This window comes from Aquarana catesbeiana, linkage group LG10, assembly GCF_042186555.1.
Source record: "Aquarana catesbeiana isolate 2022-GZ linkage group LG10, ASM4218655v1, whole genome shotgun sequence".
NCBI lineage: Eukaryota > Metazoa > Chordata > Amphibia > Anura > Ranidae > Aquarana > Aquarana catesbeiana.
This window is the reverse complement of record NC_133333.1, coordinates 33,955,538-34,099,716: the sequence shown is the minus strand read 5'-3', so window position 1 is coordinate 34,099,716 and position 144,179 is coordinate 33,955,538. Positions and strand designations below refer to the sequence as shown.

The following is a 144,179-nucleotide window of genomic DNA, read 5'->3' as shown; positions in this document are numbered from 1 at the left end:
GTTGGCAACATGTATTAACAGAGCTTAGTAAATGGTTGTTAACCCTATCCACTTCAGTCCCTAAATTCAAAAATGCATTGGAAACGAGTTAACTGCTTCAGCCCCAGAAGATTTTACCCCCCTTCCTGACCAGAGCACTTTTTGCGATTCCGCATTGTGTTGCTTTAACTGACAATTGCGCGGTCGTGCGACATTGCACCCAAACAAAATTGACGGGTTTTTTCCCACAAATAGAGCTTTCTTTTGGTGGTATTTGATCACCTCTGTGGTTTTTATTTTTTGCGCTATAAACAAAAAAAGAGCGACAGACAATTTTGAAAAAAAAAACACAATATTTGCTATAATAAATATCCCCCAAAAATATATATATAAAAAAAAAAAACATTTTCCTCAGTTTAGTTTTTATGGCATTTCTATTATTAATTTTTATTTTAGTAGTAATAGCGGCGATCTGCGAACTTTTATTGTGACTGCGACATTATGGCGGACACGTCGGACACTTTTGACACATTTTTGGGACCATTGTCATTTATACAGCGATCAGTGCTATAAAAATGCACTGATTACTGTGTAAATGACACTGGCAGGGAAGGGGATAACCACTAGGGGGCAATGAAGGGGTTAAGTGTGTCCTAGGGAGTGATTCTAACTGTGGGTGGATGGGCTTCCACTCACATCACATCGATCACCGCTCCCGATGACAGGGAGCAGTAGATCTCTGTCATGTCTCCCCGTTCTGCGGCTCTGTGACACGATCTCCGGGAGACCGGCGGACATCAGGTCTGCAAGTCCCATGGGCACGGTCACCCTGTACGTGGCGGGCGCGCGTGCCCGCTAGCTCCACCCAATAAAGGGGACGTACAGGTATGCCCATTTGCCCACCGTATATCGGCGTGCAGTGGTTGGCAAGTGGTTAAAGTGATTGTAAAGACCTTTTTTTTTTTTAAATAGCAAACATATCATACTTACCTCCACTGTGCAGCTCGTTTTGCACAGAGTGGCCCCGAACCTCGTCTTCTGGGGTCCCTCGGTGGCTCCCGCAGCTCCTCCCCACATCAGATAACCCCCCTAGGAGAAGCGCTCTCCCCGAGGGGGTTACCTTGCGGGTGCACTCCCGAGTCCAGCATTTGGCGTCTATAGCCGCCGAATGCAGGACTTGGCCCCGCCCCCTGACGCTCGCGTCAATGGATTTGATTGACAGCAGCAGGAGCCAATGGCTGCGCTGCTATCAATCTATCCAATCAAGAGCCGAGAACCCCAGGCAGAGGGACGGTGAGTCCCTGTGGGTGAAGTTTGAGGGCTCAGGTAAGTATAGCGGGGGGGCTGGGGGGCCGGTCACTGACCGGTGTTTTTTCACCTTAATGCAAAGGATGCATAAAGGTGAAAAAACACGAAGGTTTACAACCCCTTTAATGCAAATCAATAACAGAAATTTAAAAAAATGCAAATTGATGTATGACAATGCCCCCTGCCTAGGGTTGCCACCTCATCCCTTTAAACCTGAACACATATAAATTACACAGGTTCTGTGGCTGATTTAATGCAGATAAGGCACCAAGTGAGTTTAATTACCACCTTAATCAGCCCCAGAACCTGTGTAATTCATATGTGTTCGGGTTTAAAGGGATGAGGTGGCAACCCTACCCCTGCCTAATACTGCAAAAAAAATGTTCCTCTGTGCACAGCACATGCATAGATCTAAATAGGCCCTTCGGGCTGTAAATGTAGGTGGCTGACTGCATTTCTAATAATGTAATCGGGAACAAACTGTCTATAACCTCTACTTTTTATTACCATAAACTGTACATTCTTTGAGGAACGGTGCTAGTTATTTACAGTTTCATTAGGATCCTGATTCTTTGAGAATATTCCAGTTCACCTAGGGAGGCTGACCTCAGGCCACGCTGCCAGGTTAAGTCCTGTCCTTTCCTGAAGTCCATTGTGGCTCCCACACTGGACTGCAGATTGGCAGGGGTGGGGCTTAGCACCAGGGGGGCGGGGCTTTGCACTAATGTGGGCAAAATCTGAGACCCTGTGTACAACATGAGTGCAACATTCAGTGGTGCAAAAAAAATTATTTGAATGCAGGGTGGATAAAAATCAATTTTAATAAAGTGCTTTTGGAGTAAAAATCTATCTAAAGATAGTTTTCTATTTAGGATACATTAATAATTGAGTTTATTCAGCATGAAATGGAGCTTAGTTATATAGTATTGGACTCTAAATTCTGCAATATATAAATTTTTTTTTGGTAAACTGATTCAATGAATCCAAGCTCTGCAAGCTGAGATAACATGCACTGGCAATGTTATTGTTTTAATTAAATACAAGAATTTGAGTAGTTCTCCAACTACAGTATGTGTTCTTAACCTGTTAACCTAAAATCGGTTCTGATATTGCTGTTTTACTAACCTGACAGCTTATTATTCTAAATAGGAAACCTTCATTTTGTTTGCAAATATTAAAGATTCTAACTACCAGCAAGAATGAGTCCTCATATTTAAAGAGCACCTGTCATTTCAGATCCATCATGGCAGCGCCTGTTAGCGGGCGTCCACTCACCTGCTGCCGCCACGTCCCTCGTGGTGTCACTGCCACATCACCAGACGTCCCATTAAAGTGAATCACTTTCAGAGGAGGAGCCACTGCGGGACAGAGATGACAGTTGCTCTTTAAAAATTATGATGTAAATCAAGACTTTTTACTGGTGATTTAAATCATTATTCAAATTGTGATTTAAATTGATTTAATTAAAATCAAATCCGCTCTGTTTGAACCTTAACATGGGTACCAGTCAAGCTGAGTATTAGCTTCTCTATTGCTCCAGGTTTCATATACGCCTGCCTTTACAAGCACATGAACTTTAATGGCATCCCAGTCTTAGTCTGTAGGGTTCAGTGTTGAGTTGGCCCACCCTTTGCAGCTATAACAGCTTCAACTCTTCTGGGAAGACTGTCTACAAGGTTTAGGAGTGTGTCTAAGGGAATGTTTGACCATTCTTCCAAAAGCACATTTGTGAGGTCAGGCACTGATGTTGGATGAAAAGGCCTGGCTCACAGTCTTCGCGCTAATTCATTCCAAAGGTGTTCTATCGGGTTGAGGTCAGGACTCTGTGCAGGACAGTCAAGTTCTTCCACCCCAAACTCGCTCATCCATGTCTTTATGGACCTTGCTTTGTGAACTGGTGCTCAGTCATGTTGGAACAAAAAGGGGCCATCCCCAAACTGTTTGCTCAAAGTTGGGAGCATGAAATTGTCTAACATATTTTGGTATGCTGACGCCTTAAGAGTTCCATTCACTGGAACTAAGGGGCCAAGCCCAACCCCTGAAAAGCAACCCCCACACCATAATCCCCCCTCCACCAAATGATCTGGACCAGTGCACAAAGCAAAGTCTTGACTTCAACCCAATAGAACACCTTCGGGATGAATTAGAGTGCAGACTGCGAGCCAGGCCTTCTCATCCAACATCAATACCAGACCTCACAAATGCACTTCTGGAAGAATGGTCAAACATTCCCATAGACACACTCCTAAACCTTGTGGACAGCCTTCCCAGAGAAGCTGAAGCTGTTATAGCTGCAAAGGGTGGGCCAACTCAATATTGAACCCTATGAACGAAGACTGGGATGCCATTAAATTTCATGTGCGTGTAAAGGCAGGCATCCCAATACTTTTGAAAACATTAAATGAGGCAATACGTTTTTGTATTGTGCAATTCTAAGACATAATCAAAGTGGTAGGAGAAGGTAAATCAAGCACTGTAAATGGTAGATAAGACAAAGAAAGAGCTGCCAAGCTAAACTGGCAGAGCTCCGCAGGGATGGATTCTGGACAAAAAGGACATGGCATGAATAAGCCAGTTACCAAGCACATTGATGGAAGTATAGAGTATAAATGAGGGCAGGAATTAGATATGTCCACATTTTCTTCTCGTATGTTGCTAGGTGAGTCTCAGTGACAAATCACACTTTTGTGCTAGGAGCAAACTACAGTTGAACTTTGGTCAGCTGTCATGTTTCAAACCTCTCTTGGGACTTTAACAACTTGAAGACCACTCCAGCCCCACGCAGATATACTGCGGCAGGATGGCCCTCCTGCGCAAAATCACGTATCTGTACGTAATTTCGTGCACGGGGCCTGGGGCGCGCGCATGGGCCGCCGGCGACCGGCTCCAATCTGTGGTTGGACACAGCGGGAGTTATTAAGCGGGTCAGGCGGATGCGATGTCCGCCGGGACCCGCTGATCGTTCTGATGTTAACAAGGCAGATGGCTGTTTTGCCAGAGGGGGGAAATGGAGATCTTGTGTTTCTGCTAAGTAGAAACACCGATCTATGTTTTCCCCCAGTCAAAGCATCCCCCCACAGTTAGAAACCACCCCCCTAGGGACACACTTAACTCTTTGATCGCCCCTGATGTTAACCCTTTCCCTGCCAGTGTCATTAGTACAGTGACAGTGCATTTTTTCTAGCACTGATCTCTGTAATAATGTCGCTGGTAACCAAAAAGTGTCAAAGTGTTAGGTGTCCGATTTGTCCGCCGCAATGTCGCAGTCCTGCTAAAAATCGCATGATTGCCGCCATTACCAGTAAAAAAGAAATAAATAAAAATTGCATAAAAATATCCCATAGTTTGTAGATGTTATAACTTTTGCTCAAACCAATCAACATACACTTATTGGGATTTTTTTTACCAAAAATATGTAGCAGAATATTTATGTTTTGAAGCAGAAAGTAAAAAATATTGTGTTTTTTTTTTCAAAATTGTCAGTCTTTTTCTGGTGACCTGGGGGGGTCCCAAGAGATTCCCCTAATTTGAAGGGATTTCCTCTCACTTCCTGTTTTGGCTATGGGACAGGAAAAGAACGAAAACCTCCCCAGAGGGACGCAGATGGCATAAAAAAAAAACGATAAGAGGATATAACCCTCCCTTACTCTATCCATAAAGAAAAAGAAAAAAGTTTTGCCCTTAGTTCTACTTTAAAGCACATTCTTTCTCAGAACTACGAACACAATTGAGCAAAAGTACTAAAAAACACTTTGAAAAGCATGTGTCGGGGGATATAGTCCATTCAGCTCCTCTACCCTGGGATTAAAGAACAAAGATAAAACAAGATGGCAGAATATTCTTTGATGTCACGTACTTTCCTTTGATAAGACAATCACCCCAAGCAGAAGACATTCTAAAATGTTCTAAGGTCAACTTTGCCGTGCCGAATTGCTTCAAAATGTTTCTATCTATGAATGTAGACTAAAAACAAAGCAAAATCGGAGCACATCTAAGAGTATCGGCAGATGAACAGGAAAATTGAAATCAATGTATGCAGCTCATCTTGGTAATGGCTGAGAAAACATCTCTTTTTGTCCCGGCTAACAAGGTATCCACAGTTGACTTCCAAGACTCATTCAACAAGACATCCCAAGGTTGGGTCTACCACGCTCAACAACAATGCTGTTGGGTGTTGGGAGTTCACACAGTGCAGAGTAAAAAAGGTGGATTGCAATAACAACTAGAAAAGGTACAATTTCTGGCGAAATTGTGAAAGTGTTCTTGCCTCTACAACTGGAGTGGGCGGAGTAACTGGGTGGGGTGGAGTGGCTTGAGTAACTGTGAAAAGTGTTAAAAAGCTTAATATTTTAAAAAGTATAAATAGTAGTAAAAAAGTTCCATCATTCGCTGAAAGAGCTGAACATTTTTTTCAAAAGTAATTTTTTTTTTCAAAAATGAATTTTTTTTAATCAAAAATGATTTTTTTTTCTTCAAAAATGATTTTTTTTTTCAAAAGTAATTTTTTTTTTCAAAGGTAATTTTTTTTTTCAAAAATGAATTTTTTTATTTCAAAAATAATTTTTTTTTCGAAATTATTATTTTTTTTAAAGTAATTTTTTTTTCAAAAATAATTTTTTTTTTTCAAAAATATTTTTTTTTTTCAAATATATTTTTTTTTCAAAAATAATTTTTTTTTTAAAAGAAATTTTTTTTTCAAAAATATTTTTTTTTTCAAAAATAATTTTTTTTTTTTCAAAAATATTTTTTTTTTCAAAAATATATTTTTTTTTTCAAAAATGATTTTTTTTTTTTCAAAAATTATTTTTTTACTTTTTTCAAAAATTTTTTTTTTTTTTCAAAAATATTTTTTTTTTTACATGGGGCGGTCATAATGTTTTGGCTGATCATGGGGTGGTCATAATGTTTTGGCTGATCATGGGGTTGTCAGCTTTTGTCACTTCCCACTCTAGTTTTGAACATTTCGCCATTCATTCCTATGGGACCAATTTCGCCGCAAAAACGTCATTTCGTGGACCATTCGGCAAAACATTCCACAAAGTAATAACACGCCAATCGGGAACAATCCGCTCGTTTCGGTATATTACTTGTCTCTGTAGTGTGAAAACTGTGGGAGGAGTCTACAAGCATTATCAAGTCTAGCAGATGAAGTCACATGCATTTGGAGTGTCTCAGCATCTTGTGTTTACAACCACTGTTTCCTAGCAACGCTCATGCCCTGTTTATGCTTCCCAAATACTGCTTCATCAAAACTGCCCCATCAGAATTACCCCATCAAAACTGCCCCATCATATTCCTCTATTATAAATCAGTACATGGTGTGTCTGTCCCCTCCCCCGGGCTCTGTAATCAGCTGAGATGCTCCAGCCACCTTCCCCCCTGTGTATAACAGAAGCTTTGGTAACCATGGCAACAAAACAAACACTAACAGTACACTCTGATTAATGGCTAAAATTTCCTGAAATGACCTCTAAACAAATGGCCGTATTTTAAAAACTATACATCCTACAGCGAAGATCTTTATATTGTGAGAATCACAAGACCCAGACCTAGATTTTGATGTATAGTATGTCTCTGAAATATTAAAAATGAAGGCACAGTCGCAGTTTAGAAATTGCCCTTCAAATTTGGAGGGGGCTAGAGTGTAGTTTCAATGAATGTCAATGGACGGCGTGAGTTGCAAACAAATGGTCATTAGGGATGAGCCGAACACCCCCCGGTTCGGTTCGCACCAGAACCCGCGAACGGACCGAAAGTTCGCACGAACGTTAGAACCCCATTGACGTCTATGGGACTCGAACATTCGAAATCAAAAGTGCTCATTTTAAAGGCTAATTTGCATGGTATTGTCCTAAAAAGGGTTTGGGGACCCGGGTCCTACCCCAGGGGACATGTATCAATGCAAAAAAAACTTTTAAAAACGGCCGTTTTTTCGGGAGCAGTGATTTTAATGATGCTTAAAGTAAAAAAAAAAAAGTGAAATATTCCTTTAAATATCGTACCTGGGGGGTGTCTATAGTATGCCTGTAAAGTGACGCGTGTTTCCCATGTTTAGAACAGTCCCTGCACCAAATGTCATTTTTAAAGGAAAAAATCTCATTTAAAACTGCTTGCGGGTTTAATGTCATGTCGGGTCATGGCAATATGGATGAAAATCAGTGAGACAAACGGCATGGGTACCCCCCAGTCCATTACCAGGCCCTTTGGGTCTTGTATGGATATTAAGGGGAACCCCGCACCCAAATTAAAATAAGGAAAGGTGTGGGGCCACCAGGCCCTATATACTCTGAACAGCAGTATACAGGCGGTGCAAACAAGACAGGGACTGTAGGTTTGTTGTTAAGTAGAATCTGTTTGTAATTTTGAACATTTTTAACGTGTTTAGCTCCAGCCAAAAAATCTTTTCTAAGCTTTTTGGAAAACATAGGGAAGGGTTATCACCCCTGTGACATTTGTTTTGCTGTCTTTCCTCCTCTTCAGAAGATTTCACCTCACTTTTTTGTCCCAATGAAAAATGTTTTTTGAAAATTTGGGTTTTTTTGTGGAACAAGGATTGGAAAGCATCAGTGGAAAGGAGAAATTGTTTTCCCATATTAACTCTTACAGGAGAGAATTTCCCTTCCTAGGGGTAGATTTCATCTCACTTCCTGTTGTCTCCTTCTGTTTGCAAGTAGGAGTCGTTTGTAAGTTAGATGTTTGAAAGTAGGGTCCTGCCCTATATACTCAGCAGAAATTTGGGCCTTAGGTGTTGCTGTGGCCACAACACTGTAAGCCCTCACAGGGCCCTGCTGTGAAATATTAGATCAAGAATTGTAATTACATGCCCCTGTTGAACAGGAGCTGAAAAATTAGGCCTTAGGCACTGGTGCTGGTGCCACAACACTGCAACCCCTCACAGACACTCTAGTTGGAACGCAGGAACGAGCCCTGCTGCAAAGTATTGCTTCAAAAATTGTAATTACACGCCCCTGTTAGACAGGGGCAGAAAAATTGGGCCTTAGGCACTGGTGCTGGTGCCACAACACTGCAACCCCTCACAGACACTCTAGTTGGAACGCAGGAACGAGCCCTGCTGCAAAGTATTGCATCAAAAATTGTAATTACACGCCCCTGTTAGACAGGGGCAGAAAAATTGGGCCTTAGGCACTGGTGCTGGTGCCACAACACTGCAACCCCTCACAGACACTCTAGTTGGAACGCAGGAACGAGCCCTGCTGCAAAGTATTGCATCAAAAATTGTAATTACACGCCCCTGTTAGACAGGGGCAGAAAAATTGGGCCTTAGGCACTGGTGCTGGTGCCACAACACTGCAACCCCTCACAGACACTCTAGTTGGAATGCAGGAACGAGCCCTGCTGCAAAGTATTACATCAAAAATTGTAATTACACGCCCCTGTTAAACAGGGGCTGAAAAATTGTGCCTTAGGCACTGGTGGTGGCGCCCAGAACCAAAAATGTTCTTACAAGCTATCAGCGTGATGATTGAGGAGGAAGAGGATAATTACTCAGGGATAGTCACTCAGCATCAGCATAGGCAGTCTTTGAAGGGATCTGAGATTTCAAAAAAAATTATTCGGTTACATCAGCATCAGGTGCTTGGTAGCTGGTGGTGATCCAAGACTCATTCATTTTTATGAAGGTCAGCCGATCGACCGAGTCGGTGGACAGACGCACCCTGTGATCGGTTACCACGCCTCCAGCAGCACTGAATGTGCGTTCCGAAAGAACGCTGGATGCAGGACAGGCCAGTAGCTCAATTGCATACTGTGCAAGCTCTGGCCAGTGATCCATCCTCAAGACCCAGTAACCCAGAGGATTTTCGGTGGGAAAGGTGTCCAAGTCTGATCTTGCCCCTAGGTATTCCTGCACCATGTAAAACAGACGCTGGCGATGGTTGCTGGAACCGATCATACCTTGGGGCTGCGGACCAAAAAATTGTCTGAACGCATCGGTCAGACGGCCACCTTCTCCACCGCTCCTTCTTTGACTGACTGAAGCCTCAGCAACACGTTGTCCAGAAACAGGAGTTTGTAACCTCCCAGTCTCTGGGAACGCGTTGCACAGACCTTTCTGCAAGGCCTCCCGAAGATGTTTCATCCTCTGCTCCCTCTGCGATGGCAAGATAAGGTCCGCAACCTTACCCTTGTAACGTGGATCAAGGAGGGTTGCCAGCCAGTATTGGTCCTTCTCCTTGATACCACGAATACGAGGATCCTTACGCAGGCTTTGCAGGATCAGGGAGGCCATGCAGCGTAGGTTTGCTGAGGCATTCGGTCCGGAGTCCTCTGGGTCACTAAGAACGACATGGTCCGCAGCCACCTCCTCCCAGCCACGTACAAGTCCATGTGTTTCTTGGGACTGATCCCTTAAAGACTGCTGCTGATGCTGAGTGCCAGGCTCCACCTCCATACTGACACAATCTTCCTCCTCCTCCTCTTCCTCCTCGTCCTCTTCCTGTGTGATCGGCGGGCACGCAGGAACACTGTCTGGATAAAGGGGGCCTTGAGAGCTAAGGAAGTCCTCCTCTTCCTGCCTCTGTTCTGTCTCAAGTGCCCTGTCCATTATTCCGCGCAGCGTGTGCTCCAACAGGTGGACAAGGGGGACAGTGTCACTGATGCATGCACTGTCACTGCTCACCATCCTCGTGGCCTCCTCGAATGGTGACAGGACAGTGCATGCATCCCTGATCATGGCCCACTGGCGTGGGGAAAAAAAACCAAGCTCCCCTGACCCTGTCCTGGTGCCATAGTCGCACAGGTACTCATTGATGGCCCTCTGCTGCGTGTGCAGCCGCTGCAGCATGGCCAACGTTGAGTTCCACCTGGTGGGCATGTCACAGATTAGGCGGTTCTTGGGCAGATTAAACTCCTTTTGGAGGTCCGTCAGCCGAGCACTGGCATTATATGACCGGCGGAAATGCACACAGACTTTCCTGGCCTGCCTCAGGACATCCTGTAAGCCCGGGTACCTGCCCAAGAACCGCTGCACCACCAAGTTAAGGACGTGAGCCAAACAGGGCACATGGGTCATTTGTCCCTGTCGGAGGGCAGAGAGGAGGTTGGTGCCATTGTCGCAAACCACCATTCCTGCCTTAAGTTGGCGTGGCGTCAACCACCTCTGAACCTGCCCCTGCAGAGCTGACAGAACCTCTGCCCCAGTGTGGCTCCTGTCCCCCAAGCACACCAGCTCAAGCACCGCATGGCATCTTTTGGCCTGCGTACTTGCGTAGCCCCTTGAACGCCTACAGAGCACCGCTGGTTCCGAGGAAGAGGCCATGGAGGAAGAAGAAGAGGAGGGGGTGGAGGAGAGAGGTGTGTCACAATCAGCATTTTGGAGGCGTGGTGGCGGAACAACCTCCAACACTACTGCACCTTGTCCTGCATCCTTCCCAGCTGCCAGCAGAGTCACCCAATGCGCCGTGAAACTTAGGTAACGTCCCTGTCCATGCCTGCTGGACCATGAGTCAGCGGTAATATGCACCTTACCGCTGACCGCCCTGTCCAGCGAGGCATGGACATTGCCTTCCACATGCCGGTAGAGAGCCGGAATCGCCTTCCGTGAGAAAAAGTGGCGTTTGGGTACCTGCCACTGAGGAACCGCACATTCCACAAACTCACGGAAGGGGGCAGAGTCTACCAACTGAAAAGGCAGCAGTTGAAGTGCTAGCAATTTTGCCAAGCTAGCATTCAACCGCTGGGCATGTGGATGGCTGGGAGCAAACTTCTTTCGGCGGTGCAGCAGCTGGGGCAGGGAAATTTGCCTGGTACAATCTGACGTCGGTGTACCAAAAGCAGATTGCCCACAAGTACTTGGCTGTGACACACCTAATTCTACACCTTCATTCCTCTCACTGCAGGTCTCAGAGAGGACTGAAGGTCTAGTGGGGTTGGAAATCTCAGCTGATGAGGAGCAAGGAGAGATCCTCTTTGTTCTTTGGTGTGGGTCTTTTAGATACGCTTGCCAACGAACTGCATGGCAGGTCAACATATGTCTGGTCAAGCATGTGGTACCCAAGCGGGAGATGTTTTGGCCACGCGAGATACGCTTGAGACATATGTTGCAAATAGCAGCGGTGCGATCTGATGCACTCGTCTCAAAAAAGGCCCACACCAAAGAACTTTTTGAATAACGCGCAGAGACTGCAGCGCCCTGCACATGTGGAGCTTTGGGGTGTGATGCAGTCAATGTGCTGCCCTTAGGCTGGCCCCTGGAGGGCATCCTGCCTCGTTGGTGATGTGCCGCCGCCTCCTCCTCCTCCTCCTCCTCCTCCTCCTCCTCCTCTCTCCTATCAGGCACCCACGTTGAGTCAGTGACCTCATCATCCCCTCCCTCCTCATCACTGGAGCAAACCTGGCAGTATGCTGCAGCAGGGGGAGCATGACTGCCAGATTGCTGTCCTTCTTGGGCACCCCCTCTGTCCGTGCTCATGTTACTACCTTCATCGAGCTCAGTATCGTCATCAGAGCCTTCCAAACGCTGGGCATCCTCCTGGAGCATGTACCCAACACTGTGGTCAAACAGTTCGAGGGAATCCTCATGAGGACATGGTGGAGCTAGGGAAGGAGTCACTGATGACATTGAGCTGAGGGAAGAGGCCGCTGCTTTGCCAGACAAAGCACCCTGGGCATGGGTGAGAGAGGATGAGGAGGATGAGGACGGCTTGGTCATCCACTCGACCAAGTCTTCCGCATGTTGCGGCTCAACACGGCCAGCTGCCGAAAAAAAGGCCAAGCGTGTCCCATGGCCACGTGCTGATGAGGATGCACCGTCTCCACGACCAGCACTAGACACAGAGCCTGCTTGCCCTCTCTTATTGGCTTGTGACTGTCTGCCTCTCCTTCTTGGCCTTCCAGACATACTAATGGCCTGTAGCTGCACTAAGCTGGGATAGAACACCTGTAATTTTCTTCAAGTAGCTTTATATACTGTAACCAGACAAGCCTGCCTGTCAGTAGGAAGATAACAGGAACGGATCTAGCTGAACACTGTGAGCAGGACGCACTGTACTAAATGTAAATAGTCTGCTGTTGCAATACCACCCTATAGTAATGTGTTTCTTGACTCTGGCAATCTGTCACTGACTTAACCTACATTCACACCTCTGCGCTTTTTTGTGTGTTTTCCGTTTTGCAGAAACATACAACAGTCCATTTAACATACTTTCCTATGGCAATGTTTCTCAACTCCAGTCCTAAAGTACCCCCAACAGGTCATGTTTTCAGGCTCTCCATTATTTTGCACAGGTGATTTGATCAGTTTTACTGCCTTAGTAATTACTACTACCGTTTCATCTGAGGGAATGTTAGAAACCATGAAATCAGACCGAGACAGAAGTACAGTTAAATCACACTTGTTTAATAATAAAAGTAAAAAGAACAAACGTAGTCAAAACATAGCCAAAGTTCAGTAACCGGAACGGATAGTCAGCCAAGCCAGAAGTCAGGGATCAATGTAGTGGAACAGCAAGCAGGATCTGGAGCCAGAAGGGATGTCAGCAAAGCCAGTGTTTAAACAGGAATGCAGGAGATGTCTCTGTGATGTTGACCAAGGCGAAGGCAGAGATCCTCTGGGCTGAACGGCTTAAGTAGGCAGGACTGACGAGGAGGATATCATCAACAGCTGAGTAACTGTGGAGAGATAGGAGCTTGCAATTAGCAGACAGCTGAGCGGCCAGCTCAGGGAAGGAAGGGCTGACCTGTTGGGAGGACTTGAGAAACATTGTCTTTTGGTACACGTTCACATCTATGCGTTTTTTAGCGGGTGCATTTTTGGAAAGAACCAGGGACTTTTTATTTCCGCACCAGCCGCACCAGAAATGCAAGTGTTGTATTTGTGATGCCTTTTTTGATGCGTTTTGCTTTTTTTTCCACTTTAATACACTGTGTATAGCTGGCTGCTAAGGAGCGAGCCAGGAAGCAGGCCGCCACAGTTTTAATAACCTATGAGCCATCAGCTGTCAGCGGGTTCCTGACTGACAGCTGAATGCGAAAAAACAATTGGGAAAAAAACAGCATGGGTTTCCCTCCCCCAAGTCCATACCACTTTGGGTCTGGTATGGATTTTGTGAGGAACCCCAAGCCAAAATTTAAAAAGAAAATGGCGTGGGGTCGCCCCCAAAATTCATACCAGACCCTTATCTGAGCATGCAGTCCGGCAGGTCAGGAAAGGGAGGGGACAAGCTAGCGCCTCCCTTCTGAACCATACCAGGCTACATGCCCTCAACATGGGGAAGGGTGCTTTGGGGCAGGGGAGCCCCAAAAGAAAAGAAGAAAAAAAAAAAAAAAAAAAAAAAAAGCTCTGCTCCCAACGAACGCCCCTGCAGTCTGCCTGGCCCGCCATGTGACATTTCTTAAATAGCTATGGGGCGGGGCCACCTGGCGGCGTTACCTTGTGGCACCGCTGCCCGTGATGTCGGCGGACCAGCATGCACCAGGTCCTGAGTATACATATTTTACATATTTACATATTTTAATGATATAATTGTATTTTTTATTTCCATAAATTATTTTTTTGTTTGACTTGCACTGTCTTTGAACTTTGACTAGTCCAGGAGAGTCTATTCCCTATCACAGTCCCCTCCATCCTTGCACCTAGCCCTTTCCTCTTTTGTAAATGTCTAATTATTGTGGGACTTTTAAGGTGCCAATTAAATAAGCAATATTTTTTTATAAAAATATAAATTTTATTGGAACAACAATATGTTTAAAAGAATACATTCAATGATCAATTGTATAAATTTCATACACCATTGCAGCCACTTCTACTCAACATGTTTCACTTTAAAGGAGCTTCTTCAGGAGTTTTATAGTGCTGCATGAAGTTTAATACTGCAAAGAGAAACATATTAACATCATTGATAACAATAAAATATTATTGCAATATGGTTATAGTAATTCTTTTACATTTCAAAACATCACATAGGAATTATTATCAGGCCGAGAGGAAAACCTACCAATCAATCTAAAATCAATTCTTGAGACGATCAAATAAATCTTCCAAAATCTGTGTTAAGACCAAACGTTGCAACCATAGGGAGAGAAGGCTTCTTTAAAACTATATAAAAGAATTATTTTGAATACCGTTAGGTATAATTTCATAAAATATCTAATATAAACATATCTGATTTGTCCAAATGTAAGAAATTACCTTAGTAATCTGGATATTTACCGTATTTATCGGCTTATAACACGCGCCGCCGTATAACACGCACCCCAAGTTTAGGAGGGAATTTTAAGGAAAGAAAAACTTTTAGGAGGGAAGTTTAAGGAAAAAAACTTACATTAAAATGCCCATCAATGCAGCCTTATCATGTTGATCTGCAGCCTTTTCAGTGTCAGTGCAGCTTTGCCCCAGTGTCCATTGCAGCCTTGTCAGTCCAGCTTTGCCCCAGTGCAGCCTTGTCAGTGCAGCTTTGTCAGTGCAGCCTTGTCAGTGCAGCTTTGTCAGTGCAGCCTTGCCCCAGTGCAGCTTTGTCAGTGCAGCCTTGTCAGTGCAGCTTTGTCAGTGCAGGTTTGCCCCAGTGCAGCTTTGTCAGTGCAGGTTTGCCCTAGTGCAGCCTTGTCAGTGCAGCTTTGTGCACTCGCCGCCGACATACACAGCCGTGTGTAGATTCAAATATGGCGCCGAGACTGCAGGGATTCGTCGGAGCCGAGATACACATACCCGAGTGTTCTCGGCTTTTTTTGGCGCCGATCACACCAAATCGGCGGGGATCGGCCTATAATACGCACCCACGATTTTCCCCTGATTTTAAGGGGAAAAAAGTGCGTGTTATATGCCGATAAATACGGTAAATCTGACCAATGAATTTTCTCATTTCAAAAGAAATTAAGTCAATGGATGCTGGAATTCATGAGAGCCAATCAGCAGTTGGATTTTTCCTGAAATTCAGGAAGCTGCCCGCATTACAGTGGGGATCGAAAGTTTGGGCACCCCAGGTAAAAATGTGTATTAATGTGCATAACGAAGCCAAGGAAAGATGAAAAAATCTCCAAATGGCATCAAATTACAGATTAGACATTCTTATAATATGTCAAAAAAAGTTAGATTTTATTTCCATCATTTACACTTTCAAAATTACAGAAAACAAAAAAAGGCGTCTGCAAAAGTTTGGGCACCCTGCAGAGTTAATATCTTGTACTGCCCCCTTTAGCAAGTATCACAGCTTGTAAACGCTTTTTGTAGCCAACCAAGAGTCTTTCAGTTCTTGTTTGGGGTATCTTTGCCCATTCTTCCTTACAAAAGTCTTCCAGTTCTTTGAGATTTCTGGGCTGTCTGCCACTGCTCTTTTAAGGTCTAGCCATAGATTTTCAATATTGTTGAGGTCAGGAGATTGTGAAGGCCATGGCAAAACCTTCAGTTTACGCCTCCTGATGTAATCCCCCGTGGACTTTGAGGTGTGTTTAGGATCATTATCCATTTGTAGAAGCCATCCTCTCATAGAGGGAAAAGTATCCAACAATGGAAAATCTCACTGTTGTATATATTTAAAAGCTCAGAGATGACCTTCCAGCGAATCAGTCCTACAAAGGAAGAGCAAAAAAGGAGTTGTATATAATATGTATATTATATAAATAGTTCCTAAGGCACAAGTAAACCACGGATCATTCAGCAAGAAGGGCCAAACACACACTGCATCCTCCTCCAGGAGCAACAAAGAGCCTGTCTGGTGCTAGCAAATGTAGCCCCCTCAAACTGACAACAGTGGCTCACTTGTCCTTAATTTAGTTCCTATAGCTAAGCAGTCAATTGTTCTGTACTTACGAGTCCAAGACTGGAAGCAGAAATAAGCCCCAAGAAATAATCAGGAGGGAGAGAGGAGGCTAACAACCTCTCTCTCACATAAATGTGAAATGATTTAGAAATGATTGTAAAGCTTTTGGGGTAAGTTTGTGAACTTAATAAAAGTTTGGGTGCCAAATCCGAACCCCACTGAAATCAATGTGAGCAGAAGGTTAAAAAACAGTAGTGGACACTTTCTAGGCTAATAGGCAAGGGAATGTAAAAAAAATGGGGGCTGGGCACTACCCTGAAAAACATACATCAAAATTTGATTTCCTGCTGTAGCCGTAGGTTTGGCTTGGCCGAACACCCATTCGCTGAACTTTCAAAATTTGGTTCCAACCAGGGTTCGTACTGAACCAACAGCTATTATTATTATTATACAGGATTTATATAGCGCCAATAGTTTGCGCAGCGCTTATCCTTACTATCCGCATAACCTTTTATGTAGCAGCAAGGAGACAAGTGAAGAGGAGTGCTACTGAGTGTCACCTAAGTGCATCCAAGATGGTGGCACTCAGCAGCAGTCTCAGGCCTATTGGATGTCTACACAAGTGAAGCTTTTACAGGTAAATAACATGCATAAAATTAATTAAATGAAATAAAACCCTTCTACTTCTTGTCCCAGAGATTCAACATAAAGCAAGAAAAATTCCCCCCTTAGACAGTCGTCATGGGAACAAGTGCCCCCATTGGAAAATTGAATACTTTTCCAAAAGTAGGGGAAAGTTAGTAGTCCCCAGAACAGGTGTCCCATTGGAAGATTTACCCTTACCTCTTGTTCTGGCAACAACTCTGAAATTGGATTATCCTCTTTGCCACTTTTTTTTTTATCGGTGACAATGGTCACCAGTACATATAGAGAAGGTCATTATTCCCAATGGGGAATGCACACAGCAATAAAATCCTATCAGAGAGTCTACCCTCTTCCCAAGCTATCCAAAATGTTTTAAAAAACAAGGGCTGATACTACATGAGCATTTTCCATTTTATTGCATTGCATTCATTGTACCAAGCAAGTTTTAACGTTCTGAAAGTCCAAACCTATATTAGACTGGGGTGGTGAGAGAGTTGGAGAAAGTGGAGGTTTGTTAAGCCTGCTATCAAGCGATCGTGTCACTTCGATTAATCTAGACAACATACAGGCTCCCCTAAAGTTTTAATTTCCCCTAAATTTTTATTAACAAAGTGTTTTTTAGTGACTTTCAAGAACACAATGGGCTTTCGATGGCTGCTGAGGTTTACGGAAATTGCCTTCAACCATCATAGAGCTGTTCTTATTCCAAAAAACAGAACTTTATTAGCCTCAATATTTTAAATTTTTTGAACTGAAAGTAAAATCAGAAAGTAAAAATAAAAAAATGTAACGTTACAATACACAAACAATGATTGAGTACACACAAAAAAGGAAAAAACAAATACAAACACTAAATGAAATAACCTATACCAGGCTTTTTTCAGCCTTTTTATCCAACATGAACCCTTTAAATAATTTGGAAGTCTCTGTACCCCTGATAAAACAAATTAATTGCGGGTCAATGGGAAAATGCCTCATATATTGAGGATCAGTGGTGAGAATCCCACCCTTACAGAAAGATAAAAAGATCATTGGTGTCATACCACTGGCAATGACCAGTGGCATTTGCCCTGGAATTATGCAGGCACCATCAAATGGGAGGTCAATCAGCTGCAGTTCAAGGAGCCCCTAGAAGCCTCTAGAGCAGTGGTTTCCAAACTATGGTCCTTTGCTTACCTTTATCTGGCTCTTTGGGCACTATTTTATCCACTGATATCAACAATGGGGCATAATACCCCTCCTCCCCCAATGAAGGGGCACAATTCCTCCTGCTGACAGAAATGATAGCGCACAATTCCTTGCAATGACACGAACAATTGGGCCCAATGACACCAAAGATGGGGCACAATTCCTCCCACTAGCACTAATGATGGGGAACAATTTCTTGCAATGACACGAACAATCGGGCTAAATGACACCAACAATGGGGCACAATTGCTCATAGTGACACCAACAATTGTGCCCAATGACACCAATGATGGGGCACAATTCCTCCCATTAGCACCAACAATGGGGCACGATTCCTCTCACTAGCACCAATGATGGGGCACAATTCCTCCCACTGACACCAAGAATGGGGGTCAATTCCTTCCAATGACATCAACAATTGGGTCCAATGACACCAATAATGGGGCACAATGCCTCCTAAAGACACCAATTATAGGGCACAATTCCTCCCAATACCACCAATGATAGGGCACAAATCCTCTCACTGACATCAAAGATTTGGTAGTGTTTATTACCCCTCAGGTCTGGACCTTTTCTACTCCCGATGTACTCTGACCCCTTTTTTAGAAAGCCTGCTCTAGAAGAACTCTGGTTGAGAATGGCTGACTTAAACTATCCTAAATATATAAAAAAATCATGTACACATCAAAAAGGAAAAAAGACAAATACAAATAACGCTAAATAAAATGAATGAAACTACCTGTCAATATGTAACACAAATTAAAACAGACACCCTCTAAATAAATAAAAAACAAACCATTTTTTTCAGCAAATTGTTAATATGTAAATAAATATGTAAATAAACTCTCAGTAATATTTAGCCTGAAAAAATGTCTTAATTTCATGGCAATTTCATTTTTTGGCCAAAATCACTCTGGTCATTCCCATTCACATAAATATATAATAGTGAACAAAATTTCACTAAAATAAAAAAAAAATGAAAAAAATGTAAAATAACAAATTTAAAGTGACAGTGCACAAACAATGACTGAGTACACACAAAAAAGGAAAAAAGACAAATATAAATAAAACTAAATGTAATAAACTAATCTACCTTAAATAAATCCAAAAAAGTCAAGTGCACACAGAAATAAAAAAAAAAAAACACAAACGACACTAAATTAAACCAAACAACATTTTTTTTTTTTCTAGCACATTTTGCCTAAGCAGCTCAATAAGTGAGATTTGTACTTGAGAGATATTTCACTTGCATAACTGGTAATTACATGGCATCCCTATTCATATAACTTATACTGTATATTAAATTTTTTTGAGGGCCACAATTATTTAAATCTGAAATATCTGAACTGAAAGGACCGGTTGTAGAAAACCTCCCAGGCACACAGACATGGACACCTAGACATTGACATTTTCTGAGTGCTTCTCTTAGCACCAGAGAATGGAATCCACATTTGCAGCGTAATTTTATGAGGACATACTTGCCGAGGGAACTTTATCCGCCCTACAAAACACCACCAGATAATTTACTGGATTTACACAATACAATGTGCTCAGGACGATGGAGATGGGGGCCTCAGTCCGGGATCAGATGTTTCCATCTACAACCTCAATCAAATAAAAAATAAATGAAAACATATATGTTAAAACATTTACATTGGTCACTTTTCTAGCTAAATTGTTGAGAAACAAAATTCTTAGTCTTAATGCAATGCACCTTAACATGTGACATAATGGCATAGGTGCCAACGTACCTGAGGCCTGATGATGCTGTGTGCTGAGCCATGTCCTGGGATCACAGTGTCACCCTTAATTGAGTTGATGCCTATGCCCATACCAGCCTTTCTCAACCTTCTCAACACAGAGGAACCCTGGAAATAATTTTACGGTTTTGGGGAACCCCTGCTAAAAATGAAAAATCTACAACTCATCATACATTAGTGTGATGGTCAATGAGAAGAATGCTTCTTACACTTGTGGATATTTGAAAGAATTACCTCCTTATAGATAACTAAAAAGATCAATGGTGTCCTTGAGAAGTTACCTGAAAGGCAGAAATTGACCATTGCTCAGGGAACCCCTAGCAATCTCTAGAGGAACCCAAGGGTTCCACGAAACACTGGTTGAGAAACCCTGGCCTATACCATCCCAGGAAGGTATTCATCATGGTAATCAGGGGCAGTGGGTGGGCAGTTCCCGCATAGAGGCAGAATTTGGATGGGCCACAATAAGTAGGTGTGTAGGCAGGTGCAGTCTGTTTTCTCCACTGCAGGTTGCGCTCAACCACAGAGGGAAAGGAAGTCAAGAGGAACATGGTTCTTCTATAGTTTCCTGGGTCACTGGGGCAGTGATCCAGTTAGATGCTGACAGCCAATATGACTTTGGCGGCCATCTTGGATCAGGCAGCATCTATTTAAGACCCTGGTTCCTGCGTTTGGCACACATTTAACATGTGGGTAGTGTAGGAACAGGTCACTCGTCTGTCAAGGACAATAATAGTGTCAGGGAAAGGTTCCAGACGATTGAGGAAAGACTAGGGATCCGCCACTTCTCCTGGAAACCTCCCCACTTGGGCCTGATCTGGCCAGGCCACATTCCACCCCTCAAGACAGACGCTGTCAGTTTGGCTGGGATCTGCTCTGCTAGATTCTGCTGTTTACCCGTGAGTGTTCCCTGTTGGGCTGCCTTCCCCCAGGCTTGTTGTGAATTATATTCTGACTACAATGCAAGTTCTTTCGACAGCTTCTGGACTGTGTGTGAGTTTCGGCACCATCCCAAAGTTGTTCTGTTTCAATGCCACTTATACACTAACATACCCAGTCTGTCAGGACACTATGGTCACTTGCTGACTTGGCACTATCCACAGGCAGCTTAACTCTCAATAGCACACAGAAGTCGAATACAATGTCATTTTAATTCAGCTAATTGCAGTACAGAGGATGGTTTTCCAGTCTTTTGAAATGTAAGAAGACCAGGGCTTTTTTTTCTCAGTGAAAAGGTGCAGGTACGCCTCCCTTTTAAATCACCCCTTTGTCTCCGCCCTCTACCCACCTCTGAGCACTATCCCTTGGTTTCACCCCCTACATACTGCCCAATACTGCCGATTTTTAGAATACAGAACCAAGTATCATTTTGTGGTGTTAAGGTATATTAATGGAATTTGTTAATAAGAAAGGCAGTAAAATTGATCCCCTGCAGCCAGCAACAATAGATTCCCCAAGAACAATAGAACCCCCACAACAATATACCCCCAAGCAACAGTAGATCCACCTCAGCAACAAAAGATCTTTAACAGCAACAATAGATCTCCCAGCAGCAAGCATCAATAGACACTCCAGCACACCCCAGCACCCCTTGCCATTACATACATTTAGTGCTGGAGGTGCCGGAACTGTGTTCCTCCGCGTTCCTGCAAAAAAAAAATCCCTAAGACAATAGGGTTGAGTTACTGAAACTGGAGAGTGCAAAATCCAATGCAGCTATGCATAGAAACCAATCAGCTTCCATTTTTTTTATCAAAGCTTAACCACTTGCCGACCAGCCGCCGTCATTATACTGCGGCAGGTCGGCATGATCCCGCAAAGCGTCGCAGCTGTACGTCGGTCCCTTCAAGCGGAATAACAGGTGCGCGCGCCCGCTACACAGTGGGGGGGCCAATGCTCGTGACTGGCAGTCGCGATGACCGCTGGCCAAGAGCGATCGCGGGCACGAGAGGCAGAACAGGAACGTGTGTTTGTAAACACACAAATCCCTGTTCTGTGAGGAGAGGAGAAAGAGATTGTGAGTTCCTATGAGCTGGGAACCACGATTTCTCATCTCCTGTAGTCAGTCGCCTCCCCCCACAGTTAGAACACACACATAGGCAACAGTTAACCCCTTGATCGCCCCCCTAGTGTTAACACCCTCCCTGCCAGTGACATTTGTACAGTAATCAGTGCATTTTTATAGCACTGATCGCTGTATAATTGTCAATCGACCCAAAAATGTGTCAAAAGTGTCCAATGTGTCCGCCATAATGTCGCAGTCCCGATAAAAATTGCAGAACGCCACCATTACTTGTAAAAAAAATACTAATAATAAAAATGCCATAAATCTATCCCCTATTTTGTAGACGTTATAACTTTTGCGTAAACCAATCAATATACTCTTTTTGTGATTTTTATTACCAAAAATATGTAGAAGAATACATATCGGCCTTAACTGAGTAAAAAATTAGCTTTTTAAAAAAAAATTGGGGCCATTTATTACAGCAAAAAGTACAAAATATTGTGTTTTTTTCAAAATTGTCGCTCTTTTTTTGTTTATAGCGCAAAAAATAAAAACCTCAGAGATGATCAAATACCACAAAAAGAAAGCTCTATTTGTAGGAAAAACAGGACGTCAATTTTGTTTGGGTACAGCGGCGCATGATCGCGCAATTGTCGGTTAAGGCGACGCAGTGCCGAATCGCAAAAAATGGCCTGGTCATTGAGCAGCTAATATGGTTAATTGATCCAGCTAGAAGTTAGAAGCTGATTGGCTACCATACACAGCTGCACCAGATTTTGCACTCTCCAGTGAAGAACTAGCAATGTCTGAGGGAACCTGTAATAAATGCAGCTAGGACGGAACCAACTAGCTCTAAACGGGGGGAAAAGGGGGCAGAGGGAGATTCCAAATCACATAAGTAAACATTAGATGTTAGCATACTATCGAATAATAATAACCTTATTCAGCTTAAAGTATAACTAAAGGCAAAACTTTTTTTTTTGTTTTTAGTTTTGGATGGAGTGGAGAGGGATTAGAACACCTGTCAGTTTTTATTGCTGTCTGTGCCCCCGTTTGGGAGATCCACCCTCTCTATTTGTCCGGTTTACCATTATCATTGAAAGTAAATAAAAATCTCACATTTTGGGTTTTCCCTCAGAAAAGTAATAGAGGAGAGATCTTCCAATGGGGCCACTAGTTCTGGTGACCTGGGAGGCCCCAAGAGATTCCCTTAATTTCCAGGGGTTTCCTCTAACTTCCTGTTTGGCTATGGGGCAGGAAATGTAGGGAAACCTCCCCAATAGGACGTAGATAGCATAAAAAACCCTACTCTATCGAAAATAAAACAAGAAAAATGTTTTGCCCTTAGTTCTACTTTAAAGCACATTCTTTCTCAGAACTACAAACACAATTGAGCAAACGTACTAAAAAACACTTTGAAAAGCATGTGTCGGGGGATATAATCCATTCAGCTCCTCTACCCTGGGATTAAAGATCAAAGATAAAACAAGATGGCAGAATATTCTTTGATGTCACGTACTTTCCTTTGATAAGACAATCACCTCAAGCAGAAGACATTCTAAACTGTTCTAAGGTCAACTTTGCCGTGCCGAATTGCTTCAAAATGTTTCTATCTATGAATGTAGACTAAAAACAAAGCAAAATCGGAGCACATCTAAGAGTATCGGCAGATGAACAGGAAAATTGAAATTAATGTATGCAGCTCATCTTGGTAATGGCCGAGAAAACATCTATTTGTGTCCCGGCTAACAAGCTTACATAGCAGGAATCCACAGTTGACTTCCAAGATGCCACCAACAAGACATCCCAAGGTTGGGTCTACCACACTCAACAACAATGCTGTTGGGTGTTGAGAGTTCACACAGTGCAGAGTAAAAAGGTAGATCGCAATAATAATAAATAAAAGAAAGTCCCAAATGTAATAAATTAAATAAAACTCAACATGTTTTGTAACATACATTGCTCCCTCTTCAGGAGTTAATACACAGTAAATCATCACATGAACTTATACATCCAAATACCTGGTTGCTGTTGCAAAACTGCTCTATAGTAATGGGGACACTAGTTCTGGTGATCTGGGAGGCCCCAAGGGATTCCCTCAATTTACAGGGATTATCCCTCACTTCCTGTTCTGGTTATCGAACAGGAAGTGAAAAAAAGAGAAGTACCCCCCAAAAAGATACTAGGGACTTTAAAGGCAACAAATCAACAATATATGAAAAAGATATAGAAATTTATTATAGTAAAATATGTGGTGCAGACAACACCAACAAGAAATTACATATATAACATGGCCCAAATAATATGACAAATATAAAACAAATGCAAATCCTTCAGTATTGCGCCCAACGACCTGTGTAGAGTCCTTTCTTCAGGGGCATTTTCTTCTGAAGTAATATTGATATTCTATAATGAGACAAATTCACACATGAGATTCATATTAAGGGTTACAGGGTATGAGCATCGTTGAAGCCAAGTAAAAACAAACGTACCATTCAGATAAATAAAAAGCAAAGAGAACCTGCCACAAAGAATGTGGACAAGATGGAAAACGACACAGTTACTGCAAACAGGTAAGGGTGGGTACGACATTGGAAGAGGATTGTTGACCCTTGGAAGGAAAAGGAGGAGACTCCTTAAAAAGATGATACGCTATGGCGCCCATACTGAAGGATTTGCATTTGTTTTATATTTGTGATAATATTTGGTTCATGTTACATATGTAATTTCTTGTTGGTGTTGTCTGCACCACATATTTTACTATAATAAATTTATATATCTTTTTCAAATATTGTTGATTTGTTGCCTTTAAAGTCCCTAGTATCTTTTTGGGGGGTACTTCTCTTTTTTTTAACTGTTCAAATTGGGATGTTGGCAACAATTTAGGTCTTGGCGGTTGGATTTCTATAAACTGGAACAGGAAGTTTTTAGCAATGGGACACAATGCCTATAGTTCTTCTTTAATACAATACAGATAAAATGCATATAAATGAGATCTGGGTATGGGCCAGAGCAGCTGAGGTGGGGACTGACTAATGAAATTAAGAAAATTAGCTAAAGCAACCAATTAGGTTTTGACTTGCTTTGGTCTACTGTAGTCTGGACAATGAAAGCAAGTTTCCGATTGGTTGTGCCCAGGGCTTTTTTTCAGCTGGAACTTGGTGGAACTCAGTTCCACCACCTTTGGCTCAGGTCCTCTGCTCCCTGCTCGCCACTATCACTAGTAAACACAGAAGTCTGGCTTCTGTCTTTACAAGTGACAGCTTGTCTCCCAATGGCTCCCACAGATCTGATCTCCTGAGCGGCTCCCTCTGAGTGCAGGATGGAGACAAGGGTGATGCAGGTGCCGGGGGTGCAGTGCGGATGCTGACACCCCCACTGGATGGTCTCCCTGCAAGTGAGAGAGGCAGAGCCACCTACAGTGGGTGAGGAGGTACTAGAGCTGACTGGGTGCTTCAGTTTAATACAGCAACAAAAGTAAGACACTTAAGAGATGGTGGAGCTTTTAAGGAGGGGGAGAGAAGATGGAGGCAGTGGAGGGAGAAGGTTGTATGCGGAGGTCAGACCTGAAGAGGGGTGAAAGTGTAATGTGGATGAGGGATGCAGAGTTAAGCTGCTGGGGAAGAAGGCTGAACTCAGCACTCTGTGTGTAGCGCACCCCTGAACTCTGCACTATGTATGCAGCACACCCCTGAACTCTGCACTATGTACATAGCACACCCCTGAACTCTGTACATAGCACACCCCTAAACTCTGCATTATGTACGTAATGCACCCCTGAACTATGTACATACCGCATCCCTGAACTCTTCACTATGTATGTAGTGCACTCCTGAACTCTTCACTATGTACCTAGTGCACTCCTGAACTCTTCACTATGTATGTAGCACACCCCTCAACTCTATACTATGTACATAGCGCACTCCTGAACTCATCACTATGTACGTAGCTCACTCCTTAACTCTGCACTAACACCCCCCCCCCAAAAAAAAAAACGCTACACTCTGTACGTAATGCACTTCTGGTATTTAATGTCCCTTTAAGACCCTACCACTGTTAGTGAAATTTGTCCATTTTCGCTATTTGATGCGATTTGGAGGGTGTATATGGGGGTTTTGAGGGGTTATGCTCGAGTTCCTGCACCTATTTTCTGAGAAAAAAAGCCCTAGTTGTACTATGTACTATATCACTGCTCAATGCACATTGTTCTTACACTACCAAAGCCCATCTTTTCCCCTTGGTCCTGCTTCAAGGTCCATCTTTTGTTTGTTTAGGGGTGAACAGTCAACTTTTAGAGCGTCTTATTCATCTTTGGGAATATGTTTAACCATAAGTATCTTAACGGTAAGTTTGACTATTTTATCTGCATATTTGGAAGGGACAATCATTTGATAAGGAAAAAGTGAGGAGTGTCGTTTTCATCGCCAAACCTGTTGTGAGTTATGTCCTCAATTCTGTAGAGCTCGTCATTCAGCAGAAATACAAGTGACACAGGAGGCTCCCCCCATAAACCATCCAACATTGGCTGGGGGGAGATAGCCCAAGGGTTGGGCTGGACACAAGGCTACGATGGCCCTTGTCTGGAGACTTTTGCTGCTCTGGGTTAAGTTTGCATAAGGTAAGGGGTGACCCTGCTCAGCCTTGGCTTGTCCAGTACAGAGACTGAGGTTCTCTGAGGTCTATCCTACATCCAGAAACTAAGCACAGGGATGCTGGGACCCCCTCATAATATATATAGAAGGAGTACAGACCCAGGAACTTAGTGCAGGGATGGTGGGAACCCCTCATAATGGGCACAGCGGGTGTACAGACCAAGGAACTCAGTGCAGGGATGGTGGGAATCGCTCATAATGGGCATAGCAGGTGTACAAACTCTGGGACTCAGCACAGAGATCTAATCAATATAGTTCCTAGAAGAAGAGGAAGAAGCTGTTAGATGGATTAACTTTCCAGCAACCATCAAATACTGAACTATCAGTTGTGGGTGAACTGACCCTTTAGGCATTGAGCACCAAAATCCTAAATCCTTCTTTAGCCCTGGCTCACATTGGTGCGATTTGACATGCGAATTGCCCGCAATGGCACCGATTTCAAAAATTAGTTTCTGTACTACTTTTTCAGGGTGCGATTTCCATTGACATCTGTGCAGAAACCCACACAGATGTCTGTGAAATCGCGGCCGAAATCGGGACTGACATGCGGGAGTGAAATTGTGCGAGTTCAGCTGAACTTGCACGGCTTCATTCCCCCAGCAATGTTTCAGCAGCATTGAAAGGTCCAATGAGCACAGTGGCCTCCATCATCCATAAATGGTAGAAGTTTGGAACCACCAGGACTATTCCTAGAGAGGGCCGCCCGGCCAAACCTAGTGATCAGCGGAGAGGGGCCTTAGTCAAGGAAGTGACCAAGAACCCAATGGTCACTTTAAAGAGATGCAGCATTTCTCTGTGGAGAGAGGAGAACCTTCCAAAACAACCATCTCTGCAGCACTCCACCAATCAGGCCTGTATGGTAGAGTAGTCAGACAGAAGCCACTCCTCAGTAAAAGGCACATGACAGCCTGCCTGGAGTTTGCCAAAAGGCACCTGAAAAACTCTCAGACGTAGAGAAACAAAATTCTTTGGTCTGATGAAACAAAGATTGAACTCTTTGGCCTGAATGACAAGCATCATGTCTGGAGGAAACCAGGCCCCGCTCATCACCTGGCCAATACCATCCCTACAGTGAAGCATGTTGGTGGCAGCATCATGGTGTGGGGATGTTTTTCAGGAACAGGAAGACTAGTCAGGATCGAGGGAAAGATGAATGCATCAATGTACATAGATATCCTTGATGAAAACCTGCTTCAGAGCTCCCTGGACCTCTGACTGGGGCGAAGGTTCATCTTCTAAGAGGACAACGACCCTAAGCACACAGCCAAGATAAATGAGTGGCTACGGGACAACTCTGTGAATGTCCTTGAGTGGCCCAGCCAGAGCCCAGACTTTAACCCGATTGAACATCTCTGGAGAGATCTGAAAATGGCTGTGCACCGACGCTCCCCTTCCAATGGATGGAGCTTGAGAGGTGCTGCAAAAAGAATGGGAGAAACTGCCCAAAAATAGGTGTGCCAAGCTTGTACTTTCATACTCAAAAAGACTTGAGGCTGTAATTGGTGCCAAAGGAGCTTCAACAAAGTATTGAGCAAAGGCTGTGAATACTTCTGTACATGGGGTTTTTTTTTTTCATTTTTTTTTTTTTTTAAGATTTCAAACAAACTTCTTTCACGTTGTCATTATGGGGTTTTGTTTGTAGAATTTTGAGGAAAATAATGAATTTATTCCATTTTGGAATAAGGATGTAACATAACAAAATGTGGAAAAAGTGAAGCGCTGAGAATACCTTCCAGATGCACTGTATATCACATGCCTTTTTGAAGAGAATAGCATCCAAAAAAAGGTTATCTAAACATAGGAAGTATATTACCTGGCAATGCTGACCTTCCCATCTAAAAATGCTAGTTTTCTGTCTGTCATGCTGATCTGTTGACTTTAATCATTTCTGAAGCACTGACCTGGAACAGGAGTAGAGAACGTGAGTTCTGACGTCACTTTGACTTTACTTGTTGCATGCTTGTTCTTGGGTTAAGGACTGAGAAAGAAGTGGAGTCATTGACAGCCAGGCAGCTAGCATTGTAGGAAGCCTACATATTTCTGTCAATACCGTAGGTCTCTTTAAAGTGGTTATTAACACATATTCCCAGTAAAGTGACTGGATTTAGGTGATACACAGAAATAAAACATAACTTGTACCTGTTTATCTGCAGCCCTCTCCCGCCTACATCTGTAAGTGCAGAATTTATAAAGCTTGCCTGAGCTTTTACACTGCAGGGGGCAGAGAGCTGAAATTATACTCTGCAGCGCCCAGTAAGAGCTGATTGGAAAGAAGGCACACCCCCTCTTCACATAGCACACAGAAACAGAGCTGAGGCTACCAATCACAGGCTGTGTGCTGGAACTCTCTCCCTTGTCACCTTTTTTCTCTTGGTGTCAGGAAAACTTGTCAGAAGTGATTCATGCTGATAGCAAAGGAAGGAAGCAGCAGACAGAAATGACACTTAGTGCTCTGGATTGAGACAAGTACACACTATAGAGGGATATGCTTTGTTCATATTTCATGTCGGAAGTTTACAAATCACTTTAAGTTTAGGTTGTCAGTTAGGGTCAGGGGTTACATCAACGATAAGAGTCAGTGGCCCCAATTCATCAAGCTGTAATGTCCTTTGAGGTGTAACTCTAGCCATTTTTTTTGGACTGTGTGGGTTAGAACCTCTGTCATCTTCTACTGCTGTCTGTGTCCCCATAGGGCTGGTGCTCCCAGGCACCACATATGCAGGTGTATGGTCTGCTGTACTCCCATACGCCCATGTGCTTGAACCCTAAGTGCCTCTTGATCGATAGAATTACTTGCCATTTTAGCATGCCTTACATACTGTTTAGCACACCTTATGGGCCCATCCAGAGCTCTACAGCTCAGTGTGTCGCAGGAGCATGCGCATTACTGCAAAGTGCATTAAGATGCATTACATGTACTAACACAATGCAAGACCATTTTTTGTCAATGGCACCCCAGTGCATTAAACCAGCACACTGGACATTGAAAAGAGGAGCAGCACAGTGAGGAGCTCATCTCTCCTTCACTCTGCTCACATCTCCTATTAGCATGCCTTTTAATAGTACAATATAAAATAACAAAACCAGCTTTTGCCACAACAGCTTTAATCCAGAGATTCCCCCCCAGCACAGCTTTTTATTGCCACTATTTATCTTGAATCTCCTGAAACGCGTCGGGCCATAGGAGAAGTGCTCTTTTGTTATATACTATATATGGATATTATGTATCACTTTGTGTATGGTTGTTCTGTTTGACCGTTACACTGTTTTTATGAAATAATACATTTTTCTATTTTTTTTTTTAAATATCGTGTCTTCAAAAGTTCGCCCTTAAAATCCCTTTGTACCAGGGGGTACTTATTCTTTATATACAATTTTATTGCCACTAGATGTCCTCAGTCGCCTGACGGCTAGCACTTCTTCTGAGCCCAGGTTATCCCAGGACCCGCCACAGGCGGTGACTGAAAGTAAAAGCAGCACAGTGATGGGATCATCTCTCTGTCACTCTGCTCTCTCCTCCTATCAGCACACTCCTTGTCAGCACACGACCTGATTTATTCTTTGTGCTGCTTCTTCTCTATTCTGAGCTCTGCTGTACATGACTGTAGGAGGCTGTTGCTAAGACCATTTCAGTTACTTGCACTGCTTGATTTTAAAATTACATTTGATCACTTAATAAATACAGAACTGCAATAATGTGTGTCTTACATATCTGACTTCCTAACCTGTAATGCCATGAGCAAAAATAACCCGCTGTCATTGTCTTCTGCCTCCTGTGCTATATATTGAGCAGCTGAATTCCAGATGTAGGTTGGCATGAAGGAGCTGTCCATCCAGGGTGGTGCTGAAACCTCCTTTACTGGCACTAATAGGCATTTAAAGAGGAATTAACCCCTTAACGACCGGGCCTATTTTTTCAGACTCTGTGTTTACAAGTTAAAAAAAATATTTTTTTTGCTAGAAAATTACTTAGAACCCCCAAACATTATATATTTTTTTCCTAACACCCTAGAGAATAAAATGGCAGTCGTTGCAATACTTTCCGTCACACCGTATTTGCGCAGCGGTCTTACAAGTGCACTTTTTTGGGGAAATTTTTTTTTTTTAAATTAAAAAATAAGACAACAGTAAAGTTAGCACAATTTTTTTTTAATATTGTGAAAGACAATGTTCCGCCGAGTAAATTGATACCCAACATGTCACGCTTCAAAATTGCGCCGCTCGTGCAATGGCGACAAACTTTTACCCTTAAAAATCTCCATAGGCGACGTTTTAAAATTTCTACAGGTTACCAGTTTTGAGTTACAGGATAAGGGCCGGTTCACACTGCTGCTGTGCAAATTTTGCGCAAATTTGATCCGATTGCGTCGCAAATTCTTTATGCGTTCTGGCGAATCTACTACGATTCTACGGCAAATTTTGCATTGAATTCGCATTGCACACGGATCAAACTCGCACAGCACCCTTTTTGTACGCAGCTTAGATTCGCAACGCATTGATCGGCACTAATGGAAAACTATGTTATTTAAATGACTTGCGAATTTGAATTTCGTAATGGCTCAAATTCGCAATAGAATTTGCAGCAGTGTGAACCAGCCCTTACAGAGTAAAAAATGAGATCTGGGGTCAAAAAGACCACAGATCTCATATTTACACTAAAATGCATAAAAATTAAAAAATAAAATGTAATTTGGGAAAAAAAAAAGTCTCCTTTAAGAGCATTGGGCAGAAGTGTCGTTTGCCGTCGCTTCCGCCAGTCAATGCTATGGAGCCAAGTGGGGGCCATCTTCCCCTCACTCGGCAGCCAGGCATCCAGAGGAGAGGACGCGATTGTCTCCGGGTGTGGTAAGCGGCGGAGGGGGGGGCCCTCTCCCGCCCCCCCGATAAAAGTGATCTTGCAGCGAATCCGCCGCAGAGACCACTTTTATCTGAAAGCGGACCGCCCGCTGAAGAAGAGGATACCGGGGTTACGGCAGCTATCTGCTGCTATAACAACGGTATTCCTCTTCAAACATTCGCCGTATAATGACGGCGGGCGTTCCGTAAGTGGTTAAAACCAAAAATGTAATACACTATGTTGTCAAAAGTATTGGTACGCCTGCCTTTACACACACATGAACTTTAATGGCATCCCTGTCTTAGTTCATAGGGTTCAATATTGACTTGGTCCACCCTTTGCAGCCATAACAGCTTCAACTTTTCTGGGAAGGCTGTCCACAAGGTTTAGAATTCTGTCTATGGGAATGTTTGACCATTCTTCCAGAAGTTTGTGAGGTCAGGCACTGATGTGCAAGTGTCTTTTCTTCAGTGTTGTCACATGAAAAGATATAATAAAATATTTACAAAAATGTGAGGGGTGTACTTACTTTTGTGAGATACTGTATACACACACACACACACACTGTATGCAGAAACTGCTTCAACTGTCCAAAGATTTCCAAAAAATTCATATACGGCACCCTTACTCTGCTTCCTAGCTGTATGTATAGCTTTAAAGAGGGTGACAACCCTTTTTTCTTGAATTTTATGAGAGGGGCTTTTACTGATTGGGTGTAACTTTCTTTTTTTTTTACTCTTTTTTTTTTACTAAGCTTTATTTTTTGTCACACGGGGGACCAAAAGTCCCCTATTTGATACAAATTGTTGTGACAGGTACTCTTTTTTTTCATAATTACGTTTTTATTAGGTCTGCAAAAGGTTTTTTCCACACTTGTACACCTCAACTTTTAGGAATGCAATCTTACAGTATAACAGGAAACATGTAAATATAATAACATAACGCATTTCCTCTCTTAAAGGTTACACCTTTGAAGCCAACGTCAATAACAGCAAAAGGATTAAAGTGCATGCGTAGCCAAAACTTTTTTTTTAGTTTGGAATTGAGTAGGGAAGGGTAAGAAGTCTTGCGAAATTATTTTGTTTTTATTTATATTTTGTCCATTTTGGGGAAATTTTCCTTAATTTCCTGTCCCAGAAGTCAAAGGAAATCTCCCAAAGTGAGGGCAATTTCCCTTTCAGAAGACTGTCCCGGAACAAGTATCCACATTAGAAGATTTCCCCTTTACCTCTTTTTCTGGGGCCCCCTTTAAAATTTTGGATTCTCCCTGGCAATGGCCACCAGAACAATTACAGGGACAAATCTCCCTAATGGGAGAATAGACTGCAATAAAAACTTGACAGAGAGCCCAACCCTTTTCTACTGTATTCAAAACTAAAAAAAGAAGGTTTTTGCCTAGAGATACACTTTAAAGCCCACCTCCGGGCAAAAAAAAAAAAAAGTTTTTTCATGCACGGGTCAACTGCTTGTTTTGTTCAAGGGAAAGAAGAAAGCTGTATACTCACCGATCCTCCGCTCCACCGGCAAAAGGGACTCCCCAGGATCCAGCAGTGGACTGTTCCTGACGTCCTCATGTCCAGAGCAGGTCCATGAGCGTGATGACGTCCGGAACAGTCCTTTTATCATAGAACAGGAAGAGAACAAAAAAGAGTGCATTGAGCATAGATAGACAATACATCCTGCTATATCATAGAATATAAGAACTATACACTATACTGCCACAGCACCACCTGCTGCATAAATAGGTATAATGCATACAGTATTGTCGGTTTATTAACAACTTTACATTACATGCTGTTGTTCTTTCAACACAGTCCACTGCACAAGACTGATAGACTGCAGGGGGCATGAGCCACAGGGACCGGTCTTGTGGGGAGAGGACCGGTGGACTAGGTAAGTATATCTCTGTTCCCCACCCAATCCCCTAGACCAGTGATGGTGAACCTTGGCACCCCAGATATTTCCCATGATGCTCATGCACTCTGCAGTGTAGTCGAGCATCATGGGAAATGTAGTTCCAAAACATCTGGGGTGCCAAGGTTCACCATCACTGGTCTAGGCAAGTGGTCTCCAAACTGCGGTCAAATGCGGCCCTTTGCTTGCTTTTATCCGGCCCTTGGAACTCAATTTTATCCACTGATACTAACATTGGGGCATATCTCCCCCCCCCCCCCCCGATGACACCAACAATAGGGCCAAATGACACCAATTATGAGGCACAATTTCTCCCATTGAAACAAACAACGGAGCATTATTTTTTCCAAATAAAAATAAATAATAGGTGACTGCGCTTAGGATCCTTACTAGGTATGCAGCCTCCCCTGATATAGCTCCCCCAAAGGGGGTCTATAAGTGTATGAATATGGTGAAAGAGGGTTGTGGCGCTCCCTAGTGTGAGTATAAGTGGCCAGTTAATGGTGTGTACCTGAAATGGTGTGGTATACCAAGCAATAATAAATAAATAGTATATGTGCAGACTATTACAGTATACACCACAAATGGATATAGTGATCAAATATGCTCCAAGTTCATAAACAGTGCTTAATAGTAATATACCAATCACTGAATCAATAGTAACCCAATCAAAAGATCAGAAATAACCACACAAAAAGGCATACATGAACATGATTGTCTGCTATGAGTAAAGTGAGCAAGCCCCACTCGAATACCGTGATTCCACCAGCGTGGTTAATGAGAAAAAAGATATCTAAAAGTGAATGCACAAATAATAGTCCATATACTTAAATCTTCACTCAAAGTGATTAGTTCACATATGGTGGTTTGGGTGTTTGCGAAAAAACTTGGTGGGTAAAAAAATATATATAGAAGGATATATGTATATATATTGTGACAGCAGGCAGGTAAAATCACCTGGTTGCATCCAGGATGGAAAATATGTATGCCCTAGATTCAGGCTTTATGCTGACTTATACCACTAGGGGGAGTGCTGGGAGTCCTGCAGGGGAAGAGTTAATGAGCCCAGCTGAAGTAAGTGGGCTCATTAAGACCTATAGAAAACACCCCAGCAGGCTTAGGGAGATGCTCCATCCTGGAACCAGTTCTGTGATTGTGTAGACTGGGGAGTGTGGTATCTGAGCTTTGCGGTGAGTTAACGCCTGTGTGGCAAAACTTCTCAAAGAGAGATAGGGTCTGGGGCAGCACAAGGCTGCACCCAGTTGTTAGTTAGGGAATCTACGTGTGTAGTAAGCGGTCAAGCTGACCAGGATTTCTTTTCATGTTTCTTTTTGTTTTTCTGTTATTTTTCAATGCATCTAGTCTGAATAAACCGCACCTTTGTTTTTGTTTCACCTACCAAGCTGTCTGCTGTGCCTGATTTTGTGTGGTGAACCCATCCAGGGGGTCACACACACCCGCTGCCGAGCTAACCCCTCACAGTTGGTGGAGAAGCAGGGGCAGTTTTTTTTAAAGGCCAGCATGGAGGAGATACTGAGACAGCTGGCTCTAGCAAATGCAAATCAGCAGCAGACAAATGCAGGTTTGCAAAAGAGCCTTGCAGCTCAACAACAAAGCCTTGCAGCCCAGCAGCAGATAAATGCAACTTTGCAGCAGAGTCTGGAAGCTCAGCAGAAAGCTCAACTGCAGAGTCTGGACGCTCAGCAACAAGCCCAGCAGCAATCTGAGGCCCGCTTCATAGAGCTGTTACAAAAGCAAGAGCAGAGACTCCAACAACAAATCGAGACATTAATGCAGCAACGGCCGCAGACCAGTGAGGCAAGTGGTTCCACTAATACTGCATCCTTTGGTGTGAGCCGTTTACTGACAAAAATGACTGGAGAGGATGATCCGGAGGTGTTTTTGACCACATTTGAAAGGACTGCTGAAAGGGAAAAGTGGCCTAAGGAGCAGTGGGCTGGACTTGTGGCCCCTCTGTTAACAGGGGAATCGCAGAAAGCCTATTATGACCTAGAGCCGGACCAAGCAAAAGACTATGTGGTGCTAAAAAACAGAAATATTGGCACGGCTGGGTGTCACCCTGGCCGTCCGGGCTCAGCGTGTACATAACTGGACTTTCCGGCTTGGAAAACCCCCCAGGTCTCAAATGTATGATCTCATTCACCTGAGCAGGAGGTGGCTGCAGCCAGAGACTTTGACCGCACCAAACATTGTGGAACGTGTTGTTATGGATCGTTTCCTGAGAGCTCTTCCTACTGCCATCCAAAAGTGGGTAAGCCATGGAGACCCAGAAACTGCAGATAAGCTTGTGGATCTGGTTGAGAGGTACTTGGCTACAGAGAACCTGACCACCTCTTCCAGGGACTCACGGACTTTCCACCCTAAGACCAGACCATCCCCAGTGGCGGGTAAGATGACTCCAAGGGGTGAGGGTGGAGAGAGTGAGAAGGTGGGGGTTCAACCTAATGTCTGGCGGGAGCAGCCCGGGAAGCCCAGGCCGCAAGAGGCAGCGAAAAAGATTATTTGCTACCGCTGCCGGCAAGAGGGACATATTTCAGCTAATTGCCCAGTTGTGGATGAACCTATGCAATGTGACTTTATAAGGGACAGACGTCAGTCGATGTTTGCGACAGTCGCTTGTACTGCCATTCGGGGACCTGAGAAACATTTATGTAAAATGTGTATTAATGGTAGAAATGTGGATGTGTTGCTGGATTCAGGTAGCCTGGTGACATTGATAAAGGCTGAATTAGTTACTACAGTGGTCTCTGGGAATAACAAGGTGGCTGTTATTTGTGTGCATGGGGACACCCGAGAGTATCCTGTAACTTCAGTGTTTTTTGAGACCCACAAAGGTAACCTCTCTCATCAGGTGGGGTTAGTGTCTCACTTACCACATGATGCCATTGTGGGAAGGGATTTTCCAATGTTCTGGGAACTCTGGGATTGTCCTGAGCCCCCCACTGGTGCCCCTATAGACCAGAAAGATGATGACCAGAATTCCTCTGAGAGTGGTGAGGACTCTCCAGAATTTCCCTTGTCGGTATTGGCAGGGGAAACTCGAGAAAATGGGGAGGAGCCAACATCCTCAGATGAAAACATGCCGTCTGTGGAATTTTCAGATCTTGAGGTTCACAGGGAAAATTTTGCCACAGAACAGTTAAAAGACCCCACCCTAATAAAGGCACGGGAAAATGTGGTGAAAATAGATGGCGAGTTAGTGAACCCAGAAAAAACTTGCACTTACCCGTACTTCACTGTGGAAAGGGACCTACTGTATCGAGTGGCTCAAAGGGCAGAAGAAACCGTTGAGCAACTTGTGGTGCCCAAACCTTACAGGAAGTTGGTGTTGGAATTGGCCCATGGGCACATTCTTGGAGGTCATCTGGGGACAGAGAAAACCAGAGAGAGAGTATTGCAGAGATTCTATTGGCCTGGGGTCATGAAGGAAACAGAAAATTATTGTTCCTCCTGCCCTGTGTGTCAGAAGTCGGCACCTATGCCACATTTCCGTAACCCGCTGGTACCTCTTCCTATCATTGAGATCCCCTTTGAGAGGATCGCAATGGATTTGGTAGGTCCGATAATGAAGTCCGCTAGGGGGCATCAGTACATTTTGGTTATAATGGACTATGCCACCCGTTATCCGGAAGCGATTCCTCTTCGAAATACCTCGGCCAAAACCATAGCCAAAGAACTATCACTTGTTTTTAGCCGTGTGGGTATTTGTAAGGAACTGCTTACGGACCAAGGTACACCTTTTATGTCCCGAGTTATGAAAGAACTATGCAAGTTGTTCAAAGTGACACAATTACGTACGTCTGTGTATCACCCCCAAACAGATGGGTTGGTTGAAAGATTCAACAAAACCCTAAAACAAATGTTAAAGAAGGTGGTGGATAGAGATGGAAAGAATTGGGACTGTCTAATACCCTATTTGATGTTTGCCATTAGGGAGGTACCCCAATCCTCTACGGGTTTCTCACCCTTCGAGTTACTCTATGGGAGACACCCAAGAGGACTGCTGGATATCGCCAAGGAAACTTGGGAAAATGAGAGTTCTCCCCACAGGAGTGTGATTGAGCATGTCGCCCTGATGCAAGATAGAATTGCACAGGTAATGCCAATCGTAAAGGAACATTTGGCCCAATCGCAGTTAGCACAGCAGAGAGTGTACAACCGTGGGGCCAAGACCCGTACTTTTTCCCCGGGGGATAAGGTATTGGTGCTAGTCCCTACGGTTGAAAGCAAATTCATGGCCAAATGGCAAGGTCCATACGAAGTTCTTGAAAAATTGAGCGAGGTGAACTATAGGGTCAGACAGCCAGGAAGGCGAAAGCTGGAACAGGTATATCACGTCAATCTGCTGAAAGCCTGGAGGGATAGGGAATCCCTAGTTGCAGAGACTTTGTCACCGGTCCAGTCTGATTGCTTTGTTCCTGAGGTTGGAATCGCAGTCACCTTATCGAAACCCCAAAAACAGGAGGTTAAAGAGTTTGTACTTCGCAACAAAGAGATTTTCTCTGAGCTGCCGGGAGAAACATCTGGCGTAGAGCATGATATTATTACCCCGCCAGGAGAAAGGGTAAAACTAAAACCTTATAGAATACCAGAGGCCCGACGGGAGGCAATACGTGGGGAGGTTCAAAGGATGCTGGAATTGGGTGTGATAGAGGAGTCCCAGAGTGACTGGTCCAGTCCTATCGTACTAGTGCCCAAACCTGATGGGAGCTGGCGGTTTTGTAACGATTTTCGACAATTGAATAAAGTTACAAAATTTGACACCTACCCCATGCCGCGTATAGATGAGTTGATCGACCGGCTGGGAACAGCCCGATACATGACAACTCTCGATCTCACCAAAGGGTATTGGCAAATTCCCCTGGCCGAGTCGGCCAAGGAGAAAACTGCGTTTGTAACCCCAGATGGGGCGTTTCAATACAAGAGAATGCCGTTTGGGTTACAGAATGCACCTGCAACATTCCAGCGGAAAATGGACAAGATTCTGAGGCCCCATCAGAAGTATGCTGCAGCTTACCTGGATGATGTGATTATCCATAGCACAGATTGGGTCTCACATCTGCCAAAAGTGCAAGCAGTCTTAGACTCCATTCGGGAAGCTGGGTTTACGGCCAATCCAAAGAAGTGTACCATTGGACAGGAGGAGGCCAAATATCTGGGGTACACTATTGGGAGGGGAGTGATAAACCCTCAAGTCAATAAAGTCGAGGCCATACAGAGTTGGCCACGTCCCAACAGCAAGAAACAGGTACGAGCCTTTCTGGGAATCGCTGGCTATTATCGGCGATTCATCCCCCATTTTGCTTCTCAGGCTGTGCCCCTCACCAACCTGACAAAAGGGAAAGAGTCTGTCATGGTCAAATGGTCCCCGGAGGCTGAAGCAGCATTCCAGTCATTAAAAACTGCCTTATGTAGCCAGCCAGTGTTGTACTCCCCAGACTTCTCTAAGGACTTTGTTGTACAAACTGATGCATCAGACGTTGGGTTGGGAGCAGTGTTGTCCCAGGTCTGGAACGGGGAAGAGCACCCAGTCATTTACCTCAGCAGGAAATTGAAGTCCCATGAGGTAAATTACGCCACAATTGAGAAGGAGTGTTTAGCTGTGAAGTGGGCTCTAGATTCCCTTCGGTACTATCTATTAGGTAGGCACTTTGACCTGGTAACTGATCACGCTCCTTTAAAGTGGATGGCTCAAAACAAGGAGACCAATAGAAGGATAAATAGGTGGTTCCTGGCCCTACAGGAATTCAACTTTACAGTAAAGCATCGCCCTGGCGTTAAAATGGGGAATGTGGATGCTTTGTCTCGAGTACATGCGTGCCTGACTGCGTGTGTTCCAACCCCAAGGTTGAAACAAGAGGGGGGGGTATGTGACAGCAGGCAGGTAAAATCACCTGGTTGCATCCAGGATGGAAAATATGTATGCCCTAGATTCAGGCTTTATGCTGACTTATACCACTAGGGGGAGTGCTGGGAGTCCTGCAGGGGAAGAGTTAATGAGCCCAGCTGAAGTAAGTGGGCTCATTAAGACCTATAGAAAACACCCCAGCAGGCTTAGGGAGATGCTCCATCCTGGAACCAGTTCTGTGATTGTGTAGACTGGGGAGTGTGGTATCTGAGCTTTGCGGTGAGTTAACGCCTGTGTGGCAAAACTTCTCAAAGAGAGATAGGGTCTGGGGCAGCACAAGGCTGCACCCAGTTGTTAGTTAGGGAATCTACGTGTGTAGTAAGCGGTCAAGCTGACCAGGATTTCTTTTCATGTTTCTTTTTGTTTTTCTGTTATTTTTCAATGCATCTAGTCTGAATAAACCGCACCTTTGTTTTTGTTTCACCTACCAAGCTGTCTGCTGTGCCTGATTTTGTGTGGTGAACCCATCCAGGGGGTCACACACACCCGCTGCCGAGCTAACCCCTCACAATATATATATAGAAAAAGAAAAAAGTGTTCATAAATAAATGTGCAGCTGGTAGTCCGTGTAATATACTGAATCTTCACTAAGAATGAGTAACACAAAAATGGTGACTTTAGGTGTTTTCAGAGAATCCTCTCGTGACTTTGTGCTCCCCCTCTAGGGTCCCCACTCACCAGATCCACTCACCCCCACAGGGATAATACGCTTGTAATTGTAACCACTGCGGTCGCTTCCACCATCCTAGTTGTTCGGGTGCCTGGGATATCCTTCCTTTCTCCAGGTACTTTGTAATGTGATCTGTAGTGGGTTCCTCATAGAGGAAAAAAGATGTGGGCTCCCATAGTGTAGTAAATGAATTAGTTTATCAAAAAATTAATTGTATATACAACAACTGGATACCAAAGAAAAAATGTATAAAAATATTGATAAATTAAGAAAAGTTTAAAAATAATCCTGGAAAGGCTATTACATATAACCAGAAAGCCACCCACCAGGCTGTGGTGTGATATGGCCGGCTAGTGGTAATAATGTAGGCCTATTAGTGCAGCGAACGCTTGGTGACCTGCATTGGAGACGGCAGCAGCGGTGAACCTTGGCACCCCAGATATTTCCCATGATGCTCATGCACTCTGCAGTGTAGTCGAGCATCATGGGATATGTAGTTCCAAAACATCTGGGGTGCCAAGGTTCGCAATCACTGGTCTATGGAAGTGGTCTCCAAACTGCGGCCCTTTGCTTGCTTTTATCCGGCCCTTGGAACTCAATTTTATCCACTGATACTAACATTGGGGCATATCTCCCCCCGATGACACCAACAATAGGGCCCAATGACACCAATTGTGAGGCACAATTTCTCCCATTGAAACAAACAACGGGGCATTATTTTTTCCGAGTGATGTCGGGACCTTTTCACTGACCACTGTCCGGCCCTCGTAAAGTCTGAAGAACAGTAAACTGGCCCTTCGTTTAAAAAGTTTGGAGACCCCTGGTATAGGGGATTAGAGAACAGAGATATGCCCCAGAAGACCAGTCCCTGTGGCTCAAATATCCCCCCCCCCGCAGTCTATCAGTCTTGTGCGGTTCACTGTGTTGAAAGAACAACAGCATGTAATGTAAAGTTGTTAATAAACTGACAATACTGTATGCATTATACCTATCTATGCAGCAGGTGGCGCTGTGGTATTATAGTCTATAGTTCTTATATATAACAGGATGTATTGTCTATCTATGCTCAATGCACCCTTTTTTGAATTTTTAATTTCCTGTTCTATGATAAAAGGTATGTAATATATTTCTCATTGAAAGTAAAGCTGTATTCTCTGCAACAAGAAGCTTCAAGCGCATGATTAATACTCAGCTAATAGACTGTTCCTGACATCATCACACCCATAGACCTGCTCTGGACATGAGGACGTCAGGAACAGTCCATTGCTGGATCATAGGGAGCACCGTTTGCCGGTGGAACAGAGGATCAGGCGAGTATACAGCTTTCTTCTCTCCCCTGGACAAAACAAGCAGTTGACCTGTGCCGTGTGGGCACGCCCCCCCCCCCCCCCCCCCCCCGCTGCATGGCAAAAATCTATCTTTTGCCCAGAGTTAGGCTTTAATGTAGCAGCTCTTAGGGGTCTATTTAAAAAAAACAATATCAGCATTCGCACAGCTATCATGAATAATCCCCATTATGTCTGTTTGTTTCCTATGTCAGCTCCACCTAGTGGCTATAATGTGGTACCGCATTAAACCCACTAGATGGAGCTGATGATCATAGGAAATAAACTTATTAGACATATTACATTCAGCTATTTTTTTTTAAATTACACCTCTAAGTAATGAGTTATTTTACCTTACTAATTTTGTGGTGTGATTTTTTCTACAAAATACATATAGGAATGGTTATATAGTCAGCTGGAATTGTTGAACACCAGCACATAGCTGTAATTTTAAAGGGATTAGGGCTTATTTGTCAGGTTTGACCTCCCAGCAGTACTGGATTTTCCTGAAGTGTACGGAATTCTGTCGCTGATTGATGCTTGTGTGATCTCTGCTAAGAAAACAATTCCTATTCAGAAGCACAAGGTATCAGTCTTTCAGTCTGGAGGATATTTACTATGAAATGTCATTTACCGGTTGGCTAACAATCTGAGGCATGTAGGGTTGGGTAGACAGTAACATAGTGGGGCATTTTAGAATGTGTCTTATTGTTCCGTAAAAGCCTTCCTTTGTGCCGCCCTCTCCTCTCTATCATCTAGTAAAACTTAACAGACACATGATATCACCACCCGGGCCCCAGGACTCTCCCACCACTATATAGAGGGAGCACATTTCCAGATAGAACCATAACCAAAATTTTATCCAAAAATGTATCTACCGCCTTAGGAGACGCTGGTTAGATCGGGTTCTTCTGTCTTTCAGAGGGTCATGCTCTTGATTGTTGACATTCTCTGACACATCCAGAGGGTCTTTTTGACGACTTAATAGATTACACAAATTATTAAACAATGCACACAATAATTCAACAACACCGAGGTGCTGGCCTTTATCCAGCCCTTGGAGCATTATTCCTTCCACTGACACCAACAATGGGGTACTATTCTTCCCACTGACACCAGAAATGGGGAAATAATTCTCCCACTGACACTAATTATGGGCACTATTCCTCCCACTAACACCAATGATGGGGCACTATTCATCCCACTAACACCAATTATGGGGGCACTATTCCTCCCACTAACACCAATGATGGGGCACTATTCCTCCCACTGAAACCAATGATGGGGCACTATTCCTCCCACTGACACCAATGATGGGGCACTATTCCTCCCACTGACACCAATGATGGGACACTATTCCTCCCACTAACACCAATGATGGGGCACTATTCCTCCCACTGACACCAATGATGGGGCACTATTCCTCCCACTGACACCAATGATGGGGCACTATTGTCTAGTGTATGGATTCTGACCAAATCCCTTTGGGCTGGAGCACCCCACCCCCCTATCATTGCCTCCTATTAGTGTCCACCTGTGTTATAGGAGTCCTTCAATCCTCCCATTTAGAGGCGTGTATGCTCCCATGGTTCAGAGAAACAGGATCTTCCATTCTATGAATAGCATAGGACTCACTAATTCGGGGTACTTTGTCACAGTAAGTGGGCTTAGCACTATATGACCATATAGTGTGACCAAACCCCCGTATTTTTCGAATATGGTCATGTGTTTTTAATTAGCCTTGCAGGATAAATGTCATTTTTGTATGTGTGCGCTGTAATCTTTTTTTCTATTGCTCCCACTGACACCAGCGATTGGGAATAATTCTCCCACTGACACCAATTATGGGGCACTATTCCTCCCACTGACTTCAAGATGGGGCACTATTCCTTCCACTGACACTAATGATGGGGCACTATTCCTTCCACTGACACTAATGATGGGGCACTATTCCTCCCACTGACATCAACAATGAGGCACTGTTCCTCCTACTGACACCAACTATAGGGCACTATTCCTTCCACTGACATCAACGATGTTGGATACTTTTTGGATTGTCCCCCTAATTTTTATCAGAATAAAGTTGTATCTCGACCTGTTGGTGGCGTGGTGCTTCAAATTCAGTTTTTGTTGCATTACACTTCAAGCCAATAAGACTGTAGTGTGGATCATCAATATTTTTAGATACCAGTAAAATAACCCTACGGGTCCATCGGAGAGCTCCTTCCACATGAGGGGGGGGGATTGTAATCCACGACACAGAGAAACAGGTTACAAAGAGTCTCAGTCCCTAATGTGGGCTCAATGATAGGGGTTATTACAATTACAATCAGGGGTCAGGCTCGGAGGCCAGTGGCTATAGCAGTGGAAAGGCTCACACAGAAACCAGCAGGATAAATACATAAGCAAAGTTATTTTGGGGATGTTCGTACTCTCCAAGGGCCTCAAGAATTAAGATAAGCAGTCAGTACATCAGGGTTGATGAATTTCACGTATACACTATATTTCCAAAAGTATTGGGACACCTGCCTTTACCCGCACATGAACTTTAATGGCATCCCAGTCTTAGTTTGTAGGGTTCAATATTGAGTTATAACAGTTTCAACTCTTCTGGGAAGGCTGTCCACAAGGTTTAGGAGTGTGTCTATGGGAATGTTTGACCATTCTTCCAGAAGTACATTTGTGAGATCAGGCACTGATGTGGACGAGAAGGCCTGGCTTGCAGTCTCCGCTCTAATTCATCACAAAGGTGTTCTATCAGTTGAGGTCAGGACTCTCAAGTTCCTCCACCAAAAACTCGCTCACCCATGCCTCTATGGACCTTGCTTTGTGCACTGGTGCGCAGTCATGTTGGAGCAGGAAGGGGCCATCCCCAAACTGTTCCCACAAAGTTGGGAGCATGAAATTGTCCAAAATGTCTTGGCATGCTGACGCCTTAAGAGTTCCCTTCACTGGAACTAAGGAGCCAAGCCCAACCCCTGAAAAGCAACCCCACACCATAATCCCCCCTCCACCAAATGCTTTGGACCAGTGTACAAAGCAAGGTCCATAAAGACATGGATGGCCGAGTTTGGGGTGGAGAAACTTGACTGGCCTGCACAGAGTCCTGACCTCAACCTGATAGAACATCTTTGGAATAAATTAGAGTGGAGACTGTGAGCCAGACCTTCTCATCCAACATCAGTGCCTGACTTCACAAATGCACTTCTGGAAGAATGGTCAAACATTCCTATAGACACACTCCTAAACCTTGTGGACAGCCTTCCCAGAAGAGTTGCAATAAGGAATTAACGTTTTATCTGTGCTCCACCATCAACCGTGTGTGAGACATGGAAACTATCCAGAAACCTAAATCATATAAGCCTTGTGACATTTAAACTCCCTTAATAAGCAGTATATCTGAGAGGGATGGTTCTCAGTTCCAGAGGTGCCTCTTTACATTGATGTACCAAAAAAGCTCGGGAGAAGCATAATGGATATTATAGTGCAGTAAGTTTATTTAAACAACTTTCCCAGCAAGTGTGTAACAAATACGATTCTCTACATCTCCAGCACATCCCTTCTGAAGATTGGTGATCAGAACTGGATGGAATACTCCAGCTGTGGCTGAACCCGAGTTTTACAAAGTGGCCGGATTATAGTTTTATCTCTGGAGCATACGGTATCCCTTTTTTTTGCATGCTAAAATTCTGCCGGCTTTGGTAGCTGCAGCTTGACATTGCATGCTCTTGCACAGTCTATCTTCCACTAGGACCCCCAGATCTTTCTTCATCCTTGATTCCCCCAGAGGTCTTCCCCCCCCCAGTGAGTAGTTTGCACTGGTGTTCTTAGCCCCACAAGTGCATTATTTTACATTTCTCCACATTAAACCTCATTTGCCATGTAGTCCCCACTCCATTATTTTGTACAGGTCTTTCTGTAAATGTTTTATATCCTGCTGTGAAGTTATTGCCCTGCTTAATTTTGTATGGTCCGCAAAAACTGAGATTGAGCTATTTATCCCTTCCTCTATTCCATTTATGAATAAATTAAACAGAATTGGTCCCAAGGCAGAACCTCGGGGTACCCCCACTTACCACTCCAGACCAGTCTCACGTTATTTATTACTACTCTTTGGACGCGCCCCTGTAACCAGTTTTCTATCCAAGAACAAACCTTATGGTCCATACCTGCAGACCTCAGCTTGTAGACTAAACATTTATGGGGAACTGTATCGAATGCTTTTGCAAAATCCAGATGCACAATTCCACCAGGACTCCAACTGGGCCCTTTGCTGATAATACCAGTTTGTACATTGGGTCTACGTACAATTATTAATCTTTTATTACATAAAGATTGTATTATTTCTATACTGGTGTACATCCATATACATATCGTTAATGTTATATGCAGTGGCGTCACTAGGGGGTGGCTACTGGTCTCTTACCTATGGTTGGCTCCGGACTCCATCTGTTCAGCTGGTGGCCGGGGGAGGAACATGACTAGTTAATGTTATCAGGCAGAAGTTCTTATCTATATTCAGCAGTTCTGACAATGTAATCATTGTCCTGATGTCCATTTCTATACCAATCTGCCGGGCAATGTAATGGCCGGGAACTGCAGCCCCCTGATGTAAGGGGGAGGCTGTCTGGGGACCCTGATGTAAGGGGGAGGCTCTCTGGGAATCCTGATGTAAGGAAGGGGCTCTCTGGGGATCCTGATGTAGGGGGGGGGCTCTCTGGGGACCCTGATGTAAGGAAGGGGCTCTCTGGGGATCCTGATGTAAGGGAGGGCTCTCTGGGGACCCTTATGTAAGGGGGGCTCTCTGGGGACCCTTATGTAAGGGGGGCTCTCTGGGGACCCTGATGTTAAGGGGGCTCTCTGGGGACCCTGATGTAAGGGGGGGCTCTCTGGGGACCCTGTTGTAAGGAGGGGGGCTCTCTGGGGACCCTGATGTAAGGAAGGGGCTCTCTGGGGATCCTGATGTAAGGGGGGGGCTCTCTGGGGACGCTTATGTAAGGGGGGCTCTCTGGGGACCCTTATGTAAGGGGGGTTCTCTGGGGATCCTGATGTAAGGGGGGGCTCTCTGGGGACCCTGTTGTAAGGAGGGGGGCTCTCTGGGGACCCTGATGTAAGAAGGGGGGCTCTTTGAGGACCCTGATGTAAGGAGGGGGGCTTTCTGAGGACCCTGATCTAAGGAGGGGGGCTTTCTGGGGACCCTGATGTAAGGAAGGGGCTCTCTGGGGATCCTGATGTAAGGGGGGGGGGCTCTCTGGGGACCCTTATGTAAGGGGGGCTCTCTGGGGACCCTTATGTAAGGGGGCTCTCTGGGGACCCTGATGTAAGGGGGGCTCTCTGGGACCCTGATGTAAGGGGGGGATCACTGGGGACCCTGTTGTAAGGAGGGGGGCTCTCTGGGGACCCTGATGTAAGAAGGGGGGCTCTCTAAGGACCCTGATGTAAGGAGGGGGGCTCTCTGGGGACCCTGATGTAAGGAGGGAGCTCTCTGGGGACCCCAATGTAATGAGGAGGGCTCTTGGGACCCTGATGTAAGTGGGGTGGCTCTCTGGAGACCCTAATGTAAGGGGGGGGGCTCTCTGTGGACCCTGATGTAATGAGGAGGTCTGATGTAAATGGGGAGGCTCTCTGGGGACCCTGGTGTAAGGGGGGATCCGCACTTAGATATATAACGATATTATATATACAATATATATATATATATATATATATATATACACACACACACATATATTATATACATGTGTATGCCCACCCAAGCGTATGACTTTCTTTACTTTGCTGCTATGGGCTCTAGCCCCAAATCTTTTGTAGACCTAGCAACGCTCCTGGTTATATGCTGGTTGCAGTAGTTCCTCTGCTCCTAATTACTTTGTTAGGATCACTGGTTAATTGTCCAGGAAGGGAATCCCCTCTGTTCACAGATACTGGGTGGAGGCACAGCCAACTTTATTATAAAGCCCACTCCTCCACTTAACAAATGTTCTGGTTCTCTTACTTACCTACAGGTTTAGCGCAATATCTTGTTTGGGGATGGCCATTTGTCATAACCCCCCATAAGAAGGCTACAAATATGATTACTTGGATCAATTGGCTCATCCCAGTCTATAAAGGTCCAATGTGGACCAAACCTTCTCTTAACAAGGGGCCTATTGTGTATATTCAAAAAATGTAACTATCAAGCAACTGAATGGAAATCGGAGATTCACATATCATTCACCAAACTGCTTTTTCAAGTTTTTAAATAAATTACTGTACATATTTATCCTGACAACAGTTTCTGTTACTTCATTTAATAAAAAAAAAAATAATTTTATGATAATTCAATAATACAGGTCTCTCAGGTGATAGTTTGTGTGTAGAGGTGATTCAGTACAGGAATATAGGATTTTTCGGCACATCCAAGTACTTTATGTCCTTGTTCGCCGAGGCAGAGCTCTCCGTGAGTCACCGCGGCTCTCACAAAAAGTCATAACTAAAAATAATAAGGAGCTTGTGACAGAAGTTCTTTTATGATGGTGCCTGGAGGGGTTGGATTACCTACAACTCTTCTGTTTTTTCCCTCCACGTTTCTCAGTCATCTGTCTATGTTTTGTGTCTAAAAATATTCTTGAGTTAAATTTAGCTTAGAATTCAAACATTATTTTGCAAAGGGAATTAATTATGATTTGTTTTTTTCTTTATAGTAGAATTCTTTAACGTTTAAAAGCTGAGTTCTGTTTTAAAGGGTTAACCCACCCAAAATGTAATATTTTGGCTATAGGTAAAGTCTGGTGAGCCAAGTCACATGCCAGCTTCCTATAAATTATAAAAAGTATCCCAAACAGAGGGGAACAGAGAAAAGTGGGGCTTATTGAAGGGCAATACAATACAAGTAGTGAATTTTCGATCAAAATGTTGATTTTATTGGTATATACAAAACATGTAGATAAAAGGATGAAAACCCAGTCCTGGACTAATCCTGGTACAAATTGCTGACTAGCCCGGGTGGGCTAGTCAATAACAACCACAAAAATGGGGGAACAAGACAATATATAACAAATATAACACGTCCAGATGAAGCTACGCACCCTCTTATGTGAAATGCGTTGACGTCACTTCTGCTCGGACGCTACGCTATGGCGTTATCCCCCATAGGTGCTTGAGAGCCCGCAAACTGAAGGGAGGACTATGATCACATGAGCACGGCAAAAGGGAAGAAATTGGACGTGCACGTCCACGGATTCTGCTTGTCATATAGGGGAAAGAAAAACGACTCCTGCGCACAAGTGGATGACCAGACAGGTAGTACAACGACACAGGCCTTGCTGCCCTCAAGGACGGGGAATCCTAGTAGACAACGAGAGAGAAGAGAAGAAGGGGCGCACCAGCCTTGTGCATTATCTTTTGTAAAAATATTTATTGAATAGAATGATAAAAGGAAATAACTCACAAGCAATTGTAGAGCAAGGCACAGCTGACCGCTGAGCTCTGATGAAGAAGGGATGTTCCCTTCGAAACACGTCAGCTGGTAGTGATGCTTGTGCGTTCCTCCATGACCCTTGGAAGGTATCGCTCGTCCTAGAGCGCATGCTGTCAGTCAGTGCATTTTTACGTTGTGCCTTCCTCTACAATTGCTTGTGAGTTATTTCCTTTTATCATTCTATTCAATAAATATTTTTACAAAAGATAATGCACAAGGCTGGTGCGCCCCTTCTTCTCTTCGCTCTCGTTGTCTACTAGCAATTTGTACCAGGATTAGTCCAGGACTAGGTTTTCATCCTTTTATCTACATGTTTTGTATATACCAATAAAATCAACATTTTGATACAAAATTCACTACGTGTATTGCCTTTCAATAAGCCCCACTTTTCTCTGTCCCCCTCTGTTTGGGATACTTTTTATAATTTATAGGAAGCTGGCATGTGAAAAAACAAATGCACCGACTGACAGCATGCGGTCTAGGACGAGCGATACCTTCCAAGGGTCGTGGAGGAACGCACAAGCATCACTACCAGTTGACGCGTTTCGAAGGGAACATCCCTTCTTCATTAGAGCTCAGCAATCTGCTGTGCCTTCCTCTACAATTGCTTGTGAGTTATTTCCTTTTATCATTCTATTCAATAAATATTTTTACAAAAGATAATGCACAAGGCTGGTGCGCCCCTTCTTCTCTTTTCTCTCGTTGTCATATAGGGGATCAGCCTTTACACACAGCAGCCCTGCTTGCCCTCTAACTACAGCGCTCCCACAAGAGATACCTCCCAGATGATCTGAGGACCTGGTGGAAGCAGAGCACACACACAGGAACGCACCACTTCCAGAGCATAAGTCAGCATTCATCCGCAACCGGGAGTGGTAATGTATTGCGGCTGTTTCCATGATTGAACAAATCTTGAATATTAGTTGTTTATGCTCACTGCAGATTGGCAACAAATCTGTTATTGGGAACATATTTACATCAGGATATTCCGGACTTCTGGCAACCTACAGCAACACTGATTGACAGTGACATATATATGTACTATTGGACTTTGCTGCTGTTGCCCATATTCTTTAGTTGTCTGGTCTAAGCGGCTAAAGGTGTTAGATAGGCATCTTATGAGATTTTCCCTACATTGAGTCCTTGGGACACATCACTAATTTATCACCATCCATACCCCATCCCTGCCTTTCTCTCCTTTCCTGGGCTCGAGCCCCCCGGGGGATTGGTGTTAGCTTATTTGCCATACTCAGCAATTGCTGGACACTCCACAGAGGTGGATGGCAAGGCTGACACCAATTTCCTTTGCGTCCGGACGCTGTTGTTGTTATTTGTTATATGTTGTCTTGTTCCCCCATTTTTGTAGTTGTTATTGACTAGCCCACCCAGGCTAGTCGGCAATTTGTACCAGGATTAGTCCAGGACTGGGTTTTCATCCTTTTATCTATTACATGTTATGTATATACCAATAAAATCAACATTTTGATACAAAATTCACTTGGTCTATTGCCCTTCAATAAGCCCCACTTTTCTCTGTCCCCCTCTGTTTGGGATACTTTTTATAATTGTTCTTTTGGGGTTGAGGTGCAATCACGATTTTTCGGGTACATACTATTCGTATGGTAGCCAAGCCTCTTTTCTTTGTATTTATCAGCTTCCTATAAAGTATATCTTGGGTACTCCAGTGGCGAGAATTTGCAGTTGGAATTTTGTCTTTCTATTGTATACCCCTTGGTGATCTCTAAACCAGGTGATTGAACTTGTTTCCTAAAGAGACCCTGTCACCAACCTACAAAATTGCTGGTAAATGCACAGAAAAAATCAAGTAAATGCCTACTCAGTGTTTTTATTTGCAATTATAACAAATTATAACAAATTTACAAATTAGAATTTTTTTTTTCACTTGCCTTTGAAAATTTTACTAGTCCAGGAGAGTCAATTCTCTATAACAGCTCTCTCCCTCCTTGCACATCTTAGCTGTCTACACTACTTGGAGTGGCTAATTACTCGTATAACAATTTATAAAGAGCTTCAGGTCTCCTCAAACCAAATAAATTAACAAACATCAAAAATAATATTAATGTATCGAAACATTATAGAGGAAATAGAGGAAACCACCTTGGTTTCAAAAACATAATTAGTATAACATTATTTAAAGAGATTCAGGTGCCCTCAAACCAAAAAAAAAGTAACAACAATCTAAAATAATATTACTGTATCAAAAAAAGCCTTTATTTAGATGACTGTATCCCCAAAACTCTAACCTACAATTAAAACCACTTAAATGAGATACTATATGCAACAACCATATGGTATTGATTTATTATTAGCTTTATGTGACCGCACATTGGTTCTTTCCAGGCGTTATGGCATATGGTATTTCAATTTACATGGTTTGAAGTGGGGGTTAGGGTTTTGGGGATACAGTCTTTGGAAAAAAGGTATTTCTTGATAGATGAATAGATTTTTGTTTATTTATTTACTTTGAGGACACTTTGAGGAATACTAATTATGCTTTTGGAGTCAATGTGGTTTCCTCCTTCATTTCTGATAGGTTTGGTGCTCCCTTTGATTTTTAGGTATGGATTGGATTTTTCTGTAGGGCTAATTACCCCTCCAATTTGTAGTGTCCTCTGCTCCTCCCCTCACTTGCCTGCATAACCTTTATGTAACAGTCAGAGGAGGAATGGAGGGATACTATAGAATAGCCATTCTCAATGAGGTTTCCAGGAACCTTAGGTTTCCTCCAGAGGTTGCTAGGGGTTCCTTGAGCTGTGGCTGAGTGACCTCTATTTTGATGGTGCCTGCATAGTTCCAGGTTCTATTGCCTCTTCGCAGAGCAAGTTGCATGACACCAACGCTCTTTTTAGCTGTGTGTAAGGGTTGCATTCTGACCATCACTGTAAGGTGAGGCATGTTTCTTGCTGGCCATCAATATAAGGGGCATTTATTCCACTGAAGCCCCCCAGCGGAGCGAGCAAGGCACAAAGCCGTGCGGGGCAGGCTGCCTGTAACACTCCCCATCTTAAGCTGCCGGTCTCCAATATCTCCAGAGGCAGCCGGAGTTGGTGGGTGGAGTGTGGCTGCCTCCTCCTCTCCGACCACAGACTCCTTCACTCTGGCTGATCCCCCAGCTGGAGCCTGGAGGAGAAAAAGGTGAGAACACAGCAGCCCCTGGGTGTCTTCATCTCCGGGCATGCTATAAGTTACTGCACACTGTCTGTCGCTACATAGAGTCCTAACCTGCCCTATGCCACCCCAACCTGCCCTATGCCAGCGCAACCTGCCCAATGCCACCGCAACATTCCCTATGCCACCCTATTATACTCTATGCCACCGCAACCTGCCCTATGCCACCGCAAACTGCCCAATGCCACCCTATTATACCTTATGCCACAGCAACCTTACCTATGCCACCCTATTAGACCCTATGCCACTGCAACCTGCCCTATGCCACCCCAACCTACCCTATTGGCCTTCGAGCCTGACTCCAGACCTTGACAAGAGCTTTATTAAAATTAGCTAGTTACTCCCCCTTGCTCCACTTGGCTGGACTGTGCAAGGCTCAAGCTGTTATTTACCTGTAAAAGCCTCCCTTGTGTAGACATCCAAAAGCTCTGCAGCTAGGATTTTGGATGCAATGGCGTCACTAGGGTTGGTGTCACCTGGTGCTGTGTGATTGGCCGGAGCTGCGTCAGGACACAGGGCTATGAAGAAACTGCACGTTTGGCTTTCCTTTAGAGCGCATGTGCCGATGACATCATCAGTGGCATATACAGTAAATATCTCCTAAACGGCACACATTTAGGAAATATTTACAGTACCTATAGGTAAGCCTTACCCATAGGTACAAACAATCCATGGAAGTTTACTTCCTCTTTAAAGTCAAAATGTAAAAAAAAATTAGACGTTTTTGATTTTGATTTTAAAAGTAAATGAGAGATCTGGGGTCTCTTTGACCGCAGATCTCTCAATAAAGAGGACCTATTATTCTTATTTCTATTACAAGGGATGTTTACATTCCTTGTAATAGGAATTAAAGTGATAAAAAAAACAAAAAAAAAATAAAGGGACAGTGTTCAATATAAAATTTAAAAGAAAAAGAAAAAAAAAATTTAAAGTGCTCGCGTGCAGAAGCATATGCATACGTAAGAGTGAGAGCAATAATTCTAGCACTAGACCTCCTCTGTAACTCTAAACAGGTAACCTGTAAAAAGTGTCGCCTATGTAGAATTTTAAGTACCATAGTTTGTTGCCATTCCACGACCGTGCACACTTTTAATGCGTGACATGTTAGATGATGTTTACTCAGTGTAACATCATCTTTCACATTATACAAAAGAATTGGGGTAACCATTGTGTTTCAAAAAGGATGTGAACTATATCAACTTAGCCATCTATAAAAAAAAGTGTAAAATAAGTATATTAGGCTTATATTTTTTACCACCGATTGGTCCTAGCACTAATATATATACATATATATATATATATATATATATATATATTTGACAATATTTGTTAGCTAATTCACCGCAGACCTCCACTTTTTAGTTTTTACTTATTTTACACTTTTTTTTATAGATGGCTATGTTGATATAGTTCACATCCTTTTTGAATATCCTTGGGGGTTCATTCCCGGGGAATGCTGTCTTCCTACTGGTTTTCCATCGTTGTGTTTTGTTGGTCATTCCATCTCAGCTCCCGGGGCTGATGACCTTTTCGGCTGGCCTTCAGCCCTCCACACGCCTAGACTAATTAGCATATCTGTAAGTAGTATTGGGTATGTATTTTTCCATTCTCTTTTTTCTCCTTCTCTCCCTATAGACAGACCCACTTTAACAATTTTTCAACTTTTAGTATCGTTTTTTGATATATTTTTTACAGACAACTATCCTACATCTGCTCCTGAAGAGTGGCAGAAGCCACTAAATGCGTCGAGCTATTAGATGCCCCCCCTTGTTTACATCGCAAGACTGTTACCAATATTTTACTTGTGTCATACTGGATTGTACCAATCAATCAAAGATATGTTTATTACGTGGTGGAAACACGCAATAATGAGTTTGGTTTTATACAATGTCTATTATATGAACTAATATGTTACTATACTACCATGTTATTTTATATCTTGTACAAAATACATTTTATTGATTGCATTTTGTTGTTATGCATTATGCCTTTATGTAATATATACAGTTCTAACCCCCTATGTACCTGTCAGACACATTCTTGTCGTGATATTTCCCTGGGGCTGCATGCTTCATATAAAGTCCCAAACCTTTCCCCACATTGCTCTGTGGGGTTTCCATCCTCCCATCATCCCACACTTCAACAAGAGACATCCTGGGAAGCTTGGGCTGCATTTTCAAGAGCACATGTGAAGAACAGCTGCAAAGCCTAGCCACCACCTTAGCGCATGTCTATGGTGGAGAGCTACACCTGTGTCTTGTCTAAGTGGCAGCCCACATCCCCACATTGCTCTGTTCTACAACACATCCACATCATGGAGCTTCAATTTTGGACTTATCTTCCTTCTTAGGCCCCATACACACTATTAGATTTTCTGCAGATTTTTGTCTTCAGATTTACCAAAACCATGTAGTGTAAGGGCCTGCCTGATTGCATACAAATTGAAACTGTTAAGGTTTGACCTCATATTATATGATTTTGGCAAATCTGAAGACAAAAATCTGCAGAAAAGCTAAAGCCTCGTACACACGATCTGTTTTTCCGATGGGAAATGTGTGATGACAGGCTGTTGGCGGAAAATTCGACCGTTTGTACGCTCCATTGCACAATTGTTGTCGGATTTTCCATGGATAAATGTTGGCTGGCAGGCTTTAAAATTTACCGCGGACAAATGTCTGTCGTCGGATTTTCCAATCGTGTGTACACAAGTCCGTCAGACATAAGTCCAAAGTACGAACACACATGCTCGGAAGCAAGGACGAACCAGAAACGGTTGGTCTTGTAAACTAGAGTTCATAATGGAGAATCAACATTCGTGACGCAGCAAATTATGAATTCTCGAAATGCAGCGCACAATTCTCTTCTTCTTTAATGGGATAATAATGAAGCTGCTTTGCTGGTGATACTGATGGAGTTATTGCAAACAAATTTTCAAAGGCTTTTTTTTCTAGTGATATCAAGAATAATATTATTATACTTGTTTATTTTTTATTTTTTTGGTGCAATTTACTACAACACCATTATCCTGTAGGTTTTAAGATCAAAGATACAACTATGTTGGTGTCCCTTGTTAATTTTACATTGTATGTTTAAAAATGTAATTGCCTACTCCCAAACTGTCATTTGAAGTAAAACACATAGCCGAGTATTATTCTCCACAATTTTTTTATTGTGCATTAAAAAAAGAAAACAAATAAAATTAGACATGCTATCTGCCAATAGAACTTAACCAAAAAGTGCATTCTATGCATCCAAAAATCTAGAAAATATAACAAATCAAATCATTATTCAACCAAAGAATAAAATAAAAGCCCCATGCATGTATCCTGGGGGTCAACAATGCCAAGAGTTGGTGAAAGCAGGGGTCCGTCATCTGGAGATAGTTTCGAAAATCATCTGGATTATTCTCCTGGAGCTCCCGCAGCAAAGGCATATGACATAATTGGTCAAGATTAATAAAGCAACCAATTTTTGGTCCAAGAAATCCCCCTTCTCCTGTTCCTGGACTGGACTTGGGCCAAAGCAATAGCTCCAAGGCCAAAAATAAATAACACGTTATCTCCTCCGATTCCACAACATGGCTAGTTGATGAATGACCGTTCAGAAACGAACTGAAAAGTGCAAATGAAAAGTGCAAAATGAAAAGCGCGAAATGAAAAGTGCGAATCAACACTCACCAAACTTCTACTAACAGGAAATTAGCAGAAGGAGCCCAAAGGGTGGCGCTAAAGAGCTGAAAAACCACGTAGTACGTCACTACGTTTGTCTTTATTGGCCGACAATTCCTTGCTGTTTGTATGCAAGACAAGTTTGAGCCAACACCCTTTGGACAAAAATCAGAGGTTTTGTCTGCGGAAAATCCGATCGTGTGCACGAGGCTTTAGACCCCATACACTCTATTAGATTTTCTGCAAATTTTTGTTTTCAGATTTATCAAAACCATATAGTGTAAGGGCCTGCCTGACTGCATACAAATTGAAACTCTTAAGGTTTGACCTCATATTATATGGTTTTGGTAAATCTGAACACAAAAACCTGCAGAATATCGAATAGTGTGTATGGGGCCTTACTTTCCTACTCAGAAAAAATACTTGTAAAATTCACGGGACAATTTCCCCTTCAGGCCAAAAATCTCCAACCCCACCCGGGCTGGACCAAAGTGTCAACAATCACAACTTGCAATCATGTCAAGGATGAAGAATTGTAAAAATGTAGGTAGAGAACCACTCTGCGGATGTACAAGCACAAAGACAGCTCGGTACATGGAATGTCGAAAAATAACCTGTTTAAATAGCTGGAGTATATATTTGGAATCTTTAAAGATCGTTCTTTTTTAGAACTACAAACACTGTTAAGTAAAAGAAGAAAAAACACTTTGAAAAGAAACATGTGTCGGGGGATATAAACCATTCAGCTCCTTTACTCTGAGATTAAAGAGCACAGATGGAACAAAATGGCAGAATATTCTTTGATGTCACATACTTTGCTTTGCAAAGAACTTCTAAACTGTTCTAAGGCCAGCTTTCCAGTGCCGAACCGCTTCAAAATGTTTCAATCAATCAATATAACAAAAAAAAAACAATGTTTGTGTTTCTTGAAGAGAACCTGTGACTTAAACATTGCAGGTAAAACACAGAAAGATCAAGTATTTTAATTGTTTACTTGCAGTGTTTATTTTCAGGGTCGTCTTTAATATTGATTGGACCTTGGGCAAAACTTTTCTTGGGGTCCCCCCATGCAGTTTCGCTCTCCACCTGCTCTGAGACATACAATAAATAGCAGCTAGACTTAAAATCAGTTTACTGAATCAGATCAGGCAGCTATTGCAATTGGTTGCCAGAGGTTACAGTGTATCATTACCGCTCACTGACTGGTTGCTAGAGGTTACAGCACACTTTACGGCTCACTGATTAGTAGGTAGAGGTTACAGCACATGATTTCTGCTTGTTGATTGGTTGTTAGAGATTACTGTGGATATGACCTCAGGGGGTCATGATACACATATCAATGCTGCCGGCCGTCGCTATTTACATATGAATGCCGTTAATTTACAGGTAAACACAGGGTCTGCAGGTGAGTCATCTGTACACAACAATAGGGCAGAGCTGGGCAGCATTAGTAGCAGCACTTCACACTGTGATATTGGGACACAGCACGGGACTAAAACCTCAAGGGACGAGGGAATTTAAACCAGGATCGTTGGCAAGTATGAGGCAGCTGCTTTGGGCCCCACAACAATGACAGGGCCCAGGGAAGCTGCCCCTGTTGCCCTGCCTTAAAAACGGCCCTGTTTATTTTATTGACCTGTCCCAGAGACGCAACATGAAGTGAGAGGAATCCCTCCTATGACTTAGAAGAGTCCCCATTGGAAGATTCCTGTTACAGTGACAACTGTTAACCGGTTCCCAACTGGCTCACGCATATTTACTGCGGCACAATGGCACCGCTATGTGAAACCCCGTACGGGTACGGGGTCCCCTTTAAGGGCCGCCAGAGGGCGCGTGCCTGCTGCACGGTGGGGGACCTGTTGTGCATGCCCGGCGGGCGCGATCACTGCCCTCCACATGCGATCACGTGCATGAGAGCCAGTATGGGGTGTGTAAACACACAAATCCCTGTTCTGTCAGGAAAGAGGAGACATATTGTTGTTCCTACTAAGTAGGAACAATGATATGTCTCCTCCCCCAGTCAGTCCTATCCACATACAGTTAGAACACAAACTGAGGGAACACATATTTAATCCCTTGATCGCCCCTTAGTGTTAACCCCTTCCCTGCCAGTAACATTTACACAGTAATCAGTGCATATTTATAGCACTGATCACTGTATGAATGTCAACGGTCCCAAAAATGTGTCAAAAGTGTCCGATCTGTCCGCTTCAATGTCGCAGTACCGCTAAAAATTGCAGATTACCATCATTACTAAAAAAAAAAAAATGCCATCTTTCCCATAGTTTGTAGACGCTATAACTTTTGCGCAAACCAATCAATATACGCTTATTGCGATTTTCGTTACCAAAAATATGTAGAAGAATACATATTGGCCTAAACTGATGAAGAAATATGTTTTTTAAAAACATTTTTGGGGATATTTATTATAGCAAAAAGTAAAAAATATTGATTTTTTTTTTTTTCAAAATTGTTGCTCTTTTTTTGCTTATAGCGCAAAAAATAAAAACCGCAGAGGTGATCAAATACCACCAAAAGAAAGTCCTATTTGTGGGAAAAAAAAGATGCAAATTTCGTTGGGGTACAGCATTACATGACCGCACAATTGTCAGTTAAATGGACGCAGTGCCAAATTGTAAAAAGTGCTCTGATCAGGACGGGGGGTAAAATCTTCCGGGGCTGAAGTGGTTAAATTCTGGATTTTCTGTCACTTTCTGCAGGAGCAAATCTCCCAAAATAAGGCGAATTCCGCTTATCCTCAGAACAAGTGTCCCATTGGAAGATTTATCCTTACCTCTTGTTCTGGGGACAACTCTAAAATTTTGTATTTCCCTTTTTTACCACTTTTTTCTCGGTGACAACGATGTAATGTTTCCTCATATCCAAAATGTTAAAAGACAAGTTTTGCCTAGGGATACACTTAAAAAAAAAAAACTTGAAGTTTGTGCAGGAAACTGCGGGGCGAGATAGGGGAGGTAAGGGAGGGGTAAAAGGCAAGTAGAGATTTGTCTGCAGTCAAAGAAACCTGTCACTTTGTTTAATCTTGGCAACATACAGAATCAATAAAAAGACTTATTTTTTTCTTATTATATTCATATTTTGGGATCAGCGAACTTAAAGCGGTAGCCACGAAAAATAAAAAAAATGGGACCCCTGTGGTGTTAAGTGATAATGTACTATTATGCACCGCATACTAGCACCTTTTGACAGACTTACCTGCACACAGTATCCTCCAGCGCAGCGCTATCACAGCACTATCATATGCAGCCAAAAGTGTCCATCAAATGCAGCCACCTGTGCCCATCATATGCAGCCACCTATGCCCATTGAATGCTGCCACTTCTGCCCATCAAATGCAGCCACTTGTGCCCATCACATGCAGCCACCTGCCCATCAAATGCAGCCACTTGTGCCCATCATATGCAGCCACTTGCCCATCAAATGCAGCCACCTGTGCCCATCAAATGCAGCCACTTGTGCCCATCAAACGCATCCATGGTGCCCATCAAACGCAGCCACTTGTGCCCATCATATGGAGCCACCTGTGCCCATCATATGCAGCCACTTGCCCATAAAAAGCAGCCACCTGTGCCCATTATATGCGGCCACCTGTGCCCATCATATGCAGCCACTTGCCAATCAAATGCAGCCACTTGTGCCCATCAAACGCATCCATTGTGCCCATCAAACGCAGACACTTGTGCCCATCATATGCAGCCACTTGCCCATCAAATGCAGCCACTTGTGCCCATCAAATGCAGCCACTTGTGCCCATCAAACGCATCCATGGTGCCCATCAAACGCAGCCACTTGTGCCCATCATATGGAGCCAACTGTGCCCATCATATGCAGCCACTTGCCCATCAAATTCAGCCACCTGTGCCCATCATATGCGGTCACCTGTGCCCATCATATGCAGCCACTTGCCCATCAAATGCAGCCACTTGTGCCCATCAAACGCATCCATTGTGCCCATCAAACTCAGCCACTTGTGCCTATCAGATGCAGCCACTTGTGCCCATCAAATGCATTCTCTGCGTCCCAAGCCCACCCTATTTTGAAGCCTATTAGAGCCTCTGGCTCTAATCAGGTGCTTCAAAATGTAGCACCCCCTCCCACCCCCACCATAGGAATCCATGCATCCAGCATCCTGAAAGGAGCGGGGCACATGGATCATATGCAGCCACTTGCCCATCAAATGCAGCCACCTGTGCCCATCATATGCGGCCACCTGTGCCCATCATATGCAGCCACTTGCCCATCAAATGCAGCCACTTGTGCCCATCAAACGCATCCATTGTGCCCATCAAACGCAGCCACTTGTGCCTATCAGATGCAGCCACTTGTGCCCATCAAATGCACTCTCTGCGTCCCAAGCCCACCCTATTTTGAAGCCTATTATCCCACCCCCACCATAGGAATCCATGCCTCCGGCATCCTGAAAGGGGCAGGGCACATGGATGGGGGGGAGCCACGCCCGTGCGCCCACAGTGCACGAGCCGCCACTGGGCAAAGCTTTATTTTCATTTTGGATAGAGTAAGGAAGGGTTATAACTAAAGGTGCACCGAATGGAAATTTTGGTGCTGAAACCGAAAATGCAGGATGCACTGAAACTGAAAATGACAGTTTTTAAAAAATATATACCTTTTTATATATACACACTATATTTTCACAAGTATTGGGACGCCAGCCTTTACACGCACATGAACTTTAATGGCATCCCAGTCTTAAGACCCGTATACACGGTCAGAAAATCTGAAGATAAATTTCTATTTGAAATATATAAATAAAACAAAAACACCCTATAAATATTTCTAGAAAATTTTCTCTAAGCAGATTAATTTATGAAATTTGTACTGAAATAATTATCCGGCAAAACTGGTAATTTTTTGCAGCAAAATAATTTCTTTTGAATTCACTCGAGTCATCCTTATTTATATAAAATATATATATTTTTTTTTAAAGGGCTGCAATGACTTCTGTCTGAAATATCTGAACTGGAAGGACCAGTTGTCGAAAACAGGCCAGACACACACATGTGGACACCTAGAGACACTGACGTTTTCTCTGGACGTGGAGAATGAAATCCGCATTTGCAGCGTCATTATATGATGACATAGTTGTGGAGGGAACTTTATCTACCCTACAACACACCACCAAATAATTTCCTGAATTCACACATTACAACTTTTTTTTTTTTAGGAAGGTGTGGATAGGGTTTGGTCAAAGAGCGCCTCCACTTATAACCTCAATCAAATAAAAAAATACATTTAAAATTCCAAAAGTTTGTTATAAGGGGTGCAATGGACTTTAACATGTTTTTGCAATGTTTTGCACACATGTTTAAAATATAATTTTAGGTCTAAAGATTGCTTAAAACGACCAAACATTATAGATTTCTGAAAGCAGAGACCCTGGAGACGTTTGTAGCCCATTAACCTAATGAAATTAATAAAATTAGCTAAAGCAACTAAATAGCTTTTATCTTCCTTTTGTTTACTGTAGTCCGAACAATGAAAGGAGGTTTCTGATTGGCTGTTCCTACACCAACAAGGCCCGTCTTTCTCCCTTGGTCTTGTTTCAAGCTCCATTCATTGTTGGCTTAGGGCTGAACAGCCAAATATCACAGTGTCTTATTCATCTTCGGGGAGGTGTCTCGCCCATAGTATAACTGTAAAACTGACTATTTTCTCTGCATATTTTAAAGGGGAGGGGACAGGTCACTTGGAAAAAAAAGGCGAGGAGTGTCGCTTTCATCGCCAAACCAGTTCTGAGTTATGTCCTCGATTCTGCAGAGCTCTTCATTCACCTGGGAGACAAGCAACACAGGAGGCTTCCCCCCTACAGACCATCCAACATTGGCTGGGGGGAGATAATACAAGGGACAAGGCTGGACATAAGGTGACGATGGCCCTTGTCTGGAAACTTCTGCTGCTCTGGGTCAACTTTGCACAAGGTAAGGGGCTACCCTGCTCAGCCTTGGCTTGTCTGATACAGAGGCTGAGGCTGTTTGAGGTCTATTCTACATCTAGTGATCAATTCTGGTTGAGGGGTTTTTGATTTTTGGAGACTAGTGTGTAAATATAGTTGACCCCATTTTAAAGGGTCGATGACTTGGATGTTTCGACAGTGAGATCTCCTAGCTTTCCCAAACTTATTCCTGTTCAGCTGGGAGTTCTGGGTGTTCCACTTTGTGTGTCCAACCTCCTCCTGTTACATTCCCCAAAATAGATGGTGGGAACCTCTGATAATGGGCATAGTAGGTGTGCAGACCTGGTAACTCAGCACAGGGATGGTGGGAACCCTTTATAATGGGCACAGCAGGTGTACAGACCCAGAAACTCAGCACAGGAATTGTGGATACCCCTCATGATGGGCACAGCAGGTGTGCAGACCCAGGAACTCAGCACATGGGTTGTGGGAACCCCTAATCATAGGCACAGCAGGTGTGCAGACCCGAGAACTCAGCACAGGGATCATGGATATCCCTCATGATGGGCACAGCAGGTGTGCAGATCCAGGAGCTCAGCACAGGGATAGTGGGGACCTCCGATAATGGACACCTCGGGTGTACAGACCCAGTATCTTCATGCAGGGATGGTAAAAAATCATAATGGGCACAACAGGTGTGCAGTCCCAGGAACTCAGCTCTGGGATGGTGGGAAAACTTCATAATGGGCACAGCAGGTGTGCGGACCCAGGAACCCAACACAGGGATGGTGGGAACCCCTCATAATGGGTACAGCAGGTGTACAGACCTAGGAACTGAGCACAGGAATAGAGGGAACCCCCCACAATGAGCACAACAAGGGGAAAGACCCTGGAACTGAGTGCAGGGATAGTGAGAACCTTCCATAATGGACTCCTCAGGTGTACAGACCCAGAATCTTCATGCAGGGATGGTAAGAAATCATAATGGGCACAACAGGTGTGCAGACCCAGGAACTCAGCTCTGGGATGGTGGGAAACCTTTATAATTGGCACAGCAGGTGTGCAGACCCAGGAACCCAACACAGGGATGGTGGGAACCCCTCATAATGGGCATAGCCAGTGTGCAGATCCAGGAACTCAGCTCTGGGATGGTGGGAACCCCTCATAATGGGCACAGCAGATGTGCAGACCTAGGAACCCAATATAGGGATTGTGGGAATCCCTCATAATGGGCACAGCAGGTGTGCAGACCCAGGAACTCAGCTCTGGGATGGTGGGAACTCCTCATAATGGGCACAGCAGGTGTGCAGACCTAGGAACCCAATTTAGGTATTGTGGGAACCCCTCATAATGGGCACAGCAGGTGCGCAGACCCAGCAACTCAGCTCTGGAATGGTGGGAACCCCTCATAATGGGCACAGCAGGTGTGCAGACCTAGGAACCCAATTTAGGGATTGTGGGAACCCCTCATAATGGGCACAGCAGGTGTGCAGACCTAGGAACCCAATTTAGGGATTGTGGGAACCCCTCATAATGGGCACAGCAGGTGCGGAGACCCAGGAACTCAGCTCTGGAATGGTGGGAACCCTTCATAATGGGCACAGCAGGTGCACAGACCCAGGAACTAAGCTCTGGGATAGTGGGAACCCCTCATATTGGGCACAAAAGGTGTGCAGACCCAGCAACTCAGTGCAGGGATGGTGGGAACCCCTTATAATGTGCACAGCAGGTGTGTAGACATGAGGACCTGGCACAGGGATGGTGGGAACTCCTCATAATCTGGATAACAGGTGTGCAGACCTGGGAAGGCAGTGAAGTGATGGTGAGAACCACACATAATGGGCACAGCAGGTGTCAGACCTGGGAAGTCAGTGCCAAGATTGTTGGAAACCCTCATATTGGGCACAACGGGTGTACAGATCTTGTAACTCAGTGTAGGGATGGTGAGAAACCCTCATAATGGGCACAGCAGGTGCGTAGACCTGGGAGCTCAGCACAGGGATCTGAGGCTTCTTTCACACGGGTGGATTTCGTTCCAATCAGCAGGGGATCTACTCACAAATCCCCTGCTGATCGGAGCAGAGCGGGTGAATGACAGGTCTGTGTCTGCAGAGTGGACATGAACAGAGCCTGCTTGGCTCTATGAGCAGTCAGGAATAAATGGACTCCGTTGTCCATTTACAGCCTCCATATTTCTGTCAATATGTCTCCCTTTTAGGTGCTAGGTTATCAGTTAGGGTCAGGAGTTACATCATTTAATGGCCTTGATTCATCAAGCTGTAATGGCATTTAAGATATCTTTAAGTGTAACTCTAGCTTTTTTTGGACTATGTGGGAAGGGTTAGAACCTCTGTCAGATTTTTATTGTTGTCTGTGTCCCCATTGGGCTGGGGTTCCCAGGCACCACAAAAACAGGCGTACTGTATGCTTTATGTCCATACACCTGTCGATACGTTCGTGTGCTTGAACCCTAAGGCATACTAACTACCACGCAACCAATATGATTGTTTGTCATTTTAGCATGCCTTATGTACTGTTTAGCACACCCTAAGGGCCCATTCAGACCTCTCCAGTGCAGCATGTTGTAGTAGCGTGAGTGTTAAGGCAAAGCATGTTAAGATGCATTACATACAATAACACATTGCACTGTCATTTTTTGTCAATGGCATCCCAACACATTAACTGAATAGATATTTTATGCACATGGACTGCAGTTCACCACAATGCATGCAAGGGCACTACTGTGTGTTTCATTTTTAATTTATCTTAAGTGGTATCTCTATAGTGCTTTTCTCCCTGAGGACTCAAGGTGCCTAGGAGGAGAGGCAGCTATCTTAGGCATGCCAAGTAACCTAACAGCATGTCTTCTAGTGTTGGAGGAGACCAGGGTACCCAGATGTCCTGCATCTGAAAAAAATTGCTCATGTCTGTTTTTTACGTCTATTTTGTGCACCAGCAGTTCATTCATTTCAATGGACTGCTTCAACACATTATTGTGTCAGGGTTTAAAGTAAGTAACCACTAATTTTCAATTGCGCCAAGTGTACAACATTTGGTTAAAGCAGTTGATGTTGTCAATTTGGTGTGCCCAAAATGTCTATCCAAAAACAGACCTCACCTCCCTTTCTGGAAATATTAGCTCTGGCTTACATGTTCATCCAATGGCTTCAGTACTCTCAATGAACCAGGATAAGTACCAGTCTTGTACCAGTCTTGTCCCAGTTTTGTTCCAATTTTGTACCAGTCATGTACCAAACTTATTCTAGTCGTGCGCCAGTCATGTGCCATTTTTGTACCAGTCATGTACCAGTCTTGTTCCAGTCTTGTATCAATCATGTACCATTCTTGTACCAATCGTGTGCCAGTCTTGTTTCATTTTTGTACCAGTCTTGTACTAGTCTTGTTCCAGTCTTGTACCAGTCTTGTATCAGTCGTGTGCCTTTCTAGTACCAGTCATATGCCAGTCTTGTTCCAATTTTGCACCAGTCTTGTACCAATCATATACCAGTCTTGTTCCAGTCTTGTACCGGTCTTGTTCTAGTCTTGTGCCAGTCATGTTTCAATTTTCTTGTACCAGTCATGTGCCAGTCTTGTTACAATTTTGTACCAGTTGTGTACCAGTCTTGTACCGGTCATGTACCAGCTTTGTACTAGTCTTGTTCCAGTCGTTTTTCAATCTTGTACCAGTCATGTACCAGTCTTGTTCCAGTCTTGTACCAGTCATGCACCATTCTTGTACTAGACATGTTCCAGTCTTGTTCTAGTTTTGTGCCAGTCATGTTCCAATCTTCTTGTACCAGTCATGTGCCAGTCTTGTTACAATTTTGTACCAGTTGTGTACCAGTCTTGTACCTGTCATGTACCAGCTTTGTACTAGTCTTGTTCCAGTCGTTTTTCAATCTTGTACCAGTCATGTACCAGTCTTGTTCCAGTCTTGTACCAGTCATGTACCATTCTTGTACTAGACATGTTCCAGTCTTGTTCTAATTTTGTACCAGTCATCTTCTAGTCTTGTACCTGTCATGTACCAGTCTTGTACTAGTCTTGTACCAGTTATGTTCCAGTCTTGTACCTATCATGTACCATTCTTGTACTAGTCATGTGTCAGTCTTGCACTAGTCTTGTTTCAGTTTTCTACCAGTCATGTACCAGTCTTGTTTCAGTCTTGTATCAGTCATGTACCATTCTTGTACCAATCATGTACAAGTCTTGTTCAAATTTTGTACTAGTCTTGTTCCAATTTTGTACTAGTCGTGTTCCAGTCTTGCACCAGTCATGTACCAGTCATATACCAGTCTTGTATTAGTCACGTACCATTCTTTTACCAGTCATTTTCCAATTTTTTACTAGTCATGTACCAGCCTTGCACTAGTCTTGTTCCAGTCTTGTGCCAATCATGTACCTTTCTTGTACTAGTAATTTTCCATTTTTTTACTAGTCGTGTACCAGCCTTGCACTCGTCTTGCACCAGTCATGTGCCAGTCATGTGCCAGTCTTGTTCCAGTCTTGTACCAGTCATGTACCGTTCTTGTACTAGTCATTTTCAGATTTTTTACTAGTTATGTACCAGCTTTGCACTAGTCTTGCGCCAGTCATGTGCCAGCCTTGTTCCATTTTTGTACCAGTCTTGTACTAGTCTTGTACCAGTCATGTACCAGTCTTGTTCCAGTCTTGTATCAGTCGTGTGCCTTTCTTGTACCAGTCATATGCCAGTCTTGTTCCAATTTTGCACCAGTCTTGTACCAATCATGTACAAGAGTGGAACAAGACTGGTACATTACCGGTACAAGACTGGAACAAGACTGGTATCAGTAATGTACCAGTCTTGTTCCAGTCTTGTACCAGTTATGTACCAGTCTTGTTCCAGTCTTGTATCAGTCATGTACCATTCTTGTACCAATCATGTACTAGTCTTGTTCTAGTCATATTCTAATCTTCTCGTACCAGTCATGTGCCAGTCTTGTTACAATTTTGTACCAGTCATGTACCAGTCTTGTCCCAGTCTTGTACCAGTCGTGTACCAGCTTTGTATTAGTCTTGTTCCAGTGGTTTTTCAATCTTGTACCAGTCACTTACCAGTCTTGTTCCAGTCTTGTACCAGTTATGTACCATTCTTGTACTAGACATGTTCCAGTCTTGTTCTAATTTTGTACCAGTCTTGTTCCAGTCTTGTACCTGTCATGTACCAGCCTTGTTCCAGTCTTGTACCAGTTATGTTCCAGTATTGTACCTATCATGTACCATTTGTGTACTAGTCATGTGTCAGTCTTGCACTAATCTTGTTTCAATTTTCTACCAGTCATGTACCAGTCTTGTTTCAGTCTTGTATCAGTCATGTACCATTCTTGTACCAATCATGCCAGTCTTGTTCCAATTTTGTACTAGTCTTGTTCCAGTCTTGTACCAGTCATGTACCAGTCTTCTTCCAGTCTTGTATCAGTCATGTACCATTCTTGTTCTACTTTTGCACCGGTCTTGTACCAGTCATATATCAGTCTTGTACCAGTCATATATCAGTCATGTACCATTCTAGTACCAGTCATTTTCCAATTTTGTACTAGTCATGTATCAGCCTTGCACTAGTTTTGTTCTAGTCTTGTACCAGTCATGTACCATTCTCGTACCAGTCATTTTCTATTTTTTTATTAGTCATGTACCAGCCTTGCACTAGTCTTGTTCCAGTCTTGTACCAGTCATGTACCATTCTTGTACCAGTTATGTGCTGGTCTTGTTCCAATTTGTCACCAGTCTTGTACCAGCCATGTACCATACTTGTTCTAGTCTTGTGACAGTTATGTTCCAATCTTCTTGTATCAGTCAGGTGCCAGTCTTGTTCTGGATTTTGTACCATTCTTGTTCTAGTCTTGTTCCAATCTTGTCCCAGTCTTGTACTGGTCATGCACCATTCTTGTACTAGTCATGCTCTAATTTTGTACCAGTCATGTACCATCCTTATTCTATCCTTGTTCCAGTTATGTACCGTTCTTGTTCTAGTCTTGTTCCAGTTTTGTACCAGTTATGTACCATTCTTGTTCCAGACTTATACCAACCGTGTGTCAGTCTTGTTCCAGCCTTGTACCAGTCATGTATCAGTCTTGTTCCAGTCCTGTACCAGTCATACCAGTCTTGTTTAAGTCATTTACCAGTTTAATACCAGTCTTGTTCCAGTCCTGTACCAGTTATACCAGTCTTGTTTCAGTCATTTACCAGTCTTATAACAGTCTTGTTCCAGTCCTGTACCAGTCATATCAGTCTTGTTAACCTTCTACAGCATTAGAAAATACATCTGCAGGTTTTTTTTAATGCCTGAATTTTGCCTAAAATTTGTCATTCAACTAATCTATATTTTTGGGCTATGCACTATATGCAAAGTCGCCATAACTATGTGTGATAGGGCCCCATAGCAAAACCATTTAGGGCCCTCTGTCTGAGTCTCTAATCTCCATCCTTGAATCATTTATTCTAGTGATAAACAATACTGTTTTTATAGCAATTTTTTGTGGGGTTCTAAACTATATATATTGTACAACCATTTTATCTAAATGTACTGTAGTTGCCAAATGTTATTGGAGCCTACATAAACCAATGAGCTCCCAGACAGTTCTGGGCCCCCTGTGCCTCTGGGCTCCATAGCAATTGCATGTTCTGCTATGGCTATATAGTTGCACTCTTGTACAAATGATTCAGGATGTGATATTTGCCACCTGGACTTTGCTGTGATCACCAGTATGAGGATTGGTAAATTTAGGGCATCACTGTCCACATGATGAATGCAGCTGGAAATACGTTGTTCATGACTCCCTCCTTTGGGAACACTTAACCCCTTGATCTCCCCCTAGTGTTAACCCTTTCCCTGCCAGTGACATTTTTTACAGTAATCAGTGGCTATTTTAAGCTCTGATCGGTATAAATGTTAGTGGTCCCAAAAAATTGTCAAAAGTGTCAGACCTGTTCGCCGCAATGTCGCAGTCCTGCTAAAAATCGCAGATCACCGCCATTACTAGTAAAAAATAAATAATATTACTAAAAATGCCATAAATCTATCCCCTATTCTGTAGACGCTATAACTCTTGCACAAACCAATCAATATACGCAATTTTTTTACCAAAAATATGTAGAAGAATACATATTGGCCTAAACTGATGAGGAACTTTGTTTTTTTTAATCTTGGGGTTTTTTGGGATATTTATTATAGCAAAAAGTAAAAAATATTAGTTTTTTTCAAAAAGCTCCATTTGTGGGAAAAAAAAAAAAGGACATAAATTTTGTTTGGGTATAGCATCCCACGCCCGCGCAATTGTCAGTAAAGTGGCGACGCAGTGCCGTATCGCAAAAAATGACCTGGTCATTAAGGGGTCAAATCCTTCCGGTCCGTAAAGCGGAGTTCCACCCAGGAACTTCCGCTCATCTGATTCCTCCCCCCCTTCGGTTCCACATTTGGCACCTTTCGGGGGGAGATACCTGTCTTTCACAGGTATCTTGTCCCCACTTCCGGGAGCCTGCGCCGTGGCCTTTGACGTCACCACTCATCTCCCTCCTCCTTCCCCCGCCACCGGGCCAATAGAAGAGGGAAGCGGAGCCTCGCACATGCACAGTAGGGTTCCTGGTGTGAAGCCAAAAGGCTACACTGCCAGGCTCCCTCACCCGCAATAGTGGCGGCAGCACCCGACAGCTGATGGAAACATCAGCTGTGAGTGCCGACATCGCTGGACTCCAGAACAGGTAAGTGTCCTAATATTAAAAATCAGCAGCTGCACACATGTATGTGTATGTGCAGCTGCTGGTTTTTATTTTTTGAAGCTGTGGGCCGACCTCTGCTTTAAGTGGTTAAACCAATTAACAGAAATATAATTTGTGTTCTTTAACTGTGGGGGGAGGGGACTGAAAAGCGGAGGAGGGAGATGGCTGTTCCTGATCACTAGGTCACGGTGATTAGCGCAGCCGTGCCAACCTGCTGCAGTATAATAACGGCGGCTGGTCGGCAAACGGTTAAGCAGCCACTAATTCTCAGCTCCGCCATCTGTACCTGTCTTAATGGCGTGTAAAATTCACAAGTCCATTAAGTGTTTAATATAAGGACAGAAATATGGGAACTGCCATTCCTGACTTTAAAATGGCAGTTCATGTTACTGTCATTCTGATCTTGTCTTTTCTGCATTTAACTGGAACAATCATGCGCCTTGTGATGTCAAAATAACCTGGACGCCAGGGCTGGACTGGGATAAAAATTTGGCCCTGGACTTCATCCAGACCGGCCCACTTTAATTGTGCAAACAAGCACAAAAACAGCATATAAACTATACGCAATTGTGCAAAAAAAACATAAGTAGCATAACATAAGGAGTCCTCACTAACCTCTTTTATTATTTCACTTATTCTCCTCTGTATTTTTCTCATCTTAACTGCGTGAAGTTGAGGACGATCAAAGAAAGCCATTACTTTGACAGGCTGTCACTGAAACCAGCCCACTGAGCCATCGGCCCACCGGGAAACTCCCTGTAGTCCCGATGGCCAGTACATGCCTGCTGGACGCTGTAGGCTTGTTCCAGCAAATGACTCACTAGGGCTGGCTTCACATCTGTGTATTGGTAAGGTGTAATAAAACGCGCATTTTACCATGCTTTACAGCAAAGAAGAGTAAGACATGGCAATGTGTGCTGTGTGTGGTGATTCACTAAGAATGATGCTCCAGTGTATAGTACAGTAGGTGCCAAAGGATCCACACTGCAGCACTCCATAACGCTCATTCTACACATTGCGGCGCACTGTGTTTCCACCTTAACATAACACATGGTAATGCATTAAAAAAATCACACATAATGAATAGAAGGGCCAGATGTAAGGGGAGCTCAAATAATGAAGCAAAGATCGGGTGACAACCCCTGAGCCTACACCTTAGCCAGATTGGATTTTGATTTTTGATGCTTCAGTTTACCATCTGGGTTGCCGATCGGTGTGTTTTCAATGTTCATCTGTGAGTGGAGAGGCATCCATGTAAACTGCCAGTTAAAGTGTATGTACAGGAAATACTTTTTTTTTTTTTTTTTTATTTTGTATGTGTGGAAGGGTTAAATGTGTCCTGGTGGGCATTGTCACCAATAATCTTTCTATGGGGACAAAAATATTTATATACATTTTCTGGTGACTGACAGAGGGAGAATAGCAAGCGGAGGAGAGCTGAGGCCTTTGTCTGGGACCTTAACCTCTTTTTTGGTCAAACCTTCCTACCCTGAAGAAGCCACGTGGATTGGTGCCGTAACACGTAGGGTGGAGTCAAGTGACGTCACTTTCAGTCCGTGGTGGAAAACCGGAAGTTATATAGTTAGGTTGAAAAAGACACAAGTCCATCCAGTTCAACCATAAAAATAAATAAATAAAAAATAATATCAAACAATCCCATATACCCAACCCTATACCCACAGTTGATCCAGAGGAAGGCGGAAGTATGTTTATAGTTAATGCTGGTGATTCAATTTGTAAATGCTGTATTGATTTGTTTTTATTAAATAATGTTTTACATGATTGGAGGCTTCCTTTTGTTTTCCTTGGGTGAGTCAATATAGCAAACAAGTTGGTGAGTCCATTGCCATGGATTGTAAGGGAACCTGCTGCCACCATATAGGAGGATTTAAAGGGAACCTGCCACCTTATAGTCCAGTCCTAAGATTATCTTGGGGGAGTCCGATGGATGGAATAATCTATGTCCAATTATAATTCATTTTAAGACATGTATTTCAGGTGAGCGGCCCTTTCTTCTGGAGGTGGAGCACTTTCTTTTGAGGTGGAGTATTTAATACATGTTTCACGGGATGGATTGACATCTTTGATCTTTGAGACCATTTATTGACTTATCACTTGGTTTATAGAGTTTATGGGACTTATTATTGCGATGGTTTTGGTATTTGTTTTGACATCTTATTGTTACACCTTTTTTTTTTTATATTATCTAGCCAATATTGGGTACTGCAGCACCATTTTTTGTATTATTATTTCAATGGGGACAACTGTCTAAGATGGGACTTTCCTTTTCTTAGTGAGATTTGGTTTCACTTTCTGTCCAAGAGACACAATGGAAAGTGAGTGAAAATCACAAAAATGTAATCGAAAGAGATCGAATTGGTCAATTTGAGAAACTCTGGCTTCCTTGGGTTAAGCATTGTTTACCTCCAGACTTTGATGACACACTATTATTGCCTTGGTAATTTTAATCTATTTGCCTTGACGATAATTTCTACTCATTTTTGATCACAACACCACTTGAAATACCCCCCCCCCCTTTTTTCTACCCTCTTCTCTCTATCTACTCCTATATTTTGTTTTCTACCATTCTTTTAATATTGTGTGGTACTTTTATACAAATTATCTCTTCTGTTTTTAATATATATGGTACCTATTAGATTGATCGCCTTACTACTGCTCTTGCAAAATGAACCAATAGTAACTACTGTATTTATTGGCGTATAACACTCACTTTTTCACCCTGCAAATTGGTTGCAAATAGTGTGTGCGCGTTATACGCCGATACTGCAATTTGGGCTGCCTCGGAGAGAACGGGGAGGGGGCGGGATGAGCGCCGTCAGATTACATACAGCGAGAATCTCCCGTTTACACAGCGGCCTCTGTTATAGGAAGTCCCGTCTCCTGGGCCAGCATTGGACCAGTGTTCTGTCTATCATAGAATCTGGTCCAGGAGGCGGGACTTTGTATTAAAGAGGCCGCCGAGTAAACAGGAGATTCTCCCTGTATGTAATCTGATGGAGCTCATCCCGCCCCCCTCCCTGAGATGGGCATTAATCAAGCTGCATTGATGGGCAATTGTGAGGCTGCTGATGGGCATTGATCAAGCTGCATTGATGGGCAATTGTGAGGCTACAGATGGGCATTGATTAAGATGCATTGATGGGCAATGGTGAGGCTGCAGATGGGCATTGATCAAGCTGCATTAATGGGCAATTGTGAAGCTGCAGATGGGCATTGATCAGGCTGCATTGATGGGCACTGACCCTTATTTTGCTTCAAAGTTCTTTATTTAAAATTAAAGTTTTCTTTCATGAAACTTCCCTTTTAAAATTAAGGTGCATGTTATACGCCTGTGCGTGTTATATGCCGATAAATAAGGTATTTAACTTTTTTCCTTCTGATGGAATTTTCGAATGCTTTTGATGTAACACTTTATTAGGTTATTCGTTGCTCTGCTCGTTACATTTTTACATTGTCATGTACTCATCCTGTTCATAAATCGATATGTTTAGCTTTATGGATATTTTAATATTGTACCACCATCCTTGTATGTACTCAATTTGTCAATCTTTGTTAGATTAAAAAAAAAAAAATTTGACGAGGAAAATCACATCCTCTATTGCTATCCTCTATGTCCCCATCCTCTATTCCTCCTCCAGAGACAACTACGAAATTTAGATTTTTCATCACTTTCTGTCCTAGTGACAATGGTCACCAGGACAAATCGAGGGATAAGCCTCCCCAGACATCAATACAGACCCGACAGGGTTTAATCCTTTGCCGCGCCATCGAAAACTAGGGAAAAAAATAATAGATTTTGACTTTAAATATACTTTGGGTAACACAGCCATTTTTGTTAGCAAGACACTGGCACTTGGTCCATGCAGGACATAAAGAATCACACTTCATCCATGTAGACTTGATGGTATTGGTGACTCGCGGGAATGGTGATGTTACAGAGTTAGGTCCTGGCTTTTGGCTGCTAGACCCAGGTGCTGTCACAGGGGAGGAAGCCATACTTGAACGTGGCAGGTATTGTGATGGTTTTCAGGATGGTTGTGGAGGAGGACAGTAGAAATATAAACAAAGAAAGAATTTCTCCTGCACTCGTGAAGGCGTTGTTGGTATAGAGTGGTAGTACTTTCAAAGAAAGGAAAATAGAAGATGATCATGCGTTTCCCACTGCCTAAACTGACCAGGGGTGGTCCGAAAAAAGGCCAAGTGGAAGAAAGGGGTGGAAGGCGCGTGATCTCATGCTTGGATCAAAAATGATTCATATACAAACTAGATAAATACATATAAAAGTATATAAAAAGTTTCTACGTATTCATAAAAACTGGGTTATAAAATATACACATTAAAATTAGAAATTAGACATGCCCATACAAGGGCAAGTGCTCAAAGGTGGGCTGACGCGTTTCAGTTACTACTGTTCTATATGCCTCAGGGTTGCCTTGTGCTGTGAAAAAAGATTGTAGCTGTCTCTGTGTGGGATATCAGCGGTGCAGAGGAGGACAGTGCAGAGAGGGAATTACTGGTAAGGTAAGTAAATGATGGTTGGAGGTTTCCCTTTCTGGGGCTCTGCCATTTGCCCTGCAGGGACAAAGGGGGAGAGTTACTAAAAACGAAGAGTGCAACATTTGGTGCAGCTCTGCATAGAAACCAATCAGCTTCCAGGTTTTATTGTCAAAGCCTAATTGAACGAGCTGAAGTTAAAAGCTGATTGGCTACCATGCACAGCTGCACCAGATTCTGAGTGCCCCAGTTTTGGTAAACCTCCCCCAAAGTGAGACGTCTCTTTAAAAATAGCATGTAGCGGAGTGTTTCTTTGACGTAAAGGCATGCCGTTACACAACTGTCTAGAATTTCCTAGCTTTAGGCGAAGAGACGTCATCTGCAAACTACATTTCTGAGAACTCTGTTTTAGAAAAAAAATGTTCAGCTTTATTATAGTGTGCCAGCCACAGTATGGTGTACTGACATGGAAATAAATCAAGGGGCCCAGAATCGTCACCCGTACTTTCTGCCTGTATAACCATACAGGAGAGATTTTACCTGCTATGCAACTCATTACTGAACAAGATAAGCACAAATACCAAAAATACTCCCTCTCCCTCTAAACCCCTAAAACCTGGGCCTCTACGAAGGGTTAGAGCCCAGATGCCCAACCTGGGGCTCGGGGCCGCATGTGGCCCTTTTGTCACTGTGGGTCCTTGCAGAATGAAGTATGTGTTTTGGTGCTTATTGAAGCCAGTAAAGGAAAAAAACATTATTTAGACTGGATTCTAGTAGCTACTTGGTTTGGTTATTGTTTTCATACTTCCATTTTTCTGTGCTGTCCAAACCTTTTTCTCTGCATATGTTTTTTTATCTTTAATCATTTATAATGGATCTTGCTGAGATAAATATCAAATGTGACACATGTCATTTTTAAGTGGGCTGTAGGGAACACAATTGGAGCACAACTGCAGTCTCTGACCATCTTCTGTATCGTATTTACAGGCTCTGGCCAGTGGCCATCAAATGTAGCATCTCTACCATCTCTGACCATCCAATGTAGTATATCTGTAGTCTCTTGGCATCTAATGTAAGATATCTACTGTCTCTGACCATCAAATGTAGCATATCTGTAGCCTCTTGGCATCTAATGTAGGATATCTACAGTCTCTGACCATCGAATGTAGCATATCTGTAATCTCTGACCATCAAATGTAGCATATCAACCTCTGATCATCTCATGTAGCATTTTTTTCATTAAGGTTTAACCAGTTCCAGGGACAAACAATCATATCCACAACCCAATATATCTAGTAAACTCAAAGGATTGGGAGGAGAGACCCCCTTCCCATACATTAGGTAGGATTTTTAAGGATATGAGGTATGAGATATGAGGTCACTGAGGTGAGCAGAAATACACAAATTCATTTAAAATATTGTTTTATTATATGATAAAATTATATTTTAAATTCAATTGTGTACCTGTGCTCACCTCAGTGACAACCTCATATCCTTAAAAATCCTACCTAATGTATGGGAGGGAATCTCTCCTCCCAATCCTTTGACTTTACATCTCATGTAGCATATCTGTTATCTCTGACCATTATATGCAGCATAACTCTAGACTCTGACCATCTCTTTCACATATCTACTGTCTCTGACTATCTTCTGTAGCATATGTAGCATAGCTGTAGTCTCTGACCATCGAATGTAGCATATCTACAGTCGGAGACCATCCAATGTAGCATATCCCAGGTCTCTGACCATCTCCTGTGGTGGCACATTTGCAGTCTGTGTGAAGGTTGTAGAGTCTACAAACTAAGGTACATACTGTTTATTTGAAAATTGATCAATCCTGATGAACTGATCAGCTATCTCATTTCTTGAGGCCCTAAAGAGACAGTACAAATACCCCCAAATGACTCTTTTTGGAAAGTAGAAAGTCCAAAGTATTTAGCAAGAGAGCAAAATCTGGGGCCTTACAGCATCTTTATATGGTGGTGATCAGGAATATTGACTAGTGACAGTATGTAAAAAAAAAAAAAAAAAAAATGGAATCATTTTTATTCAATGTAAAAAATTATATATATATATATATATATATATATATATATATATATATATATATATATATATATATATATATATATATATATATATATATATATTTTTTTTTTTACACTTAGTGATTTTAGTTTACATTGCTATTGCTTATAACAGTGATGATCACTGTTATAAGCAGTAGTTTTAACTGTTATGAATGGCTTTCGATCATGATAGCTTGCTTACTGTTGTGATACTCTTATTGGCTACAGCTAATCATTAAAGAGGAAGTAAACCCTGATGGGTTTTACTTCCTCTTTGTTTCCCTGCAAAGGTAAAGCATAATGGGCTACTATGCATCGCATAGTAGCCCATTATGTGTCACTTACCTGACACGGGAGCCTGCGATGTCACCGCTGTCCCCTCTTCCACGAAGCGTCCATCTTCCTCCTGGGTATCGTGGCTCCGGCGCTGTGATTGGCCGGAGCCGCGATGACGTCACTCCCGCATATGCATGCAGGAGCCGCCACTAATGGCACGATTGCCGCTAGAAACGGCACGCTCAGTGCGCCTGCGCGTCGTTGTCTACGGCGCATGCGCCATAGATATCGGTGCCTGTCTTTTGCAAATATCTCTTAATATTTCTTGCACCTACAGGTAAGCCCTAATCTAGGCTTACCTGTAGGTAAAAATAGTCTGTAAGGGTTTACAACCACTTTAAAGGGTGCCGTGATTGGCTCAAGTACCATGTGATAGCTGTATGCCAATCACAGCATCACAATAGTAAGCAAGCTGTCATAAATGGAAGCTATTCGTGACAGTTTTGCTTATATATAATTGCTGTGGTTGATCATAGCAATCACATGATACCCAAGCCACATACCGAGCCCCATGAGCACAGCGGTGGACACAGCGGGTCACAGAATCATGCCACTCTGAGCGCCCCAGGGGGCACGCCAGTGCGCATTTGCTGAACAACATACCAGTATGTTGTGCGGCTTGTAGCTGCCGCCCGCCTGTTGTAAATGCACTGTGTGCAGACAGAAAGTGGTTAAAAAGTGAATATTTGCTATGTTAAAGGGAAAATCTAGACAGGTTGTGCCTAATTAGTAACCTGAAAAATTTACCTTTGCTCTTAAACTCCTCCTGAAAAAAAGAAGAGTACTTCCTGGTATGTAAGTGTGCCTAGGCACTCATAGCTGTATACACTATATTACCAAAAGTATTGAGACGCCTGCCTTTACACACACATGAAATTTAATGGCATCCCAGTCTTAGTCCAAAGGGTTCAATATTGAGTTTGCCCACCCTTTTCAGCTATAACAGCTTCAACTCTTCTGGAAAGGCTGTCCACAAGGTTTAGGAGTGTGTCTATGAGAATGTTTGACCATTCTTCCAGAAGCGCATTTGTGAGGTCAGACATTAATGTTGGATGAGAAGGCCTCGCTAGCAGCCTCCACTCTAATTCATCCCAAAGGTGTTATATCGGGTTGAGGTCAGGACTCTACGCAGGCCAGTCAAGTTCCTCCACCCCAAGCTCGCTCATCCATGTCTTGTTGAAACAGGAAGGGGCCTTCCCCAAACTGTTCCCACAAAGCTGGGAGCATAAAATTGTCCAAAATGTCTTGGTATGCTGACGCCTTAAGAGTTCCCTTCACTGGAACTAAGGGGCCAAGCCCAACCCCTGAAAACAGAACCCCACACCATAATCCCCCCTCCACCAAATGATTTGGACAAGTGCACAAAACAAGGCTAATAAAGACATGGATGAGCGAGTTTGGAGTGGAGGAAATTGACTGGCCTCAACCCGGTAGAACACCTTTGGGATGAATTAGAGCGGAGACTGCGAGCCAGGGCTTCTTGTCCAACATCAGTGCCTGACCTCACAAATGCACTTCTGAAAGAATGGTCAAACATTCCCATAGACACACTCCTAAACCTTGTGGCCAGCCTTCCCAGAAGAGTTGAAGTTGTTATAGCTGCAAAGGGTGGGCCAACTTAATAGTGCATCCTAAAGACTAAGGCCCCTTTCACACTTGTGCGACTTCAAAGTCTTGTGATTTTGACGTGATTTTGCGGCCGCAATTTCGACAAGACTGTGGATCTGACTTTGCCCTGCGACTTGAAGTCCGACTTCAATAAACAGGGATCCGACTTTGATCCCCAAAAATACCAGGCACTGTGTCTGGTATGAATCTTTAGGGGGAACTCCAAGCACAATGTAAAAAAAAAACGGCATGGGTTCCCCCTCCAAGAGCATACCAGACCCTTCAGTCTGGCATTGATTTTAAGGGGAACCCCCATGCCAAAAAAACTGTGTGGGGTCCCCCCAAAATCCATACCAGACCCTTATCCAAGCACACAGCCCGGCAGGTCAGGAAAGGGGGTGGGGACGAGCAACCGCATGCCCTCAACATGGGGGGTGGGTGCTTTGGGGCAGGGGGGCCCTGCGCCCCCCCACCCCAAAGCACCTTGCCAGGCGTCTCTTCCAACTTCTTCTCCCTTCTGCGGCTCTTCTGCCTGCTCTGCTGATGTCTTCTGCCTCTGCCGGTTCTTCTTCCCTTTCAGGGTCTTTTCTGCTATATCTTCTAGCCCTCTCCGGTTCTTCTCCCTCTGTCCGCTGTCTTCTTTCTCTTTTGCCTGCTCTTTTGCCCGCTCTTTTCTGCTGTCTTCTCCCTCAGTTCTTCTTCCGATGTTGACGCGACACTCTCTCCCGCTCTAATGCTGGCTGTGCGGTGTGCCACTACTTATATTGGCATGGAGCGGGGTCACCAGAGGCCCACCCCTTAGGACGTCAATGCCCTTAATGCCCCGGGCGGTGACGTCCTCCGGATGACGTCACCTGGTGACGCCACTCCGAGATTGGAGAAGAAGTCGGAAGAGAAGCCGAAGCTGCCCTAATAAATTACTTTAAAAACCTGTGTACTGTGTTTTATTTTTTGATACTTTTTTTAAGTGAATGGGTAGGGGTACAATGTACCCCATACTCATTCACATAGGGTGGGGGGCCGAGATCTGGGGCCCCCTTGTTAAAGGGGGCTTCCAGATTCCAATAAGCTCCCTGACCCCGACAACCAACAGCCAGGGTTGTCGGAAGAGGCCCTTGTCCCCATCAACATGGGGGCAAGATGCTTTGGGGTGGGGAGGCCCAGGGCCCGACTGCCTTAAAACACCCACCCCCCCATGTTAAGAGGTAAGCGGACTGGTACGGTTCATGGCTCGCCCCCACCCCCCTTCCTTACCTGCCGGGCTGTGTGCTCGGATAAGGGTTTGGTATGGATTTTGGGGGGGACCCTGATGCCGTTTTTTCGGCATGGGGGTTCCCCTTAAAATCCATACCAGACCAAAGGGCCTGGTATGCTTTTGGAGGGGGAATCCATGCCATTTTTTTTTTTTAATTTGGCGTGGAGTTCCCCTTCAAGATCATCAGAGCACAAGTCGCATGCCAAAGTCGGATCAGTTAAGATTGCAGTGCGAGTTTGATCCAACTTCAGTGATACTCAGTGCAGGGACTACTTTGAAGTTGGCACGACTTGAAGTCGTACTAATATGAATGGTAGTCATTGGAAATCATGGGGAACGACTTGTCATGCGACTTTGCAGTCCCAAATCGTAGGACAAGTGTGAAAGGCGCCTAAGACTGGGATGCCATGAAAGTTTTTGTGCGTGTAAAGGCAGGCGTCATAATATTTTTGGTAAAATACTGTATCTACAGCGTGGGATCTAAGGCACCGCTAACTGTATGGCATAGAAAAAGCACAGAGACCCAGTGATGACATCACAGGGGTCTAAAATTAGTTATTTAATGATTTATTGCTTCATTTAAACATTTCATTCGCATGTTGATGGGGGGGCTAGGGTAGGAAAATTATAAGCAGATTAAACTTCGGCTTCAAGTAATCACAGAAACACATCTGCTTTGTTTCAAGTGAATATTACTGTTTTTACATGAATAGAAAAGCTCTGTCTTTTTATGTTTGCCTCCATTATGACAGGTCTGTTCTTTACCAGCTAGCATGCAATTACTAGATAATAACGGAGCTATTCATGTAATTATCACCTCCATCCAAGTGGAAGCGCGTCCATTGATGTGCAGCGCCGGCTAAAGAATTTTTCATCTGTTTTCATATTAGAACCCGTATTATCTGACCATGTGTTGTCTGTTATGGCTTGAAGAGATAAGACACTTTGCCTATACTTCTCCCTACTCTAAATTAATTTCACATACAAAAAATAGCTTTTTGCTCATACTTACAAAGAAGATGGATTTATTATTGGTATGTTTGTTTTGAAAAATGTTTTGTTAGGTTTCAAAAAAAAAAAAATAGAAGAATATAGAAGACTATAATAAAGCAGACAATATAAGCAGGGGAACCCTGCAGGTAGGATCGAAAACAACAAGACAAAATACAAAAAAAAGGGTACGGTACTTGACTGCATATGAGCACATAAACACCTTCTATGCTAATTATAAAAAAAAAAAAAATAAAAAGAAGAAAATAAAAAAAAAAGAGCCTTAGAAAAAAAAAAATAACAGCCAACAAAATATAAGAACATTGAAAATATATAAGGAAATTAATATAAGGCAAAAACGTGCTTAAATCTCAATGTTTCCATCCAGTAGCTTCTTCTTCTTTTTGTTTATTATTGGTATTGTTATTATTATTATTATTATTATTATCATTACTATTATTCTAAATAAAAATAATAATAATTATTATTTCAATTATTATGTTTATTATGATTGTCCTTAATATTATTATTATCAGTATTATTATAAATATGAATAATATTTATTATTATTATTATTGCTGTTGTTGTTGCTATTATTATTATTATTATTTATAATTATAATTAATTATATTGTTATTGAATTATTACACCTATTGTATTATTATAATAAATTTGGTTCCTGCATGCGTTTGCATGCATACCACCCCTGGGTAATGCCCACATTGTAATGCTGAGACTCCACGATTGAAGGAACTCAAATCCAATGAATGAAAGGGTTGGGCCAGGGCCAGAGAGGATGATCTCCAGCCAGGAAATGAGGCGGGCTCAATGTGACTTGCTGCAGCTTCAGAAGCTCACAGTGTGCCAGACATGTGCAATTTGTTTAGTTCCGAATCAAAATTCTGACAAAATTTTCTTTATTTAGAGATTTGGATGCATCTGAATTTTAGGATCACAATAGTAACGAACTTCAACGAATCCACAACAAATTATAACTAAATTAATTATCCGAATTTGAATTAAAAAATTGAATCTGGATTACAATTTGAAAATGAATTGGAAAACAAATTCAAATTCTAAATGGAAACATATTGCAATAACTACAATAAGATTCAAGTGAATTAAGATGATGATTTCCACTTATAAAGGCTGCTTTATAGAATATAATAGAAAATAATACAATCAAAAATAAAATAATAGAATAAAATAAAATGGAATTGAAAAGAATAGACTAGAAGAAAACAGAAAAGTATAAAATAGAATAGAAAAGAATATAAAACAAAAGAATAGAATAAAACAGAACAGAATTCAATTGACAATAAAATAATAAAAGGTCCCTGTATCATCTGGATAGGAGTTTAAAGTTCTCTTCCTGGGTATAGCAAGAGATAGAGGATTTGTGCGTGAAGTGGAATGACTTTTGCCAGTCAACTAGTTTCCTTTCCAGGTCCTTGGCCCACCTCCTGGTGTAAGAGGGGGGTTGATCGTGTATCAGTGAGTGTTGTAGTTTGTAGATGGTGGAGAGCAGGTGTCTGGGTGTTTCTGAGAGAGAGCACAGCTGTTTGTAACCCGTAAGGGGTCTGTGGATTTGGGAAGAGGAGAATAGGTCAGAGCAAAAAGAGGATATACGTAGGTCTGTAAGCCAGTTGCCCTGGTCTCTCGGTACAACAGGCATACCTGAGGTTAGGTTCACAAATGAGCTTGCTATAGGCCATGTTGAGCGGAGATATGGGCCTACTTTGCTGGATCCCATACCCTGAGGAAGAGCAGGGTGGTCAAATAATGATGTGAGTGGTGAGGGATCCGTGGACAGCAATGATGACAGTCCATTTTTGTACCATAGGTGTAGTCCAGCGGTTGTTAGCAGGGAGGAAGTGGATAGGAGGTACAGCTTCTGCCCATAGCCCCACAGTAATGCAAGGGTGGAGAGATCTTGTTCCACCATGGTGGATGCTTTGGGAAAGGGTCAGGGGAACCATTCCAAGATCCTAGACAACAGTGTTGCTCTGTGGTATAGTTCGAAATCTGGGAGGCCTACTCCACCTTGAGTTTTGGGGTACGTGAGGAGAGTTTGATGGATACGGGATAGTCCCTGGTGCCAGATGAAGCGTATGAACATGGATCGTAGGGAGTTGAAGAAATGTTTGGGAACGGTAATAGGCACTGTCTGGAATAAGTAGAGTAGTTTAGGGAGGGTGTCCATTTTAAGTGTGTTAATGCGACCAAACCAGGGCAGCGGGGATATGTTCCACGTGTCTAGTTCCTTCCGAAGCTGGGTCAGTAAATTTAGATAGTTGAGGGTATAAAGGCGTAAAAGGTTGGATGGAATCATTATCCCCAGATAGGAGAAGCCTTTGAAGCCCCAATGGAATGGGAAGTTGGCCTGCACTTGGGCAAGGATAGTGGGTGGTAGGGATATATTAAGGGCTTCTGTCTTGGACATGTTGAGTTTAAAATGGCTAAATTCTCAGAATCTGTGAAATTCATGCATCAGGCAGGGTAGGGATATGTGAGGTTGTTAAATGTAGACTAGGAGATCATCCGTGTAGAGTGAGAGTTTGTGGTCGGAGGAGGGTGTCTGGATCCCCACTATAGTTTTGTTCTGTCTGATGGCCCTTGCTAGGTGTTCTATCACTAGGACAAAAGGTAGGGAAGATAGGAGGCATCCCTGGTGGGTACCGTTAGGAATGTAAAACGGAGTAGATGAGGAGCCATTAACTAAGACAGATGCTGAGGGACGGGAGTATAATGTCATAACCTTGGACACAAAGGTGGGACCAAGGCCTATCTGTTCTAGGTAAAGGCGTAAGAACTGCAAGTTGAACCGGTCGAATGTCCTTTCGGCATCAAAAGATAGGAGACATGTCTTCAGGTTGTGTCGTCAGATGTAGGAAATGAGGTGGATGGTTTTAGTGGTGTTGTCCCTGGCCTCTCGACCAGGGACAAACCCCACCTGATCTCTGTGGAAAACTGAGGGTAGAAGAGGGGAGAAGCGATTCGCCAGGACTTTTGCGAACAAGACTGGATTTTTAGAAAGTTTTAAAAGCTTGAAATAGTTTTCTCTGCACAAAACTATAATTTTTCTGTCCTGAAACCTTTGACATTATACATTTCTATTGACACACAGCAAAAACTCCTCCCATACCGGCTGTCTGCTTACATTCCATACCAGATACAATAAGCTGAGGTTTCTGTCTGCCTTATTTACTACCACAAGCATTCTTTTCAAATTTTTTTTATGTAAAAAATATATATATATATATATATATATATATATATATATATATATATATATATATATATATATATCATACGGTTCCGGCTCTTGTGTCATGCAATTGTATGAGTAATAATAAAATAATGGTAATAGTGGTAAAGAAAAAAAAAAAGTAAAATAATGTTACTATACTCAACTTCAAGTGATACTAAAGTTAATTTAAAAAAAAAAAACAAACAAACATGTTATACTTACCTGCCCTGCACAGAGTAGCAAGAGTAGCAAGTCACTTTCAATGGGGGCACTTGTGTGTGCTCGTTCCCGAGTCCATAGACACATAGAGCATGGCTCAGGCATGTCCCCCCCCTCCGCTCCCTCCTCACTGGCTGTGATTGACAGCAGTGGGAGCAGTGGGAGCACTTGTGCACATTTCTGGATGGAGATCAAGCTTGCGTAAGTATTAGGGAAGGCTAGGGGAGAGCCTTTAAAACCACCTTAAAATGGACCTTCATCCAAAAATGGAAGCTCCGCTTTTCTGCCCCCTCCTCTACCACTTTTGGGGGGGAGGGGGTAGCAGGTACCTAGTTTTGACAGGTATTCACTCCCAATTATGCTTGGATAGCCTAGGCGATCCAAGCAGAAGTTGCCCACCCTAGGCGATCCAAGCAGAAGTCCCCCCCCCCCCAGGTGATCCAAGCAGAAGTTGCCCCCCCAGGTGATCCAAGCAGAAGTTGCCCCCCCTAGGCCCCCCAGGACATCCCAGCAGAAGTTGCCCCCCCTTTGCCAAGCACAATCCCCAAAGCACAGCATGGCTCACGCATGCGCAGTGGAAAGCTGCAAGGAGTCTAAGCTGCCTTAAGCTCGGATAGCCTAGGCGATCCAAGCAGAAGTTGCGCCCCTAGGCGATCCAAGCAGAAGTTGCCCCCCCAGGTGATCCAACCAGAAGTTGCCCCCCCTAGGCCCCCCAGGACATCCCAGCAGAAGTTGCCCCCCCTTTGCCAAGCACAATCCCCAAAGCACAGCATGGCTCACGCATGCGCAGTGGAAAGCTGCAAGGAGTCTAAGCTGGCTTAAGCTCGGATAGCCTAGGCGATCCAAGCAGAAGTTGCGCCCCTAGGCGATCCAAGCAGAAGTTGCCCCCCCAGGTGATCCAACCAGAAGTTGCCCCCCCCCCCAAGTGATCCAAGCAGAAGTTGCCCCCGCCCTTTGCGAAGCACATTCCCCAAAGCACAGCACGGCTCAGGCATGCGCAGTGGGAAGCTGCAAGGAGTCTAAACTGGCTTCCCAAGGTAAACATGCTGGAGCCATGACCCAAAGACCAGTGAAGAACCAGCCTGGATGAGAACAGCACTGGACATGTAAGTGTACTTATATTAAAAGTCAGCAGCTACAGTATTTGTAGCTGCTGACTTGGGGCATGCATTTGGCCTTCTCTGTGACCGCTGTTTCCTTCAGACACAGCTGATCATAGATCACAGTAAAGGGCCAATCACAGCTTATCACGTGTAAAAAACTTGCTGGTTATCGGCAGTTCTTTCCTCCCACGCTGTGTCTGTGGAAGGAAAGGAGAGCCAATAACCGGCAAGCCTGTCAGCACATCATTTACACTGATAATCAATGAAGCCCCATCAGTGTCAATTAGTGCCCATTAGTGCCCATCAGTGCAGTTTATCAGTGCCCATCAGTGCAGTTTATCAGTGCCCATCAGTGCTGCTTCACCAATTCCCACCAGTGCTTCTTCATCAGTGCCCACCAGTGCCACCTCATAAGTACCCATCAGTGCCTATCAGTGCCACTCATCAGTACCCATCAGTGCCACCTCATTAGTGCCCATCAGTGCAGCCTCATCAGTGCTCATCAATGAAGAAGAAAAATAATTATTTGCAAATTTTTTTAACAGAAAACAAGTTTCAGTCTTTTTTTTCATTTGTTTAGCAAAAAATAAAAACCCAGTGGTGATTATATTCCACCAAAAGAAAACTCTATCTGTCTTTTCAAAAATGGGTAAAAAAATTCATATATGTACAATGTTGCATGACCGCACAATTCTCATTCAAAGTGCAACAGCGCTGAAAGACGAACATTATCCTTGGCAGGAGGGGGGGTGGGGGGGGGTGAAAGTGCCCGGTATTGAAGTGGTTAAGGCAGCATGGGGTCTACTTTTTTTTTTTGCTTAGGTCATTTTTAGGTGCAAACAAGAAAAAGGAGGGATGTTTTCATGCTACTTGAAATACAGTGAGTCTTGTGACTCCTCTTAGCATCCCCTGCACCCCTAAAGTCTCTTGCTTAATTCAACCACAAATGTCCAAGGGTGGCAAAATAAGTGAAGCAAAATAAGAAACAAAAATCATCAGATGAGCCTTATGTACCTGTAGATTTTCCTGGAAGGAGGTACGGATGTTTGCCCTAGATACTTTGGTACACTCCCTTGTGGATAACACACGTAAGTCAAAGTAATCAGACGTAAGGTACAAAAACAAAATTGTATCGGATTAAAGGAACACCTGACTTGTTGTAACTGCAAGTATCAGCAAATATATTCCATACCTCTAACGCTAAATTAAGATAGATTAAAAAGCTAAATTAAAATGAGTACTTATGAAGCAATCTACAGAAAATAAGATTTCAATTTTTCAGGAGGTTGCAAGAACGAAACATAAAAGAGGCAGCATTTTGTGGAATATTTACCTTCAATCTGGAGCTGTCCCCTGCAGTACTTCTTTTCCACAACTAGATGGACTCAGTCTTTGGGGTTGAATGACAGCCAGCATCGTTTAACCAACTTCCCCTGAGCCCAGTCTGTCATGGACCCCTGTGACTGGACAGTGAAAGGAGAAGCAGCACAGTAATGAGCGTATATTGACTGTCACTCTGCTCGCGTCTCCTATTAGCATGCTCTTTTATGGCCCAAGAGAAAATAACAAAATGCCTCTAATGCCAAATAATAATGAAAAATATATTTTTTTTTTACTAAGATATGTATATATATATATATATATATATATATATATATATATATATATATGTTGAATGTCTGTGTTGCTATCAGAGCTTGATTCTGGAAGGACGCCTATTTCCCCTGTCTTGAACCTGCTGGGTGAGCTGCCCTGAACTGGGACTTTGTTATGTAATATGCTGTGACCGGGATGCTGAGCATTATTTAACCACTTGATGACCGGCTCACGCCGATATACGTCGGCAAAGTGGTTCGTTCCCGCGAATCGCCGTATGGGTACCTTAAGGGCAATAGCAGGTGCGCATGCGCTGCTGAGGGGGCACGCGCATGCCCGCTGCATGGCAGGAAACCTGATAAACGTGGCCGGCGGCTGCGATCGCCGCAGACCACCCACGATCGTGTGCACGACAGCAGGAACATGGATTTGTGTGTGTAAGCACACAAATACCTGTTCTGTCAGGGGAGAGGAGACATATCATTTGTTCCTACTAAGTAGGAACAACGATATGTCTCCTCCCCCAGTCAGTCCTATCCCCATACAGTTAGAGACACTAACTAGGGAACACATTTAACCCCTTGATCGCCCCTAGTGTTAACCCCTTCCCTACCAGTGACGTTTATACAGTAATCAGTGCATTTTTATAGCACTGATCGCTGTATAAATGTCAATGGTCCCAAAAATCTGTCAAAAGTGTCCGATCTGTCCGTCGCAATGTCGCAGTACTGTTAAAAATCGCAGATCACCGACATTACTAGTAAAAAGAAAAAATTTATAAAAATGCCATAAAAATGCCATAAATCTTTCCCATAGATTGTAGACAGTATAACTTTTCTGCAAACCAATCAATATACACTTATTGGGGTTATTCTTTTTACCAAAATATGTAGAAGAGTATATATTGGCCTAAACTGAGGAAGAAATTTGTTTTTTAAAAATGTTTTGGGGATATTTATTATAGCAAAATTTTTAAATTGTCGCTCTTTTTTTGTTTAAAAAATAAAAACCGCAGAGGTGATCATATACCACCAAAAGAAAGCTCTATTTGTGGGAAAAAAAGGATGTTATTTTTTTTTGCATACAGCATCGTGCGACCGCGCAATTGTCAGTTAAAGCGATGCAGTGCCGTGTCTCGAAACATGGCCTGGCCATTAAGCAGCCAAATCTTCCGGTCTTTAAATGGTTAAAAGGACTTATACTGCTAAAAATAGTTTTTGTGTTGTTTGAACTGCCTATGAAGACAAAGCCTGTACATTTGCTGTTGCTTTTTGCTGAATAAAGCCTTTTAAGTTGACTAAACAGTATCAGAGCTGCCTTGTTAACCCCTCGGATCCTGACAATTGGTGGAGGATGCGGGCAGTTTGAGGGGTGCAGGGCTGTAGAGGCTGGAAAAGCATCAGATAAAGCAGTGGAGGAACTGATCAAACAATTAGCAGTGGCTAATGCGCAGGCAGTTGTTGCTCAATGTTTGAAAGGATTGAAAGGGAAGGTCTCCCTGAGAAAGACTGGGCAGATGTGCTGGCTCCTTTCCTGACTGCAGATCTTCAACAGGCCTATTGTGATTTGGCCTCTGAATCAGCACGGGACTATAAACATAGGGCAGGGGTGGGCAAATGTGGTCCTCCAGCTGTTGAAGAACTACAAGTCCTATCATGCCTCTAGGTGTCATGCCTGTAACTGTCACTTCTGCAATGCCTCATGGGACATGTAGTTCCAGAACAGTTGGAGAGCTACACTTGGCATGGGGGGTGGGGGTGGGGGTTTGGTGTTGTTAGCTCCCTTGTGATAGCAGTAAAGTTAAAAAATTATCAACATTTTTTTTTTTTTTTTAATTCAGAGCACACACCCCATATAAACAGCACAAAGTATGGTGAACACAAATATGTAAACTTTAATTGTGAGGCACATGTGAGATATCGTTATGAACATTGGAGTGAGAGCAATAGTCCTAGGCTCCTAGGCCCATAGTTTATGGTTAACTCTAAATTGATGACCTGTAAAAGCTTTAAAAGTGTTTTTTTTTCTTTTGCGATTGTACGCAATTTTAAGACTTGACATATTTGGTATCTATTTACTCAATGCTACCTCATCTTTTATATTTTACCAAAAATTGGATATAATATTGTTGTACACTAAAATTCCCTCTAGTGTATTTCCTCCTGAAAATGTACGTTTGATAAATAATTGAGCAAATATCGTGCAACGTAAGAAATTGCAACTTCTACCATTTTATTCTTTCTTTCAGAAAATATCTACTGTACTTTTTAGGAGATTTACATTAACGTCTAGCAGAAATGCAGATTTGAACATGTGTGCGAAAAATTAAAAAATTGCCCTGGTAGACAAGTGGTTAATGCAGTATTTCTTAGGGGTCTAAAAAAAAAATTCTCATTTTTCACACAGCCATCTTGAAAAGTCCACATTATACAGTGGGGACAGAAAGTATTCAGACCCCCCTAAATTTTTCACTCTTTGTTATATTGCAGCCATTTGCTAAAATAATTTAAGTTCATTTTTTTCCTCATTACTGTACACACAGCACCCCATATTGACAGAAAAACACAGAATTGTTGACATTTTTGCAGATTTATTAAAAAAGAAAAACTGAAATATCACATGGCCCTAAGTATTCAGACCCTTTGCTGTCACACTCATATATTTAACTCAGGTGCTGTCCATTTCTTCTGATCATCCTTGAGATGGTTCTACACCTTCATTTGAGTCCAGCTGTGTTTAATTATACTGATTGGACTTGATTAGGAAAGCCACACACCTGTCTGTATAAGACCTTACAGCTCACAGTGCATGTCAGAGCAAATGAGAACCATGAGGTCAAAGGAACTGCCTGAAGAGCTCAGAGACAGAATTGTGGCAAGGCACAGATCTGGCCAAGGTTACAAAAAATTTTCTGCTGCACTTAAGGTTCCTAAGAGCACAGTGGCCTTTATAATCCTAAAATGGAAGACGTTTGGGACGATCAGAACCCTTCCTAGAGTCAAACTGAGCTATCGGGGGGAGTCTTGGTGAGAGAGGTAAAGAAGAACCCAAAGATCACTGTGGCTGAGCTCCAGAGATGCAGTCGGGAGATGGGAGAAAGTTGTAGAAAGTCAACCATCATTGCAGCCCTCCACCAGTCGGGGCTTTATGGCAGAGTGGTCCGACGGAAGCCTCTCCTCAGTGCAAGACACATGAAAGCCTGCATGGAGTTTGCTAAAAAAACACCTGAAGGACTCCAAGATGTTGAGAAATAAGATTCTCTGGTCTGATGAGACCAAGATAGAACTTTTTGGCCTTAATTCTAAGCGGTATGTGTGGAGAAAACCAGGAACTGCTCATCACCTGTTTAATACAGTCCCAACAGTGAAGCATGGTGGTGGCAGCATCATGCTGTGGGGGTGTTTTTCAGCTGCAGGGACAGGACGACTGGTTGCAATTGAGGGAAAGATGAATGCGGCCAAGTACAGGGATATCCTGGACGAAAACCTTCTCCAGAGTTCTCAGGACCTCAGACTGGGCCGAAGTTTTACCTTCCAACAAGACAATGACCCTAAGCACACAGCTAAAATAATGAAGGAGTGGCTTCACAACAACTCCGTGACTGTTCTTGAAAGGCCCAGCCAGAGCCCTGACTTAAACCCAATTGAGCATCTCTGGAGAGACCTAAAAATGTCTGTCCACCAACATTTACCATCCAACCTGACAGAACTGGAGAGGATCTGCAAGGAGGAATGGCAGAGGATCCCCAAATCCAGGTGTGAAAAACTTGTTGCATCTTTCCCAAAAAGACTCATGGCTGTATTAGATCAAAGGGTGCTTCTACTAAATACTGAGCAAAGGGTCTGAATACTTAGGACCATGTGATATTTCAGTTTTTCTTTTTTAATAAATCTGCAAAAATGTCAACAATTCTGTGTTTTTCTGTCAATATGGGGTGCTGTGTCTGAATACTTTCTGTCCCCACTGTATGTCTAATATGTTTAATTGCTATATCAGCTTCATCTAGCAGCCATAATATGGTATATTCCTGATTGAGGTATTTAAGAAAAATACCACGTCATTGCCACTAATGGAGGCAATGACGTCATAGGAAATAAACCTAGACGCATTACGCTCTGCAAATATTTTATAAATAGACCTCTAAATAACAAGATCTTTTAGCTTGGTATTCTAGTGATCTATTTCTTTCTACAAAATACTTATAGTGAGGGATATATATTCACCTGGAATTGTTAAACACCAGCACATGACTGTAATTTACAAAGGCTTAGGGCTTTTTTCGACAGCTTTGACCTCCCAGCAGTACTGGATTTTCCCGAAGTGTGTGGCATTCTACCGCTGACGCTTCTAACCCCTGTTAAGAAAACAAATCCTATTCAGAAGCACAAGGTTGGCTAACAATCTGAGGCATGAAGGGTTGGGTAGACATTACAGAAGGTCAATAACATAGTGGGGCATTTTTAGAATGTGTCCTATTGTTTCCTAAAACCTCAGTCAATATCCTTTGCACCGCCCTCTCCTCTATGTCACCTATTGAGAGTTCACCGCCCTGGGCCCAGGACTCACCCATGACTATACAAGAGGAAGAACATTTCCTTGTAGAACAAAATACTAGATTTTACCTAAGAAAATGTATCTGCATCAAAATACATTTACTGGATCTATATTGTTTCATTTATATCTTTTACAATAAATATGTAGATAGATGACTTAGTACTTGGTGAGAAAATCCTTGTTGGCAAGCACAGAGGTAAGACGTTTTTCTTGTAGTTGGTGACCAGGTTTGCACACATCTCAGGAGGGATTTTGGTCCACTCTTTTTTTTACAGATCTTCTCTAAATCCTTAAGGTTTCTTGGTGGTCACTTGGCAACTCGAAGTTTCAGCTCCCTCCATAAATTTTCTAATAAGGTCTGGAGACTGGCTAGGCCACTCCATGATTGAAACATGCTTCTTTTTAAGCCACTACTTTGTTGCCTTGGTGGTATGTTTTGGGTCATTGTCATGCTGGAAGACCCATCCATGACCCATCTTCAGTGTTCTGGCTGAGGGAAGAAGGTTCTCATCCAAGATTTTACAATGCATGGCCCCATCTATTGGCCCCTCAATGCGGCAAAGTCGGCCTGTACCTTTAGCAGAGAAACAGCCCCAAAGCATAATGTTTCCACCTCAGTTCTTGACTGTAGGGATGGTGTTCTTAGGGTCATAGTCAGCATTTTTCTTCCTCCAAACACAGCGAGTCGAATTAATGCCAAAGAGCTCAATTTTGGTCTCATCTGACCACAGAACTTTCTCCAAATTCTTCTCTGAATCATTTAAATGTTCATTGGCAAACTTCAGACAGGCCTGTACATGGGCCTTCTTGGGGAGGGGGACCTTGCTGGCACTGCAGGATTTCAATCCATGGCGGCATATTGTGTTACCAATGGTTTGTTGTGTTACTGTGGTCCCAACTGCTTTGAGATCATTCACAAGCTCCTCCCGTGTAGTTCTGGGCTGATCTCTCATTTCTCATGATCATCCTTACCCCATGAGACGAAATCTTGCATGGAGCTCCAGACTGAGGGTGATTGATGGTTAATTTGTATTTTTTTTATTTGCGAAAAATCGCTCCAACAGTTGTCTCCTTCTCAGCAAGCTTCCTGCTGATGGTTCAGCCTTGCGATTTTTTTACATCACAATGCGAATTTTGCTTAGCATGTGCGATTTCCATGCAAATTTATTGCAAATTCGTGAGGAGAGTGGTCACATCTGCGTTTTATATTTTCTATCAAATCTAGGCAAAAAAAAAAATTTGCAGTGATGTGAACCCTGGACTGCGATTTCAATCTGGTCCCATAGAAGTCTATGGAGCTGAAATCCGCACCGCACCAAACTCGCACAGGACCCTTTTTTTCCACCACATCAAATTCACACCGCATATATGTGAACAGCCTTCATTGGAAATAATGCTTTTTTACATTAAATGTGAATCTATGCTTTTCAGATCGCATCTGATCTGGATAGAATTTGCATAAACCCCGGTTCACACCTTAGTGCTGAGAAGGAATTGTGATTCTGGGGTGCGGGTTCTATGCGAGTTTCAAAGCTCTCTAATCTCTCTCTTTGGGAAATCCAGTTGCTCTGGGCCAAACTCACGCAGGACTTTTTTCTAAAATTGCAGTGCGAATCACCCGCATATATATGAACGCCCTCAATAGGAATACATTGTATTTCACTCGCCATGCGAATTCGCACTGTGAAATCGCATTTCAAAATGCACAAGTGTGAACCGGGGCTAAAGCTAAATAATGATCTTCAGTGACCCCGCACTATTGTAATAATGTAACACTCTCTCATCAGATTTTTCCATGAACTGATTTGTGATTGGTCCTCTTTAAATTGGGAGCCCCATATTATTACCAGTGTAATAGATCAATTGATACAAATCATGTCTTCATTTGCCTGCAGAGAAAAATCTAATAATGTCAAGAGGAAATGTATTTTTGTACACTAATCCCCTCACTAATCCCCTCTGTGACCGTGTAAGGTGACAACCTTGGTGACAATTTTTAAGGTGTGTAGGAGATTTGGAGTGAGACGGAGCATAAAACAGGATGTAAGCCTCTTCCTATGTCTATTATCTCCATACACAATGGGCCTTCTATACTGAAACTGGGCTAAAGGAAAATAGTGTCTGTTGGCGATTGCAACCAATCAGATCCCAGCATCCACTTTTAATACTTGTACTGAGAAAATAAGAGCTAAACTCTGATTGGCTGCTGTCAGGTTTTATTTGTGCTGGTGTTTGCAATTCTTCTCTTTGCAGCAGAATGTTGCATTAATTTGATTCATTTTCTAGGAACAGGTTAGAAAAAGATATACACTATATTGCCAAAAGTATTGGGACACCCCTCCAAATCATTGGATTTAGACGTTCCACTCACCTCCATGGTCACAGATGTATGAAATGAAGCACCTAGGCACGAAGACGGCTTCTACAAACATTTGTGAAAGAATGGGTCCCTCTCAGGAGCTCAGTGAATTCAGGCGTGGTACCGTGATAGGTTGCCACCTGTGCAATAAGTCCATACATGAAATTTCCTTGCTACTAAATATTACCTGGCAGGGGCGGACTGACCATTCAGACGCGCGGGCACTGCCCGAGGGCCCCATGCCACTAAGGGGCCCCATCAGGGTTGCCAGCCTCAATAAAACCAGGGACAGTATGTAAAAATCTGTGTTTTTAAAAAAAATCCCAATATTATAGCTGCCCCGCCTCTCCAGTACCTTTTCAGTGTGTGTATGTGTATTCTGTGTGTGTATAATGTGTGTGTATATTGTGTGTCTGTGTGTGTATACTGTATGTGTGTGTGTGTATACTGTGTGGCCCCATAATCTATTTCCTGGGGGCCCCATAATCTCCTATTGCCTGGGGGCCCCATAATCTCCTTTTGCCCGGGGGGCCCCATAATCTTCGCCTATTGCCCGGGGGCCCCATATTCTCCTATTGCCCGGGGGCCCCATGAGTTGTCAGTCCGCCCCTGTTACATGGTCAACTGTTAGTGGTATAATAACAAAGTGGAAGCAACTGGGAACAACAGCAACTCAGCCTCGAAAAATTATAGAGCTGGATCAGCGCATGCTGATGCTCACAGTTCGCGGAAGTCGCCCAACTGACTGCAGAGTCAATAGCTACAGACCTCCAAACTTCGTGTGGCCTTCAGATTAGCACAAAAACAGTGCAAAGGGAGCTTCATGAAATGGGTTTCCATGGGGGAGCAGCTGCATCCAAGCCTTCCATCACCAAGTGCAATGCAAAGCACTGTATGCAATGGTGTAAAGCGCGCCACCACTGAACGCTAGTATAGAGCAGTGGAGAAGGGTTCTCTGGAGTGAAGAAACACGCTTCTCTGTCTGGCAATCCGATGGACCTGTCTGGGTTTGGCGGTTGCCAGGAGAACGGCACTTGCCTGGCTGCATTGAGCCAAGTGTAAAGTTTGGTGGAGGGGGGATATGTTGTGGGATTGTTTTTCAGGGGTTGAAATTGGCCCCTTAGTTCCAGTGAGGGGAACTCTTATAGCGTCAGCATACCAAGACATTTTGGACAATTTCATGCTCCCAACTTTGTGGGAACAGTTTGGGGCCCTTCCTATTCCATGACTGTGCACCATTGCACAAAGCAAGGTCCATTAGGACAAGGATGAGTGAGTTTGGGGTGGAGGAACTTGACTGGCCTGCACAGAGTCCTGACCTCAACCTGATAAACACCTTTGGGATGAATTAGAGACTGCAAGCCAGGCCTTCTCATCCAACATCAGTGCCTGACCTCACAAATGTGCTTCTGGAAGAATGGTCAAACATTCCCATAGACACACTCCTAAACTTGTGGACAGCCTTCCCAGAGGAGTTGAAGCTATTATAGGTGGGCCAACTCAATATTGAACCCTACAGACTAAGACTGGGATGCCATTAAAGTTCATGTGTCTGTAAAGGCAGGCGTCCCAATACTTTTAACAATATAGTGTCATTATAATTGTGACCATTTTTTTGTTCTAATTGCTATTGTCATTGTTTCTTGCAGTGGCCCCTCTGAAGTGTTTACAGTGTGTTGGAACCAGCTCGTCCTGCCGTATGGTTGCAAGAAAATGCCCAACTTACGAGACCACCTGTATCTCCATAGCCTACCAGACGCAAGGTAAAGCTGTGCTTGCACTTAAAGCGATATAAAAGTTTTTTTTCATTTTTAAATAACAAACATGTTATACTTACCTGCTCCATGCAGTGGTTTTGCACAGAGCAGCCCAGATCCTCCTCTTCTTGGGTCCCACGTCAGCGCTCCTGGCTCCTTCCTCCCTGCCGGGAGCACCCAAGCAGGCGTTCTTCCGAGCTCGCGGCTCTGTGTGTCCATTCACACGGAGCCGTGGCTCGGGCCGCCCCCTGCGTCTCATGATTGGCTCACTGGCTGTGATTGACTGCCGCCTCCAAAAGCCAATCAGGAGTGCAGGACCCCAGACAGGCAAGGCTCTCATGCACATCGCTGGATCGAGAGGGGGCTCAGGTAATTGTTAGTTGGGGCTGGGGGTGCTGCTGCACACAGAAGGTTTTTTACCTTCATGTATAGAATGCATGAAGATAAAAAACCTTGTGCCTTTGCAATCACTTTAAAGCGTTTGTTACCCCAGCATTTCATATCTCTGATATGTGCCTGCTGTACCATGTACTGTACTTGTATGATAAAGTACCCTGTATTCTTTGTATTGCTTACTTTGTGTGAAATCCCTGGTGTTCCTGCCAGTCGCTCTGCTTTCCTGTTAAAAACTGACCACACTAAATAGGAGAGCACAGCATGGTCAGTTCTCTAGCTATGCTGGGAGCTCAGTGTACTCTCCTCCAATGATCAGACTTGTCCTGACACACCCTGCTGCACAGCCATTCACTGGGAAACTCAGTGTGCTGCTGTTTCTCCATCCCCCAGCTCTTTTGCAGCTGGGAACAGAGGGAATGTGATCACTTATAAAAAAAAGGGAAAAAAGGTATTTATAATGTTTTTTTTATATCTATACAAAAATGTTTTGCCTTTCATTTCTATTTTAAATGCTGCTTATTCAAGTCTCTGATTCGATAATAAAGGAGCAGTGGGTTCACTTATCAGGTCATCTCTGTGCTCCTTCCTCCAATTGATCACCACTTTTTTTTTTTTTTTTTTTAAATACCGAAAATTTAGCAAAAAAAATTATATTTTCTAATTTCTGTTATAAAACATTTCCAATAAGATCATCATAAAATTAGGCCCAAATGTATTCTGCTACATGTCTTTGATAAAAAAAATCCCAATAAGTGTATATTAATTGTTTTTTGTGTAGTTTTATAGTCAGTGGCAGCCCGTCCATACAGGGCGCAGGGGCACTGACCCCCTTAATCCATGCGTCTGGCCCCTAATCTACATGTGGGGTGCTGGACGCATGGATTCCAATGGGGGGGGGGGGTTTAGAAGCATGTGATTAGAGCTAGAGGCTCTAATAGGCTTTAAAAAAGGGTGGGCTCGGGGCACAGAGCACTGCGCCCGGAGCCCATACAGTTGTGTGACAATAGTGAATTAATATTCACTATTGTCTTCCTGATTCTCCTCCCCGTCAATCAGGAAGCGGGTCCTGAGACACGTCACCCGATTGGTGGAGAGGAGAAACGATCCTATTGGCCGCAGAGGAGGGAGGAGATGCAGGGAAAGCCGCCGTGAAGCACCAGGAGGAGGAGACACAGGGTGAAGCTGCCGCCCGGAGGAAGCGCTGCCCGCGACCTAGATGGGGTAGGTGCGGGGCTGGTGACCGACCGACTGGGGGGGGTGCCTGTGACCCGACCGACCAGGAGGCGGGGGGGGTTTGGTGGCAGGTGGATTGTTTGCCCCCCCCTAAAAAATATACCACCAGCCGCCACTGGTTATAGTGTCTACAAACTATGGGATATAAATTTGAAAATTGATCAGTCCTGATGTACTGATGGCCTATCTCATTTCTCAAAGCCCCAAAAAATGCCAGGACAGTACAAATACCCCCCAAATGACCCCTTTTTTGGAAATTAAACAGTCCAAGGTATTTAGTAAGAGGCATGGTGAGTTTTTTTAAGTTGTAATTTTTGAATTTTTGTGTCACAATTTTTTTTTAAATGAAGACATTTACTAAAATGTTTTTTTTTTTTCACAATTTTTTTTGTAAATACTGTCACCAGTACAGTACAGCCTTATCATATGACTGGTGTGATGGGATGCTGACTGGTGACAGTATTTAAGTAGTTTAGTAGTAGTATTTAGTAGTTAAAAAATAAATAAAAATAAAATAAACTATTTTTTATACAATTTTTTAAACTTTTCTTATGTTTTAACTTTTTGTTTCTTTTTTTAATGATTTTTTTTTTAAATACTTTCATCAGAGTAGTTAAATGTCACCATAGTTACACTGTACTATTCTGGGGAGTGATCAGGGATTTTTAAAATAAAAATTACATTTTGTTTGTTGTTACAATGAAGAATGTTGTAACGGCAAAGTTTTCAGCTGTCATGAATGGGTTAACCTTTCATGACAGCTGTGATCACTAATGGTCTGTGACTGGCTACAGCTAAGCACACGGCACAGGGTGCTGTGATTAGCGCAGGTACCATGTGATAGCTGTAGGCCAATCACAGCATAGGCAATTCAGCTGTTATGAATGAATTCATGAATGATCATGTGATCGCATAGAGAACACATAATCACCAGGCCCTAAGTACTGGGATCCCACATCCGCTGTGTCTCCCCTTAGCTTGAGTATGCAAAATCATGTACATGTATGTGATTTTGCTTGCAGGTGCCAACCTGCCGCAGTATATGTACTGGTGTACTGGCTGGGTAAAGTAAGCAGAAGCTATAAGAGTTGTTCTTTCCCACTTACATGTATTTTGTTCTGTATTATATTGAACTGCATAAGGTTATTATTGTTCTGTAGCTGATATCTAGTGGTGGTTCAGAGCCACTACATTTTGTTTACTCAAAGCGGAGTTCCGCCCAAATTTTTTTTTTAAAAAGTCAGCAGCTACAAATACTGCAGCTGCTGACTTTTATAATATGTACACTTACCTGTCCAGGACGCCCGCGATGTCCTCACCCAAAGCCAATCTGTCTCTCGGCTCTCGGGTGGAGGCGCCGCCATCTTCGGTAAGGGAATCAAGAAGCGAAGCCTCGTGGCTTTACAGCCTGGTTCCCTACTGCGCATGCACGAGTCACGCTGCGTGTCCTCACTAGTCCCTGCTATCTTCTGGGACCTGTGTGTCTCCAGATGACAGCGGGGGGGTTGGCGGAGGAGGGGCCAGACATGGCGTAGATCACCGCGGAGCCTTCGGCGATCTATGCCCGGAAGTGGGAGCAAATACCTGCATTAGACAGATATCTGCTCCCCCCTGAAAGGTGCCAAATGTGACACCGGATGGAGGGGAGGAACACGAAAAGCGGAAGTTCCATTTTTGGGTGGAACGCTGCTTTAAGCAATTTGCTATTTTCCTCTGTCCTTCCCACCTGTTTGATGCTAGTTAGTTCAGTCCTAGCTAAACCCAGCCTGTTTTTTCCATGTTCACTCAGTCAATGTTAGTACTAGGGTTGCACCGATACCACTTTTTTAAGACTGAGTACAAGTACCGATACTTTTTTCAAGTACTCGCCAATACCAATTACTGATACTTTTTTTAATGTCAGTGGCACTAATATGCAGCACTGATGGGCACTGATAGGTGGCACTGATGAGGCGTGGACTGTGTCAGTAGTTTTTTTTTTTTTTTTTTTTTACAATTTTATTTTTTTTACAATATATTTATATATATATATATATATATATATATATATATATATATATATATATATATATAGGACACAGGGGACAGTTGGAGGAGATCGGTGTGGCGGTGGGGGGAGTTACAAGCATCGATCTCCCTTACAGCCATAGGAGGAAGAGGAGGAGAAGCGGCTATCAGAAAAGCTATACAGGGAGATCAGTGCTTGTAACTCCTCCCACCTCTGCATCGATCATCTCTGAGGCTGCCCAGGTTTTGGCTTAAAGTGGATGTAAACCTAATGTCATCCTTTCTAAACTACTGCCATAAGGGGTTATCTATAAGGATATACACACCTCCTGCATGTATCTTTACCTGTCAAATGTCTCCCCTCTGTCTGTTATGAGACCCGAAAAACTGCAGATTCTGTGGGCGGGTCTGTTGTCTGGAGCTCGGTGGGTGGAGTCGTGATGTCAGTAGACTCCCCGCCCACCTCTAAACTCTCCTTGTCAATATGCATTTTCTCCTGTGTATTTCTAACACTGAACTTCTGCTATGATCTCTAACATCCAGTGAAAAGACAGGAAAGCAGGGGCGTTGCTAGGGGGTGGCTTTTGGGGCTATAGCCCCGAATCTGGGGCCAATAGCCCCGAGTCTCTGCAGGGGTCCTCAAAGGGGAGGGGAGGCTCTCTGGGGACCCTTATGTAAGTGGGGGGCTCTCTGGGGACCCTGAAGCAAGGGAGAGGCTCTCTGGGGACCCTGATTTTAAGGCAGAGGCTCTCTAAGGACCCAGATTTAAGGGGGAGGCTCTCTGAGGACCCTAATGTAAGGGGGGCTCTCTGGCAACCCTGATGTAAATGGGGGGCCCTCTGGGTACCCTGATGAAAGGGGGAGGCTCTCTGAGGACTCTGATTTTAGGAGGGGGCTCTCTGGGGACCCTGATGTAAGGGGGGGCTCTCTGGGGACCCTGATGTAAGGGGGACTCTCTGGGGACCCTGATGTAAGGGAGGGCTCTCAGGGGATATATACACACACACGTATATTACTGTATATACATGTGTATGCCCGCCCAAGTGTATGACTGTCTTTACTACGCTGCTATGGGCTCTAGCCCCAGATCTTTTGTAGACCTAGCAACGCCCCTGCCGGAAAGTAATCACATGACTTCAGAATGCCAAATCATGCTGAGGTGTGGAACAGCCAATCCTTGCAGAGCTGCTGAAGAAAGGAGTGGGGGAGGGAATTAAAAAATAATGCATGTGTCTTAGGCTAGTGCACAAGATATGTAAATCACCTGTCACTCACAGCAAGGGGGAGGATTTGACAAAGTTTTCCTCAGTTTGTCAAGATTTTCCTCACTGAACAATACAAGAGGATTGCTCAGAGATGGATTAACTCTGTGTGTCAAGACTGGGCTCAAATGATAGGAAATGTTATTCTCTACAATATGATATAAAAAAAATGTGGGGGTTTACATCCACTTTAAGCATCGGAGCATTTGCATGAGTACAAGTACTCATGCAAATGCTCGGTATCAGCACCGATACCGATACTAGTATCGGTATTGGTGCAACCCTAGTTAGTACCTCCCAGAGACTGGGCTTAGGAAACCCATTAGGGGAGATTTACTAAAACTGGAGAGTGCAAAATCTAGTGCACCTCTGCATAGAAACCAATCAGCTTCCAGGTTTTATTGTCAAAGCTTAATTGAACAAGTGGAAGTTAGAAGCCGATTGGCTACCATGCACAGCTGCAACAGAGTCTGTGTGCTCCAGTTTTAGTAAATCCCCCCCACGGTCTTCTCACAATTCGAATGACTGGAAAAACATCCTCTGTACAAGTAGCTGAAGTTAAGTTGTGTGGGATTCAACTGCATATTGGAGAGTTATGCTGCCTGTGGATGGGGACCATACTGTCTGGACAAACTGTCAGTTTCAAATGCCGCTTTGTACATTGACATACCTCCTTAAACCCAATGGGTTCTACCAAAGCTTAATTGAACAAGCTGAGGTTAGAAGCTGATTGGTTTCTGTGCAGGAGTGAGACTGATTTTGCATTCTCTAGTTTTAGTAAATAAACCCCATTGGGTCTAAGGAGGTATGTCAATGCATAAAGCGGCATTTGAAACAGACAGATATGATGAGATGACATTCCAGGCGCCTCTCACGCCATGATCTTGGCAGCTTTTCACATACCACTTAATATTTCGGTCAGCTGTAAATCTTTCCTGCATTGTATCTGTGATGACTGGGACTCTCCACCCTGTACTTATAGTACGGAGACAACTGGTTGGGTTCTTTGAAGAATGCTGCCTTTGTCTTATGATTATTATATGAAATTCTGAATTTATTGCGTTTTTTGCTCAGTTTATTAAATGCATGCTCAGCATAGTTTTCTGATTGCTCATATATGTAACGCCCTCCTTGTTATGTACACTTACTTTACCTTCTGTACTAGACACTCCATCAACTGGCTAATTATTATGGATGAGCGTACCGAGAAATAGATGAGTTTGCTGGAGTTTCGGCACAACAGCAAGCCTATCAATTCTGGTGAGGTCCATAGGAGGCACATCTATTTTTTTTTTCTGGCCTTTCTCAAAAGCTAATTTCCAAGTTATTATGGAGAAGGTCATGGGTAGCCTGGCACTTCAATGGGGGACATGTACAGATGCAGGGCAACATTGAAAATACACAAATCCTTTAAATAACCTGTTTTAAAAATATCATAGTTGCATAGTTGGTAAGGTTGAATAAAGGCACCAGTCCATTTCCCGTATCCCTGTATACTGTGCTCACTAAGATACATGTCCAAGAGTTTTTTTTAAAAACTATCACTACTTCCCGCTGACTCCACCAATTGTGGAAGTGAATTCCACATCCTTACCACCCTGACAGTGAAGAACCCCCTATGCAGCTTAACCGCTTGCCAACGAGCCGCCGTTGTACTGCGGCAACATGGCTAGGCTGCGCTAAGCGCCGTCATGTTACGTCACTTCTATTTGTGGCCACTAGGAGCGCGCACCCACGGAGCCGATGCGAATGCCCGGCGGTCGCGATTGCTCGTGACACGGCGAGAACCGAGATCTCTGTGTGTAAACTCTCTTCTCCCCATCTCTCAGTGGAGAAGAGACTGATCGTGTGTTCATACAAAGTATGAACAGAAATCTATCTCTTCCCCTAGCTAGTCCCATAACCCCTTCAGTTAGAACACACACTAGGGAACACAGTTAACCCCTTGATCACCCCCTAGTGTTAACCCCTTCCCTGCCAGTGAAGTTTTTACAGTAATCAATGCATTTTTATAGAACTGATCGCTGTATAAATGCCAATGGTCCCAAAAATGTGTCAAAATTGTCCGATGTGTGCTCTATAATGTCGCAGTCACAATAAAGATCACAGATCGCCGCCATTACAAGTAAAAAAAAAAAATAATAATAAAAATGCTATAAATCTATCCCCTATTTTGTAGACGCTATAACTTTTGCGCAAACCAATCAATATACGCTTATTGCGATTTTTATTACCCAAAATATGTAGAAGAATACATATTGGCCTAAACTGAGAAAAAAATAGCTTTTTTAAAAAAAAAATGGGGATCAAATACCACCAGAGGCAATCAAATACCACCAAAAGAAAGCTCTATTTGTGGGGAAAAAAAGGACATCAATTTTGTTTGGGTACAGCGTCGCACGACTGCGCAATTGTCAGTTAAATCGCCGCAGTGCCGAATCGCAAAAAATGCTCTGGTCATTCAGCAGCCAAATCTTCTGGGGCTGAAGTGATTAAGGTTAAACCACTTCTCCTTTCAGTTTCATTGAGTGACCCTGTGTCCTCTTACACTCCCTGAGATAGAATAGTTTGTTCCGTATGCCAGAATCACCATTGAGGTACTTGTATATCACTATCATATCTCCTCTCAAGTGTCTCTTCTCCAGAGAGAATACGTTTAGTGCTTGTAGTCGTTTCTGTTACTGAGGTCCTCCAGTCCCTTTAATTAACTTTTTGCCCATGAGGTTTGAGTAAGCGCTGACTTTAGAGCGAAACGCGTTACCTTTTATGTTCCTGTCATGCCTGTGATGTGATTTTAATGCTTCAATAAAGATACCACAAGTGCAGCAATATTCCGTACTTTTGCATGTTACTGAACTTTGTTGCCCTTCTTTGGACTGTCCCAGCTCATGCCTCCTGAGGATTGGTGATCAGAACTGGACGGAATACTCCAGATGTGGCTAAACTAGAGTTTTATAAAGTGTCAGGATTATCGTTTTATCCCTGGAATAAATTTGCTTTTTTATGCATACTAATATTCTGCTAGTTTTGCTTGCTACAGCTTGGCATTGCACATCCCATTGCTGAGTTTGTGATCTACTAGGACCCCCAGATCTTTCTCCATCCTGGATTCCTCCAGAGGTTTTCCCTCTAGTGAGTAACTTGTATTTGCATTTTTAGCCCCCAAGTGCAATACTTTTCATTTGTCAACATAAATATCAGGTGCCAAAGTGCTGGAGGCCAATGGAGAGAGGGCTTCCCTTGCAGCTCAGTTCCAGACTCCCCTGGAGGTGAGATAGAAGGAGTCAGGCCCAAAGTAGCACAGGTCACCTGCAGAGTTGCTTGCAGAAAAGGCTCAAGAACATGGCTGATGTGCTGCGAGGCTGCTGCAGGAAGGTGGTGCCTGTGAGAGGTAACCAGGGTCACTGAGACAGAGGGTAGTCCGTACAAGCCAAGGTTTGGTAACAGGTGCACAGCAGAGAAGACAAGGTCAGGTGGGAGCCGAGGTAAAGACATGTAGCAGGCCAAGGAGATCCGTTAAACAACCCAAGGTCAAGGTCAGGAGGCAGGCAGGAGACGGGTCTGGAACAAGGTCGGTAATCAAGAATCACAGGAAACAGGAAACACAGGACCGTAGGTAACAGCTGAGGGTCAAACAGCACTTCAGTAAAGGGCTGACTTCCTTATAAAGGCCCATGTTATGTGCTGGCGGAGGTGCTGGGTCCTAGAGCCCTTCTCCTGCCCTGACAGATGCTGGGTCTTTGAGTCCTCCTGCTATTGGCACCCTGACAATAAAACCTCATTTGCCATGTACTGTAGTTTGCTCACCCCACTTATTTTATTGAGGTCCTCTTATAAAGTTTATATATCTTGCTGTGAAGTTATTTCCTTACTTAGCTTTTTGTGTCATCAGCAAACACTGAGATTGAGCTATTTATACCAACTTCTATATCATTTATGAAAAAATTTAACAGAATTGGTCCCAGGACAGAGCCTTGGGGGACCCCACGTACCACTCTAGACCACTCTGAGTATTCACTATTTATTACGACTCTCTGGACGCACCAACAGACCTCAGTTTGTGAATTATGCATCTGTGGAGGACTGTATCAAATGTTTTGCAAAATCCAGATACACCACATTGGGCAGCTCACTTCCTCAGAGAATGTTAATAGATTGGTTTGGAAAAAATGATCTTTCATTAACCCATTCTGATTACTACTAATGATACTATTTTGATCAGAAAATTATTGGATATAGTCCCTTATCATCCCCTTTAATAGTTTACATACTATCGATGTTAGACTGACCGGTCTGTAGTTCCCAGGTATATAATTTTCAGCTTGAAGATTAGTTAAACCCCCAAACAGTAAATATTTTGTAAAAGCAGACACCCTGTAGACTAAAATGTAATATATTATCAAATTTTTTTGTAAAGTATAAAAGAAGTGGCTGCGCCAAGTAAATAGATATTCAACATGTCAAGCTTTAAATTTTCCAGCACCTGTAAAATGATGATAAACTTCTGTGCCCTATATTTTCCATGGGCAACACTTTAAAAGCATAAGAAATAAAAGTGGTGCTTAACACTAACAATTAGTAAACCAAAAAAGTACAGAAAAAAGTTTAAAAAAAAAGTACCAAAAATAAACGTAGTGTTTTAATATTAATATTTAGTATTCGTATTTGAAATGTGCAAAAGTCCACAGGTCCATATATCATATACAGAGGCTTGAAAAAGTATTCCTACCCCCCATTTTGTCATGTTACAACAAAATATGTAAATGTATTTTATTGGGATTTTATACGATAGACCAACACAAAGTGGCACATAATTGTGAAGTGGAAGGAAAATGATAAATAATTTTCAAATTTTTTACAAATAAATATCTGAAATGTGTGACGTGCATTTGTATTCAAACCCCCTAAGTCAATACTTTGTAGAGCAACCTTTCGCTGCAATTACAGCTGCAAGTCTTTTTGGAGATGTCTCTACCAGCTTTGCACATCTAGAGTGCAATTTTTGCCCTTTCTTCTTTGCAAAATAGCTTAAGCTCTGTCAGATTGGATGGAGAGTGTCTGTGAAGAGCAATTTTCAAGTTTTGCCACAGATTCTCAATTGGATTTAGGTCTGGACTTTAACTGGGCCTATTCTAACACATGAATGTGATTTGATCTAAACCATTCCATTGTAGCTCTGGCTGTATGTTTAGGGTCGTTGTCCTGCTAGAAGGTGAACCTCCACCCCAGTCTCAAGTCTTTTGAAGGCTTGAACAGGTTTTCTTCTAAGATTGCCCTGTATTTGGCTTCATCCATCTTCCCATCAACTCTGACCAACTTCCCTGTCCCTGATGAAGAAAAGCATCTCCACAACATGATGCTGCCACCACCATATCTCACGGTGGGGATAGTGTGTTCAAGGTAATGTACAGTGTTAGTTTTCCGCCACACATAGCGTTTTCCTTTTAGGCCAAAAAGTTCAAATTTGGTCTCATCTGACCACAGCACCTTCTTCCACGTGTTTACTGTCATCCCCCCCCACATGGAAACTGCAAACTGACCTTTTATGGCTTTCTTTCAACAATGGCTTTCTTCTTGCCACTCTTACATAAAGGCCAGATTTGTGGAGTGTACAACTAATAGTTGTCCTGTGGACAGATTCTCCCACCTGAGCTGTGGATCTCTGCAGTTCCTCCAGAGTTACCATGGGCCTCTTGGCTGCTTCTCTGTATAATGCTCTCCTTGTCCTGCCTGTCAGTTTAGGTGGACGGCCATGTCTTGGTAGGTTTGCAGTTGTTCCATCAGTGGTGGCACGTCTCTCCAGGCCACCCCCTATATGGTAATGGATAGATTCATGCTGTGCATGAATCTATCTATGGCCGCCGTGGCCACCCACAATTCATGTGTCTGGCCCCTTTCGTGGGCACCGGGCGCATGAATTATAGCGGCAGGGGATTTTTTTAAGCACCTGATTAGAGCCAGAGGCTCTAATAGGCTTCAAAATCGGGTGGGCTCGAGTCGCAGAGCATGCAACCGGAGCCCACCCAGGTGTGTTACAATAGCAAATAAATATTCACTGTTGAAACACTGATCCTCAATCCGACCAATCAGAAGCGGGTGTGAGACCCGTTTTCTGATTTGCCGAAAAGAGAAGACTCCCGATTGGCCGCCAAGGAGGAGGGGGGAAACGGAAGCCGCCGCCGTGGAGAGCAGGGGAAGGGAAGCTGCTGGTGATGGAGAACGGGAGGCCGCTGCTGCTGAGCAGGGGGAAGCCGCCGGTGATGGGGTAAACGCTACTGACTGACCGGGGGGGGAATGGGAGGCATAATGTTTGCCGCCCCCCAAAGAAAAAATTCCACCAGCCACCACTGTGTGCCATGCTCTTTCCATTTTCAGATGATGGATTGAACAGAGCTCAGTGAGATGTTCAAAGCTTGGGATTTTTTTTTATAACCTAACCCTGCTTTAAACTTCTCCACAACTTTATCCCTGACCTGTCTGGTGTGTTCCTTGGTCTTCATGATGCGGTTTGTTCACTAAGGTTCTCTAACAAACCTCTGAGGGCTTCACAGAACAGCTGTAGTTATTCTGAGATTAAATTACACACAGGTGGACTCTATTTACTAATTAGGTGACTTCTGAAGCCAATTGGTTCCACTAGATTTTAGTTAGGGGTATCAGAGTAAAGGGGGCTGAATACAAATGCACGCCACACTTTTCAGATATTTATTTGTAAAAAATGTTGAAAACCATTTATCATTTTCCTTCCACTTCACAATTATGTGCCACTTTGTGTCGGTCTATTACATAAAATACCAATAAAATACATTTATGTTTTTGGTTGTAACGTGACAAAATGTGGAAAATGTCAAGGGGTATGAATACTTTTTCAAGGCACTGTACAACTGTGTGTCCCCGCACCAATGAATCCTATTATAGTGTGGTCAGGTTCTTCTTTCCTCCACACCAACCATGCAAAGGTGACCACCTAGCGCTGAAAAATGCTCACTCACCAGATATAAATGACCTGTTTGTTACAAGGTCATAAAGTGCTTTTGGGTTTAAGCTGTAATCTTTCCTCCTGCAGCCCAGATGTCCGGTCTCCCAGGGAAAAGTTTTAAGAGCCACAGTTACCTTTCTCCCATGCCAATCAGGAAATGCACATGTATCAGAAAAAAAGCACATAGTGTAATATTTTTTTATAAAGAAATTAAAAAGATCACAAATTCAATGTTTCCACTCACATTTAAAGTGCCGATGTAGCACCAACATAGACAGCCTTGGGTAGTAAAGAATGGGAACGCCGCCGCTCTGCTCTCACCAGAGCTGGAGTGCATTCCAATTACAGATGTGATGTCACTAGAAACATGGAAGAGGCGGTCGAAGACTCTGCCTCAACGTGTTTCGTCATACAGGCGTCTTCAGGAAGCTCCTGAGCTTGTGATGATTTTACTTTCTTAATTAGGGAGGGAGGCATCCTGTCCGATCATGTAGCTAGGCTTACAAGGCAGGTAGCAACATGGGCCAAATTATTACATATACTACATAAGTACTTTGCTCCCTGTTGAGACAGAACACTGTAATAAAAAAAGATGTAGCACCCTCTACTTAGGTAGGTGCTAGAGTTGAGATTTTTGGTCAGTACAGGTAAATTTGGGCAGTTTGTTTGTTGTGATCTGTGGCTGGGAGTGGTTTAGTGTAGGCTGGTGACTCACAGCTAGCTTAATCTTTTGGTCACCTCCCTCTGTTCTAGAGGCTTCTAGAGGAAGGTGTGGAAGAAAGGTGGAGCTGTCTGGGGTGTTCTGAGGAGACCTGACCAATCCCCAATCTGGATTGGCAGGGGGCAGGCCTCCTTAAATACCCAGGGTCAGCCCAGCTGGGGAGGGGTTGTTCGGGTGGAAGAATTGGAGATAGAGTATTAGGTTGTCGGGCCTTTGAGGAAGCCCCCCAGTCTGGGGGGGTAACCTTGGGCCAGGGGCTTGGAGCTGAACAGGAACCCCTCACAACCCAAGGGGTGTCCTGAACAGGAGCAGGAGAGAACAGCTGGGAATACTGCCGGGCAAGTCTCCAGGAGGGATTCATCAGGTGTCGGTGAGTGGCAGGCACAGTCGGGAGAGCTGGGAGAAGCATGCCGGATAGGACTGGGAATGTGCAGTCGGAGATGGATGCAGAGCCAGCGGGAGAGACTGTGATGTTAATGGCAGTGAAGTCGGGACGCTGCAGCCAGGAGGGCTGTCAGGGTCTGCAAGGGGCTGACCGGAATCAGCATATCTCCCAACTGTCCCTGATTTTGAGGGACTGTTCCTGATTTGGAAAAATGTCCCGTCCCTCTTTCCTCCTCATTTGTCCCTCATTTTGGTCTGATCTATATACAGTAATTGTATATAAAAATGCTTTATCTGTCAAAAAGTGTTTCCCTAATAATTTTTCTTGTATAATTGTCTTTTAAGGGGGCATGGCAGGGGTGTGTGCCCTATGCCTACATACTTTAGCTAATAGGTGTCCCTCCCTACCTTCTGAAAAAGTTGGGAGGTAAGGCATCAGTAGTCCACCAAAGAGGGCAGCCAACACTAGAACTTTCTTTTGCTACACTATAGAGGCCCACGGTGCCTGCCTTGTAGGAACTTTGCTTAGGCCAGATTGAAATCCGAGTTAGGCCTACCCATGTGCTAGCTGTGCCTGAAAAACTGTGTTGGAGGGAGAAGGAGCGATCTACCCTGCAAGAATCTTTTTTCTGGGCATCCCATGAATTCCTTGACCCCATCCAAGTTCTAATCCCTCAATAAAATACAAAAAAAAAAAGCTGATGGACTGATTAATTGTCTTGGAGTGACTGGAAGTGAATGCCAGGCTAGGCAGGGTGACAGGTGGGTCACATCACTCAGCAGCCCTTTCGGGGGTACTGCTACAGAAAAATAAGACTTTTTCTTTAATGCATTTAATCCAATGCCTGAATGTTAATGTATTAAAAAAAAAAGTTCAGTGTATACTTTTGCAATTTTCTATATTTACATGGCATCAGCATTTGTGATTCTCTTACCTCAATGTTGACTATAAACAGTAGCAATGATTGATTGCCAGAACCCATGGAGTTTATTTATTAAAGGCAAATCCACTGTGCAATAAAGTGCAATACAAGCGCACTCGGAAGTGCAGTCGCTGTAGATCTGAAGGTAAGATCAGAAATGAGGGAAAGCTATGCTGGTTTCTATTGTCCAATCACGTGCAAGCAAAAATGCTGTTTTTTTTTTTTCCTTGCATGTCCCCCTCAGATCTACAGCGACTTCACTTCTAGTGCACAGTGGATTTGCCTTTAGTAAATCAACCCCCATGTGTTGTGTACCTGGTAGAGGCCATGCCAATGAGAGGGCTGTCCCTTATACCTCCTGTCCTGTTTGCCCCCCTAAGATTGATGACAGGGTATAACAGGACACAGAGAGGTACAAGCTCCTGTAGTAAGACCTGGCCAGCAAAAGACCTGGATCTTGCGGTGAAGTAGATGCTGGAGAACAGGAGCTCCTGTCAAATGTCGTCACAGTGCTTTGCAGAACTAGGAGGCAGGAACATGATCAGTAACAAGAGTAGCAAGACAGGGGGCACCATCCGAGTCTAGCACTTTATTAAAACATTGGAAGTTGAAAACAATATGCACTCACTTGGTGAACATAGTGTATGGACACATCAATGGTAATGCTTGATGTCTGCAGAGTTTGTCAGGGAAGCTTGCTGACACAGCAGAAGATCCTGGAAACTTGCTGTAGAATGCGCAGAGTTTGGCAGGAAAGTGTAACCAGGCAATGCAGAGGTTGCAGGAAGCCGCTGGGTCTGTTAGACGCTGTGGACTAAAAGTCTGGAAGTGATGTGACTTCGGAGAGTTACTGGATCGGGACAGCTTCACATTAGTGGGTGTGGCTACGCGTTTCAGGGCATTTTAGATGGGCAGAAGTTGGCAGGTGGGCAGCAGAAGTACAGATTCAGAACATGAGAGTGTAAACAGGAGCCAGGCCGAGGTCAGTATCACAGAAGCATAAGATGAGCCAAGGCAATAAGCAAGACGCAGAGTCAAGAAACAAGCTAAAGATTGGGTACCTGAGGGATCAAGTTCAGGCATAGCCAGAAGGCAAATCGGCTATAACAAAAGAACAAGCAGGGTCTGGTCACAGGTCACAGGTACTGATAACCACTCAGCAATGATCTTGAGCATTGTAGTACTTTAAATAGGCCACTGGGCACCAGTAATCCGTTCAAAGTGCATGCACACATGCATGACAGTGAGCACAAGCACGCTCCTGCTCACGTCCCTTAGCGTAAATGAGCTGATGCACGCACGGCCTTAATTCTGTGCGCAGGTCTGCAGGCTGCTACATGCGGATGTGCAGTTCCTTTAGGCAGGAACATGACCACTGGTTTCCTGACACCATGGGGTTGATTTTCTAAAACTGGAGAGTGCAAAATCTGGTGAAGCTGTACATGGTAGCCAATCAGCTTCTAACTTCAGCTTGCTGAATTCAGCTTTGCCAAAAAAGCCTGGAAGCTGATTGGTTTCTATGCAGAGCTGCACCAGATTTTGCACTCTCCAGTTTTAGTAAATCAATCCCCACATGACAGACTCAGAAGCAATGTTTTATTCATGGCAAGAAAGAGGTTTTACTCCAAATAATGATATGAAGGTATAGTTATGTGGACATGTGCCTTGACGAATCATAGGAAGTGTCAGTTTAATTGATGGACTCATTTGAACAAAATGATGTTTGATTCACAATATGTTGTCCTCCTCATCCTCAGATAGCAGCAATACAGTCATGAAAGGGTGCTCTACGACACAGTTGTGCAACCAATCCTCCATCATTGATACAGGAACGACATCAATCTACATGACAGCAAGCTGCTGTGAGACTGACTACTGCAACCTCAACCGGTTCTCAGGTACTGGAGGCACCAAAGTGTGCCTTTGTTAATTGTTTTGAATGTAAATTTTAAAATCCCTGCAACTTAGGCCCCTTTCACACTGGGGCGGTGGGGGCGTCGGCGGTACAACAGCGCTATTTTTAGCACTGCTGTACCGTCGTTCTTGCAGCGGTATTCGGCCGCTAGCGGTGCAGTTTTAACCCCCGCTGGCGGCCGAAAAAGGGTTAAAATCCCTCGTACAGCGCGGCTATAGCCGCGGTATTGCCGTGGTATAGCCGCGCTGTCCCATTGATTTCAATGGGCAGGAGCGGTGAAGGAGCGGTGAATACACCGCTCCTTCACCGCTCCAAAAAAGCGGTTTGCAGGACTTTTTTCACCGTCCTGCCTGCGCACCGCTTCAGTGTGAAAGCCCTCAGGCTTTTACACTGAACAAACAGCGGAGGCTGTTTAGGGGCGGTTTGCAGGCGGTATTTTTAGCGCAATACCGCCTGCAAACCGCCCCAGTGTGAAAGGGGTCTTACAGTTCCTGTGTCCCTCTGATTCTGGTTTCACTCTATGCCTAAGGGTTCCCCAATTTCAGGGCTACATTTTGCACCTGAAGCTTATCCTAACCAACCCAAGCCTTTCTCAACCTTTTTACTCCAATGGAACCCTTAAAATAATTTTTTAGAGCTCAGGTAACCCCATGCTAAAATCGATTCAATGGGGGCTAGTGGGAAGAATTCCCGCCTTAAAGACAGGTAAAAAGATTATTGGGTTCATGCAGCTGGCTTTCTTCTTTTTTTATTCCGCAATGGTGCACAAAAACAAAAACCCATAAGTGAACAAAAAATGCATGTAAAACACACACAAAAAAGTGCACCTAAGGGTGCGCCTTTGTCCACCCCCGAAGGGGTAGGACCTTACCCTGAACCCCCGGAGCGCAAGGTTCCTGATAGCAACAAGGTTCAAACATGGTCCACCTGGCCAAAAGGTCTGGCAGACCCCTCTCCTCATTGTCAGCCAAAGCTGACCAATGAATACTAGGTGAGGGGGCTCCCCTGAAGGTACCAGATGGGCCACACATCCTCCCCCTAGAGTTCAGGTTAGTCCCGAGGACCCACATCCTCCATGCAGTGAAAAAGACACAAACAAAAGTACAAAAAGTTACAAACGTGAGGGAGGAAAATAAATACATAGTGGCCGTGCAGGTGCACTGGCTAGTCCCTGAGGCCAGGTAACAAAGATTTCCCTGGATTTATAGCCAAAAGGCCTAGTCTATGGAGGCGCAGAGCAGATAATGTTTTTAGTGCTTTAATCATGTGCCTGTTCACACAGTGGGGTCCCACACCCAAGTGTTACTAAGAGCACCCCTGGGGTAACCACTCCAGGGGGGCACAGACACCATGGACTCTCTGCCTTCCCAGCCCATGACCAGACAAGGTAGACCCATTCTAATCATTAGACACTGGGCCCCTCCAGTCTTCCTGGGGCAATTACTCTCATACCCCGCATCCCCCCTATTTCTTTTCCAGCCGGTACTAGCCTTCACAACTACAATCATATCAGCAGAGATACTGTACAGCCAGCTATTCCTACCAAAAGGCCAGAATAGCACCCCTACTGGACACTGATAAGAACGGATACTACACTTGATCTTAGCCAAAAGACCAAGAAGCATGCTGGCTCTGCCAAATTGGGTTGGACCTGGAATCATCCAGGCACCATCAGATGGGAGATTGATCCGCCACAGCTCAAGGAACCCCTAGCAACTTCTGGAGGAACCCTAGAGTTCCACAGAACCCTGGAAGAAAATGACTGGTCTATCCAATCAAAGTACCTCAAGGTGCTCCCATTGGACAGGAAGGTGGGTAGGAAAAGTTGAAATCTATGGGAGCAATCAGGGCTTGGCATCGAAGTTGAACCCTAAGCAAGAGAGTAACATCAAGGTCAGAGGGTTATGCAGGAGAAGGTTTTCTGGCTTTATAGTATACTAAAGTCTGATCTAACACCCTATTTCACACCCATAGATGGTTTGAATTTTGGCTAATTCCTGCTGAACTGAAATTCAAGCCATGAGTGACATTACAAGCACCACCTGGCTCCACAAAAGTCAATTTAAAATCATCTGAGCTGGGTGGAAAATGATTGTTCAGTGAGTGCATACCATTACATGTAGTCACTGTTTGGCAATGACATCTACGGGTGCTACCTGAATACAGTGGTAGGCAGTAGAGATACCTCTGTACATGTTGTTAGCTGTACATGTTGGCCCCAACATTGTTCTCTCACCTAATCGAACATGTCTGCAGATCCTGGTACTTGAAGACAGCGGCCATGACTTGTTATGGGGGTTACCAGTGACTGCTTGACGGTGTCAAAGTACTGATTTCGCTTCTTGAAAATTGCCAAAATGTTCTGCCACCACAGCCATGTTTGTATGTTGGGAATCAGAAGGAGCCAGGGGCTGCAGAGTTATACTATTAATGATACACTGTCTGGCATCCATTTAGGTATCAGGACAGTATGGGTGGTGCAGAAATAGGTTAGCACTACATATGACGTTCAAACCACTGTAACAGCCACTGTGAACTTTGATGTATGGCCGAAAAAATTAGACAATGACAATGTGATCTGTTTTATCCCAACAGCCTCCAAGGTGTTTTCAAACCGCTTGCAATGTAATGTCTGTAATAACTCCATCACTACCTCCACCACCATCACCTGCCCCCCTAAGCAGACCTTGTTTTGTGATGAAGTAAATAACAACTGTGTGGATGTCATCACAATGGAAACTAACGGTGAGAAGACTTGTCATCTATATCTGTCTATCAATGCATCCATATCTATCTATCTATCTATCTATCTATCTATCTATCTATCTATCTATCTATCTATCTATTGATAGAAATCTCAATCAGGACACCATCTGCATACAGTTTGAATCTTCTCCCTGTGCTTTCATGGGTTTCATCCCATGCTCCAAAGACATGCCGGTATATTAATTGGCTTTTATCTAAATTGGCCCTTGTATGTGTGTACAAATTGGCTATGCACAGAGGTCATCATATTCTGCATGCCTGTCCCAAGCCAAACAATTGTATAAGGAAAGACCTGGTGACCTACCTTGTAAACAATTTATCTATCTATCTATCTATCTATCTATCTATCTATCTATCTATCTATCTATCTATCTATCTATCTATCTATCTATCTATCTACACTATATTACCAAAATTATTGGGACGCCTGCCTTTACACGCATATTAACTTTAATGGCATCCCAGTCTTAGTCCGTAGGGTTCAATATTGAGTTGGCGGCCCACCCTCTGCAGCTATAACAGCTTTAACTCTTCTGGAAAGAGGAGTGTGTCTATGGGAATGTTTGACCATTCTTCCAGAAGCATATTTGTGAGGTCAGTCACTGATGAGAAGGGAGAAGGGCTGGCTCGCAGTCTCTGCTCCAATTCATCCCAAAGGTGTTCTATCGGGTTGAGGTCAGGACTGCAGACCAGTCAAGTTCCTCCACCCCAAACTTGCTCATCTATGTCTTTATGGACCTTGCTTTGTGGACTGGTGCGCAGTCATGTTGGAACAGGAAGGGGCCATCCCCAAACTGTTCCCACAAAGTTGGGAGTATGAAATTGTCCAAAATGTCTTGGTATGCTGACGTCTTAAGAGTTCCCTTCACTGTAACTAAGGGGCCAAGCCCAATCCCTGAAAAACAACCTAACACCATAATACCCCCTCCACCAAATTATTTGGACCAGTGCACAAAGCAAGGTCCATAAAGACATGGGTGAATGTGTCCTGACCTCAAACCGATAGAACCTTTTTGGATAAATTAGAGCAGGGACTGCAAGTCAGATCTTCTCGTCCAACATCAGTGCCTGACCTCACAAAGGTACTTCTGGTAGAATGGTCAAACATTCCCATAGACACAAACCATTCTATTTCCAATCAGCGCTAGTCCCACAGGACACTTCTTACATGGAAACCAATCTGTGTTTAATGGTTCTCTTGATCTAGGTGTTGCAGCTCCCTTGTATATCCACTGGGTGGTGGAATGGAATCTGTGACAAATATAGGCAGAAAGAGAGCGCACAACCGCCCTGGTGTGATAACGTTCATTCAAAATCCTGTATAAAAAGAAAAAGTTGCATTCACAAGCAGAGACTTGGTAAAAGCAGTTACACCAGCATGTATGCTTCCTCTCCCGGCCTGTTCCAAGGACTGGGCTCCCAGACTCAAGGAGCGGGGATGGATGATGTGGGATCCTGGCTGGTCAGTACAAGGAGCCGCGCATGCGCCCGGACCAGCCGGCACTGCATGATGTTAATTCCGGCCGCCAAGGGAGGTGGTAACGGGTGGATCGTCTCTCTGATCGGTTGCTATGACAACATTTTTCAGAGACCCAGTTTCCTTCTTCAGGTCACACCCTTCCTCTCCGAAATCATATTATATATGGGACCCAAAACCCCTCCCTGGAAGAAATCTTAAAGGAACCAGGTCGGGAGTATGGAGTTCACATACTGCTATTGCCAAGTAACTGCTATTACCAAGTCTCCGCTTGTGAGTGCAACTTTTTCTTTTTTTACAAGATTTTAAATCAAACATTCCCATAGACACACTCCTAAACCTTGTGGACAGCCTTCCCAGAAGAGTTGAAGCTGTTATAGCTGCAAAGGGTGGGCCAACTCAATATTGAACCCTACGGACTAAGACTAGGTTTCCATTAAAGTTCATGTGCATGTAAAGGCAGGCATCCCAATAATTTTGGTAACATAGTCTATCTATCTATCCATATTCTATCTATACATTTCTTCTGAAGTCTTGCCTCCAGTGGTTGCTAAAATAAGAGAAGGTGGGTTGAAGGGGCGACCGAACAGAAGAGCTGACACGATCTCCTGTTAGCAGACCTTATACCATCACGCTATTTGCACTGGAAGTGGATAGGGGAAGAGTTTAGCTACCCTCAGCATTTCTGGCAGGATCACATGGCACAGCATGGAACAACATTTCCCATTATTATTTTTTTTAATTATTTATTTTTTTGGCCATATTTGGCATTTAAAGCACCAACATCTTTGTGCACCGATTAGCTCACCGCATCCTATTTTAACCTCAAACTGTAACAACAGCGACACCCAGAAGGCTGTTTCATCAAACGTGGCGGCTGCCTCCCTTGTTATTCGAAATAAATCCTCCTAACTTCATTTAAATTCTGTTTTTTGATGTTAGCATCAGAGCTCTCTATCCCATCTCTCCATAACACTCCATGAAATTTATCCGCTGGTTACATATTGCTGTCTGCCACATGGATCGAATGTGAAATACACAATAGCCAAAATTAAAGAGAACCTGTCTTACCTGTTTCAGGTCACTGACTCATTAGGTAACTAAGTAAGGGAGACAGGGACAGCCTCAAAATGTTCACTTCATAAAATGAGTGTATGGCTGCTTTATTTTATTTTCGCCCTGATAGGTTCCATTTAAAGTGCAAATTTACCTTTACGGTAGTTGTGTTCATTTGTCTTTTTGCCATTTGTTGGAGTATTTTCTTAGCTTTGTTCCCTAGTGCATAGATAGATTAGGTCTATAAAAAGGGATGAGAGTGCCAATACTCAAGATAAAGCTTGGTGGAAAAAAAAGGTCAGAAAGTATATCCAATGCATTTCAGGGGCTCAAAATCCTCCTTCATCACACGGCAACCCATGCCTTAATCTTAATTTGCCACAATACTTGCCCGGTATTATCGTACATCATTGCCAGCATACAAACCCTGATGAAGGGGGTTGTAAATTCACGAAACCTGTTGGATAAACTTTATAACCCTTTGCTGTGAATAATAAACATTTATTAGACTTAATTTAGAGTTGTGGCACTGTCTTCCTTTTTATAAAGACATCAAACTGCTCTGTGGATACCCAGGAGCACCCCAGATGATGGAGAGAAGCCCCCAAGGGTTGGAGTCGATACCCATTCTAATGAGCACTTGGGTCCAGCACCCTACCTACACATTTTTAGCAGGGATGGATTAAAGCAGAATAGGGCCTTAGGTTATGTAGTGGCTTTGCCGCCCACACCCTATTAGACACCAATTGCTTATAAAAACAGCTTTGACCAATTTGCTGTCCACTTGATTTACTGCAGGAGCATGAAGGTTGTAGTTGGGGCCCCTGGGGCTCTGGCCCAGGTTGCCTTGTGTGGGTGATCAGGCTTTGCCCTACTGCATTCTGTGGTTCTATTTGCTGGCCCCTGTGTCCTGTAGAAGCATAGGTGTCAGGGGAAGAAACCAAAGCATGCATTGGGGGACCCAAATATCCGACACCACCAAAAGTTAAGACGCCAAACAAATCTGTTATTTCATTTCTGACAGCAAATCTGTTATTTTTCCACTTCCTTTAGCAAGGTGACAACTGCATTCTACCATGAAATCATGTAGCGGTGTTGTCACCCTGTGAAATGAGGAGTATTAGATGGGTATGTAGTTTTAAATTGACTTTAAAGAGACACTGTCATTTTACCCCTTTAGGGTAGTGTGTTCTAAAGTCCACCCACCCACTTATACTTACATTACCTGTAATCCTGCACCACTCCTGCCTCCGCTGCAGCCAGGAGTGGAATGCAATGTGTCACCTGTGTTGGAGGCTAGGGGGAGCGGTGACATCACCAGTCCATCATATGGCAGTGCTCAGGCCTAGCAATTAGCTGTCACTCAGCCAACACATATTGTATATGAGCCCCTGTCTTATTTTGGGGCACAGTTCAATGGCTTTGCCAAAACTGTGATCAAGCTGTCAAGGACAGCTCGTGGTCAGTGATCAGGGGCCAGTTTCTGCTGATGTCATCAATGTACAGCCAATTCAGTGCAACATAATTAGAAGCCTTTACTACTGGCCTTGGGAATTACGGCCCATTTCAAGCTCCGGCTCCCACCAGGTAAAGGGGTTAATACCCAGGTGCCCAGCCCAGGATCCTGTGTATGCATGCAGCTCTTTAGTACTTGTGTGGGCTTGAGAGCTCCTGTTGACAGTAGTCTTTGTATTGCTGCTTTTTCAAGACAGTAAAATATTTTATAGACTGGCTTCTAGTAGTTAAATGGCTTTGTTTATTTATTTTGCACTATCCTACTTTTTTTTGTGCTGTCCATCCCTTTTCCCTTCTTATGTCATTCTTTTGATGTTATTTTATGACTTTTATTGAGAGAAATATCAAATGTGGTAAAAGTCATTTTTAAGGGGGTTCAAATGTGGAAACATTGATTTGTAAAGGGATTAAAAGAGCAGTGATTTTATGTAATGTGTCTTCAATCTGTAACTGTCTACTAAAGCAAAAGGGCAGTCACCAATAACTCCTAGAGCATGTTCACAGTCTCTGATCATCTCCTACAGCTTGTCTACAATCTCTGATCATCCCTTGTAGCATGCCTGTATTCTCTGATCATCTCTTATAGCATGTCTACAGTCCCTGACCATCACGCGTAGCATGTCCTTAGTTTCTGTTTATCTCTTGTAGCATACCCATAAACTTTGACCATATCTTGAAGCATACCCATAGTCTCTGACATCTCTTGAAGCAAACCCATAGTCTCTGACATCTCATGTAGCATGCCCATAGTCTCTGACCATCTCTTGAAGTATAACCATAGTCTCTGACCATCTCTTGAAGCATTTTCATAGTCTCTGACCATCTCTTGAAGCATTTTCATAGTCTCTGACCATCTCTTGTAGCATGCCCATAGTCTCTTACCATTTCTTGAAGCATACCCATAGCCTCTGACCATCTCTCTTGTAGCATACCTTTAATCTGTGACCATCCCTTGAAGCAAGTCCATAGTCTCTGACCATCTCTTGTAGCATGCCCTTAGCCTTTGACTATTTCTTGTATAATGCCCATAGCTTTTTACCATCTCTTGAAACATACCCATTGTTTATGACCATCTCATGGAGCATGCCCATAATCTATGACTATCTCTTGTAGCATGACCATAGTCTCTGACCATCTCTTGTAGCATGCCCATAGTCTCTTATCATTTCTTGAAGCATAAACATAGCCTCTGACCATCTTTTGTAGCATACCCATAATCTGTGACCATCTCTTGAAGCATGTCCATAGTTTCTGACCATCTCTATAGCATGTCCATAGTCTCTGTCCATCTCTTGTAGCACGCCCTTAGCATTTGACTATCTCTTGTAGACTGCCCATAGACTTTGACCATTTTTTGAAGCATACCCATAGTCTCTGACCATCTCACGTAGCATGCCCATAGTCTCTTACCATTCCTTGAAGCATGCCCATAGCCTCTGACCATCTCTTGTAGCATGCTCGGAATCTGTGACCATCTCTTGAAGCAGGTCCATAATCTCTGACCATCTCTTGAAGCATACCCATAGTCTCTGGCCATCTCATATGGCATGCCCATAGTTTCTTACCTTCTCTTGTAGAATGCCCATAGTCTATTACCAACTCTTGAAGCACGAACATAGCCTCTGACCATCTCTTGAAGCATGTCCATAGTTTCTGACCATCTCTTATAGCATGCCCAAAGTCTCTGACCATCTCTATAGAATGTCCATAGTCTCTGACCATCTCTTGTAGCATGCCCTTAGTCCATGACCATCTTTTGAAGCATGTCCATAGTATCTAAATATCTCTTGTAGCATGCCCATAGTCTTTGCCCATCTCTATAGCATACCCATAGTCTTCAACCATCTCTTGTAGCATGCCCTTAGTCTCTGACCATCTCTTGTAGCATGTTTACAGTCTCTGACCAACTCTTGCAGCAGGGTCTCTAACTCTGCTCTCTTTGACAGCTTTCTGTAGAGTTACTTTCATTGAATATTGTTTGTGTCCCGTTAGTAACGTAATTGTCCGCAATAGAGGCTCCCAAATGTGCTTCCTGTAAGCCCTAACATTTCAGTAAAGCCTTCATTGCTGGACGAACCAAGTACAACCTCAACCATCAACTCCACCCTCCTTACATCATTATGTTTATGAAAGACAATGATACCTACATGTAATGCAAATTCACAAGTGGTTGTTTCTTCTATAAATCCCTTATTTCCATCCATTACAGGGTCCACTCAAATACAAACTTACACCAAAGGCTGCGGTTCAGGAAATATAGGAGATGTGTGCACAAATCTGTTTGCCTACAACACGGGGACTTATCAGCGATACACCTATTTATCATGCTGCACGGGCAACCTCTGTAACAGTGCTCAAAAATCCAGTAAGTAAAATATGATCCAATACTTTTATTGCCATTTCTACAGTATACAGTCAAAGCCCAAAGTCTGACTGTAATATTCAGGCATGAAATCTTTTACAGGTATATTTATAGAATATGTGTGCTTACCAGTCCTTAGATATGGTGACTGCATTAGTTTGCTTTTTCTAGCCAAGAACATTTCTGTCAAGAATAGAAAATATCTTGAAATAATCACACTAGTTCAAGAGATCAACGACACCCACATCCCATATTAAGGAATTTATGAAGAAGAATTGGAAAGGGGGATTTTAATAGTGCCACAGATATACATATACATTTTTTTAAAATAAAAAAATGTAATATTTTATTCATTCCATAATTAAAAAGATTAAACAATGTTGTCTCTCAAGGACAGAAAAAACACATAAAATTGTCACAACACAATAGAGAACAATATGATGCATATGAAGCTATATAAAGCTATATAAGTGCCTGTTTGCTCAACATATTTCGCTATATTGCTTCTTCAGGAGCTGTAAGGCATATGTTGGCTACAAAGAAAAACAAAAAATAAATATCAACATATACAACAATTTGTTATAGATCATAATAAACATATATGTATAGCAAGAAAATATTTAAACAGTAAACAACCAACAGGGCATATAAAACCCTGCTCAATGGTCTATGACTTGTAGGTCTCACAGAAGGATGTGTGCAGTTACAATGAAACTCACCTATCATGTGTATTATAAACAAATGTATTAGATACCTGTTGTTCAAGTAACAAGAGCAGAAAAGGGAACATCTAATCCAACAATGGAGATCGCAGGATAAGCACCAAAAAAAAACAGATAATAACAACACAGCAATGAAAGTCAATGACTCCCAAAAGGTTGCAGGAATAACTCAAAATAGAGGAAAACAGATAGAGCAGGGAAAGGGGAAGGGGGAGGGAAAGGGGGGAAGGGATTGTTGGGGAAGGGGTTAAGCCAATATCCAGGGAACTGCCCCAACGGGGGTTGTAGCATTATCACGTAGATATACAACGAAGAACATTTTCCTAGCGTTAAGCATCCAGGGAAGGAACATACAACTCCCCACAATGCAACCCCGGATTAAATAAGGCTCACAAGGGGATGATACCCCATCTAGAAAAAAAGGGTATATATATAATATAAATGTAAGGGAGAAACTCCAAACTACATTTAAGAGAACTACGTAGATGAATGGCTAGTGAGAAACTCTCCATACAAAGGGAGACTTAAAAAATCACTTACCAGCAGGCCCACCGAGGATGCACCGACCGCGCCCCCCCCCCCTGCTCCAAACAGGTGCTGTGGTGATTTCACCAACAGCCCTGTTTAAATAGGCTCACCCCCGATCCTTGTGAACATGAAAAAGACCACTGCGCATGCGTGAACGTCACAGGGCCGTGACGTCACACGCAATCGTGCCAAGTCCCAGGCCACAATCTTGGAAAGTCTGTCAACAGAGACAGGCACCCTAGGCTGCTCTCCTGATTAGTCTGCAAGCACCTCCCCCTCCACCTCTATTACATAGGGAGGCATGCTGTAGTTCACAGTAGATAGTTTGGAAGGCTGATAAATTTGATCAAGATTTCAGTTCAGTGCATGGGAAATTACAGGGACCCTAGATTTCTGGTAGGATCAACAGACATTTTTCTGCATTAACAGAGAATATGCACAGCCTACAAAGCTAATGCTGTCGCTACATCTAACTCCTGGTCAGCTGCAATATATAACATTTTGTTCTTGTGTTTAGAAACACTGCAAGACAAGTTCTCTGAGGTATAAGTATATTGTCTGTCTCTCCACAGTTCCCATTTTAACTAATGACAATGGAATTCAGTGCTATGGCTGTAAGGACAATGGGAACAACGAATGCGCACCACAAAATCAGAAGCCGGTGACTTGCAAAGGCACGCTTCTCCGATGCATGGAGATCTTCGGTAATTACAGATATACTTATTTTTACACCGCAGTACTTAGAATCAAAACCCCTTTTAAATACATATTTCAGCTACACCCCATTGCAATGCAAAGCATTTTTTTTTTTAAATTCTATCTTTATAAATTGTAACTTTAGTTCTGTCTTTCTTTATTATATGTATAAAACCTTTATAAACATTTCATTCATGGTACACCACCAGTATTTCTAAGGTGTGGTTTATAAGGAGGGAGAATGGCAGAAGCTGTTAACTTTTAGGCTGTCTCTCTCTGATTAAAACTTAAAACTGTAATTTTCACCTTGAGTCAACTCCCCTTGGTCTAGGAGACCCATCAATAAAAATGATTAACTCAAGTCACTAAATACCTAATCAATTCAAGTGTAAGCAAATCAAAGTGTGCTAATATACATACTGTATATTGAAATTATTCAAAGAACTTCCAAAAGTGCTGGGTGCTTGTAAGCCCTGTGTAAACAAATCTGAACACATACTTGAGTTGTTTAATGTGTAGTTTTTGGGGGGAAGAGTGCTGCACAATAAAAAAAAAGGCATTTTATTGGTGGAGAAGTAGTCAGTTTACTTACATTTACTTCATGCAAGCTGTTTTTTTGTTTGTTTTTTTTCTTAGATATAAGTAATTGTTATAGATAGTGCTGAATATTTGGGTTTAGTTTACTTTTTTAGTGTGTATAAAATCTGGAGACTTCCCATTCTGGCATCATTAGGGTTCACGTGTGTTTAAGACAGAGTTCCCATACCTTAGGGCTTGAGTGCATAAAAGCCATTGAGTTCCCAATCCAGGGTCATTAGGGCTCAAATGAGTAAAAGGCGGAGAAATTCCATTCATGCCTCATTAGAGCTCAAGTGTGTAAAAGCCAGAGAGTTCCCACTACTGTGTTATTGGATCTCAAGTGTGTGAATACCAGAGTTCTCATTCCTGTGTCTTTGGGAGTCAAGTGAATAAAGGCCAGTGCGCTCCCATACCTGTTTCATTAGGGTTTAACTTTGTAAAAGCCGGTGAGTTCCCATTTCTTTGTTATTAGGGCATAAGTGTGTTGAATTTCTAAGTCATTAGGGGTTGGTGTTTAAAATCCAAAGAGTTCCAGTTCCTGTGTCATCATTAGGGTTTAAGTGCATAAAACCCAAGTTCCCATTTCTGTGCTATTAGGGTTTGAGTATGCAAAGGCTGGAGAGTTCCCATTCCTGTGTCATTAGGGCTAAAGGGTATAAAATTCGAAGAGTTCCCATTGGTGTGTCATTAGGGCTCAAGAGTATAAAAGTCAAAGGGCTCCCATTGCTGTGTCATTAGGGCTCAAGAGTATAAAAGTCGAAGAATTCCCATTCCTGTGTCATTAGGGCTCAAGAGTATAGACATGTGCAGGATGAAAAAATTCGTTTAGTTTAGTTTCGTTTCGATTCGTTATTTAACTTAATTCATTTAGTTAAATTCGTTGCATTCATTACATTCGTTTTCGGAATTCGTTTCGTTTCGTATTCGAATTCGAAAAAATTCGACCGCATTCGAAAAAATTCGACCGCATTCGAAAAAAACTATCAAATTTGAAAAAATTCTAACACATTCGAAAAAAACTGTCAAATTCGAAAAAATTCTACCACATTCGAAAAAAACTATCAAATTCGAAAAAATTCTACCACATTCGAAAAAAACTATCAAATTCGAAAAAATTCTACCACATTCGAAAAAAAACTGTCAAATTCGAAAAAATTCTACCACATTCGAAAAAAACTATCAAATTCGAAAAAATTCTACCACATTCGAAAAAAACTGTCAAGTTCGAAAAAATTCTACCACATTCGAAAAAAAAACTATCAAATTCGAAAAAATTCTACCACATTCGAAAAAAACTGTCAAATTCGAAAAAATTCTACCACATTCGAAAAAAACTGTCAAATTCAAAAAAAATGTTACTACATTTGAAAAAAATATTAAATTCGAAAAAATTCTACCACATTCGAAAAAAACTGTCAAATTCGAAAAATTTCTACCACATTCGAAAAAAACTATAAAATTCGAAAAAAACAATAACTGAATTTGAAAAAGTAAACTATATATAACCATTTTGCGAAATTTGAAATTCGTATAGAATGAAATCGAATTCCAATAGAAAAGATTGGGATAGAATAGAAAGTATAAAAGAATAGCATAGAAAAACAATAGATCAGAATAGAAAAAAATATAATATATTGTATTCTAAGCTTTTCTATTTGAATTCGAATTCATTCTGTACCAAATTCCAATTTTGGAAGATGGTTAAATATATATATTATATTTTTTTTCTATTCTGTTCCATTGTTTTTCTATGCTATTCTTTTCTATTCTATTCTAAACTTTTCTATTCGAATTTGAATTAATTCTATGCAAAATTCGAATTTCGGAAGATGGCTTCTAAAATTTGAATTTCGTATAGAATGAATTCGAATTTGAATAGAAAAGATTAGAATAGAAATAGAATAGACTAGAAAAACAATAGAACAGAAGAGAATAAAATATAATATATATATTTTTTTCTATTCTGTTTCATTGTTTTTCTATGCTATTCTTTTTTATTCTATTCTAAACATTTCTATTCGAATTTGAATTCATTCTATACGAAATTCGAATTTCGGAAGATGGCTTCTGAAATTCGAATTTCGTATAGAATGAATTTGAATTTGAATAGAAAAGAATAGACTAGAAAAACAATAGAACAGAACAGAATAAAATATAATATATATATTATATCTTATTCTATTCTGTTCTATTGTTTTTCTATTATTTTCTATTATATTCTGATCTTTTCTATTTGAATTCAAATTCATTCTATACAAAATTCGAATTTCAGAAAATAGTTATATAGAAATAGAATGAAATCAAATTCTAATAGAAAAGAATAGAATAGAAAAAAAATAGAACAGAATAGAAAGAAATATTTTATATATATATAAAAATAAATAAAACCATCTTCCAAAATTGGAATTTGGTACAGAATGAATTCGAATAGAAAAGATTAGAATAGAATATTTTATATTTTTTTCTATTCTGTTCTATTGTTTTTCTATGCTATTCTTTTATATTATTTTCTGTTCTATTCTAATCTTTTCTATTTGAATTCATTCTGTACCAAATTCCAATTTCGGAAGATGTGTGTGTATATATATATATATATATATATATATATATATATATATATATATATATATATATATATATATATATATATATATATATATATATATTTTTTTTTTTTCTATTCTGTTCTATTGTTTTTCTGTTCTAGTCTTTTCTATTAGAATTCGATTTCATTCTATTTCATTCTGTTTCTGTATAACCATTTTTGGAAATTCAAATTTCGTATAGAATGATTTCACATTCAAATAGAAAAGATTAGAATAAAATAGAAAAGAATAGAAAAGAATAGAAAAACAATAGACCAGCATAGAAAAAAAATAAAAATAAAAAATATATATATAAATATATATACCGTATTTATCGGCATATAACACGCACTTTTTTCCCCTTAAAATCAGGGGAAAATCATGGGTGTGTGTTATACGCTGATCCCTTGCGATCCTGAGCTGACAGATCTTCAAAATCGCCGACCGCGATTTGAAAATGACGCCGAAATACACAGAGCCGGTCCTCGGCTCTTCTCGGCCACTTTCGGCTTCACTCGAGTGCCGCCCGAACCTAGCCGAGTGTACTCGGCTAGGTTCGGATAGCTCCGCTCACAGTCACGCCCATCCCGGGCGGGACTACGAGTGGAGCCGAAAGTGAACGATAGCCGCCGAGAAGAGCCGAGGACCAGCTCTGTGTATTTTGGCGCCGGCGGCACCATTTTCAAATCGCGGTCGGCGATTTTGAAGCTCAGGATCGCAGGGGATCACAGGATTTTCAAACTGCGAGCTGCAAGGCTGCACTGGGGCAAGGCTGCACTGGGGCAAGGCTGCACTGGGATAAGGCTGCAATGGACACTGGGAAGGCTGCACTGACAAGGCTGCACTGACAAGGCTGCACTGACAAGGCTGCACTGACATGGCTGCACTGGGGCAAGGCTGCACTGAGAAGGCTGCAATGATGGGCATTTAAATGTAAGTTTTTTTCCAAAATTCCCTCCTAAACTTGGGGTGCGTGTTATACGCCAGTGCGTGTTATACGCCGATAAATATGGTAATTTTTTTGTATTATTCTCTTCTATTGTTTTTTTATGCTTTTCTTTTCTATTATTTTATATTCTATAATAGTCTTTTCAATTCAAATTCATTCTATACGAAATTCGAATTTCGGAACATGGCTTCTGAAGTTTGAATTTCTTATAGAATGAATTCGAATTAGAACAGAAAATAATAGAAAAGAATAGACTAGAAAAACAATAGAACAGAATAGAAGAAAATATAATATATATATATATATATTATATATTCTTCTATTCTGTTCTATTGTTTTTCTAGTCTATTCTTTTCTATTATTTTCTATTCTATTCTAATCTTTTATATTCAAATTTGATTTCGGTCTATATGAAATTCGAATTTTGGAAGATGTATATAAATTTTATATATATATATATATATATATATATATATATATATATATATATATATATGTATATATATATATATATATATATATATATATATATATATATATATATATAAAATTTTCTATTCTGTTTCATTGTTTTTCTATGCTATTCTTTTCTATTCTATTCTAAACTTTTCTATTCGAATTTGAATTCATTCTATACGAAATTCGAATTTCGGAAGATGGCTTCTGAAAGTGGAATTTCGTATAGAATGAATTTGAATTTGAATAGAAAAGATTAGAATAGAAAATAATAGACTAGACAAACAATAGAACAGAATAAAATATAATATATATCATTTTTTGTATTCTGTTCTATTGTTTTTCTAGTCTTTTCTCTTCTACTCTGTTCTAATCTTTTCTATTCAAATTTGAATTCATTTTATAAGAAATTCAAATTTCGGAAGATGGTTTTATATATATATATATATATATATATATATATATATATATATATATATATATATATATATATTATACATATACATATATATATATTATACATATACACACACACACATATATATATATATATATATATATATATATATATATATATATATAAAACCATCTTCCGAAATTTGAATTTCTTATAATATGAATTCGAATTGGAATAGAAAAGATTAGAATAGAGTAGAAGAGAAAAGACTAGAAAAACAATAGAACAGAATAGAATAAATTATATATATTATATTTTATTCTGTTCTGTTCTATTGTTTGTCTAGTCTATTATTTTCTATTCTAATCTTTTCTATTCAAATTCGAATTCATTCTATACGGAATTCCACTTTCAGAAGCCATCTTCCGAAATTCGAATTTCGTATAGAATGAATTCAAATTCGAATAGAAAAGTTTAGAATAGAATAGAAAAGAATAGCATAGAAAAACAATGAAACAGAATAGAAAATTATATATATATATATATATATATATATATATATATATATTTATATATATATATATATAACATCTTCCAAAATTCGAATTTCATATAGACCGAAATCAAATTTGAATGTAAAAGATTAGAATAGAATAGAAAATAATAGAAAAGAATAGACTAGAAAAACAATAGAACAGAATAGAAGAAAATATAATATATATATTATATTTTCTTCTATTCTGTTCTATTGTTTTCATAGTCTATACTTTTCTATTATTTTCTGTTCTAATCTTTTCTATTTAAATTCGAATTCATTCTATACGAAATTCAAACTTCAGAAGCCATGTTCCGAAATTCGAATTTCGTATAGAATGAATTTGAATTTGAATTGAAAATACTATTATAGAATATAAAATAATAGAAAAGAAAAGCATAAAAAAACATATATATATATATATATATATATATATATATATATATATATATATATATATATATATAGTTATATATATATATATACATATTCTATTGCTTTATTATTTTATATTCTACCTTATTGTTTTTTTTAGAAAAACGTTTTCTATTTTTTTTTTAATTTGATTATGTTTTCGAATTCGATTCGCATATGTTTTTGAATTTGATTCGAATATGTTTTCGAATTCGATTCGAATTCGTTCGTTTTTTTTCGGATTCGTTTAAATTCTTTACTTTTGTCATTCGGAAATTCGGATGCATCCGAATTTCAGAATAATGAAAAATTCGTCCGAATTTCGATTCGGAACGAAACGTAATGCACATGCCTAGTATAAAAGTCGAAGAATTCCCATTCCTGTGTCATTAGGGCTCAAGAGTATAAAAGTCGAAGAATTCCCATTCCTGTGTCATTAGGGCTCAAGTGTATTAAAGTTGAAGAGTTCCCATTCCTGTGTCATTAAGGCTCAAGAGTATAAAAGTCGAAGAATTCCAATTCCTGTGTCATTAGGGCTCAAGAGTATAAAAGTCGAAGAATTCCCATTCCTGTGTCATTAAGGCTCAAGAGTATAAAAGTCGAAGAGTTCCCATTCCTGTGTGATTAGGGCTCAAGAGTATACAAGTCAAAGAATTCCCATTCATTGTGTCATTAGGCCTTCTTGTGTCATTAGGTCTAAAAATATATATGTATAAAAGTCAAAGAATTCCCTTTCCTGTGTCATAAGGGCTTGAGTATAAAAGTCGAAGAGTTCCCATTCTTGTATCATTAGGGCTGAAGAGTATAAAAGTCAAAGAGTTCCCATTCTTGCGTTATTTGGGCCAACTGACATCTGCAGGCATGTGTTATATGCTCTTTTATTAACATTTTTTTTTTTTTTATTTGACTTTTATACAGAACAGATACAGAGCAAAAGGCAGACAAAACTTGTTCTGCCAATATCTAGAGCATTCAATAAAAAAAAGAAGACACAACACAGTTGCCAATAGCTCAAACTAAAAAAAAACAATGCATATCAGGGGCCAGTTGAGCTAACAACTGACCCCATAGATTTTAAAACACAGTAAAGATTGTGAGCTGCGTCAGATATATCTGGCTTCTCCTGCTAGGTTCCTCCTCATGACAAACAAATTTCGTCACCTTGGGGTTAGTAGAGGAAAGCAAAAAGGGCGTCCATAAGGTGTGAACTCCTATTGTCATTAGAACAGGAAGTTAGGAGCCAAATCCTAAAAGGGTATTACAAAGGAGGAACTAAGGAGGAGGGAGGCCTCACAGTCATAAATTCATTAATAAAAAAGACAGACCTGTGATTTTAAAATAACACCTCTTTCCTGTATCCTTCAGATGACAAACGGCGGACTATTATGAAAGGATGCTGTACAGTAGCTTTCTGCTCTTCCACTGACCTGGCACAGCCCACTGACCCGTCACCGCAACAAACTCGTATATCGGAAATCATGTGCTGCGCTGGAAGTTTTTGTAACAACTTCAACCAAACGTACCCCAGTGATGTCATCACCCCTAGCAGCGCTGCCTATAGAAACACAGACTTCAGTATTCTAGCTGTCTTTATATGCATAATATCTGCTTTTATAGGACACTAGCATTTCTTGCTACCATGTGCTTGTACAAAAAGACTTATTATTTATATTGCGGGATGCTGCGGGCAAGCTGGACATGGACACAAAAAGGCTTCTGGTGATGGACCTCTTCCTCTTAAATTCAGCACCAGTGTTGTTTTCACCAGGATGCCAGGTGCATCAGAACCCGAGAACCGCCTAATTTAAGTAGACTGATAGAACCTTCTCCTCAAAGTCCGTATCTAAGAGATGGAATTCCATGTATAGAGTCAGCAGTCACTGCTGTCCGAAGGTGGACAAGAATGGAAACTGAAGTGCCCCACCATTTCTACGAGGTCCAGAATCAACTTTATTCCAATAAAAGTCGATCTACAGTAGCCAACATGCAGTGGTGGACAAGCTCAACAACATGCAGGCAATGTGCAAGTGACTGCGCAAGTACAAATACTTATTCACTGTGTACAGGTAGCTTCCTACCTGTCCGTGACCAGTGTCCAGGTCTGACAGCAGAGGGGGTTCCAGCCATGCCTCCATGTAGTCCTAAAGGGCCCCTGTGTAGCTGCACAGTCTGCACAAATAGTATATGAATATCTGCTGCTGTCCTCATTTGGCTGTGTCTTACTGCATCTCTGCTGTTGGCCAGATGTGAGCCCATTGATTGACAGATGAGGAGAGTCTTGTAAAGAGTGATAAAACACATGATGATATTATTTTCCACAATTTATTGCCCGTAGCAATCTTTAAGAGTCTCAAATGTCTACAAAATCCATTTCTTCTCTTACTGAATTCTGTATTATCAGCGTATACCTATCCGGAATGAAGAGACCCTTCCAAAGGACAAATAAAATCACATATTCCATTCCTCTGTGGCTCTTCTAAGTGCTGCTCGATGGTGGTTAAATGCAAGGGTAAATATAGGCTCCAATTGTATGAAGTTTGACTACAGAATTAAATATTATATCTGGTTATTCATACCTACACAATGGATTCTGGAATATCTATCAGGATCTACTGGCTCCGACTGGGAAACAGACCAGCAAGCATGGAGTATGGATTAAGGGAATTATTATTTGTGCTGCTAGTTTCTTCATCAGTCCTGAGTATGACTAGCTGGCTTCTTAAACCAGACAGTTCAAAAGTCCAATGATGAAATGCAAATGGCTGTAACCCATAAAACCAAATGAGATTTCAGTATGCATCAGTAAGTTTGCCGAGAGATAACTGAGTTCCATTGTTTTTTTCAAAAATATTTATTTTTATTGCCTTATTGAATAAGCCCAAGCTGTCGTTGTGTTAAAGTAAACCTGTACCATGGATAGGCTAGCCAAAGTAAGAGGTGCATTCCCTTCCTTTTTATTACTATGGCTTGCCACCCCGATCCTCCACTGGGGCACCATATAAAAAGAATCACTTCCTTGTGCAGAGTGTGCTTTTATGCTCCCCCTTACCCCCTTCAATGAAAAGCAGAACATTGCAAGGTCAAAAAATGTAAAAAAAATATATAAAAATGATAATTTTAATAAAAAAAGTATTTAAAAAGTTGCAATTTGTACAGATTGTTTATAGCAGCTATAAAGACAAAAAGCAAAACCAAAATCAATAGCTGGCATTTAATATTGAATGCCATACAGTATATTGTCAATTTTATCCATTGTACAATTTTACTGTAAATTTTGTTTTGCTGAACTATTTTTTTTTCAGTCTATTTTAAATTATTTTGTTTTGTTCTAAATGTCTTGCCATGTGTTGTCAGAAAGATACTTGGGTGTAAGTGATCTCTTAAAAGTGCCTGATTTGTTATTTTACTCAAAACATTCATTGCCTTGTTTCCCAAGAAAAAAGCAAAGAAAGTTCAGTCTAACCAACACACAGCGCTCACTAGACTTGTAGCCCAATCCTTGAACAGCGCAGGGTCCATAAGCACCAAAGGATCTTCTCTATGGAAAAAAAAATATTTTTGAAGAAAACACAAGAGATGTTGCCAACTGATAAAAAAAAAAATTAGCTCAAAGTCACCAATGTAGACAGTATTAAAGCCAGTAGTTCAGAATACCAGTTAAACCATCTTAAAAAACGGGTTATCGGTGCATCCATAGTTATTAGACAGCCAATTCCTTGCTAGCTGCATTGCTGGATGGCTGCATGGGAGGGGGTGCCTTGTGTAAATGCTACATGTACCCTGTCCCCTGAGGGACAGAACCCTGAAAAAACATTTGAAGTTAGAGCTCCTCCTAAAGCTGAGGTGTGTTCAAGTGGAAATAAACTGTGGGGTGGGGATGACCATTGGCCAGCATTTGTCGTAATGTGCAAGTATCTACAAGATACACTCTTGACTTTGGGCATGCTCTCCTCCAGTGATGTTGAGCTCCCCACATCCTCTGCCATGTCCTTCTCCTCTTCTTCCAGGTCCGTCATATTCTTGATTCACTTATTGGGCAGATACTGATGATGTAACTCATGCAAAACAAAACCAAAGAAAATTTGCAGCTCAACTCACCAACCAGTCTGCTTACCAACAGAATTAACCAGTCTAACAGTTTGCGTTAAAAACAGGGGCTCCCTGCCATATCCTTCTCCTCTTCTTCCACGTCCGTCGTCTTCTTGATTCACCAATTGGGCAGATACTGATGATGTAACTCATGCAAAACCAAACCAAAAAAAATCCCAGCTCAACTCACTAACCAGTCTGTTTACCAACAGAATTAACCTGATGGTTTTGTTTTGCATGTGTTGCCCTTCCATGTGCTCCATGTGAAGGACAGTTATAGGTGGGGTCATTTGCTTGTCACTGATGATATAACTCCCATGAATGTGTGATGAAGTTTCACTAGCTCTGCACCTGGCTCCATACAGATGCCAGGATTGTACATTGTACTCAGCATGCACCGTTGTCAAACATTACTAGCAGGCAAGTGAAAAACTTTTTTGGCAAATAGGAATGATAAATTCTTTTCCACCCTATGGCCCGACCTGCTGGTAAATGTAACTTTTTCAGGGTTTTTCTACTCTCACCTGCTGTAAACAGATTTGGGACATCTGTCATGCGGGACATGTACCTGAGATGAGACCGAAGTAGTGGGAAGGCCTCCCTTGCACCTCGGGTCCCTGAAGCCTCTGGAGATGGTGACAGAGACTTGGTGGACACCGAGTGGCACGGGTGCCAGGGGTGCGCAGCACTGTGCAAGCTTAAGTCCAGTTTGTCAACAAAGTATAAAAGGGTTAATCAGAAGAAGAATGGTCGAGCTCCAAGCCTGGGTCGGTTCCAATCTGGCAGCTGAGTACAAAAGGGGCAAAGAAGTAGAATGGTCAAGGTACAAATCCGAGGTCAATGGCAAGCAGCAATCAAGAGTAGTCAAATAGGAATCCAGGTCATAACAATTTCGGACAGATCACACACTAGCACAGGAACAACGGGGGGCTGAAGATAATCCAGCAGTTTGACAGTGTCTGGGCTTATATAGGGAAGTTTGAGGTCACTTCCTGTGTGCCTCCTGGGCATTTTCCCACCTTTTTCCATCAGGTTGAGGTCACTTCCTGTGCCCTCCTGGGCATTTTCCCGCCTTTTTCCATCAGGTTGAGGTCACTTCCTGTGCGGTTACTGGGCATTTTCCTGCCTTTTTCCATCAGGTCTTCTGTGCAGGTGCGGGTTGGCGCATGCTCAGTTGGCACGGATTTCCTCTTGCGGCAACGCTCCATTGATGCATGCGTATTAAGCCCTGGATTCTTACAATATCACATGAAGACCTTGTTAGACATTATGAAGCTTAAAAATATACCTAGAGTAAAATCTCTACTTTTTCCACATCCCGGGGAGCCGCAGGTGGAAATAAATTCAACCCGCCATAGAACTGAATGGATGTATGGGGCTCTACTTGAGTAACCGATGCTGCTTTCATGCATTGACAAGCACACGTGCGTAGGATACCCTCATCTGAATATGGAAATTTTTTGTTAAGGGGAAACATGTCATAGGCGCAGTGAGCAGTTCTGTACGTGCCACCTGTAGCTCCCTAGGTGTGGAAAAACGTCAGGATCTTGCTCTGGGCTTATTTTTAAGCCTTCAAACGTCCATAACCAACAAAATATTATTTTTTTTTGTAAATAATCATGAACACTTGGCTACATATCTTGATGGTTGTACATTTTCGTATATAAGACTGACTAATCAGCTGTGTACAAGGTGTGACACAGAATGTGGAGAGAATTAACAACTCGCCCAGCCCTGGAGATCTGCCCTTTCAATCTGGTGTCCCATTGGGGAGACTTATATTGTACTCCACCTCTACGTTCACAAAACAGTTGTGCAACATTCCTTCCGGCAGCTATGGTGGAATGTTCACGTCAATGGCTGACATACCTCCAAAGCTGAACATTTTCAGTGCAGCTCTCTCTGTTCTCAACTCAACCGACTGCAAATGTTTGTCTTCAAAAATTGCTCCAAACTGTCTATGCTTTGGACTCGATCCCTTCTGTCTAACACAACTGTGTCAGCAATAGTATGGGACCATATAAATACAAAGCACTCACTAAAATGGCCCATTCACTAAAATTTAAAAGAAGCCATTTAAAATATAAATTTCCATTTATATAGATTAATAATTAATAATAATAATAAGGATAACCAGTTGCTTCATATACAGAATATATATTTTTAATATAAACTTTAAAACATTATTAACTTTTAAAGTTTACAATAAAAAAAAAAAAAAAATATATATATATATATCTATATATATATCTATATATATATAGATATATATATAGATATATATATATCTATATATATATCTATATATATATAAATATATATATAGATATATATATATCTATATATATATATATATAGATATATATATATATCTATATATATATATAGATATATCTATATATATATATAGATATATATATAGATAGAGATAGATATATCTTTGTATATAAAGCAGCATTTTTGGAGGTCCTATGCAAAATGCTTACCATTTAAAAATGGCACTTTTCTTGTAAACTTTAAAAGTTAAAAATGTTTTAAAATTTGCAATTAAAAATATATATTTTTGTATATAAAGCAGTTGGTTATCCCTATAATGATTCATCTTTAAGATTGGAATTTTATGTATTATGACTTTTTAAATGACGTATTTGAGATTTATTGTAAACTTTAAAATATTTTGAATTTTTAAAGTTTACAACAAAAGTACCATTTTTTAAATTGTAAGTATTTTGCATAGGACCTCAAACAATTTTTTTCTACATGTCCCAAAACAGCTGCTTTATATACAAGTGTGTCTATAGGAATGTTTGACCAATCTTGCTCATCCATGTCTTTATGGACCTTGCTTTGTGCACTGGTGGTCAGTCATGTTGGAACAGGAAGGGACCATCCCTAAACTGTTCCCACAAAGTTGGGAGCATGAAATTGTCCAAAATGTCTTGGTATGCTGATGCCTTAATGCCCTGTACACACGGTCGGACTTTGTTCGGACATTCCGACAACAAAATCCTAGGATTTTTTCCGACGGATGTTGGCTCAAACTTGTCTTGCATACACACGGTCACACGAGGCTGTCGGAAAATCCAATCGTTCTGAACGCGGTGACGTAAAACACGTAAGTCGGGACTATAAACGGGGCAGTAGCCAATAGCTTTCATCTCTTTATTTATTCTGAGCATGCGTGGCACTTTGTGCGTCGGATTTGTGTACACACGATCGGAATTTCCGACAACGGATTTTGTTGTCGGAAAATTTTATATCCTGTTCTCAAACTTTGTAAGTCGGAAAATCCGATGGGAAATGTGTGATGGAGCCTACACACGGTCGGAATTTCTGACAACAAGGTCCTATCACACATTTTCCGTCGGAAAATCCGATCATGTGTACGGGGCATTAGGGTTCCCTTCACTGGAACTAAGGGGCCAAGCCCAACCCCTGAAAAACAACCCCACACCATAATCTCCCTCCACCAAATAATTTGGACCAGTGCACAAAGCAAGGTCCATAAAGACATGGATGAGCGAGTTTGGGGTAGAGGAACTTGACTGGCCTGCACAGAGTTCTGACCTCAACACCTTTTTGATGAATTAGAGCAGAGACTGTGAGCCAGGTCTTCTCATCCACATGACGTGCTTCTAGAAGAAGATTGACATTTTAAGCATTATGACTTTTTAAATGACTTTTTGAGATTTTTTGTAAACTTTAAGATATTTTTACCTTTAAAAGCTTACAATAAAAGTACCATTTTTAAATGGTAAGCATATTGCATAGGACTTCCAACAATTTTTTGTTTACATATTAAAAATAATGCTGTGTATATACAGTGCATGTATGTGTATATATATATAGATCTATATATATAGATATATAGATCTATATATCTATATATATATATAGATATATCTATATCTATAGATATAGATATATCTATATATATAAAGATTTTTTTTCTTTTGTTACAATAAAAAAATATATATTTATATATATAAAGCAGTTTTTCAATATGCAAAAAAAAAATAGTTGGAGGTCCCATGTAAAATGCTTACCATTTAAAAATGGTACTTTGGTAAACTTTAGTTTTAGTTAAAAATGCTTTAAAGGTTAGAATAAAATATATATATATTTTTGTATATGAAGCAACTGGTTATCCTTTAAATGATTTACCTATAAGATTGGAATTTTATTTATAATGGATTATGAGTATCAGTTGTAGATTGTAGAAAGTGAGTTTTTGATGAAAGTAAGTTGTTTCCTGTAAAAAAAAAAAAAAAAAAGTTTTTCACGCACAAAGCTTCTGTTTTTGCATATGTAAAAAAATAATAATTGTTGGAGGTCCTATGCAAAATGCTTACCATTTAAAAAGCCATTTCAACCATTTTTGACTCTGCAGGGCTTTATAAAATAATACCTGGTGGTCCTTGTTCAGGCACTTTCTGTTACAGGGTGACAACTCTGTGTCCCCAACTCCTAATTTTTCCCCTCTGTATTGTCACTGCATTGTCACCTTGTCACATGCACCTGCCACAGAGGCAACAGGCATGTTCTGCCCTTGTTGTAGGTGACAACTGTCTCCCAATTTTGCCCCTGAGTGGTCACAAGTGTCAGGATAGGGCCATCCAGAGCTCAGGGTGAACATGCCAAACTGCACCCCCCCCCCTCTTCCCTTAGGGTTAGGTTCAGAGCACCCACATCCCTACAATAAACCATTGTGCCCAGGGCAGCCGTCCCTCTTGCCCACCCCTTTTCCCGGCCCTGGTGGTCACCCTGTAATAAGCATGTTGAGTGGAGACTATAAGCATGCCGATGGAATGCTCTGCGGTTCTCACCATCATGACGCTCCCTTCTTTTGCCACTGGAAGAGGATGTAGGAGATCAGAAGCACTGAGATCCAAAAAAGAATGAAAACAAAGTGAAAACTTTACCTAAAAGACAAAAAAAAATGACATTTTTTTATAATTTATAAAATCTTTAAGCTTACATTCTTTCTAACAAAATCATTCTTAACATGAGCCTATCGTTTGCTAAACTAAACTCCTGCTGGACCCTGTGGGAGGTACTATGCAAATTCTGACTTTCAGAAAGTCGATAAGTGTATACGAATTGCCATGCCCTCTTATGTCTCACGTGGCAGTAAGCTGGCCAGGCAGTGGGTATTGTTAGGTCTTTTTCAGACTGGCAGCATTCCTTACTATCCTTTGAAAAGGGATCCACGTTGGATCTCTTTTCAGAAGGTGGAATTGAAGTGGCTGGCAGGCATTTTCGGTTTCAGCCAATTTTATTCATTTTTTTTGTTTATAGGTTTTTTTTTTCTCAATTTGACATTGCAGGACCGTGCCACGGCTGCAAGCCAGTCAAGCTGTATTCCAGTGCGCGGTCATGGGAAGAAAACCCATGGCTCAGCCACTTGTTTTTACTGCCCCCCTGGCTGCCCTCCCGCATGAAAGAGCCCTTACATAGGTGGGGTGTGGGGCATGCCATAGGTGCAAAATGGGGTGCATGCCTCTGGAATTCTGTGTGTGTGTGTGTGTGGGGGGGTTCCAGTCCAGCATTGGGAAATGGTTTAACTAAAGGTACCCTTTGCCAGTTCATCCACAGTGGCTTCATTTAGGACTGCAGCCCACCCCAATGCAGCAATATGGAGTGAATGGGGCACATAGAAAACAACTGACTTCTATGTACACTTGCATTTATGCAGATCACCGCAGCTCAGCGGACGTTGTGTGAACGAGCCCTGAAGGCCAGGCGAGAAGCATTTTTTTTACACGGACATCATCAAACTGACAGCCTATGTAGGCTTTATTGTGTATACATACACAATAGCACCAGGCATTTCCCGGTCTTTAGTAGAAAGGAAAATTGTAACCTAATTATTTGTATTTATTTTTTTTAACATACGCCAGAAAAAATGAAAGATTTTTTTTTTGCAATGGGCAATATATTTTTGCCAAAAATAAGTAGCGGGATGTTCAAAAGATTGATACTTTTGTAGTATTTTTTTTTCTATGTCTTTGTAGGTTTTAAATGGCTGATACTCATATGATGGTATGTTCAGCATTATGTTGGTCAGCAGCACCCTCTGCTGGACAGTTTTTGCAATGTGCAAGCATAAAATTAGCTTTTTAAAGGATAACCCCGATGAAAATTCAATAACATTTTTCTTTTTCAACACATAAAATAGAGCTTAAAGTGTTACTAATCCCAGGACTCTGCATTCACTATATCTGGTCTCCCACAGTACACAGAACATGGAAATTCAATTATTTTAGTAAATATAAACTGCTAAATACCTTTTCTCTTCAGCAGTATATAGCAGTCTTGTGATTTCTATCAGTGTCTGGTTAACACTTGTAGGAGGAATTTTCATTCTCCTCTGACTGTCCTATGAGGCTGCAGGACTCCTGACCCTCTGTCTGGACAGTGCTGATTGGCCCTGTGCTGATCACATGCACCCTCCCAAGAAAAAAAGAAAAACTCTCTAGCAATACACACCAAACTGAGCATGTGCAGAGTGCCCCCAAGGCTCTGTACTAGCAGCAGATGGATTGGGGACAATGGAAGAAGGGGAGGATCAGAGAAGGCAGGATTAAACAGCCTTTTTACACAATTCAGAGGATTAACCCTTTAGGTTCCACAGTGAGTATAACAAGCATGATTTACTGCATATACAGACTGATTTTACTGTTGTTGGTTCAATAAATTAAGGAGGAGAAAGGTTTGAAGCTCATTTTAATTTTTTACTGTTATGCTGTTGGGGAAATTTACCCTACCTTGCTGTCCCAATGACAAAAAAGTAGTGTAGGGAAGAATGAGAACTTATGTCAGCCTTTTTATTAATATCTGCTTTTGGTTGGATTTTGGCTTGGGTTCGACTTAAAAAAAAAAAAAGTTAAACCTGCTTATAATAACACACTTAGTCCTTACTGGGAAGGCCAGGATCATTTAACCCACTTCCCCCAGACCCACCCTTAGCCTGGTACTGGATGGTAAAAGGAGAAGCAGCACAGTGATGAGCTCATCTCCCTGTCACTCTGCTTTCTCCTCCTATCAGCATGCTTCTTGTACGTTAAAATGATTGGCCCATTGTGCTGCTTCTCTCTCCCACACTCCAGCTCTGCTGTATGCAGACTCCAAGAAGTGGATACTAGTTCACATTCAGGTACTAACACTGCTTGCATTCAAAATTAATTTGAAGCATAACTCCACGTTTGTTGAGAAAAATGCATTCCCCTCTGGGTGATCGATATACATTGAAAGGAGCATAACAAACTTTGTCGCAGATTCCTACCTTTTGTTATTCTGAAGAAATCCCTGTGTGTTTGTCTGTGCCTCTGGGCTGAGTGGGTCTAATGGGAGTGGTTTCATAATTAACTGTCAGGTGTGGAGCTGCAGGGCACTAATGAGGAAATCTGCTGGTCCTGCATCCCTTTAGACGTGTTCCTATTGAAAGTATCTCTCCAAAAATGACATTTTTGTTGCAGGGGATGCCTGAAATCTGACTTGTATCTTAGGCAGACTTCTGGGAAAATTGGTGAGCCAATCACACAAGCAGGAAATGATGTATCTGGGGGGGTGGTCAGTACACATTCTGTATACAGAACAACGCCGGTTAGCCAGATTGCATTTATAGAAATTTACAGCGGCTGCAGATTGAAAAGGAAAGGTCATTTTTAATAAAATTCAGTCGCAATATGACTTGTATCGCAATTATATGAGCTATATTATTTTTTCTTTATTTGCTATTTTTTTTTCCCCACGAAAGTGAAGTTAACCTTTTATTGATTTACTAATGATTACAGCACTGTTTTGTTTTGTTTTTTGTTTTTTTTACTTTAATAGTTGCCTAAACTTTATTGTTAGAGCTCGTTCACATGGGCGACCAGGGGGGTGGTAAAAACAGGCTGCATTGGGCTCTACTGTACAATGCATTGGGAATGGCACTGTGCCGCAAACACAAAGAGCGAGTTGCCATGTGTTGTGGTAGCACACATCGTCACAACGCACAAGTGTGAATGGGCCCTCATACATTAGACACAGAAGCACCGCTTGTTCTAATAGAGATATACATAGAGCAGAATGAAGTTCTTTCTGATAAGGAAGGCTGATTGCTTTGTATATTTACTCACTTTGGCGAATAAAACTGCGCTGCAAATATGTCAATTGTATAATATGTATGTTGCACTTTACAATAAGTTGTATATCATGTCAACGCTGTATTGCTTGATTTAAAAAAAAAAAATCACATTTATATTGCACTATATAAACGCTTGTATGTCTTATTGAATAAAGCTTATAAATGTTTTCTTAAAATTATGCATTTTGATTTTTTTTTTTATGTTATTCTGTTGAGAATACGTGAAGAGCAACTCCTACCAATGAACAAAAAAAGTAATAATATAATATATTATTATTAAATTGTTATTATAGTAAAATAAAAAATGAAATATTAATTAATACCGCCATCAATGTTCTACCATCCAATAAAAAATAAATATTAAATATGTGAAATAATATATTACAGCCCAGAGCTTGAATTTCAGCCAGTCCACCATCACTTGAACCCCACCATGGTGATTCTTCCACTAGTGATGAGCAGCGCATGCTCACTGACCAGTCCTGTTGCTGCCCCTTAGATCATGCCTTTATAATACTGCTTCTGGAAGTTTTTTGGACCTTGCAAGAACCTCGGCCAATGGAGTCTTCTGACAGCCAATGAGCAGCATCCAGATCACCAGAGTGCGACATGGATACTGTAAGAAGGGTCCTATTAACATTGCACCGGAACATAGAATATCTGGGACCCCACCTGCCTGAGAACCCGATCACACATTTAGAAAGGCTTTAAGTAGATTTTCTTTTCAAATAAATCAGAGAAGATAAAAAGGTGATGGATAGACTATATTGCCAAAACACACCCATGAACTTTAATGGTATCCCAGTCTTAGTCCGTAGGGTTCAATTTTGAGTTGGGCCACCCTTTGCAGCTATAACAGCTTCAACTCTTCTGGGAAGGCTGTCCACAAGGTTTAGGAGTGTGTCTATGGGAATGTTTGACCATTCTTCCAGAAGAGCATTTGTGAGGTAAGGCACTGATGTTGGACAAGAAGGCCTGGCTCACAGTCTCCACTCTAATTCATCCCAAAGGTTTACTATTGGGTTGAGGTCAGGACTCTGCACAGGCCAGTCAAGTTCCTCCACCCCAAATTTGCTCATCCATGTCTTTATGGACTGTGCATTAGTGCACAGTCATGTTGGAACATCCCCAAACTGTTCCCACAAAGTTGGGAGCATGAAATTGTCCAAAATGTCTTGGTATGCTGACACCTTAAGAGTTACCTTCACTGAAACTAAGAGGCCAAGCCCAACCCCTGAAAAACAACCCTGCACCATAATCCCCCATCCACCTAATTATTTGGACCAGTGGTCAAAGCAAGGTCCATAAAGACATGGATGAGTGAGTTTGGGGTGGAGGAACTTGACTGGCCTGCACAGAGTCCTGACCTCAACCCGATAAAACACCTTTGGGATGAATTAGAGCGGAAACTGCGAGCCAGGCCTTCTTATCCAACATCAGTGCCTGACCTCACAAATGCCAATGGTCAAACATTCCCATAGATACACTTCTAAACCTTGTGGACAGCGTTCCCAGAAAAGTTGAAGCTTTTATAGCTGCAAAGGGTAGGCCAAATCAATATTGAACCCTACAGACTAAGACTGAGAAGTTTACTTTAAACATGCATGTAAAGGCAGGTGTCCCAATACTTTTGGCAATACAGGGTAGATAGATAGATAGATAGATAGATAGATAGATAGATAGATAGATAGATAGATAGATAGATAGATAGATAGATAGATAGATAGATAGATATAAATATCTATCTATATATATAGATATACATATATATAGAGATATATCTATTTATATAGATATATCTATATATAGATATATAGATATATATAATATATATATCTATATATATATATATAAAGATTTTTTTTCTTTTGTTACAATAAAAAAATATATGTTTTTATATATAGCAGTTTTTTGATATGCAAAAAAATAGTTGGAGGTCCCATGTAAAATGCTTACCATTTAAATGGTACTTTGGTAAACTTTAGTTTTAGTTAAAAATGCTTTAAAGTTAGATATTTTCTATCTAACACCCACATTTTTTCTTTAGTTTTGGGTACAGTAGGGAATGGTTAAAACTCCTGTGAGACTTTCTCCAGACCAGATCCATTGTGGTGAGGTCCCACAATCAGCTTCTAACAAGGTCCATCCAGGCCTTCAACCCTGAGGACTTTAAACAGCTGCATAGGCCATGGGCTGCCTGAAGGCAACATTCTCTCAGGTTCTGGACCCCTCTAATGAAGAAAGAACCCAGCTCTCCAGTGCTTCAGACTATTAACCACCTTTCCAGCCCGCTACTGGACATTCCTGTCCGGGGATTGGCTGGAGCATGAAAAATATTCAGGCTGGTTGTTTGCATCTCCCTCCCTAAGTTCTGGAAGCTTCCTTCAGAGGCAGGAGGAAGCAATCAAACTCCCAGCCTGTGAAACCCTGATACAGTCCAGGATAAATGATCACTGATTACAGATTCATCTCCATATTTAGGATGTAACATTGCCAGAGCTTGCAGCCAACCATCCCCAAAACCCCACTGATCGTGGTTGCGATGCTTTGTAAGGCTTTAATGCAAAGAAATAATAAATGCGCGTTTTTAAATTAATCACTTAGACCAGCTCTTTCAGTCTAAAGTGTACACCATGTGTGCTCAACCTGTGGCCTTCCAGCTGTTGCAGACTTCAAGTCCCACCATGCCTCTGCCTTTGAGAGTCATGCTTGTTTAACTGGCAGGCTTGCAATGCCTCAAGGGACTTATAGTTCGACAACAGCTGGAGGGTCACAGGTTGAGCACCCATGGTGTACACCAGGGTTCGCCAAACTCTTTAAACAAAGGGCCCGTTTACTGTCCTTTAGATTTAGGGGGCCAGACCATGGTCATCGAGAGTAAAAAATGTCCCAGAATCAGTTGGAGTAAACAAGGTTCCATCTTTGGTGTCAGTGAGAACAATTGTGCCTCATCATTGGTGTTTTTGGGCCCCATTGTTTGTGTCATTGGGAAGAACTGTGCCCCATTGTTGGTGTCATTGGGAGGAAATTTTCCCCATCATTGGTGTCATTGGGAGGAGTCATTGCCTTGCTAAAGAAGCTGAGGGTAAAGGTGATGGACTGGCCAAGCATGTCTCCAGACCTAAACCCTATTGAGCATCTGTGGGGCATCCTCAAATGGAAGGTGGAGGAGCACAAGGTCTCTAACACCCACCAGCTCTGTGATGTCATCATGGAGGAGTGGAAGAGGACTCCAGTGGTAACCTGTGAAGCTCTGGTGAACTCCATGCCCAAGAGGGTTAAGGCAATGCTGAAAAATAATGGTGGCCACACAAAATATTGACACTTTGGGCCCAATTTAGACATTTTCACTTAGGGGTGTACTCACTTTTGTTGCCAGTGGTTTAGACGTTAATTGCTGTGTGTTGAGTTATTTTGAGGGGACAGCAAATTTACACTGTTATACAAGCTGTACACTCACTACTTTACATTGTAGTAAAGTGTAATTTCTTCAGTGTTGTCACATGAAAAGATATAATAAAATATTTACAAAAATGTGAGGGGTGTACTCACTTTTGTGAGATACTTTATATTTTGTGACTAATGAGGAAGATATTCACATGAAAGACTTTGTGAGCGGAGTTCAGCTTTAACAGTGTTTGTTTTCTATAATTAGAGTGGTTTATGAGTTATTAGTGCCCGCCCTTGAGTCTCTATTTATGCCAAGTCATGGCTTTACGTACATTGCAACAAAGTTCCCCTCTGATTTGTAATTAGTGAGATCTCTGTAAATCTCATGCATCACATACACTGCTCAAAAAAAATGAAAGGAACACTTTTTAATCAGAGTATAACATCAAGTCAATTAAACTCCTGGCATATTGATCTGGTCGGTTAAGTAGCAGAGGGGGTTGTTAATCAGTTTCAACTGCTTTGATGTTAATGAAATTAACAACAGGTGCACTAGATGGGCAACAATGAGACGACCTCCAAAACAGGAATGGTTTTACAGGTGGAGGCCACTGACATTTTTTTTCCTACTCATTTTTTCTGACTATTTTTCACTAGTTTTGCATTTGGCTAGGGTCAATGTCACTACTGGTAGCATGAGGCGATATCTTAACCCTATAGAGGTTGCACAGGCAGTCCAACTCCTCCAGGATGGCACATCAATATGTACCATTGCCAGAAGGTTTGCTATGACTCCCAGCACAGTCTCAAGAGCATGGAGGAGATTCCAAGAGACAGGCAGTTACTCTAGGAGAGATGGACAGGGTTGTAGGTCCTTAACCCATCAGCAGGACCTGTATCTGCTCCTTTGTGCAAGGATGAGCACTGCCAGAGCCCTACAAAATGACCTCCAGCAGGCCACTGGGATGAATGTCTCAGACCAAACAATTAGAAACAGACTTCATGAGGGTGACCTGAGGGGCAGATGTCTTTAGTGGACCTTGTGATCACTGCCCAGCACCATGGAGGTCGATTGGCATTTGCCATTGAACACCAGAATTAGCAGGTCCACCACTGACACCCTGTACTTTTCACAGATGAGAGCAGGTTCATCCTGAGCACATGTGATAGACGTGAAAGGGACTGGA

The 144,179-nt window shown here is 42.3% G+C and overlaps 1 protein-coding gene and 1 pseudogene across 1 annotated transcript; one reads left to right on the top strand and one right to left on the bottom strand.

Annotated features, from left to right (window-relative positions):
- The first annotated feature begins 61,023 nt into the window (after nt 1–61,023).
- LOC141110564 (urokinase plasminogen activator surface receptor-like) lies at nt 61,024–130,527 on the top strand. Its single transcript, XM_073601966.1, has 7 exons — nt 61,024–61,199; nt 94,418–94,531; nt 110,188–110,328; nt 112,941–113,090; nt 119,369–119,524; nt 121,344–121,475; nt 128,748–130,527. Exons 1-7 carry the CDS (start codon nt 61,151–61,153, stop codon nt 129,005–129,007), a joined length of 1,002 nt encoding a protein of 333 aa, XP_073458067.1. The 5' UTR covers nt 61,024–61,150; the 3' UTR covers nt 129,008–130,527.
- Nucleotides 111,823–111,971, bottom strand: LOC141111517 (U2 spliceosomal RNA; annotated as a pseudogene).
- Nucleotides 130,528–144,179: the final 13,652 nt, after the last annotated feature.

Excerpts from the sequence above, each read along its gene's own strand:
- LOC141110564 (XM_073601966.1), top strand. The coding sequence starts at position 61,151 with ATGGCCCTTGTCTGGAAACTTCTGCTGCTCTGGGTCAACTTTGCACAA. Across the intron at positions 110,329-112,940 it reads CAACCTCAACCGGTTCTCAG|CCTCCAAGGTGTTTTCAAAC; the intron begins GTACTGGAGGCA and ends TTATCCCAACAG. Across the intron at positions 119,525-121,343 it reads TAACAGTGCTCAAAAATCCA|TTCCCATTTTAACTAATGAC; the intron begins GTAAGTAAAATA and ends GTCTCTCCACAG.